This window comes from Anabrus simplex, chromosome 3 (genome assembly GCF_040414725.1).
Source record: "Anabrus simplex isolate iqAnaSimp1 chromosome 3, ASM4041472v1, whole genome shotgun sequence".
Lineage (NCBI taxonomy): Eukaryota > Metazoa > Arthropoda > Insecta > Orthoptera > Tettigoniidae > Anabrus > Anabrus simplex.
Genome location: NC_090267.1, coordinates 426,644,703 through 426,788,881, shown reverse-complemented (window position 1 = coordinate 426,788,881; position 144,179 = coordinate 426,644,703). Strand labels below are relative to the sequence as shown.

General features: G+C 37.8%; 1 protein-coding gene across 2 annotated transcripts; it reads right to left on the bottom strand.

Moving 5' to 3' along the window:
- Positions 1–22,536: 22,536 nt before the first annotated feature.
- LOC136866451 (NEDD8 ultimate buster 1) lies at positions 22,537–143,647 on the bottom strand. 2 transcript variants are annotated; one of them, XM_067143407.2, is made up of 12 exons: positions 143,261–143,647; positions 142,349–142,608; positions 133,573–133,693; positions 122,353–122,448; positions 109,481–109,638; positions 104,605–104,801; positions 93,140–93,301; positions 70,352–70,494; positions 58,147–58,365; positions 37,909–38,041; positions 33,390–33,425; positions 22,537–24,089 (listed from the first exon to the last, which is right to left on the bottom strand). In XM_067143407.2, the coding sequence occupies exons 1-12, from the start codon at positions 143,387–143,389 to the stop codon at positions 23,890–23,892; spliced, it is 1,854 nt and encodes a 617-aa protein (XP_066999508.1). In that variant the 5' UTR covers positions 143,390–143,647; the 3' UTR covers positions 22,537–23,889. The 2 variants fall into 2 exon arrangements, with proteins under 2 accessions (XP_066999508.1, XP_066999509.1); XM_067143408.2 differs by lacking the exon at positions 33,390–33,425.
- Positions 143,648–144,179: the final 532 nt, after the last annotated feature.

Genomic DNA, 144,179 nt, shown 5'->3' with positions numbered 1-144,179 from the left:
AAGACCAATTATGTGGTCAGAAACAGAAAATGCCCTGAAGATTATGAAAGGAGGAAAATCATCAGGAGTAGATGGATTATCTGCAGATATAATCAAAGCGGCAGGCATACAAGATCTTCAGTGGCTACATCGAATACTAGGAGTAATCTGGAGAGAAAATAAGATACCAGATGAATGGAAAAAAAGGATTGATCATACCAGTATTCAAGAAAGGAAGCAGAAGAAAGTGTACAAACTACAGACGAATTACCCTGCTACCACACTGCCTCAAGATATTGGAAAAGATCATAGCAATCACTAATGTTGTTTTAAACAGGTTCCATTCCTCCTGTGCACTTTGTGTTTCATTCTTTGGTACCTTTTCCATCACTCATGTGGCTATTTCTAGCAGAGTGCAGCCCTTGTAAGGCAGACCCTCCATGAGGGTGGGCAGCATCTGCCATATGTAGGTAACTGCGTGTTATTGTGATGGAGGATAGTGTTATGTGTAGTGTGTGAGTTGCAGGGATGTTGGGGACAGCACAAACACCCAGCCCTCGGGCCATTGGAATTAACCAATGAAGGTTAAAATCCATGACCCGGCCGGGAATCGAACCCGGGACCTTCTGAACCGAAGGCCAGTACGCTGACCATTCAGCCAACGAGTCGGACATTAAGATTAAGAACAATGATAAAACATCAGTTTGAAGAAGGATAACATGGCTTCAGAGGCAACAGAGGAACAATAGACCTAATTGTTGCTGTTAGGCACTAATGGAAAAGTACTGGGAAAAAGGGAAAGATCTGATAGTAGAGTTCCTAGATATAGAAAAAGCCTATGACAGTATTCCAAGGAGCATAATATGGGAATGTCTGCATAAACTAAGGGCTTCAAGTTCTCTAATTCATAAGATCCAATTGCTATATGAAAACTGTGAAAGGAGTGTACAAATAGGAAATGGTAGATCTGAATGCTTCCAAACAAAGAGAGATGTACGACAAGGTAGTGCACTATCTCCACTACTTTTCCTTGCACTCATGGATGTAATCATTAAAGAAATTAAAGATGCAGAACCTGGAGATTTGAATGCATTAGTGTTGGCAGATGATGCTGCCATCTGGGGAGAAACAGAGCAAGAAGTCGAAAGAAAATTAGATTGCTGGGTCAACAAATTTAAGGAATATAAGTTAACTGTGAGTATGAAGAAAACAGCAGCAATGAAATTGAGTAGAACACCCAGCGAATGTGACCTCAAACTTCATGGAGAGAGAATTGAATGGGTAGAAAGGTTCAGCTATCATGGAAGTGCATCGAACCAGGGGAGTGCTAAATTGGAAATCCGGAACAGAGTGACAAAAGGTTCCACATTCTTCTATCAGGTACGAAATCTAGTGTGGGACAAAGCAGTTCCCATAAAAGCCAAACAAACCTCCTGCCAGTCATGACATATGGGTTGGAGAGCTGTGTGTTATTGAAAGGAGACATCAGCAAACTGAAAGCATGTGAAATGAAATTTTTGTGGTCTGCTATGCATAAAAAAAGAAGAGACAGAATTAGAAATTAGTGCATTAGAACTGACATGCAAGTGACCTGTACGATGGAAGAAAGAATACGCATTGCACGGTTGAAATGGTTTGGGCATGTGCAAAGGATGGAAGAAACTAGAAACCCCAGACCATACTTGGAAATGGCAATACCTGAAAAGAGACCTTTTGGATGTCCCAGATGAAGGTGGCTGGACCAAATAAATGCAGACCTTATCGAGAAAGGAACAACACTACAGGATATGAAAGGAGAGGAACTCTATAATGACAGGAACCAATGGAGGCACATTGTCCACAAAAGTCCTACCCGGCCTGCTGGAAGAATACCCAGATGTTGATGAGTATGTAAATAAGGAATAGGTGTACTGGGATTACAGCCACCCTATACTGTTTGATTTTTATGAATAATGCAAATACTAGGATTGGATTGGCATTTTGTGGAAAGGTGATAAATTATGAGACCTCTTTCTATTGATTTGAATATATACACTGTAATAACAAATGTGACCTGTCATATTGTTTCTTTTCCTTGAAAGCTTTTCTCTATTCTGTAATTCTTTTTCTTTTATTATTATTATTATTATTATTATTATTATTATTATTATTATTATTATTATTATTATTATTATTATTATTTTCTCTTCTAGAATGTGTCCATAGGAATGGTTGGTGAAAACACACCTTTCAAGCTGTTTGATGGGGAGGATGATACAAGACGTTACCTGATGATGATTGAAGGTGAAGAAAGGAGAGGACCAGCACCACTACCCCCACCTGAAGGGGAAGGAAAAAAGGATCCTGATATAACTGTAGCCATGGAAACAGACTCTTAACCATCTATGAGAAATATTTCATGATAATCTCTGTACTTCACCCTTTATTGTTGTACTAAAATACCCTTATGCAAAAAGTTACATTTGTCTAAAGAATACAAGAAACCTACAACTGTCTATAGAAATGACTTGTGAAAAGCTGCAATTTTTATCTAATAGGCCACTAGGCCATGACCTAAGATAGCAATTTTTTATTTCTAATTTCTGTAATTAAAAAAATAAACAAGTATAACAAGTTGTAAATTAAATTATTTTTGTTTTGGCAATGAAACTGTTGAGAGAACAAGAGAGGGATAAACACACAGAAGGTATTTGTTTATAATTCTCTGTAATCTAGTTCAGTTGTTGAAAGTGGAATTTGTCTTCTTGTTTCCAATAATAGTATTAAACTGTTATAGTTCCTACTTTATTTATATTTTAGTGCTTCTTAAAATTAAAAATTGTTGATGATGATTAAATACTGAATTATAATAATTAGTAAGTAATGGAAAGGAGATATTGCTTAATTCATATTGATACATATTCAAACTGCATTATTATGGTACAGAATATGCAAAGAGCTATTTTGATTTTGTTCTTGCTGGGGCTGTACCTTAATTAAGGCCACGGCCACTTCCTTCCCATTCCTAGGCCTTTCCTCTCCCATTGTCGCCGTAAGACCTATCTATCATGACACCGTTAGCATAATAGGGAGCCTCAGGGTGCAGTGAAATTAACAGTATTACAATTCCTAATTGTACAAGTTATTAATAGTAAGGAAACCCACTGTAATTTAGTATTATTATTTTTTTTCTTTAGTGTTTCATCCTCCTGGTTATGGGGTCCGCTACGTGGATCTGCTTCTCCATTTAGTTCTATCTCGGACCACATCTGAATAAATATACTCTTTCTTGAGGTCTTTATGTAGTGTGTCGGGCCAACACTGCTTAGGTTGTCCCTTTGGTCCATCTTGGCAATTGTGTCAGCTACTGATCACAGAACATACCCAAACCATCACAGACAGCTCTCGCACATTTTCTCGCCAAATCATTTCCTGATGCTGTTGTTGAAAGTGTGATCTAATTTATGTCTTTTTTTCTTACAATTTGTTTTACGTCACACCGACACAGATAGGTCTTATGGTGACGATGGGATGGGAAAGGCCTAGCAGTGTGAAGGAAGCCACTATCTCCTAGTTGCAAGTTCAAAGCTGCGTGCTCTGAACCGCACAGCCAACTCGCCTGGTAACTTAAGATTTGTTCCAACACGATGAGAAACAGTTGTAAACCACATGCGCACTAATGAAAGAATGTTCCAACAGACTGTAGACTGTTCATGAACCAGTTTGCTGACTGGCAAAGCAATTTGTGGTGAGCTGTGCATTGTGGTCCATAGCAGTGAACAGTTGATTGGTTATCAACATCTGGTAGGAGCACACAACACGTTAAATTCAAATAACAATGATAAATTATGATATTGAAGGCAATTCTGGTGCTTTTGTTCAATGCAGAATCCAGTGAAGATGATCTTCTGGAGATATATTACAATATCCCAAAAGCAAAAACTGAAAATTATTTAGGCAGTTTTTAAAAACTTGTTTGCAGTTATGTTTAAATAATATTACATGCCAACCTTGTGGTAGCCCCTTTCAGTACTTGCTGGAATGGGCTAGTGATTCACACAACTGAGGATCTCCCAGTCGGACTGGAGGACAGGTCGTCCTTTCCAAGTATTGTTCTCGTTAGCTGGCTTACCAGTGAGTTTCTAGGAAATGCAACAAAAATGTTCCAACTCTAACCACGTTGCAAAAATTCAGGTACACATCATCTGAGCTATAAAAAGGGAGGCTAGCCACGAACAGTCAGTCAGAGTTGGACTCCCGTGGTGGAGTCAGTATTGGACTCAAAGCCAAACCAGAATGGTTAAACTAATAAAGTCAGTGTTGAACTCGGAGTCAGCGTTCAAGTCACTGTGGGACTCAATGTGAGATCAGTGGGTGGATTTCTACAACAAGGTTCAGGCCATGGTTTCAAACCATGGTCACGGTCTGAATCCCTGTGTGATTTCTACAATGTAGTCTGACCATGGCTAAGGTTTGGTATGATCATTGACATTTCATAGTGCAATATGCCTTAAAACACAATAATGATGGTTGAAGAGCAACTGTGCAGCACATAATTGTCGTAAGTATATATTACACTATTTATGATTTAACATAGTCTTCTGAAAGTCATTTGTTTGGATAGCTTCTTCACAACACTTTGTAATGTTTGTTTCTCTTATGTTGCATTCTCTATATGTAATATTCTTCTTCTTATTATTATTTTATGACCACATAGGATCACTTTAGTCAGTCCGTCATTCAGGTCTCTTTGAAGGGATTGTTCAGGCTTTGCGGTCCTCCAAGTACTTCTTCAGAAGCTCCGATCTTCATGCCCTTTCCTCAGTTGAAAATATGCGTGTTGTTGGTTTGTTTTGTGTAAGGGTAAAGTGGAGGTTTAGGGGCCGATGACCTTCGATGTTAGGCCCCTTTAAACAACAAGCATCATCATCATCAAAGTGGAGGTTTGTACTCTTTGAGTTTTGAATTCAATTTTAGCTTATTTGTGGTGTCTTCTGTTGTAAGGCGTATTTCTTTCAGATCCTCTCTTACTTCTCTGATCCATTTACATCCCGTTGTAGTATTGTTTGAGACGAGATTGTGTTGTACTAGTTGTTTCAGAAGTCTCGAATCCTGCATCCTCATGATATGTCCAAAGAATCCCAGTCTCCTCTTATGCATAGTATCTGTAATGGGTTCTAGCTCTTTGTACAGGACTTTGTTAGGTATTAACCGCCACTGTCCATCTTTCTGGTATTTTTTGTTGATGCAGGTTCTTCCAATCCTCCTTTCAATTTTCTGAAGTCTGTCAGTCTTTGATTGTTTATTCAGGTGAAAAAGTGTTTCTGCTGCATATGTAGCTTCCGGTTTTATAACTGTGTTGTAGTGTTTTATTTTTGCATTTATTGATAGATATTTCTTTTTGTAGATACCCCTGTTAATTTTTGTGCTTTAGCTAATCTATCTGTTCTTGTTTGGATTGAGATTTTTCATTTAGGTTATGTGTTATTATTTCTCCAAGATATTTAAATTGAGTTACTATTTTGATTTTATTACCATTTATGGTAACTTCTTTTAGTTGTGTTGGTTTTTGGGGCATAATTTCTGTTTTTTCAAATGATATTTTGAGGCCAATTTTATTTGCAATGTTTTGAAGTTCTGATATCTGGGTTTTTGCTTCTTTTATGTCCACTGCTAGCAATGCTAAATCGTCAGCGAAACCCAGGCAATTTGTTTTGATTTTTTGGCCAATCTTTATTTTGGGGGGACATTTTCTAAACCATTCCCTCATTACCATTTCTAGAGCACAATTAAATAATAGTGGTGAGAGCCCATCTCCCTGCCGTACTCCAGTTTTAATTTCAAATGTCTCAGATGTTTCACCCCTAAACTTCACTTTTGATTTGGTGTTAGTGAGAGTCAATTTTATCATGTTTATTAATTTGGGATGTAGTCCAAGGTATCTTAAAATTTTGAACAGAGATTCTCTATGGATGCAATCATAAGCTTTCTTGAAATCTACAAATGTTATCCGCATATCTCTATTTCTTCTCCTGTTAGAGTCCATTATCAACTTAAGACTCATGATCTGATCAGGACAGCTCCTCCAGGGTCTGATATTCTTCTAGTTCTTTCTCAAGTTGTAAACTTATCCTATTAAGGATGATTATTGAAAATATTTTGTATGTTATGTCTAGGAGCGAGATTCCCCTGCAGTTATTAGGGTCAGTTTTGTCTCCTTTTTTGTGCAGTGGGTGAATGAGGGCTGTTGTCCAGTGTTCTGGTAGTTCTTCTTTAATCCAGATAGAGACAAGTTGTTGATGGAGGGCAACTTTTGCTGATGTTCCTGCATATTTCCAGATTTCCGCAAAGGTCCGATCTTCTCCTGGCGCGTTGTAGTTTTTTAATTTATTCAGAGCTTGGTAGACTTCCTTTATTGTGAGGGGGATTGATGTTTTCTGGTGGTGTTTTTATCGGGGTGTTGGTGTCCAATTGAAGGAGTTCTGTAGGTTCCTCACAATTTAAAAGCTTCTTGAAATATTTAGCCAGAATTTCTGCATTGTCTTTATTGTTATGAGCCAGCTTACCATTTTCATCCTTCATCAGTAGGGTCGGGGATTCATATTTTTGGAGCTGCTTTCTGAAGGTTTTGTAGTAGTCCCTTGATTGAGTTTTATTGAATTGTTCTTCAATTAACTGCAGTGTGTCCTTATGATGTTGTCTTTTTATTCTTCTTAAGACTTGGGTAGTTTCTTTTCTCTGTTTTACTAGATTTTGATAGGATATTTCTGTTTTTTTGGGACTGATGTAATAGCCATGCCTGATGTCTTTTCTCCACTGTTTCATCACATTCACTGTTCTACCATTGGTGCTTTTTACGTGGTTTAATTGGAGCCACAATTTGTTTAAGGTTGTGTACTAAGTCTTCAAGTTTATCTGTGCTTTTTATTTTTTCAGTTGCTTTCTGGTAATTTTTGTTGTTGATTAGCTGGGTAGGATCTATTTTTCTTTTAGTTTTAAGGGCTTGTTTTTGATGTCTCCTCTTGGGAGTGAGTTTAATTTTAACTACGTAGTGATCTGAACCTGTGTCTATTCCTCGGGGGACTTTGACGTTATAGATCTCTTTGTGGTGGTATTTGTCCATGCAGATGTGATCCAGTTGCCATTCTCCTTTAGTGTAGTCAGGGTGTTTCCATGTTTTGAATTTTTGAGGTTTCCTCTTAAAACATGTAGATTTTGAGACTAAATTATGGTTTCTACACAGGTCAACTAGTCTCTCTCCATTTTTATTTGTTTTCTTGTGTGCTGGCCATTTTCCGATGATGTCACGGTATTTTCTTTCTCTGCCTAGTTGAGCGTTGAAGTCGCCTATTAATAATTTTACATGGTGTTTGGGGATGTTATCTATGGTCTGGTCCAATAGATCCCAAAATTCTTCTGTTTCCTCATGGTCTTTTGAGGAGCTGTTTTTATCATTAGTGGGAGCATGGGCATTTATTATAGTATAGATTTTATTAGATGCCTTTAAGGTGAGCGTTGAGAGTCGTGGAGACTGTTATTTGAATTCTTGAACTGAGTTTATTATTTTAAGGCACTATTACAAAGTGAAAGAATGAGGTTAGGAGCTGTCAGTGAATCTGTATTATACAGGTATTTCCATCGTGGTTATCACCATGTATGACTGTGTTGCTGCTGGTTAAAATATGTAGGCTTTTCTGAAATGAACATTAATCAAATATCTGTCTACTGCTTCATGTCTCACTGTAATATAATATCTTTCTTCTAAGAATCAGTATCACTATGTAGACAAGAATTTTTCTCTGGTAGCCAAAATACCTCATTCTGTTGTAATTTTAGTACCCTGGTTTTGTTATATTTTCTTTTCTTTTACTCATCAGGAAGTTTTTCTAAATGTTACATTTTCTGTATGAGGATTGGTCAGGAGACTTATTATACACATATCCCAGTAGTTTTACCTGTCAGGCTGAGTGGCTCAGATGGTTGAGGTGCTGGCCTCCTGACCCCAACTTGGCAGGTTCAATCCTGGCTCAGCCTGGTGGTATTTGCTCAAATACGTCAGCCTCATGTCGGTAGATTTACTAGCATGTACAATAACTCTTGCAGGACTAAATTCTGGCACCTTGGCATCTCCGAAAGCCATAAAAGTAGTTAGTGGGATGTAAAGCTAATAATGTTGTTATTATTATTATTACTAGTAGTAGTTTTACAGGAAATATACTGGTGTATTTTGTCCGGCTCCATGGCTAAATGGTTAGCATGCTGGCCTTTGGTAACAGGAGTCCCGGATTCGATTCCCGGCGGGGTCGGGAATTTTAACCTTAATTGGTTAATTTCTTTGACACAGGGGGCTGGGTGTATGTGTCGTCTTCACCATAATTTCATCCACATCACAACATGCAGGTCGCTTACGGACGTCAAATCAAAAGACTTGCATCTGGCGATCCAAACTTGTCCTCGGACACTCCCGGCACTAAAAGCCATACACCATTTCGTTTTTTTACTGATATATTTAACAGTGTTTGTTTTCAGGAAGATGGCCAAGTTCAATTCTTGGGTGTGAAAATTATTGGCTGAAATATGTCACAATTACCACATCCTGGCAGACCTCTTCTTCTATTGTGCATTTTGTTTGGTTTCCCCGTGGGCCTTCTTGAAGACGAAATTGGAATATTCCTTCTCTAGTTGAACCTTGAAGATTCCAATACTTCATCACCAGAGATATAAATACAGGGCTACCACGAACAGGAGTTGTATTGGAGTGCTGAGTGTGGTGAATGTGTGACTATATTTTTAAAGCCAGTTCATTACATGGCATTTTAAAGCTACTGCCAACAAAACTTTGGCTGCTCCTAACATGAAACCTTATGTAGCTGCTTCACTGGAGTTCAGCCACTACAACTATTGGGATTTCAGAAGCATTTCCTCTACTGAGAGTCCATTAGCCTCCCGCAAGGGTTCAACCGCCCTAAGCTGTTGACGCTTGTAGGGAGTCAGCTTATTTCCTACCACCTGATGGTCTACTCCATACCATAACAGAATGAATCTGGCCAGATATTTATTATTACTATTACTTTGCTCCTGGCCAACTGTGGACCATATGAAGTAATTTCATGATTTTCTTCCTCTCATTACCTTCCTTCTTTCCAGTAATTCTTTCACTGTGTTTCCTTCATCCAGATGGATTTCCTTTGCTTCTTCTTTTTCTACTGGAACCCTCCAAACACATTTTCTGAAAATAGCTCTATCTAATATTATTATTTCTGTTGATGAAAACACCAAGTTTCTTGATGCCAGAGTGGTACAGTGTCCCAAGTGTCACATCCATACAGTAGCAATGTGATGATGACTGCTTTATACACCTTTCAAACCGCGTACGCACAATTGTGTGGGTTCATATTTTATTAATGTCTGAGCTTATTTGACGTTTTCTTGGTGCTAGACCAGACTGCAGTGCTTGTGTGGGACATGTAGCATGTACTTTAATTGTTTTTATATTGCGCTTGACCACCAGCGGGCAGGAATAAGAGTTTAAAAATACTGTTCATCGGCAAGATGGCGGGAAGCAGTAATGCCTAAAGTAAGTATTTATTTATTGCATTCATATTAATCTAGAAGCTTTACTGAATATCAGAATATAATCAATGAAGTATGTAAAATGTTTAGCAAATGTAAATTGTGAACTTACACCATTGTACGTAATACCATGAGGTTTTGAATGTTGATACGCACAATTGTGCGGGCTAGGTTTCCCTAGGCACCAAAAGGACTGTGAAAGCAGAATTCATACTCTACGTGAGAAATGTAATGTATAAGATTTTAATTGTTTAATACGTCGAGTGCCATGCGACCCCTTACGGGTACGTGAGAGTAGTCAAGTTTTTGAACTTTACGTCCCCATATGGGGTCGTGCGTTTGTTCTAAGTCAAGAACTGTGCAAACCCATTTGGGTACGCAGTAAGTACATGTTTCGGAGATGTATAAAGTCTCTTCCTGCCATCTGCTGGTCGTCTATTTAAAGTATGTGCATAGTCCACCTTTCATTCCTCAATTCCTGTTTTGGCGCGACCCATATGGATACGTCAAGAGTGCTTTGTAGGGTGACAAAGTCATTCTCTATCTTGCGCACGGATTGTTTATGTAAGTGTGCAGTGCTGTGAGTTTCCTTTTCTTTTTTAAGTCGTTATGAGTAAATTGAGCAGTAAAAGACTTAGTGCAGACAGTCTGAACGATATACGGTATCGAACAAGTCAGACAATGATGATTTAGATGAAGTATATAGTTACAGTGATTTTGAACCCAGTACACAGCAAATATCGATCTTGCACATTCAACCACATTCTTCAGCATACACTTCCTCACTGTACTCCAGGTTTCCAGCCAGCTGTTGCAACAATTATGACTGTCTTCAATGATATAGTCACTGGTTTCCCATGTTGCACAACCATCGCTGCCAGGTTCTCTTACTCAAATTGAAAGTTATACAAACAAAATTATATACTCATTCAATATTCCGTAACTACTAATTCTCTTATAATATTATTCTGTTACATCCTAATTTACCAAATTCACATGATTTTCACTACGTTATATAACTACATTTTATATGAAAATTTTCTAACCTAAAATCAGAAGATCGACATTTACAAACATTTCCTGACCTGAAATCGGGGATCGTTCCTTTTTACGGCTCCAGTATGAACGAGTTAACATATCTATCATAATTAACAGCATATAACGCTTCCCTGCAAAGGAAAAGGTAAGTATAACCGAGCGTCGGGACAGTAACTACTGTATAAGTGCGACCCCATATGGGGGCATGTGTACGTGTAAAATTCGTAATGACCAGTACGACCCCATATAGGGTTGCAATATTTTACCTAATATACATAATAAGTTAACCTAATATATCATAAATACATCCTCATATCAGCGATCATTTGCTTGGTTAAGCCTGTGAACATTTTGGCACCAGCGAGTAACTCAATGTTATTAGCTCACGGCACTAGACGGCAATCCTATGAAATTCGGTCTGACACTCAACGTGTTAAAATTGTTCCACACTGTAAAATAGAATATTTGATCATGTACATGTGTATATTCACATGAGCTGAGCTGAGTTTTTTAATTTATTTTTTTTGTAAGGAGTGAATTACAGTAAGTTCTGACATGCACAATTGTGCGGCTTCTGTTTCCCAGACGATGGACGATAGTTTTTATTTTGTAAAATAAATTCTAAAAACATGTATTTGAGAGCATTTTAGTAAGTTTTCGATGTACAAACAAAAATTCACACCTCCAGTTTCCTTTCAGGTCTGACAACAAGGTGCTGCCGCCAAAAGGGCTGTAAAAGAAAAACTCGTCCTCAGTATAGAAAATGTAATGTTTACTTGTGTTTGAACAAAGATTTTAATTGTTTTAAATTATTCTGCACTGTAAAATAGAACGTTTGATCACGTACATATGTATATTCACATGCATTGAGGTAATTTTTCTTTTTTGTAAGTAGTGAATTAAGTCCTAACACGCTCAATTGTGTGGGTGCTTTTTTCAGATGTTAATTTTTATTTTGTAGAATAAACTAAAAATATATGTGTTTAAGAGCACTTTAGTCCATTTTTGGTGTGCAAACAAAAATTCACACGGCCAGTTTTCTTTCAGGTCTGAAAGGGATACACGAGTTTGATATGAACTGGTAGATCTTTATTCCTGAAGACCTGGTTGGATGGCTGACCAAATACCAAGTGGACAACAGGGAGTAGTAACACTTCATTCTACATTCTCCCAATTCAGAATGATTTTAATATTTCAATGATATCCAGCTTATACTTCTTCTTCCTGATACGTTTCTGTTTATGCAGGTCATTCACAGAGCCTCTTCCAATCTTCTCTTTTTTCCCCACATTCTATCTGGTCTTCTTCCAGATTCTGTCCATTCAGAGCTCTTCTTGGTAATCTTTCTTGTCCCATTCTTTTGACGTGGCTGAACCATTTCAGCCCATTTCTCTCCATGGCTTCTTTTAGAAGGTTGATCTGCAGTTTCGTTTGGTTTCATTTCTTATCTTGTTCCTCCTTGTTTTACCCAAGATCCCTCGCAGAAAGTGCATCTCTGTCGCTTGTAATCTACTCAAATCTTTTTTTGTCCAAGTCCAACATTCTGCTTGATAGGTCAATATTGGCAAATAAAACAATTTATATATCATGATTTTTGCTTTGATAGGTACTTTCCAATTTCTAATTATGTCTGATACACAGTAATACAATTTTGAACAATTTCCTATCCTCTCTGAAATTTCTTCCTTGATGTTTCTTTTCCCAGTTAGCTTACTTCCTAGGTATTTAAAAGCATCTACTTCTTTAAGAATTAATCCACTATACCTAACATCCTTCATTTTTTGTTTTTTCTACTGATTTTCATTACTTCATTTTTCGTTAAACTTATTTCCACACGTGCTTTATCAATTGCCCTCTGTGAGGTATTTAGTTGTTCTTCCAATTTTTGTTCATTTTCTCCCCAGTCTTCTTCCAGATTCTGTCCATTCCAGAGCTCTTCGTGGTAATCTTTTTTGTCCCATTCTTTTGACGTGGCCGAACCATTTCAGCTTATTGTCTCTTCTTTTTCTACTGAAACCCTCCAAACACCTTAACCCATTTTCTGAAAATGACTCTATCTATTATTATTATGCAATGACACAGTAATGTTATTTAAGTCCTCACAAAGTGCTTTATTGCCTTTTTTAAAAATTGGTACAATAATTGCCCTTGTCCAATCATCAGGAATCTCTCCGTCAGTCCATACTATCCTCATTATTCTATACAGCCACTGCATTCCAACAGGTTCTGCAGCTTTAATAATTTCCACTTATACTAATCATATTAAATTTCAGGATGAAGTGAGACCATTCTCTGATGTAGTCCAAAGAGGTGTAATGAAAATTACATCTGTAATCCAAGTATACCCTTCCACTGACGAGATCTTCTTTTGGTAAACTCTCTAGCATTGATTGCTCTTTCCTTGCAGAAAAATTATTTTCTCACATCTGTTCTAGTTTCAGATCCTCAAAAATACACTTTGCTTAAATGAAAGCAATTTATTCTCCTCTAGTATGCGTATGATTATGTGGAACAGTTCACACTGTGATTCTTAAACTATGGTCTATATTTCTGACACTGGATTCTTGAAACAGTCCTTCAACAATGTCGATGGCTTGTCAATGGAGAGGAAATATGACTTTATTGGTTCATGCATTTAATTTATCCCCTTGAGTGCAGGGGACAACCAGGGTGTTTCTGAGATTTGCTTGTGTTGTTCTACTGCCCAAACAGTCAAACGATGATTAGAACCCACAACTTCATGATCTTGTGAAACTTGAGGTCACCTCAGATGCTGAGGGTCTTTCAGAATGTGGGTCACTGTATGTTAATTGTTGGGGGATCTGGGAGATAGTGGGTTCAAACCCCACTGTTGGCAGTCCTGAAGATGGTTTTCTGTGGTTTCCCATTTTCACACCAGGCAAATGCTGGGGTTGTACCTTAATTAAGGTCATGGCTCCATCACATGTTGTAAATTTAATACTTTTCCACATAGCACATGTTGATGAATAATGCAATGTAATTTAAGAGGCACATCAGTATTTCCATTAGTAAATTCATTTCTTATTCTTCCAGTTAATCCAGTTAATCCCATCATATTACTTGCTCCATCTGTTGTTATATCTGCCAATCCAACCCATCCTAAATCGAGATCCTTCAATGTTTCAGTCAGTTGGAGAAACAAATCCTCCCCTGTTGTAGTTCCATGGATGCTTTTTAAAGAAGTCAGCTCCTCAGTTATTTCACACACCCTGTCAATGCCACAAATAAAAGTTAAAAGTTGTGCTGTATCACGGACATCATTACTTTCATCCAAAGCCAACGAAAAGCACTTGAATGATTTTGATTTTTTGCTCAGTTGTGAGCACAAATTAGTTCCAAGTTCTTCTTGTCATTGTGTTCCACGATAAGCTGATCGAATTTATCAGTATTTCTTTCCAGGACACATTTCTTCTAGTAAAGAAAGTATACAGTCTTTCACAAACTCATCAAAAAATGATTTTCCTTTCACGGCTTTAATACTTGCATAACTTAGTCACTTTGTAGCTTGGCTTACCACCTGTTTCTGTGAGCGTTATACCCAGTTTGGTAGGATGTAAATTTCTTTTGGAGTGCTTGTGTTCTGCCTCCATTCCATTTTGGTTTACGGCTTTTGTAAATGTAACTTTCTTTATTCTTTCTTCACTTTTGTGGCTATGTAACGTGGGCCTTTTGCCTCTGTTTTCTATGGATCTGTGGATCCTCTTTGTAGTCTGAATCGTTGTGAATAACGAAGGTATGAACTGCTTTTCAAGCCATGTGGTGTTGCTGTACCCACCATTAATATAAATTGCTGGCCCATTTAACAAGTTCAATGCTGAGGGACCGGATCCGGCCAGCGTTGCCGTGCCATTTCTAAGCAGTCAGTCTGAGCTCAGCTCTTGACGAAGATACATTGTATCACAGTTAAAATTGAAATAATAAATAAAGAGGTTCAACCTATTCAATACAAAAGATACATTGTATGTCGTACGCACTTGAGTAGTAGTGGCGTGATATATTTTCGCTCGTCGTTCGTATCTTTTGGTGATATTTTATGATTGTGGCAGTAGTGGACCTATATGTTTTAACTTTGAATTATATTTGAATTGTTTTTATTGTGAGTGTGTGATGGCTCATTGTCATATTGATTTGTCTGCCAGTGATGATGAGTTTACGAGTGAAGGAAGTGCTGATTCTGAAACGGAAAGTTTGGAAAGTGAGGACGAACCGGAACTCAACCCAGCCTGGTCAAATTGAACATTCGGTTTGAAGAATATACCATTTAGCAAAGAAAACAAACTGCTAGTGCTGATACCAGGAGAAAACAAGCCAATTGACTGGTTTCTATTGTTGTTTGATAACAATTTTTTGGAATTTGTTTGTTGTGGGACAAACAATTATGCGTTAAGAGTTGTGTTGTGGGCCAAGCACAAAGGAGAAATCGCGCATTACGAGATGGAATGGTGTCGATGTCAATGAACTAAAGACATTTTTGGATTTGCTGATTCATACAGGAACATTGTAAATGAGCAGACTCCAAGATTATTGGAAAAAACACAAGCTTTTCAATGTTCCTGCGTTTCGACAGTATATGAGCCGGGATCGTTTTCTACTTATATTACGATGCCTACACTTTTCCCCGGCTAGACCTATCAATGATCCCAAACCCCAGTCATAAGACAAGCTGGAAAAGTTGAGACAAATTATTGATTTTTTTCAAAAGTAAAATGTCTAGCATTTATTGTCCTTCACGGAAACTGTTCATTGATGAAGCTATGGTACTTTGGCGGGGTCGCTTGATTTTTAAGCAGTACATAAAGGGGAAATGGCATAAAACTTTATGCTCTAAATGAACCTGAGGGCCTCACTTTCAAATTTATTGTGTATGCCGGAGCCAACGACCAGTTGTCTGGGAAAGGACACTCGACAAATGTGGTCATGCATCTTTTGGAGCAACTTCTGAATAATTGCCATGCCGTCTTCATGGACAATTATTATAACAGTTTTGCCCTAGTGTCTAAGCTGCTGTCAGAAAAGATACAGTACAGGAACACTCCGAGCTGACTGGCAGCACAACCCTCCAATTGGGAAGACGACAATACTGTCTAAAGGTGGAACTATCGCTCAGTATGCTGAGGGAATTATGGTGGGCAAATGGAGGGACAATGGAGTGGTATAATACATTTCCTCGCAATTTGAGAACACAATGGTCACTGTTACAAATAAAAGGGGCCAAGAAAAAGAAAAACCCTTGCCAATAGTGCAATACAATGCGCTCATGAAAGGAACTGATCAGTGTGACCAACTCAAGGTGTACTATCCTTTCGAAAGGAAAACCTTTCACTGGTATAAAATTTCTTTTGTCCACAGCATTCAATTGATGATCTTCAATGCTTTCCACTTATCCGAAAATGGTTTTATACCACTTTCGCCTACAAATAGTGGAATCACTTCTGCCACCCCGTCAAGCAGAGCTAGTGCGCACTCCTCTGAGAAAGAACAACTTACATCGGTTGGTGAAAAATGATGAGCGTGACTCAAAAAGAGGAACCAAATGCAAAACGTGCAGGATCTGCAATAAAGCGGGAAGTAAAAAACAATCAACATTTGTCTGTTCTGGCTGTCCAGATTTGCCGGGGCTTTGCCCGGTTGGATGCTTTGACAAGTAAGGCCTACCACAAAGAAATGTAAGTGGAGCAAACAGTGGATGGTGGGTGGAGCTGTAAATTATTGTACATAGTGAAAAAACATCATTAATAAAGCTAAATGTGGTTTTTACAGTTTTCCAATTTATAACATGTCATAAAGAGTAATTATTGTAATACATTTCATTATAACATAAGATTTTCAACATAATAGCGATCAGTGGTGTAGCGCACGGTGCTGAGGGTCCGAATCCGACCCACAGACTTAGACATCTTCAGAAATTTTAATTTAGGCATGAATCATCCTTATAGGCACACATTTGGATTTTTGACAATATTTGGTAAGTTTTATATCATTTTTTCATTTTCAGTTTTTGGGAGTGGGAATGTGTAATTTGCATAGCAGTGAACGCGTTAAGGGTGTTTCGGCAAACTTTTGTAACTGAACTCCTGGGTTTGATACTGATATGTAAAAGTTCCAGAAGTTACGGCTTTTCATGTGTGGCATTAAGCTTATCTATAAAATAAAAATAAAAAAACTGTACAGGCTAGCCTAACCCCAAATATGTGATGATCTTGTAAGGGTCAGAATACTCTAGTTGTGAAATTGTAAGGTTCTGAGCTTTCATTCTCATCTGTTATAAATGATTCTGAGCTTTCATGCTCATCTGTTATTACTCTGAGCTTTTGTGTTCATCAAATATGTTATCCTGAGCTTCTGAGCTTGATGTCTGTAATAATCTGAACAACCTTTGAGCTCCTTTTGTGTAGATTGGTTCAGAGCTGACGGGCTCCCGTTTTGGTGTTTATGAGTTACAGTATGTAAAGATTATTGAGTATTTATGCTCAACTTGTAGTTGTCTGAGCTTTTTGCTCTCTTTCTATATTGTATATTAGCTTGTTATATTGGTGTTGAATTTATCCCACTGAAAAAGAGTAAAATACAAATTTCTCAAACTTTGATTTATGCTTTGTCCAGCCATTCACCCCTCACACTTCCTTCCCTCTGTGAACCACAGGTAAGTGTAACACACAGTACAGAGTAAGTTATATGAAATATTCAGTACTATGACAACAATTTTACAATAAAAAGTTTAAAATAGGAAATATTCACAGTTGCTGCCCTGTAGTATACAAATTTAAAGGTAAACACATTTATCTCCATTAAATTTCTATCTCCCATTTTGACACATGCACAATATGCTTTGCCTGTTCAACATTATACCAAGTTACTGACAAAAGAAACAGTTGAACTTCTTCCCTTGAAGCAGGCTACCCATTCCTAAATTGGAGCGAATCTTCACCTTCTGGGCTACTCCAGTGATGAGTGTGTAACTGAACAAAATGTATACTCAAAAATTGAGTAACACATGCTGTTGTATAGAACTTCAAGTTTTTCATGAGTCATGACATTCTCCTCCATTCTTATGCTGTTTTATAGGACCTCAAATTTCTCAAGAGTTCTGCTGAATGGTCAGCTTACTGGTCTTCATTTCAAAGGACTCTGGCCTGGCCAGGCCAGGGATCTTAACTTCATATTGTAACTTCCTCTGGCTCGAGGACTGGATGTTAGCATTCATCTTAATACACTTCTCTTCATCTACATACCCCACTACCAACCACCACAGGAACACGCAATAGTTGTGAATACCGTATTTACTTGCCTATAGCACCCCCCACCCCACTCCCAACACACACTAATTTAAAATTATTTTAGAGGGGAAAAAAATCGGTAACAAATCTTTCAAATAACCAGGCAGCAAGTGCAACATTTCAGTTAATGGTAAAACCCATGCTTGTCCACCACATGTGCATTGGCCTTGGCAACTATTTCCACCCTACCCTAGATTTCTCATAGGCCTTCCAGCTTCTGAGTCCTGCAAGTTATGTGTGGGGATTTTGTTTTCCTGCAATTTCAAATGTTAAAAATGGGGTGTGAGATATACGCGGTGGCGAGTTACATGCAAGCAAATACGGTATTAATGTCATATTAAAATATTTTATAAAAGTCAGTCGGTGTTAGAAAAAAATCCAATTCTTTGTCTGAATAGTTAGCACTGAGGCCTCCGGTTAGAGGGTCACAGGTTTGATTACTGTCCGGGACGGGGATTTTAACCACGTCTGATAAATTCTTCTGGCTCGTGCACCGAGTGTTTGTATTTTTTCCAACACTCTCTTCTTCATATTCAGAGAACAGTCCACACTGCCAATCAACACAGAAACACGCAATAGTGATTACATGCCTCCACATAGAGTTGGTGTCAGGAAGGTCATCCGGCCATTAAACAGGGCCAAATCCATATGTACTACACAGTTGCATCCGTGACCCCACAGGTGTGGGAAAAGGAGAAGAGGAGGAGGTGGAAGAAGAAGAAGTCTGTATTATTATTATTATTATTATTTTACGCACACATTGGAGCACTTTAATCAATCCATATACATTTAAGTCTTAAGAGTATTAACTACAAATTTGGCTTATGTTTCTTCTACTGCTCCCGGAACTTCTTCATTCTTTCTGACCTGGCTGCCCTTTCTTTGTCAGTTATGGTGTATCGTTTGCATGTAAACATTTTTAGTTCAAGTCTCAAGTCTCTGTTTCTCAGGATCCTCTTCTTTTCTCAGTCTTCAATTTGCTGCATTGTCAAGCCTAATTCATCTAAGACTTCTTTGAACCAGTTATTCTTGGGTTTACTTTTTCAAAAGTAGTTGAAAAGATGTTTCACTAGCCTGGTTTTTGGTAGTCTTGATATGTAGCAGAAAAATGCAACCCTCCTTTTCCGCATTGCACCTGTTATTGACTCAGTTTCCTGGTATACAATTTCATTAGGTAATAATCGCCATTGTCAATCTACTTGATGTTTTTTTGTTTATGATTGTTCTAAGTATTCTTCTTTCTGTCTTCTGCAATTTATCTGTTGTTGATTTGGTGTTCAAATTGAATAGTGTTTCACTAGCATAGGTAGCTTCAGTTTGTTTTTTTTGCTTTACGTCGCACCGACACAGATAGGTCTTAATGGCGATGATGGGACAGGAAAGACCTAGGAATGGGAGAGAAGCCACCGTGGCCTTAATTAAGGTACAGCCCCAGCATTTGCCTGGTGTGAAAATGGGAAACCACGGTAAACCATCTTTAGGGCTGCCGTCAGTGGGATTCGAACCCACTATCTCCCGGATGCGAGCTTACGGCTGCGCGCTCCTAACCGCACCGCCAACTCACCCGGTAGCTTCAGGTTTAATAACAGAGTTGTAGTATTTGAATTTTGCATTTATCGAGAGAGATTTCTTCTTGTAGGTTGGCCAAGTGATACGTTGTGCTTGTTTCAATTTAGTTGTTCTATTTTCTACTGATACTTTCTCGTTTAAGTTCCAAGTAATAATCTCCCCAGGTTACTTGAATTTATTTACAATCTTAATTTGTTTGTTGTTATTCAGTGTGATAGAAGTCTGTATTATAACAAAATAATTTGTATTTCAGGCAGTTGCCGCATGACATCATTGCAATGCTGCACAGCCTTGAACTCAGCTCCACGCTGTGCTTTATTGCTGCGGCACATTGCCTAGTCGTGTGACCAGTCAGCTGCAGCAATGCATGAGGGGGCTTGATATGAAACTATAAAAGTCCTAATACAACATTTTGCATTTAAAAAAAAATAATTGTTTATCCTGCAACAGTAAAATTTGCCATTACTTAAAAGTGATAAAACCTGAAGCTTTTTCTGCTTCAGACGCTCAATTTACATCATAAAAATTTAAAGGAACAACTGGAGATTAAAAGAAAGGAAAATCATGAGAAAAATCTTGGGGCCAAGACCCAACTCGTAAATGTATTTAAAAAACATATAAACTTACTGATACAATGAGACTGTGATGAATTCAATATATAAGCCACTTGGAAAGAATTAATAACAACAGACTTATTTATCAAATACACAAATTTTTGAAAATCAACCCTACGAGATCAAAGTGGTATAAGTAAGTAGAGAAATACCTCACTGAATTGGACCACCAAATCTGCAGGATAAAAATGTAATCAGGAAAATTGTTCACACAAGGGGATTTGAGGAAGACGAGAAGAAACCAACACGACATACTTAATTGGAAGAACAGAAATTACAACAATCGATGAAAATGAAGAACTACTGGGCATTCGTGCAGAAGAAAAAGGAAATGTAAATACATAGCTATTTTGTCGGTTGATTTGAAGATGTTCCTTTTTCTGCTTTCATACTATGCCAACCTAACCTATATTGCCATATGTTAAATTATCACTTATACCCTCCCCAATTTTTTAAAGAAAATTAGGAAAAAAAAAAGCAGGGGGCATTCTAGGTGAGTAAATATGGTACAAACCTCCACATAGAGCTGGCACCTGGCTGTAAAATATGACCAAATTCACATCAAGTGAAAGAAAAGAAGGAACGACAAAACTCAGCTAAACTACTAAAATGTACATATTTAAAATAAAACTACGAAATATTTTCTCGACTATGCCCGATGTGTCAATTGGTAATTATTACAATATAGTATATTTTATATTATGATCTGGTCAACTGCTTACATACAAAGTTCTCTGAAGACTTTGATTCAGTTGGTCTAGGGCAGGGATGGCGAACTTTTTTTTTTTTGCTATTGGCTTTACGTCGCACCGACACAGATACATCTTATGGTGACGATGGGACAGGAAAGGGCTAGGAGTGGGAAGGAAGCGGTCGTGGCCTTAATTAAGGTACAGCCCCAGCATTTGCCTGGTGTGAAAACGGGAAACCACGGAAAACCATCTTCAGGGCTGTCGACAGTGGAGTTCGAATCTACTATCTCCCGAATACTGGATACTGGCCGCACTTAAGCGATTCGACTGCAGCTATCAAGCTCGGTGATGGCGAACCTATGCCACGCGTCACTAGGTGACACGCGAACACGATTTCAGTGGCACATCACATGAACATAATATTATTTTATATATACGTCTTGCACTGCAGACAATACATATAAAGTTTCACGTGTAAGAAATAAATATCGAAAATCTAAATACTAGTTCCATTCGGACGTGCAATATGGCAACACTGCTACACTGATAGGTCCGAAAGTCAAGTGAGATAGTGTCGTTTTCTGGTGGTTTTGTATACGGACATCGCAAACATGTTTTCGGTGCCGAAAAGAGCAGAAACTTAACAAAGGTGGTGACCGTATTTTTCAAGAACTCTGGCCAAGGGAATTTGGACTGATAAAATTATGTGTTGCCTGTGTTCGAAAACAATTGTATCCCCCACATTTAATGTAAAGCGCAACTTCGAGACTGATCATTCGAATATCTGTTCCATTTCAAATGAAGAAAGAAGAGAGTTCGTTTATCGAACATTGCACAAAACAAATTCTTTTGGATCATCTTTTCGGCCAAGGAATAATATCAGTGCGGCTGTTTCCATCTCTCTCACTGCATAGTACAGCATGCATGGGAAACCAATTTCTGATGGTGAGTTGTTGAAACAAAGTTTCTTATTGACGTCCGACATTATTTGAAAACTTCCCTTACATACAACTAATAATTAACAGAATTAAAGGAATGCCAGCCAGCTGAACTGCTGTCAAGGATAGAATATTAAAAATGAGTGAAGAAGTTTCGGAGCAGTTGAAAGCTAATTTGGATAACTCCCACATGTAGCAGTATGTTTTGATGAAAGCAGAATGTGACCTTACAAAAAAGGATACCTGTTTTTTTAAATTTTCCATTTCGTTATGGAAATGTGATGAGGGAGAAATTAGTTTAATTGTTGAGCATACAAACTACAACATGGAATGATAATGAAGCTAATTAGCACTTTTGAATTTTGTATCTAATAACTATTTTTTTACAATTTTTTTACGTTGCACCGACATAAGATAGGTCTTGTGGTGAAAATGGGATTGGCGTACAAGTGGGAGGGAAACCACCGTGGCCATAATTGAGGCACAGCCCCATGGAACATGCAATCAAATGTATTTACCAGATATATGTATATTAAATAAATAAATAAATAAATAAATGACATATTATGAAACATAATCGGGAATTTATAAAGGAAGTCCCGGGGGAGAGGGGGTTGTAGACATCCCCTAATGGAAAATAACAAGTGGCACAGTCAACAGATGATAGTAATAAACCAGACTTAAAATGGCACACTAGTTGGAAAAGGTTCGCCATCCCTGGTCTAGGGTATGGTGACCAGATTTATTTAAAAATAAACTGGGCATTTCATAAATTTAGACATAAAAAAACTGGAGAAAACAGTGATATTAAATGACAAAGGATTATGAACTGAATAACAATATTTACCATACACAATTACAAGGAAAAGTTTTAATAAATAATTATTGCATACAAACACACACATGGACAATTTAACAATCTACAGTGTGATCTGCTGGCTTCAGAATGAGAAACACTGTATTTTTCTGATGAGCAAATTGGGATTACTTATCTACAGATCATTTTTATTTACAACTAAGACCCTGAAAATGAGTCTTGACAAGCAACAATTGTTTGTTTCATTTCTGCTATAAAAACAGTTCTTGTCATCAGTCCGTAGAGAGTTTACAGTTCAGAAGGTTCATTCATCATCGTTATTTTTTCCTGGTATAGCCAATGCACAGCTTACTAACACCTCCATCCTTTTTACACTCATTTTTAAATCCATAAACTTTTTATCAATATCTGTGTTCATGTTTTTGCACTCCTCAGATAACATAATAACATACGAGAGAAATAGAAATTAGTCCAAAACTAAACTGAAAACATTAAATTATGAGAACAAGATCATTGATTTATTTCTGGTTGAAAAAATGGGACATTTGGCATCCCATTAACAACAGAGATGTTTAATTACCTTAGTCTAAGGTCTAGAGCAGTAGATTCCGACTCTTGCTACCTCAGGTTTTGTTCCTGGCTCTACAATGAATTTAAGACCAGTCTGAAGTTTGGAACAGGGTGCATAAAGAACATAAAAGAAATGATGAGAGTTAAAACCCAACATTTAGCTGCTGTAGAAATGGTTTTCACTTGTTTCCCACTCCTACTCTAGGTGAATGTTGGATGGTACCTAATGTATACTATAATTTTCTTCCCAATTCCAGCTCCCAATTACAAACACACGCCAATAAGGACATCACAGCCTTACATATTTCATACTCACTAAACATACCGGGCCATAAGGCTTCTTACCTCTATCCCCTCAAAAAAAAAAAAAAAAAAAAAAAAAAAAAAAAAAAAAAAAAAAAAAAAAAAAACAACACAGAGCTTAATAAACTGGTTCTACCACTGTGATTTTTTTTTACCTTTTTTTCTTGGTGGCTCTAGTGATTCCAGAAATAACTGGAAAACTGAAGTTCCTTCATATTTCATGTATTTCATGGACTGGAAAAGTGCCTACGACAGGCAAAATTTGGGGATTCACTAGCTTAGTGTGTTCAAATTTTCTATGTTTTAAAATAATTTCAGAAATGTTAGTTACTATTTTATTGTCTGATTGTACTTGATTTATCTGTACAACTCTTAACATTAAAATAAAATACAATTAGAAATTAACAATACACAGGGGTGGTAATGAGTAAAAAAGTATAGTCTATCTTTTGTACATGAATTAGTTCAAAAAATAATATTTCCTCACAAAATCCTCATATACTTTGTCTTTCAAGAATTTTAATGATGGGGTGAAGTGTTATTTAACAAAGCCTTATATTCACGCAGGAAGGCTTCTTCATGAACCAAAGTGAGATCCAGATGATCATCTTCACGAGTAGATATTCCCTCTGCTAACCTTCGGTATGCCTCTTCCTCTTTCTCTCTCAGTTTTTTCTTCTCCTCATTATTTCTCTCCTCATTCTCTGAATCATCAGATTCTGAAAAAAAAAATAATTAAAAGTTATTATTTTAATCTGGAGAAAGAGGAATGAACATGATGTTATTTGCAGATGATATTGTGATTTGGGGAGAAGACGACAGGAAGGTTCAAGAACAGTTGAATGTGGTGAATGGGAAGATTGAAGAATGTGGATTGAAAATAAGTGTAGAAAAGAGTAAAACTCTTGTTATGACTAGAGGGGAGAAAGAAGGGAAAGGTCAGATTAGACTTGCAGACAAGGCCCTGGAAGTAGTGGAAACATTTAAATACCTGGGGAGTGAATTAATGGAGAATGCTCGACTGGATGCTGAGATTAGTAAAAGGATTCAAGCTGGAAGTTGTTTCTATCATAGTGTAAGAAATATGTTATGGGACAAAGATGTGCCAATGGAAGCAAAGGATACTATGTACAAGATGTATTACGTACCCATAACAACTTACGGAGCAGAAACTTGGACAATGACAAAGAAGGATGAGAGTCGAATACAGGCAGCCGAAATGAAATTCTTGAGGAGTATGATACAGAAGAGTAGAAGAGACAAAATAAGGAATGAGAAAATCCGGGAAGAAATTGGAGTGGAAAAAATGAATGATAGAATAGAGAAGAGCCGACTAAGATGGTTTGGGCACATAAAGCGAATGAGCGACGAAAGAATGCCAAAAAAGGTGATGGAAATGCAAATGCAAGGAAGGAGAGGCCGTGGACGACCACGATTGAGATGGAAGGATACCATCCAACGCAGCATTATAGAAAGAAACCTGGACTGGGACACAGTGTTGGAAGAGGAGTGGTGGAAAGACCGAAGAAAGTGGAGAGGAACCATATTTGCCCCTACCCGGCTACAGCTGGATAAAGGGAAATGATGATGATGATGATGATTTTAATCTGGTTACATGTTATAAGTGTTATAATTTACTACCACAATTTCCTTTTTTCATCAGTGGATGCCGTTACTATCTCTATTACTTTCATTTAAGTAAATTATAGCTGTATGTAAGGTCTTGTAGCAAGCCTAAAACCAGAAAAATTCACAACACACAGAGAGTAATTCTTTGTGTATAAACTGTATGTCTTTGATCAATCAATTTTGTAGAGAGATTCATGCTAAGATGGCATATGGGAGAACACAGCGTGATCATATTAGAAATTAAACCATACAGAACTTCTTCATAACTGTTACCATTTCAGACACAATGATAGAAGCAAGGCTACTGTAGTTTGACCAAGTGGTGAGAGTAGAAGCAGGGAGAGTTGCAAGATGGGCACTCAACTTAGCCTAGATGGAATTAGAACCCAAGCTTGGCTCAAGAATTGATAGATGGACTGTCTTGATATGCCTACATTACATACATTATCATTATAGACTGTTATGCCTTTCAGCGTTCAGTCTACAAGCCACTGTGAATTTACTAAACATCACCACAATCCTCTATTTGCAACTAGTGCTGTGGCCTCATTTAGTTCTATACCTCTTATATTTAAATTGTTAGAAACTGAGTCTAACCATCATTGTCTTGGTTTCCCTCTACTTCTCTTAACCTCCATAACAGAGCCCATTATTCTCCTAGGTAACCTATCCTCCTCCATTCGCCTCACATGACCCCACCACCGAAGCCAGTTTATGCGTACAGTTTCATCCATCGAGTTCATTCCTAAATTAGCCTTTATCTCCTCATTCCGAGTACCTTCCTGCCAATGTTCCCACCTGTTTGTACCAGCAATCATTCTCACTACTTTCATGTCTGTTACTTCTAACTTATGAATAAGATATCCTGAGTCCACCCAGCTTTCGCTCCCGTAAAGCAAAGTTGGTCTGAAAACAGACCGATGTAAAGATAGTTACGTCTCGGAGCTTTCTTCTTACATAATACTACTGATCGCAACTGTGAGCCCACTGCATTAGCTTTACTACACCTTGATTCAATCTCACTTACTATATTACCATCCTGGGAGAACACACAACCTAAATACTCAAAATTATCGACTATACTCATTGCACCTATTTTCAAGTTCCAAGATATTTGACTGCAGACTTTCGGCACAATCTGCCATTAAGACCAAGTCGTCAGCATAGGCCAGACTGCTTACTAAATTTCCACCAAACTGAATCTCCCCCTGTCATTTTATGCCTTTCAGCAGATGATCCATGTCAACTACAAACAGAAAAAGTGAAAGATTACAGCCTCGTCCTATCCCTGTAAGTACCCTGAACCAAGAACTCATTCTACCATCAATTCTCACTGAAGCCCAATTGTCAACATAAATGTTTTTGATTGATTTTAATAATTTAAATTTAATTCCATAGTCTCCCAGTATGGCGAACATCTTTTTCCTCGGTACCCTGTCATATGCTTTCTCTAGATCTACGAAACATAAACACAACTGCCTATTCCTCTCGTAGCATTTTTCAATTACCTGGCGCATACTAAAAATCTGATCCTGACAGCCCCTCTGTGGTCGGAAACCACACTGGTTTTTATCCAACTTCCTCTCAACTACTGATCGCACCCTCCCTTCCAAGACGCCAGTGAATACTTTGCCTGGTATGCTAATCAATGAGATACCTCAATAGTTGTTGCAATCCTTCCGGTTTCCTTGCTTATAGATAGGTGCAATTACTACTTTTGTCCAATTCGAAGGTACCCCACCAACACTCCACGCTAATCTTACTACTCTATGAAGCCATTTCATCCGTGCCTTCCCACTATACTTTACCATTTCAGTTCTAATTTCATCTATTCCTGCTGCTTTATGACAATGGAGTTTATTTACCATCCTTTCCACTTCCTCAAGCGTAATTTCACCAAAATTTTCCTCCTCCCCATGAGCTTGGCTGTTTGCAACACCACCAGGAAGATTTCCTTTTACGTTGAGAAGATGTTCAAAATATTCCCTCCATCTCTCCACTGATTCCCTGGGATCTATTACGAGTTCACCTGAATTACTCAAAACACTGTTCATTTCCTTTTTCCTCTCCCTTCATAAGATTCTTTATTAATGTCCAGAAAGGTTTCACTGCTGCTTGACCTAGCTTTTCCAGGTTATAACCAAAATCTTCCGACGTCTTCTTTTTTGGATTCAACAACTATTTGTTTTGCTCTGTTTCTTTCATCTACGTAAAAATCCCTGTCTGCCTCGGCCCTTGTTTGGTGCCATTTCTGATAAGCCTTCTTTTTACATTTACAAGCTGCTCTCACTTCATCATTCCACCAAGATGTTTGCCTTTTCCCATCTTTACACACAGTTGTTCCTAGGCATTCCCTTGCTGTTTCTACTACAGCATCCCTGTATGCCACCCATTCTCTTTCTACATCCTGAACCAGCTTACTGTCTACTGTTCAAAACTTCTCACTAATCATATCCATGTACTTCTGTCTAATTTCCTCGTCCTGGAGATTTTCTACCCTTATTCGTTTGCAGACAGATTTCACTTTCTCTACCCTAGGCCTAGGGATACTTAGTTCACTACAGATCAGATAGTGGTCTGTATCATCGAAAAATCCCCGGAAAACTCATACATTCCTAACAGATTTCCTGAATTCGAAGTTGGATAAGATATAGTCTATTAGGGATCTGGTACCCCTAGCCTCCCATGTGTAGCGGTGTATAGCTTTATGCTTGAAGAATGTATTCATAACCGCTAAACCCATACTAGCACAGAAGTCCAGCAAACGCTTCCCATTCCCATTAACTTCCATATCTTCCCCACACTTACCAATCACCCTTTCGTATTCTTCAGTTCCATTTCCAACTCTCGCATTGAAATCGCCCATTAGCACTATTCTATCCTTGCTGTTGACCCTGACCACATAGTCACTCAATGCTTCATAAAACTTGTCAACTTCATCCGCATCTGCATTCTCACGTGGCAAATACACAGAGACAATCCTCGTCCTAATTCCTCCACCAATTGCCAAATTTTTTTTTTGCTAGTGGCTTTACGTTGCACCGATACGGATAGGTCATATGGCGACGATGGGATACGAAAGGCCTAGGAGTTGGAAGGAAGTGAGCGTGGCCTTAATTAAGGTACGGCCCCAGCATTTGCCTGGTGTGAAAAATGCGAAACCACGGAAAACCATCTTCAGGGCTGCTGACAGTGGGATTGCCAAATCTACCCACAGAATTCGCTCATTTATGTGCCTAACAGAAACTATGTTGCGTGCACTGGTATTCCTGATAAGCAGCCCTTCCCTTTCAAACACCCGTCAAGTACACTTTATAATCTCCCATCTCTTCCTCGTTATTTCCCCTTACCCAAATATTAGTTACTCCTAACACATCCAGATGCATCCTCTTTGCTGACTCAACCAGTTCTACTTTCTTTCTTCCATAAGCACCATTAATATTGATAGCTCCCCATCGAATTCCATTTCGTTCGCCAAGTTGTATCCAAGGAGTCCCTCGCCTGTCAAATGGCAGTGGAACTCCGTTACTCCCATAGGTCCGAGGCTTGCTTAAAATGTTCTGAGCTCGGTAAATTCATGAAGCAGGATGCTACCCTACTTACACATAGTCCAAGTGAGGATCTCTCCTCTAATGGGTTATGGACCACCTGTGGATTATATAGTCCTAGCCACCTGAGCACAAGGAGGGCCATGACTCAGAATATGGCCGAGATGCCCACTCCCATTCCATAGCAACTGGTATCCTGACTCTCAGGACCACTTACTAGGCCACTCAACCATTGCCCATGGTTCACGAACTAGGACGTGACTATAGTAACCCACACCATGAACCATATGGCTGTCATAGTCATATTATTTTGCCTGCCCTTTTCAATAGCTTTATGAACATTTAATACCAGTACATTATAACTAATTCATTTGTAATGTAGTTTACAACACTTCTTTCCATACAATACTCACTGTGTGCGTGTCACCGAGCCCGATAGCTGCAGTCGCTTAAGTGCGGCCAGTATCCAGTATTCGGGAGATGGTGGATTCGAACCCCACTGTCGGGGTGTCCGCAGTTCGTAAGGTATGATTTCAAAAACAATTTAGCAAAAGATTTGTCCAAGGGAGGAGCTTGAAATAAGAGTGTAATGTTTGTGAGGTAGGCAGTAGCTTCGTTTGCTTCACAGCTTGTACAATCTGCCGTCCCATGCTTAAGACTGAATGCATGCGTAATGTGTAAGAAGCAATTATAAGTACATCACTGCACTGCAGCTGTACACATCACTTCACTGCAGCTTCAGGACGTATTCTGCATGTATAATGTGCAAGAAGTAATTAATTCTAAGTACATCACTGTAATGCAGCTTCAGGTTGTGTGCAAGCGTAATGTGCAAGAAACAGTTCTACGTATATCACTGCACTACAACTTCAGGCAGTATGCTTCGACGTACAAAAAGCAAACATTTTCACAGTGGAAAATATTGTAAAATTATGTCAGCAAAGCCCTAAGTCGTTCATCAATAAATACTACCTGCTACATAAACAAAATTTGCAACTTCATATTTTTATTTTGAAATAGGACATTATTTTGACATCATATGTTTTCAAGGCCCTCTCAATAACCAGCAGAAAAAATATTTGTATTTATCTCCCGAACACCCTGTATATACATATTTCATGTACAGTTTGTCTTTTTAACTGTACCGAGCTGAGTGGCTACACGGGTCAACGGCTATGGCTAGGATGCCAAACTCTGCATTTGGGAGACAAGTGGGTTCGAACCCCCCCGTTGGCTGTCCTGAGAATGGTTTTCTGTGGTTTACCATTTTCATTACCAGGGAAACGCTGGGACAGTTCTTATCCACAGGCCACAGCCGATTCCTTCCACCTCCTTACCCTATTTCATTCACCATCATTCATTTCATTTTCATTACCTCCTCAACTGAGGTTGGTATCAGGAAGGGCACCCGGATGTAAAAACATGCCATAAACATTTCACTTCACCTCATCCCCAACCCCATATTAGGAAACGAGAGTAAGGGGTACATATATTAACTGTCTGGGTAGTTAACTCGCTACGGTAATGAGTAGACCATTCAGCCAGTGTTTCAACGCTGAGCATCAGTAAATAATCCGATCCCTTAAAGCGACTAAAGGCTTTGAGCAGATGAGTTCCCTTAAGTAAGACGATGGTCCCTTCAGTGTAGGAAATGATACAGGAACCCATCAAACAGAGTCTGACCCAAGTTAGGGTTGGCAGCAAAAGGTGGCTATTCACTATGTTAGGAGTGACCTGATTACCTGCTGACAGTAGCTATATATATATATATATAAAATAATAATAATAAAAAAAAAAAACCACCCTAAATTAAATGGCACTTTTAAATCAGCCTCCAAGAAGGCTAGGGGGTTCTTCAGAAACGATGCACACTTCTTATGCTGGGGGAACTGTGAGAAGTGGGTGACCAGTAGAGAACATGATGAATATGGCAATAACCAACATCATGTCACAGACTGGGAAGTCAGAGGAAGTGGCCGATTTCATGGAGAAGGAGAATATAGTTATGATAGGATTGAGTAAAGCTGAGCGGAGAGAATAGAGGAAGAAGTACTGTAGTTAAGGAAAGCATACATTATCTACTGGAGGGGAGACTTCAGTGCAATGGCGGGATGTGACAGAAAAGAATGGAAGAAGTAATTCGACCTTTTGGATATGGAAAGAAGAATAAAAAGGGAGAAAAGCCGGTGTACTTTAGTGCGAGAAATGGGTTAGGCATGGGCAATACGTGGTTCAGGAAGAAGAATAATAGGAAGATTATGAGATATGTATGTGGAAACAGAAGGACAAGGACAGAAACTGATTACCGTATTTACTCGCGTATTAGATCCCTTTCTTTTTTCACTTTTACAGCTAAAAAAAGTACGGGGGTGTCCAATATGTGATAACCTCAAATTTTGTGCAGTGAACACATGGCTTCTAGGCTATAAAGAGCTAATAAATACATGTAAACATTCTACACTATTCTTTAACAAACTTATGAATGTATTTGAGTTATACTGACTATTTTTGTTGGAAGACAGTATTTCCAAATGTTAAAAGACAATAAATGGTGAACACGACGTTTAGGGCTACATATAAAGTAAATATAGTCAGTTTTAGTTATTCATATACCGAGCTCGATAGCTGCAGTCGCTTAAGTGCGGCCAGTATCCAGTATGTTCCTAAATAAGGAACGAAACATGTACTGTTGACATATAAATAAAAAATTTGCCAAAAGGCAAAATAAAGTATCAAAACGGTGGAAGAATCTCAATAGTGTAAAATTTAGTGATTAGATTTTGATACGGAAAATGAAGCTGATTACTTGCAGATGGTAGGTTCGAACCCCACTGTCGGCAGCCCTGAAGATGGTTTTCCGTGGTTTCCCATTTTCACACTAGGCAAATGCTGGGGCTGTACCTTAATTAAGGCCACGGCCGCTTCCTTCCCACTCCTAGCCCTTCCCTGTCCCATCGTCGCCATAAGACCTATCTGTGTCGGTGCGACGTAAAGCAAATAGCAAGTTATTCATATCACGTAGTTTGTTTCATCTAATTAATTCCTCTGATTAGGTTGACGTCAGGAAGGGCATACAGTTGTAAAAGCTTGTTACGAAGATTCATTTCACTTCATACTCACCTCGTACAGAAAAGGGATAAGGGTATTATGATATTATGCAATACTGATACAAAAGTATTTAATAGCCAGTCATTTGTCTCTGTCAGTTGAGCAGTAGACCTACCACACAGTAAACCTGAGTAAACCTAATTACTGCTTTCATTTGAATTATCATCTTGTGTCACCAACTTCCCTGCTACTGGCACATCGTCATTCCAAATGACGTCACCTTCACTGTCATCTCATCAGTCATGCATCGAGAGCATTCGAGGTCCCGTCTTTTTTGAAACTTTTAAAAATAGTTTCCTTCCCGAGTATTTAGAGTCCAAACAGTGAGAATCTATTCCCAAGTGGTTTCTGGAAATGGTCTCTGATATTCCCAGTTGGCGTATGTGTAGCAAATGGTACTCCTTCCGAATAAAGCCATGCTGTAAAAAGTGTGCCAAACAACCAGCTGATAACTAGCATATGTTATGAGTTGTACTTCCGAATGTAATACATGGTGACTGGAAGTGTTCTTTGTATAACTGCTGCTGCTGAAAGTCAAACCCTTATTTTTAAGTATATTTCATGCTTGTTCTCCACATTTATCACATCAGGATTTACCTAAACTGCTGTAAATGAGTAAAGAGACTGCTCTGTTTAGGTTAGATATGTTATCAAGTGCCCGCTCCAAAAGTTCCACGACGGGAAGATTAAAAATAAATAACAGGAAAGTTTACCCCATTAGTGGATATCTACAGGTGTGGCAATAATGCGTTTTATTATCATAATGTTTAATTTCGTACGATCGTCGTCTCCATTTTTTTATTAACGCATAGCAGAGTATGTTTCGTTTGGCGTCTCGAAAAATCGTTGAGTGGGGACGTAAAATTATTATTATTATTATTTGTGAGGTACGTTGGCAAGTAAAACAATCATTATGATTGGATTGTTTTTATCACGTTTTAAACCTACTTCTCTCCAAAAAATGTACCGTTCTTTTTAGACAGCCTCCAGTGGAAGAGAGTTGCATGTACCATTTTTACCACATATCAACCTTCCTGCCATTCATAAATCTCTAGCAATACAGTACCGGGAATCGAACTCAGGCTCCCGAGAACAGCAGCTAATTGTGCTAACCATTATGCTGGCAGAAATTCTTAACTACAAAACACAGACATATATACATGACTGATGTGTGCTTGCAATGCGCGAGTCAGACACGAAACTATTCACCTATTTGTGCAACATCATGAGAGCTGCAGTAGGCCTACGCTACCGAGGCTGACATTTCGTAACTACAGGTCACAGATGTACCTCATGACTTCGGTGCGTTTTCATTGCATGGGTTGTATGGACGAAACTATTCACAAATTTGTGTGATGTCATCAGAGCTGCAGTAAGGCTTGTACCTGCTTCGAAGCGGAATCATTGTTCTTCTCTGACGAATTACGTTGGGGGTTCTTCTATGTGAGATTTATTTTTTTCACTGTCTTCATCTCGAAAAGCCAAGGGAGGTCTAATATGCGAGGGGGTCTAATACATGAATAAAAATGGTATTTCTTGGGGGAAAGAGCAAATCGGACACAGGTGTAATAGCCTTACCAGAAGTAGCCTTTGACTGAGACTATAGAGTAGTGATAGCAAAAATGAAAGTAGGAAAAAAGAGAAAATGAAAGAAATAAGAGTGAGGAAAATAAAAGTATGGAAATTAACTGGAGGTAAAAGAAAAATTCCAATATAAACTGAAACAATACTTACCCAGAGTTGAGGTGGAGAGTGTTTGTGGCAGAATATCTGAAAGAGTAGAAAATAAAGAGACCCCACGGTGGAATGAGCATAAGAAAGCATGGTTACTATGGAATGGGGATTGAATGCAAAAATATATCAGAGAATGAAAAGAATGCACAAGAAAGTAGTAAGTGAAGAAAAGCTGGGTAAGTTTTACATGAGAGTTGGAAGGGGATGAGTACTGCAGTAAAAGGATGCTATATTTGTAACAAGGAAGAGAAAAGGAAGAGTCTACAAAAGCAGGTGAAAAGGTAAAAAATGAGAGATCCACCATTAGATTGGGATAAAGAAAAGGTGGAAGTTGATGAACTCCTGAATGTGAGAAGGGGTATAGATGAAACGATACTGTATGAGGAGACAGAAGAGGTAGAAACTGCTGTCAAAAGAATGAAAGTGAGAAAAGCAGAGGCATTGGATGAACTGTGTGTGGAAATCATAAAAGTTGCAGGATCTGTTTGTCTATATTGGCTGTATAGGTTATTTAGATGTATTTGGAAAGAAAAATCACTACCAAATGACTGAAGTATTTAAGAAGGGGGACAAGAAATTTGATAATTATTCAGGAATCACGATCATCTCAGATAGCAAAAATATTTGAAAGGGTACTAGAAAGGAGAATGAGAAGAAAGGCAGAAGCACAATTACAAGAAGAGCAATGTGGCAAAATGGAAGATCAGCACTAGACCCCATCTTTACTATAAGGCAGTTAATAGGAAAACATTGGGAATATAGACATTGAGAGTGATGACATTCCGTAATTTAGAAAAGGCTTATGATAGTGTACCCAGAGTAAAGGTATGGAAAGTAATGCAACAGAAAGAATTTGGAAAATAAATAATAGAATAAAATTGTTGCAGCAGTGTCCAAACACATGTGGGGACGAGAGTAGTTTTGGAATGAAAATGGACTATGACAAAGAAGTTTGCTATCACCACTGTTATCCATAATGGTTATGGATGAAATTGTGAAGGTGACAAAGGTAAAATATGTTTGCAGATGATATTGTGGTGTGGGGAGCAAACAGAGAGGAAGTACAGGTGTAAGAACAACTCAACATGTTGAATGAGATTATTGAAAATTATGGAATGAAAATCAGTGTGAAAAGGGTAAGACAATGATTTTGACTAGATGAGGAAGAAAAGGGAAAGGAATGGTACAAATTAAGGGACAAAACCTTCAAATTGAGGAAAGCTTCAAATACTTGGGAAGCAAACTGATGCAAGATGCAGGGCTGGACAAGGAGATCAGTAGAAGGATTCAACCAGGCAATGCATTCTACCAGAGTGAGAGAAACCTGGTGTGGAGGAAGGAAATACAAATGAAGCATACCGAGGTGATGTATAAGATGTACTACAATACTGACATATGCAGTAGGGACCAGGACACTGACAAACAGAGAGGAGAATAAAATCCAGGTCAGTGAAATTTAATTTTTAAGAAGTATGATAGGAATGACAAGAAAGGACAGAGCAGCGTTGCCAACCATACAATCTGGATTGTACACGTACAATAATTCGACGCTGTGCACTATTGTACGATCTAACCCGGGGATCGTATGCTTATTGTATGATCATATGACGTATCGTAAATTTTATCTTGTTTTCTCTTTAAAATATGTAGATTTTCTTCTTTCTTTTATTCATGCCAGTTATGTTCTATCATAAAAGACAAGATTGAAAGAGATGGAGAGGTTTATCGAATAATGAGATTCTCAAAGGGAATTTACCAAGAATGGGCTCTTTCCTTTCTGAGTTACTTCACAGTCTCGCGGCTGTACTGTAATCAGTGGATCACAGCATTTGCCTTCAGCAGATTGACAATGACGGGGAGAAATGACACTTCGTCAACATCAATGATGATATTAAAGCCTGCCCTGAAGTAGATTAATTTTGGCCTACGTTACAGGATGTGAAAAACACGTTTGGTGAATGTGAGTTTCCCGCACTTAAAAAATTTGCACACTCTGTTTTGTCACTCCCTCATCTAAAGCTGATTGTGAAAGAATATTCAGCATAATTAATCTCATTAAAGTCAGAAACAGGTATAGGCTAATTCCTTCCACGATGAATGGATGCTTGCTAGGCAGCCAGAGTGTTCAAGTGAATGGTATGTACATGTAAAGATTTCTAACCATCAGAGAACATGCTAAGAAGGACGACTTAAGCAGAGTTGTATAATCAACCAGCAAGCTCAAGTACCAGTACTTCAGAACTTTCTGCTGTGAATGTGCTTAGAGGTTCCATAAAAGAATGTGATCATGAAGAATGTGGATTTCCAGCTATGAGGTAAGGAATTTAAGTGGTTTTATATCTCATGTTGACTACAAGTTTGCAAATTACCAAATTCTTGAGTAATCTAAATCAAAGTTATTTTCGTATCCTTGATACTGCACATAACATATTAACACGATGACTTCTATTTATTTTCTGTCCTAACCTGTTTAAATGTGGATTTGTAGTAGTGGGACACCTAGCTATCGTGTTATCTGTAATCCGTGGAACGTACAGTTTTACTTGCGACCTGAACCAGAGGTACAGTGAAACCTCGGAATGCGAGTAACTTGGTCTACGAGTGTTTTTCAAGACGAGCACACATTTTAAATAAATTGTAACTTGATAAGCGAGTGAGGTTCCGCAATACGAGCGTCACATGTGCCTACGTTTTCCCCATCCTGTTCGTTTGTTGAACGGATGAACGAGGTCTTTGGTCCTGTAGTGAAGAAATACCTGTCAGAAAATAATCTGCCGCTCAAAGTCTTGCTGGTTAGGGACAATGCTCCTGCTCATCCCCCAGGCCTTGAGGCCTTGAGGACGATTTCCTGGAGGAATTCAAGTTCGTTAAGGTTAAGTTCCTTCCTCCCAACACTACTCCAGCCTATGGATCAGCAAGTCATTTCGAACTTCAAGAAGCTATACACCAAAGCACTATTTCAGCGATGATTCGAAGTGACCAAAGGAACAAACCTTACTCTCCGAGAGTTTGGGAGAAATCATTTCCCCATCGTGAACTTCCTGAAGATCATCGATAAAGCCTGGGATGGAGTCACCAAGAGAACTCTCACTTCCGCTTGTGGAAAGCTGTGCCTGACTGTGTTCGTGGACGTGACTTTGAGGGTATCGTTGGCGACAATGAGCCGCCGATTGTCGATTAAATTGTGTCCTTAGGGAAGACTTTGGGGATGGAGGTGAATGACGTGGACATTCAAGAGCTGGTGGAAGAACATAGCCAGCAACTGACCACCAATGAACTGATGGACCTGCATCGCGAATAACAGGAGGAGGTTATGGAGATCTCGTCCGGGGAAGAGGAGGAGGGAAAGTCAATGGAATCTCTCACTTCAACTGAGATTCGGGAGAAGTGCAAAATGTGGGAAATGGTGCAAAATTTTGTAGAAAAACACCACCCGAATAAGACAGCAGTGCGAACGATGAATCAGTTCAATGACAATGCAAATGTCACATTTTCGTGAAATCCTCAAAAAAAAAAACCGCAAAAGCAAGTCATTGGACAGGTGCCTCGTTAAAGTTGCATGAAAAGAAAACAATTCCAGTGAGCCAAAGGTTATCAGTGATTCCGTTAGTGAAATTCGTGCTACACAGTAACTCTTCTCATGTCATCTCTCGTCTCCCTCACACCAACAATGATTCTAATGTAAGGAAAAGTGCACTTTAATTTGTTTTACGTTATATTTTGTTTTAGAAAGGGTATGCGAATAAATATTTCTGAGTTGTGGATGAATCATCGCGTTTCAATTGTTTGTTATGGGAAAACTTGCTTTGATATACGAGCGCTTTGGATTACAAGCATGTTGCCGGAACGAATTATGCTCGCAATCCAAGGTTCCACTGTACTTGACTTTTTGGAAATATATTATTATCCAAGAATCGAACCAGTCAGAGCTGCTGCGTAAGTGAGCTATTACGTCCTTATAAAGAGATTTAAACTGCAAATATTTTAATGGTTATTTTAAGTCATATGATCCTCTCTTGAAAAAATACGATCTTCTCGGGGTTAATGTACTATCATTACGATCTCAGAGGTTGGCAACGCTGGGACAGAGTAAGACATGAAGACATAAGGAAGGAAACTGGAGTGGAAAAGCTTTATGACAGAATGGAGAATGGAGATGGTCTGGACACGTTAAGATGATGGAAGAGGGAAGATGCCGCAACGGATGATGGAGATCTACACAGAAGGAGGGAGGGCAAAAGAGAGATCCAGGCTAAGGTGGTTGAAAAATGATCAAGAACAGTATAATTAGACGAAACCTGGATTGGAACACAGTTAAGGAGGAACAATGTTAGTTGGATAGAGGAAGATGGAAAGGTTCCATAAACATCTACATCCAGTGGGAGGTGGATGAGGGAAACTGATGATTATGATGATTTATTTATTTATTTATTTATTTATTTACAAAACTGAAAAACTACTAAGGAGGTAATGAGCCCATGAAACTCATTTAAACATTGTGTATCTTAGGTCTACTTACCATTATCTGACCAATCCTCTCCATCAATGACACCACCACATGCCACAAGTTCTTCTATAGCTTTCTCAACATTGCCATGATGTTTCTTCAGAGCTACCTTAGCCATTCTAGGATCAAAGCCTACTGCTATTACCTGATCAAAATAAGGAGACCAGAATAACAAATTAGAGAACACATAATACAAACATATCATTAAGATAATTTCTACTATCAATCACAGGGTTTTAAAAGATACAAAAACTTAAAGGGAGACTGTCTCAATGTCACTGATATCATACAGGAACAAGATTTCTAGAAAGAATAAGGAAGACAAGACTCCTGAAGTAATTCAGTACCACTTTCAATACATGATGCAGGACAGAGAGTTAGAGGAACACCCTGAATAGCATAAACTTGGCATGACACTAGTGACACTGCAATTTTAACACTGAACTCACATTTAAGAATGGTGTTGGAGAAACTGGAAGAAATCAGTTTGCTTTAAAAACAAAACAAAAAAACAAAACACAAGTTTGCAAGGAGGTGAACAGAAAAGTTGTTGAAGACTTACTTTCAGAACATACATTCATCTGTATGTGGGCCGATGACCTTCGATGTTAGGCCCCTTAAAACAACAATCATCATCATCATCATCATCATCATCATCATCATCATTTGTATGTATGAAACTCGAATATTTTCTATTGTTTCAACTTTACTCCCCATTTGACAGTTTTTACACAATGTATGAAAAATAATACGAGGGTCGAGTCATAAATTATGGCAATTAACTTTTTTCTCGCGAACAGGAGACAACATGGAAAATCTAAGATATGCATTTGTAAATATAGGGCATGTACTTATGTATGTGCTTGAAGACAAATTCTAACTTCAGGAAATTCTCTTAGGAAAGTGACAGAACACAGGCCATTGGAAAACCTTGTTTTATTATGGTACAGACAGCAAATACACAAGACGACGTACAAAGGACAGGTCTCCACTGGTTACAGACCTTCGAAATAACCCTTTCAGACCATGTGCGCACAATTGTGCGGGTTCGTATTTTATTTATGTCTGAGCTTATTTGACGTTTTCTTGGCGCTAGACCGGACTGCAGCGCTTGTGCGGGACACGTAGCATGTACTTCAGCTGTTTTTATTTATTACTTGATCACCAGGGGGCAGGAAGAATAGTTTAAAAATACAGTTCATTAGGAATATGGCGGGAAGCAGTAATGCCTAAAGTAAGTATTTATTTATTGCATTCATATTAATCTAGAAGCTTTACTGAATATCAGAATATAATCAATGAAATGCGTAGACTGTGTAGCAAACGTAAATTGTGAACTTACAACATCGTAAGTAATACCATGAGGTTTTGAATGTTGATACGCACAAATGTGTGGGCTAGGTTTCCTTACCGCCAATGTATGCAGGAGTGCTGGGTGCTGTCACAAAAAGGACTGTGAAAGAAAAACTGGTACTCTACATGAGAAATGTAATGTATAAGATTTTAATTGTTTAAAATAGTTCCACACTGTAAAATAGAACATTTGATCATGTGCATGTGCACATTCACATGTATTGAGTTGAATTCTTTTAATTTTTTATTTTTTTACAAGTAGTGAATGAAGTCCTGACACGCACAATTGTGTGGGTTCTGTTTTTTAGCTGATAGTTCTTATTTTGTAAAATAAACTGTAAAAACATGTATTTTAGAGCATTTTAGTAAGTTTTTGATGTTTTAGACAGCTCCAGATTTCCTTCAGGTCTGACGACAAGCTGCTGCTGCCAAAAGGGCAGTAATAGCTAAACTCCTCCTCAATGTGGAAAATGTAACATTTACTTGTGTTTGAACGAATATTTAATTTTTTAAATTATTCCCCACTGTAAAATAGAACATTTGATCATGTACGTATGTATATTCACATGCATTGAGGTAATTTTTCTTTTTCGTAAGTAGTGAAGAAAGTCCTGACACGCACAATTGTGCGGGTGCTTTTTTTCAGGTATTAATTTTTATTTTGTCGAATAGACTAAAAATATATTTATTTAAGAGCATTTTAGTTAGTTTTTTACATACAAACAAAAATTCACACCGCCAGTTTTCTTTCAGGTCTGAAAGGGATAATCACCCAAGGTTTCCACTGTGTGTTGCCAGAGGTACATCTTTGTCCATGGACACTGGACGGCCTGGGCGAGGCAAATCGGTAGTTGATACTCCAACCCGTTTGAACATCTCCACCCACCTCGCCACTGTTCTACAGGGCATGGCATGCACACCTAATGCTTCCCGCAGCTCTGCATGGCATTTCTGCCGTGGAGAACTGCTATTTTAATATACAATCATTGCTCCTGCTTGTTGACTCCCATTTTGTTGATGCTCTCACTCACACACTGAACGTGGGGTATGCTTAGACCCACACTGTTGTTTACATACACCATCTAGTGGCATCATACGCAAGTACACATGTTTCCAAATGCATATCTTCAATTTTCCGTGTTGTCCCCTGTTACATAAAATCAGCTTCATGGTCCGTATCGCACTTTGTCAATTTATATATTTTTCATCTAAACAGTGTTATGTGGCTGAAGATGTTGATAATATACGAAACATGTACCACTTTTGACCATTAAAAATTGTATTAAGCAATCATTGTATCGACTAGGTGGAAAATAAATAAATACTTAACTGTGAATCAATTGTCCCCTGTTTGCGAGAAAAAAAATAGTTGCCATGACTTATGACTCGACCTACGTATATTTGGTTTGTATACTTTTGATGGGAAAATTACTAGAGTTAATTCAACAAAACTGTTATAGAATCAAAATTAGAATTAAGTTTCAGGAATATTAACAGAATTACCTCAGGACAACCAATACGTGTAAGTGTCAAGTTTATCGAAGAACTAGGATTTTGTCTCATCATCATCATTTCCCTTTATCCAGCTGTAGCCAGGTAGGGGCAAATATGGTTCCTCTCCACTTTCTTCGGTCTTTCCACCACTCCTCCTCCAACACTGTGTCCCAGTCCAGGTTTCTTTCTATAATGCTGCGTTGGATGGTATCCTTCCATCTCAATCGTGGTCGTCCACAGCCTCTCCTTCCTTGGATTTGCATTTCCATCACCTTTTTTGGCATTCTTTCGTCGCTCATTTGCTTTATGTGCCCAAACCATCTTAGTCGGCTCTTCTCTATTCTATCATTCATTTTTTCCACTCCAATTTCTTCCCGGATTTTCTCATTCCTTATTTTGTCTCTTCTACTCTTCTGTATCATACTCCTCAAGAACTTCATTTCGGCTGCCTGTATTCGACTCTCATCCTTCTTGGTCATTGTCCAAGTTTCTGCTCCGTAAGTTGTTATGGGTATATAATACATCTTGTACATAGTATCCTTTGCTTCCGTTGGCACATCTTTGTGCCATAACATGTTTCTTACACTATGATAGAAACAACTTCCAGCTTGAATCCTTTTACTAATCTCAGCATCCAGTCGAGCATTCTCCATTAATTCACTCCCCAGGTATTTAAACGTTTCCACTACTTCCAGGGCCCTGTCTGCAAGTCTAATCTGACCTTTCCCTTCTTTCTCCCCTCTAGTCATAACAAGAGTTTTACTCTTTTCTATACTTATTTTCAATCCACATTCTTTGATCTTCCTATTCACCACATTCAACTGTTCTTGAACCTTCCTGTCGTCTTCTCCCCAACTGACAATATCATCTGCAAATAATATCATGTTCATTTCTCTTCCTCCATATGCTGCTTTTGCTGTTCTCATGATGTCATCCATTACTATTGTAAACAGGATTGGTGATAGAACACTTCCCTGTCTCAGCCCACTAGTTATTTTGAACCAACTTGTCCTGCCAACTTGTGTTTGCAAGCAACTATAACATTCCTTATACAATTCCATGATCATTTTTATTAATTCCTGTCCAATTCCTTTTTGCACCAGACTGTCCCAAACTTTCGTCCTGGGGACACTGTCATAGGCCTTTTCAATGTCCATGAATGTCATCACCATATCATTTCCTTACTTCCAATGCTTTTCTATTAGTTGTCTCATAATGAAAATGGGCTCTATTGTTGACCTTCCACTTCTGAAACCAAACTGATTTTCCTGTATCTGATTCTCAACCCTCAACCTTATTCTACTTTCCAGTATCTTTTCCATTATCTTAGCAACATGGGATATTAGAATAATTCCCCTGTAGTTCTTCAAAACTTTCTTATCACCTTTCTTGAAAATTGGGATGATTATTCCTTTTTGCCAATCCTCAGGGACCTCCTTATTCTCCCAGACATTCCTGAGAACCCGATATGTCCACTGCAGGCCTACAGCTCCAGCTGCCTTTATCATCTCCACTGAAATTTCATCTATTCCAGCAGTTTTTCCATTCTTCATCTTTCTTACTGCCATTTCAATTTCATTCATTGTAATTTCTTTATCCATTTCTTCATCAACTAATTGCCTTTCCTGGTCGTCCATTGAATGACTGTCATCCGTTCTTATGTTCAGCAGCTTCTGAAAATACTCTCTCCATTTCTTATTTCTTCTGGCTTTGTTAAAATTATGCTACCTTCACCCTTCACAAATCTGGTGTTTACTTGTCTCTCATTTTGTTTCTTAAGATACCATACAGTAATTTCTTGCTGCCCTGCGTAACATCTCTCAATTTCTGTGTGATTTTGTCTATGCTTCATAAATGTGGATACTGGAAATAATCCAATAATGCTTGGTTCTAACGCAGACTGTACCTCCTCACCCCTTCCACTGCATACCGATCTAAGTAAGTTACATCGTAAACAACTGGCCTGTCAACAATGCTTAAGTTCTGTTGATTTCTTTTAAAATTTTCTTTTTAAAAATTCATAATTTGGACACCCATAGAACACTTGAAATATTCATACAGTAAGGAAGAAAGAAAAAACTTTAAAAAATTACTCTGTGTGTCTGAAATCACTCGTGAACATGGGATAAAATAGGGTATGTACCCAAATAATCCCCACATCCCAATTTTAGAAAGGCAAATTTTAAAATAAATATTTTTGTACAGTAGAAGTCCGTTATAGCGAGAATTCATAACAGCGAAAAATTTACTCGCTATAGTGAACTGTTGTTATATCCGATTTTTGTAAAAGTTGGTAGAAAAACCCACACACATTAAAATAAGTATAGAACGGCAATCCTTTTGTTCAAACTTGCCTTTTTGCAGATTTCCATACTATGCCTTACTCGTAAGTTAATTTTCTAATTCCGAGACAACATGAACGCGTACATTCAATTTCATTCTGAAAAATTTTAGTAGTATCCTTCCAGTGGATTTTGTGGCAAACTTTTCAGTTTTGTTATTCAGACACCTAACCTAACTTAACCTCATATGTATCATAAAAACATATTTCAAGCCCCAGTAGAGTAATGATAACCTTTTCACTACTAATTATTCAGGAATAGCCTTTCTGAAATTTAACCAGATGTGAGAAAATACTGTGAAACCTCGTACTGCGTTCCTCATTAAGACAATTTCTTGCTTAGCACATCGTAAATTCGAAGTCCCGATTCATGTCGTATTAAACCTATTCAAATATACTTCACTTATCACATCACAATTTTTCATTATTACTGCTTAGTACGATCACATTTTTCCCAGCCCTGAAATTGTTCTTTGTAATCCCTTGTGAAAGGAACGTTATTTCCAACACACATTAGAGCCCTCGCTACAGGGGCCAGGTCGGGGAAAGTTAAGCAAAAATTGGAAAATGGCCTTAAATTCTGGAAATTTAGAGAGTAAATTATAGCTTCGGGAAGCAAGCCATTAGCCTCAGGAAAGTTTAGTTTTGCTTTCCGGTTTTCATTGATATTGCTGAATAACCCAGTAAGCCTGTTTGTGTTTCGCATTCCATTCTGAAGTCAGAAATTTATTCTGTGCTGAGTGACACAGTGAAGGGTAGCGAATATTTGTCGCGTGATAGACTAGCGTGGTGCATATTTGTCTTGTGGTAGTCCCGTTATAGGTACGGAAAAAGTCATGAAATCACTTACTAATGAAGAAAATATCCAGGAAGTGGATAGGCATCCACATCTTTCAATTGTGGTGCACATGTTGAAACTTGCACCTTCGAGTTTCGGATCGAATTGATCGAAGTGTTGTCGCATTCAAGATGCCGATCCGTAGTTGGTCTTGGACGGTCAAAGTCATTTCTCTCGCACATAGCCGAGTTTAACCTCCAAATTCATGGTCGAAGAGTGTGGCCAGAAAACAATGATCCCACTGATCTGAAATATAAGGCTTCAGCTGACATTTGTTCTAGAAAGTGTGAGATCTGCAATAATGCGCTGATACTTTTATGGGGCCCCACTGCAAACGTTTTTATATGTGTTATCAGGTGTTTTACACACCTTTTAATACACTATTTTTATTTAATAAGCCCCAGTGGAAAAGTTTTCATATTTGTTCTCTCCTTCTAATATTCTTATCACATCTTTAGAAATGGTAGATAGCCTATATCAAATACTTTAATACACCAATACTGGACAGCTCTATCTCAACAGCAATGAGTGGAGTGCAAACAGTGGTGGTGGTGACATCTAGCGTGTTGGTCTGAACTGCATACTTGTCTATGCTACAGTTGAGAGGAATGCATCTATACTCATTGGAAATATTTTTGTTAAAATAATTGACAATCATTTTAAAATATGAAATGCCTCCTTCATAAACCTCCAAACAAGCATTATGATAGCCGTGCCTTTCGCTATGTCTTAAAAATTAAAAGCAGAATTTGTCTGAGAATCCACAAAGCCTATGGGAGGAATATTTAACAACTACTCTCTCCTCTTCTTTCTAGCCTTTTTCATTATTACCTGGTGCAGCACTTTTTATGGACTTAGCCTAGTTTTGTGGCCGGGTGCCTTTCCTAACAGCAATTATATGTGGAAGGATATATATTCACTACTGTGTGTTTCTAACTGTATATCGTGTGATGTGTTGTATATATTTGAAGATGCGTATGAATACAAACACAAACCCGTAGCCCCCGACTTATAGGAATTAACAAACGTGATTAAAATATCCGATTCAGCCAGAAATCGTACCAGGGCCCTCTGAACTGAAGGCCAGTACACTGACCATTCTGTTGTGGTGATTACTGTTTTAAGAGGTAGTACAACTGGCCAACCATCCTCTATTTAATCAGAAGGGAAATGGAAGAGGTCCAACACTCTGAAGAATGAAGATGATATAAAAATTAAAGAAGGACCATGAAGCACTAACCATTCAGTCAAAGCGCCAGTGGGGGAAAATAACTTAACAACACCCACGATTTATTAAGATTTCAGGAAAGAGAAGCTGCAATTAAGTAACAGGAGTTTTGGTCCATTATTTTGACTACTACTACTACTACTACTACTACTACTACTACTACTACTACTACTACTACTACTACTACTACTACTACTACTACTACTGTACGGCCGATCTTCCCAAACTCTCATGCTGCTATCTCGCTTTTCCTGTAGTTTGAATTTTCTGTTTTACGTCTGAAGACAGAAATCAACAAATTAATCTAAAAAGCCACCTAATCGATACTTTATTTCTTTTGCCTTTGGCAAACTTAAAAATACATTAACAAACACAGTACATGTTTCGACCACTTAGTGGTCATCTTCAGCTGTATATAAAAAAATCTTAGAAGATAACATTTAAAAGCAAGCACATTGGATATTAAAACTATATCCCATGGGAATCCAAAAACTATTGTTCTAGATGCTTTAAATGAAATGGAAGATGGGGGGGTGGGGTGGGGGTAAGGAGATTTATGTGAATGATACTTAAAACTACAGTATCGTTTACAATTGTGTTTAAAAACTTAAATGATGGAAAACATATTTAAAATATTTAAAAGCGTCTATGGTAAAATTCTTATTGATAACATTAGGTGGCGTGAATAAAAAGTTCGTGTTTGTAATAATCTTCAGGCATTTGTGAGAAAATAATAACTTAATTAAAATTCGCGTCTGTGGTGATGTTAAACACTTTGTTTTTAATAAACATACTTTAAAATATTCTAAAGTGTCTATGGTAAGGCACTTATTCAAAAACACTTGTGCTTGAATGAGAGTTTATGTCATATGCACCAGTCTTCAGGTATTTATTGTTTATATTTAATAACTTCCTTGAGTGATATTCTTGTGGTTAAAAGGCCGTGTTGACTGTTTAACTTCCGAGAATTGCTCTTCGGAATGTGATAAAAGAAACTGTGTTAGTCGTTTAACTTCCTAAAACCCTGTGGTGGCTTCTGTTATATAAAATGGTGATGGCCTTACCATAGACACTTTAGAATATTTTAAAGTATGTTTATTAAAAACAAAGTGTTTAACATCACCACAGACGCGAATTTTAATTAAGTTATTATTTTCTCACAAGTGCCTGAAGATTATTACAAACACAAACTTTTTATTCACGCCACCTAATGTTATCAAAAAGAATTTTACCATAGACGCTTTTAAATATTTAAAATATGTTTTCCATCATTTAAGTTTTTAAACACAATTGTAAACGATACTGTACTTTAAGTATCATTCACATAAATCTCCTTACCTCCACCCCATCCCCCCATCTTCCATTTCATTTAAAGCATCTAGAACAATAGATTTTGGATTCCCATGGGATATAGTTTTCAGATCCAATGTGCTTGCTTTTAAATGTTATCATCTAAGATTTTTTTATATACAGCTGAAGATGACCACTAAGTGGTCGAAACATGTACTGTGTTTGTTATTGTATTTTTAAGTTTGCCAAAGGCAAAAGAAATAAAGTATGGATTAGGTGGCTTTTTAGATTACTTTGTTGATTATACTCATCGATACGGCCATGAAGTGGACAGCTTGCAAAATGAAGACAGAAATACATCATCTGTATATACAGAGTCCGCCAGAAAAAATGTATACAGTCTTTGTTAGACGATATCGGGATATGGATATTGTCAACTATTATCATTGTTTTTAAATGTTGTAGTATGGTCTTTCGCTCAACGGATGTCGGTACTTGCATCACGATAGTGGGAAAACGAAATGGCTGGAGCACGCTTGACGTTCGAGCAACGAAAGTACATTCTGAAGTGATTTATCAGGTTTTATAATGCCGTTGAAGTGCAACGTCAGTGGAGGAGGGTGTTTGAAACGGAACCGTCAACATGTCTAACAATTAAACGCATTACTGGGAAATTTGAGACACATGGAACGATTTGTGATATTCACAAAGGAAGATTGGGAGGAACGCGCACAGCTACCAGTCCTGCTTCGTCGGCTCACGTGTTGGAAAGTTTTGCTAATTCTCCACAGAAGTCTGCTATGCAATGTGCACGGGAAGTGGGGATTAGCAGTATAAGTGTACGAAGAATTTTGAAAACAGCTAAGTGGAAAGTTTACATCCCACGATTACTGCATGCGCTTAATAAGGACGATCCCAATCGTCGAATGCAATTTTGTGAATGGTATCAGCCAAGATGAACAATTTCTGATGAAGTTAGTGTGGTCTGATGAAGCCCGGTTTAAACTTAATGAAACAGTGAATCGACATAACTGTGTCTACTGGGCTCCGGAAAATCCGCATGTTCATGTGGACAAGGTAGTCAATCTACCAGGGGTTAATGTCTGGTGTGGACTGTCGTCGAGGGGCTTACTAGGACACTTTTTCTTTGATGGTACCGTCACTGAAGCAGTGTACTTGGAAATGTTACGCACATTAATTTTACCAGTTGTACGTGCGCTTTATGGAGCCGATGATGAAGTCTTCTACCAACAGGACGGGGCGCCACCACACTACCATGAAGCAGTACGAGCTTTCCTGGATGTCAATCTGCTGGGACATTGGATTGGCCGACGAGGGCCCATTGAGTTCTCCCAACGGTTGCCAGATCTTACCACTATGGAATTTTACTTGTGGGAAACCGTGAAAAATCAAGTCTATCGACGTAAGCCACGCACGATGGAGGCCCTTCGCCAGGAGATTATGGCGGCATGTGCAGAGATTCCCATTAAAACATTGCCGGACGTAGTTGCAGCGACAGCTTGTCGTTCTGCTCTGTGTCTGGCAGCCAATGGTGAACATTTTGAATATCTCATGTAACAATATGTTTAACTGAAGACAGTACTACATGTGTAATCAAAATTTAAATGTAATAAAACACACAATAAATAGTTTTTCTTCCGTAAAGAGTGTATACATTTTTCTGGCGGACCCTGTATATAATACATATTGGGGTTACCGTATTTCACGGCATAATCGTCGCCACCGCGTAATCGTCGCATCCTTTATTTTCAATACAAAAATCGGACTTTAAACCTTTAATTACATAATCGTCGCACGTCCAAATTTTGTTCACTAATCTGGTTAAAAGGTAAATGGAACTGCAACGTAAGTTGCACATGAATGCGCAATTTAAATACGTGTATGGTTTATGGGCAATTTGGCAACACAGTCACGTTTGCGACATGTTGCACAACGCATAAATAAATAATACCGGTATATGTACGACGCATGGCTTACCGGTAGACTATCGGCAGTTTGACAACGTGGTCGCGAGACAGTGTACTATTTATTCACCACCTACATATTATAAGTTCCCATTTGAAATACGTAAGGCTGTAAGTTATCGCTTATCGGCAACGTCGCCAGGAAATACCGGCTAGGTAGGTTGAATGGACCTCGAACCAGCCCTCAGATACAGCTAAAATTCCCTGACCCGGCCGTGAATTGAACCCGAGGCCTCCGTGTAAGAGGCAAGCACGCTACCCCTACACCATGGGGCCGGCTCCTGTATTATTGCGCACGAAGTGAAATCCAAGACGATAACGCAGATTTCCACGGAATTATTCAGCCGAATTATTTACGATGTCTCGGTTGTCATCGCTAGACTCTTATCTTACTACTACGTCATAAGTGTCCGGGCATGGGATGAAAACTTTTATCCAAGCAGTCAAGATAATTATTATCCAATGCTATTAAAGTTTTATAAACTCGTCAGTAATGTAATGTAAAATCATCAATAACTGGGAAGAAATATTAACCTAATTACCGTATGTTTAAAAGAAATTGAAAAAAATGAATGTTTGTTACTGACGTCTCGGAATACAGTCTACTATACAGTAGATCTACACCGCGCTAGCTAGAGCTCCGGTTTGCGAGCTTTGCGCAAGCGCAGTAGTGTGTCGCAACCAACGAGCTAAACTGATAAATTGTTGCATGCTTCCTTGCTGCCTAACAGTATTGGCTGCTCTGGAATGGACAGATCACAGATGCATTTATTTGTTTCAGATTTACGTGATTACTGTAGACATGTGTGCGTGAGAATTTAAGTTTTTAATTTGTGTTTTGGGTGTTTGCAGAAATAATTTGTTTTAATAGGGAACAATTACGGAAAGTCATTTATATCGCAAAACATTAACGTGTGAAGCATTTATAAGCGATTATGGGTAAATATAGAAACTATTCTGCGGGCTTGAATCTAAGCGTAATTGCCTTCGCTGAACAGCACGGGAACAGAGCTGCAGAAAGAAAATTTTCTGTGAGTGAAAAGTTGGTGCGTGACTGGCGGAAAGTAAAAAACAAGCTAAAAAGCACAAACCCTTCTAGACGCGCGTTTGGAGGTAGTTTCCTATAATTGACGAAGAAGTGTTTAGGTACGTCAGTGAAATACGTAACAATGGCTGCAGTGTATCGTATGAAATGTTACAAATTAAGGGACAGGAGGTAGCACGCAAACACAACATACCGGTAACTCAGTTTAAGGCGACTCGTGGGTGGATTAAGGGGTTCATGCGACGACACAATCTGTCAGTGCGAAGGAGAACAACACTAAGCCAAAAGTTGCCTGCTGATTACACGGACAAGATTGTAAATTTTCACCGATTTCCCATACGTTTGCGCAAGGAAACTTCGTACTTGCTTTCTCAAATCGGTAATGCCGATCAGACTCCAATCTTTTTTTGATATGCCTCGCAACAGCACTATTGCGCTAAAAGGATCACGGAGTGTATTAATGAAAACCAGCGGTAGTGAGAAGTTGCGATGCACGGCAATGCTAGCCATTACAGCTGACGGGAGAAAGTTGCCGCCTTACATCATTTTCAAGAGGAAAACGATGCCTAAGAATATACAGTTTCCCCGTGGAATTCATGTACGAGTGCAACCAAAGGGTTGGATGGACGTAGAACTCATGCTGGACTGGGTTAAAACTGTGTGGAATAGAAGACCTGGTGCACTACTAAAACAACCAGCTCTGCTTGTTTTAGATAGTTTCCGAGGTCACCTAGTGAACGAAGTGAAGCAAATTCTCACTACAAATAAGACACGACAGATAGTCATTCCTGGTGGCCTAACATCTGCTTTGCAGCCACTAGACGTATGTGTTAATAAACCCTTTAAAGACCACTTACGTCGATTTTACAACGAGTGGATGATGAGCGGCGATCAGCAATTGACGCCCGCCGGAAATATCAGGCGTCCACCCTTGGACTTGTTATGCTCGTGGGTGAAGAAGAGTTGGGATCTTATACCACCTGAACTAGTCTCCAAGAGCTTCAAAAGGACTGGGATTTCGAATGCACTAGACGGTTCCGAAGATGACGCAGTGTGGCAGGGAGACGAAGAATCTGATACTGGTATTAACAGAGGCGCGGACGGCGCATCAGATAGCGAAACCTGCGATAGCGACACCGAAGATTTGGAATAAATTGCGTACCGGTAAGTCCGCATTTCACAACAAAGCGATAATTTTTTGCAAGTGTAATATTTTAACTTTAATACTCAAATTAATGAGAAATTAACTTAATACGTTCATTTTTATTTTCAGGTTGGAAAAACGTTCGCCGATTTGTTGCGAAAAATTATGAATTTTGTTTTAGACTATTTTAATTATTTTGATGTATAAACGCGAGTATTACGTGCATCTTAAATTTGTATCAAATACAGTTTAGTTATAAATACAATTTTTGAGTAATACAAATACTGGTATTAAATATTCATCGTATAATGGTCGCACCCTACAATTTTTTTTCGAAAATTTCGGTATAAAAAGTGCGACTATTATGCCGTGAAATACGGTATGTGAGTGAACTACAATGTACCTGACAAGAAAGAAGGGTTCAGAATGACTTAAAGTCTTTTTCACAAATTTATGCATGAAGAATTACCATACACACGTATTAAATTAGTTGGAGTGGTGCTCAAGCCTATGCCAATAATACACTGAAATAATTTTCTTACCCCAGGCTAAGTGGCTCAGACGGTTGAGGCCTTGGCCTGATCCGAATTTGGCAGGTTCGATCCTGGCTCAGTCCAGTGGTATTTGAAGGTGCTGAAATAAGCCAGCCTCCTGTAAGTAGCTTTAGCCTACTGGCACGTAAAAGAATTCCTGTGTGACTAAATTCCGGCACCTCGGCGTCTCCGAAAAGTGTAAAAGTAGTTAGCGGGACGTAAAGAAAAATATTATTATTGTTATTATTATTATTATTATTATTATTATTATTATTATTATTATTATTATTATTATTATCTTACAGTAACCAAATCTGACCGGATTTGAAACTCATGGCCTTCAATTTCAAGACTACCGCGATAACTATTATCCTACAGGCCCCCAACTTTTCGATTGTGAAATTTATGATACTGTTTAACATTGTGGACCCTCAAGTTTGAGTGTACTAGAGTTCCATATTTGTTAATATTATTAGTTGTACGCCCCACCAACATTTCATTAAGAGTATTTGAATGAGTTCTTAATATAAGGAGCATAGAATGTAACCTCAACACAGATGCGAGGTCATTACTTTTTTTTTTAACACATGCGGTCCTTATCAGTTCCCATGCCATTATCTTGCTGGGCAATTTGTTCAGCGCATAACACTTTTCTTGGAATATAACTGCAGTGTAAGATTATTTAGTGACAAATACTGATGCATTATAAACAACGCGCCAGTGTGCCGAGAATCATACAGGTGGCAATATGTTATTGAAGAGTTGGTCACACCAAGCCATGTAGGTAACAGCACTATCGACTTTCTCGCTGAAAACCGCAAGCTGTCTGGTATTGTCATATGAAAGAATTTGCCTTATATCTTACATTGTACCTGTGCATACACGACGTAAAATGCACACACAGTATTTACAAATTCTTATTTTTATTATCCACTCAATTCAATACATAAAATGTTTAGTGTCTCTAAAGGGATATTACAATACCAACGTTAATTGGGACATGTTTCACTCGCTGTATCAAGCATCTTCAGCCATCTTTTATATGATTCTCTCAAGGTTGAGTCATACATTAAACCTTATTTATAATAATTTTGTTCATTGAAAATGTTTTACACAATAAATTTTTTTGTCACTGCTTAAAAAGTAAACAAGTAAAATTGTATCATTAATGGACTAGACGTTAATTACATAATACTGATAAAATGTAATAATAATAATGCTACTTGCTTTACGTCCCACTAACTACTTTTACGGTTTTCGGAGACGCCGAGGTGCCGGAATTTTGTCCCGCAGGAGTTCTTTTACATGCCAGTAAATCTACCGACACGAGGCTGACATATTTGAGCACCTTCAAATATCACCGGACTGAGCCAGGATCGAACCTGCCAAGTTGGGGTCAGAAGGCCAGCGCCACAACCGTCTGAGCCACTCAGCCCGGCAGATAAAATGTCATCACTACTCAAAAAGTAAACAAAAAAAAACAAAACACAATTAAACAATTAAAACGTATCATTAATGGACTAGACATAAGCGACATAATATCGATGTCCAAGTCGTATACCAATTAAATTGAAAGATTTGGCCAATTCTCGTTTGTTTTTTAATTTTACAAATACTGTTAGTGTATTTATTGGAGTTTCAAATGAAATGAGTGAAAGTTAAAGGATTAAACTTGCAGTATTTATTCCGTTGTGCTTGATACTTTGTCAATATATGAATTTTTCATCTAAACAGTGTTATGCGGCTGAAGATGTTAATAATAAATGAAACATGTACCACTTTTAACCAATAAGTTGCCTTAAGCAATTAATGTATCGACAAGGTGGAAAATAAAAAATACTTAGTTGTGAATTTATAGAGCACCAGTCGATGAGTATTACTAATACTCGTACTGTTTTGTAAACCATAAAATACTACAGTACCTACAATCTATATAAATAAAATAACTTGTCCTGACTGACTGATTCATCATCACCGAGCCAAAACTACTGGACATACAGAAATGAAATTTTGAGGATACATTTATATTACAACGTAGGTGCTCACTAAGGGAGGATTTTTGGATATTCCGTTGCTAAGGGGGTGAAAATGGGGGTGAATTTTAAAAATTAGTGTATCTATATCTCAAAACTTTAAAAGTTTATAGATGTAAATATCGGTATTTAGAATCTCTTTTAAAAATAAGCACATATTTTTTTGTTGCTAAGGGGGTGAAAGGGGGGGGAGGTGAAATTTTAAAGTGAGGATATTTGTATCTCAAAAACTTAAAAGTTTACAGACGTAAAACTTGGTATTTGGAATCTCCTTTAAAAATAAGGAAACACATGTTTTTTGTTTTCGCGAAATCCCATTAAAGGGGGGGTGAAAATTGGGAAAATTGGCTGATTAGCTTTTATGACGATACTTATATCTCACAAACTGACGATGTTACAGACATGAAACTTGGTATTTGGAATTTCCTTTAAAAATGATTTCGTAAAATCAACTTGGGGTGTGTGTGTGTGTGTGAAAATAAGTAAAGAAGGAGTTGAATTTTGTTTAAGAGGATACATATATCAGAAACTGAAGATGTTACAGACGTGAAAGTTGGTATTTTGAATCTCCTTTAAAAATAAAGAAACACATATTTTTTGTTTTCGGAAAGTCCAATTAAAGGGAGACGGGGAGGAAAAGAGGGGGAAAAGAAGTTGAATTCATTTTATGAAGATACTTATATCTCAAAAACATAAGATTTTACAGGCGTGAAAGTTGGTACTGTATTTTGAATCTCCTTTAAAAATAAAGAAACACATACTTTTTTCTCAAAATCCACTTAAGGGTTTGAAAAGAATTGAGAAAGTGGGTGAATTTTAAAAATGAGTACTGGTATATCTACAGTATATGTCAAAAACTTCACATGTTACAGACATGAAACTTGGTATTTGGAAAGTCCTTTAAAAATACAGGAGCACGTACTTTTTGTTTTCGGAAAAGGCACTTAACGGGGGTGAAAAGAAGCGGATAATTTTTAATGAGTATGGTTATATCTCACTAACTGATGACATAACAGAAGCAAAAATTAGTATTTGGAATCTTCTTTAAAAATAAAGGAACATGTATTTCTTTTTGTTTTCAAAAGATGGGAAGGACTGATAAAAGGGTTAAATTCTTTTTATGGGGATTCTTATAGCCTATCTCAAAAACTGAAAATGATACAACGTGGAGATAGATATTTGGAATCTCCTTAAAAATAAACAGGTTTTTTTTTTTTTTTTTTCTTTCGATTTGAGAGAAGACTGTTTCTCATATGTACAGTTCTATGTTGCATGGTCATCGTAGCCCCAAAAGGCAATAACACAAACATGGTTTACAAAAAGTTTCCGGGGTAAATGGAACTCAATTTGTCGGTGAATGTTTACACTTTGGGGATTTTCAGATAATGTCTTAGTACAGTATTGAGGAAAGATAACTTTTATTATTTTTACGAAATACACGCGAGGGAAGCCGCGGGTAACTGCTAGTAGATTATAATCATTAGCTATGAGTATTACTAATCGACTCTAATATCGCCTTCAAGTACGAAAGTCGACGAGTGGGTTTGGCTAGTGCACATAGTGAAAAATCTATACCAAAGATGATCGATCACATTCAATATAATCGCTGGAGTGCATAAATACTGATAATGGAAAAAATTTACGCACGCATAATCGCTCGTAATAACGGATGCATCAGTAGTAGGGTTTTTGCTGTAACCGAAGGATAATATACAGTTTAATACAGGAATTTTCAAGGGACAGAAAAAAGCTGTCGTTATAACGGAGTTCTTGCTATATGCCGTACTCGCTATAGCGGACTTCTACTTATTTGAATAGCTTTGTTTTTATACTGTTTTGTAAACCACAAAATACTACAGTACCTACAATAGATTATAAAATCATTAGCTAACACATTCCATTATCTTCATTAGTACAGCCAAGCAGCATTTCAAAATAAACTGATGTCTGGTCTACATTAGCAATGTGTGAGAGTAAATACGAATTTTTCTAGTGCAAACCAATAACAAATCTGTGGAAATACACAATCTTTTCTTCACAATTGGCTGTGAAATATCGCACAAGGAGTTATTTTGTTCAAAAGCACACCTGAATTATTCGTGGCTAGCTCTATAACCTATAATTTTTAACGCTTGCTATTGCTATAGCTCTCAGCCGGCACATTTCGCTTGTGAATGCACAAATCCAAAATGTTTCATTTTTGTCACTTATTCACATATGGAAACAGGAAATGAAGATGAAGAAAACCTGCATGTCCTGTTTTCAATTTCTGAAAACTTTGCTTTTTGTCTGCAAAATGCCTGCCAGCTACTGTTTGTCTGTTCAAAATAAGCTTTACCTTTCCTCCAATTCTGTATAGAACTCTCATCCACATCGTACTTTCTTACTACAGTGTGATTATTGATTGCTCGGCTTCTTCAATATCATGGAGGTTTTCTTTAGTTGTGAACAACCCATAAAAAGCCACTCTAACATGTGACACAATTTAAACCGACCCCACACAGACATGACATGTAGACATGGCACGCTTCTTGCTTGTGGTGCACAGTGGGCACAAAAATACCAACTTTTAGATTTTTGTATGTCATGATCATTGTAACAATGGCCGAGATAAAATTCGGCTAGGAAATGAACTTGGACCATCTGGTTGTACGGCAGCAACTCTCTCTATAGACCACTTCAACTTTTCACAGTCAGATTTTGGAAAAGTATGAGGCAACTATTTGTGCATATATGATATTTTGATAACAAAGAATAAAATCAAAGATACCTTTGGAGAGTTACTGGTTTTATCCCATTTGACAGTATGTAATCATGTGGCTAGAGTTATAGTTGGACAACTGGGTAGAGTTTGTGTAAAACGATAGTGTTAGCAAAGGTGCAGTCATGGGAACTTTGTACTAAGTGACACTCTTTTTCGTTCTTTTACTATCTGTTTTACTTTGCACTGACACAAACAGGTCTTACGATGATGAAGGGAAAGGGAAGGGCTAAGTCAAGGAAGGAAGTGACCGTCGCCTCAATTAAGGTACATTTGCCTGGTGTGAAAAAGGGAAACCATGGAAAACTATCTTCAGGGCTGCTGACAAGGGGGTTCGAACCCAGCGTCTCTCAAATAAAAGCTCCACAGCTACACTCATTGATATTGTTGCCAGTAACAGTAGTGCAGGAATACTGTATATTGGTGAATAATTCCCTGCACAAGTTGGGGGTGCGGGTATTATTTGCATCAAGGTTGGAACAGTGATCCCAATCCTTACAGAAATTAGGAAGTTGCCTAGATAGTTGGCAACTATGTTCCCGCCACACAGGAGAAGCATGCCACGTACGTAGCATCAGTTTAACCCATTCACTGCCAAACCCGTATATATACGTTATTGAACGCCGTGCCTCGTCCACCAAACCCGTATATATAAGTTTTGGTGCAGTGTGTACTTCACCGATCTCACAAATGAATTACATAAAATCAGCTTCATGGTCCGTATCGCACTTTAACAGATTCACAACTAAGTATTTTTTATTTTCCACCCTGTCGATACATTAATTGTTTAAGGCAACTTATTGGTTAAAAGTGGTACATGTTTCATACATTATTAACATCTTTATGTTAATTTTAAGGACACTTCCTCTCAAGCATTGATACTTTGTCAATATATGAATTTTTCATCTAAACAGTGTTTTGTGGCTGAAGATGTTAATAATATACGAAACATGTACCACTTTTAATCAATAAGTTGCCTTAAGCAATTAATGTATCGACAAGGTGGAAAATAAAAAATACTTAATTGTGAATCTCACAAATGAACCCGAGTCAAGCTTTGATATTGCGTGGAAATGCTCAAAGAAGTTCTGTACGACAGATATACCACTCCATTTTGCGTGTTTTGAAAGTGATCTGGTGTTATTTCAGCTTCGTTGGAGTGGAACATCTTTCCCGCTAACGTGTAGCCATCATGGTGTCTTGAAGTATACATTCATCTATTGTTGATGAAGAAATTGAATGTTTTGTCATAAATAGTGATTCTGGAGGGCTACAGAATTGTCACACCTTCCTCAGATTAATTCTTTTTTCACCAAATGTAAATGATTTTGATAATACCAGTTCCTGGATCAACAATTTTATATTTCAGTAATAGTATCACTAAGCGGAGTAGCTGCGCGTATTAACATGCTACGGCTATGGAGCCAAGCTCTGCACTCGGCAGGCAAGTGGGTTCAAACCCCACCGTCAGCGGTCTGAGAATAGTTTTTTAGTTTTAGTTTCCCTTTTGCACTCCCAAGCAAATGCCGGGGCAGTTCCTATTCATAAGCCACAGCCGATTTCTTCCACTTCCTTACACAGTTTCATTCACCATCATTCATTTCATATTCATTATCTTCTCAACTGAGGTTTGCATCAGGAATGGCATCCGGCCGTAAAAATATGGTGTAAAATATATTCTTACTTCATCCCTGACCCCGTTTTGGGCTATTGAGCTAAAGGGATGGTATGCATTCCATTCATATTATCAGTAAAAATGTACCCGTAAAAGTGCTTCTTCCTTTAAAAAAAAAAAAAAAAAAAAAAAAAAAAAAAAAAAAAAAAAAAAAAAAAAAATCCGGCCCAGAAAGTTCGTCTGGTCATCAAAACTTGGTAGTGAGAAGGTTAAGTATTAGAACGTGTTTAGGATGGTTGGTTTGAGTACTCACTGTAGGTCAGTTAAAGAAAAGCTTGACAATATAGGAGAGCCAGACCAAATTGGTCATAGCGCTGCATAAAGAAAGTATGATGTGAGCATATGTGATTGGAGGAAAAATAAAGCTTGTCCTGAACAGAAAAACAGTAACCACAGGGTATTTCACAGACAAAAATCGAAGTTAAGCTATATACTAATGTTCTCTCTTTTATGTTTATTTCAAACACGATTTAAATACAAGTTACACTGCTTTATGTAAATGTGCTAATAATGAATTTAGCGATTCTTACTTTCTCTAAAGCCTCCTTTTCAACTACTGTAGAGGACGATGTTAAACGTAGCAGATGAGGAGTCTCCTCAATGAGCTGAACACTCAGCTGGACATTATTATTGGTTTGCTGCAGGGCACAACAGGCAATATGACTTTCGTAGCCCATAGACATGAGAAGCTTGTGGAGTGACGGTTCCACCCACTGAACACCATCGGCACATTTACCTAGGCGCCGTCGCTCCCTGAAATATAATTTAATATAAGTTAAATTGATTTTTACTGTCCAAATAGGTAACTACCAAAAGTATTAATTTTACAATGGTTATATTGAAACTAATATGCAACAATGTTTCATAAACCAGGAACTTTATTATTGAAAAATCACACACACCATCTTAATCTACAGACTTTTCTTTGCTTTTCAATATAATTTCCACGGCTTTCTGCATGTTATCTGTTTTCTTGTAACACTGACTTCACAGTGGTTTCTTCACAAACCTGAAAAGATGCTAGAGGGTGCTATGTTGGAATTGTAGGCAGGTTGCAGCCGAACTCCCTACCCCATTTTCCTAATTTCCTCCTTGGTGAAATACGCAGTGAGGGCATGTATTATAGCGCCGACGAATCTTTTCAAGAGCATTTAATGCACAAGGCATGGCGGAGCTTGTAAAGTGTTTGGACATTACCCTGAGCATTTATGGTCTCCCCAAGTTCAAGAAATTCAACCCCTAAGCACCCCTCTACAGCCTCAACGATACTGTCAATAACTTTCTCAGGAGCATGTACTGTCTTTGTTTTCTTTCAAGGCTGATCTAGAATGTCAGCGTTTCTATCATTGAAATGTTTCAACACTGTAAGTAAACACGTGTGTGCTTAAGTTTGTGCTCTTGCAGTCAAAGCTAAGAATGTCACAATATCTCAATGTGTTGTGTAAAGTCTGTAGATAGTGATGACACACTTGGTTATACTGTACTCAACTAATGCATTCACACTGTCATAAAACTGTTGCTTATTAAGTTCAGATCGAACAAATATTAAAGCTCCTAAAACAACAAATAAGAACTTTCCCTGCAACTATGGCTCTCCCCCTCAAAAATAACATGTTATTGGTCATTATCAAATGTTTTCACAGGTCTTCTGCTCAACAATTAACAAGAAAGGTTTCTCTTACTGAAGATTTTCGACTTCATAGAATCAATTTGTATACTGGTCCTGGGAGTCTTACTGGAAGATATGTCTTCTAGAACTGGGCCGATGACCTCGATGTTAGGCCCCTTAAAACAACAAGCAAGCATCTTCTAGAACTAGAGGAAAACTTAGAACTCTCAAGGACCACAAAAGGTTCTAATAAGCACAACAGTATTCCTCTTGAAGAGTGAGTCATAGTGGCAACTGGGATTACAAATTACACTATGGGACTAGTTGTATGTTTCAACTGGTTAAGGACTTGTCTACTAAACTCAAACTTGCAAGTTAAAATCCTGGTGCAGTCAGTTATCATTTGAGATCAGTGATGGGGATAATTATTGCTTTAAAAGGAAATATGATATAATCATCTCCGAGTTAGCATTTAAGAGTTCTTAAATAGGGGAGCCCTGTGTCATATTTACAGACACATTAAAGAAACCCTTTTAAAAAAAAATATCAACAGTAGTATTCTGAAGACCATACTGATTAAAAGGATATTAATCATTCTGTATTGTTATTACCATACTATCTTGCATAATTAACATACTTTTTTGATAAAAAAAACATACATACATTATCATTATAGACTGTTATGCTTTTCAGCGTTCAGTCTGCAAACTTCAGTGAATTTACTAAACGTCACCACAATCCTCGATTTGCAACTAGTGTTGTGGCCTCATTTAGTTCCATACCTCTTATCTTTAAATTGTTAGAAACCGAGTCTAACCATCGTCATCTTGGTCTTCCCACTACTTCTCTTACCCTCCATAGCAGGGTCCATTATTCTCCTAGGTAACCTATCCTCCTACATTAGACCGATGTAAAGATAGTTTCGTCTGGGAGATGACTTCCTTCTTACAGAATACGGCTGATCGCAACTGCGAGCTCACTGCATTAGCTTTACTACAACTTTATTCAATCTCTCTCACTATATTACCATCCTGGGAGAACACACAACCTAAATACTTGAAATTATTGACCTGTTCTAGCTTTGTATCACCAATCTGACATTCAATTCTGTTGAATTTCTTACCTACTGACATCAATTTAGTCTTCGAGAGGCTAATTTTCATACCATACTCACTGCACCTATTTTCAAGTTCCAAGATATTAGACTGCAGGCTTTCGGCACAGTCTGCCAATAAGACCAAGTCGTCAGCATAGGCCAAACTGTTTACTACATTTCCACCTAACTGAATCCCTCCCTGCCATTTTATACCTTTCAGCAGATGATCCATGTAAACTATGAACAGCAAAGGTGAAAGATTACAGCCTTGTCTAACCCCTGTAAGTACCCTGAACCAAGAACTCATTCTACCATCAATTCTCACTGAAGCCCAATTGTCAACATAAATGCCTTTGATCGATTTTAATAATCTACCTTTAATTCCATAGTCCCCCAGTATAGTGAACATCTTTTCCCTCGGTACCCTGTCATATGCTTTCTCTAGATCTACGAAACATAAACACAACTGCCTATTCCTCTCGTAGCATTTTTCAATTACCTGGCGCATACTGAAAATCTGATCCTGACAGCCTCTCTGTGGTCTGAAACCACACTGGTTTCCATCCAACTTTCTCTCAACGACTGATCGCACCCTCCCTTCCAAGATGCCAGTGAATACTTTGCCTGGTATACTAATCAATGAGATACCTCGATAGTTGTTGCAATCCTTCCTGTTTCCTTGCTTGTAGATAGGTGCAATTACTGCTTTTGTCCAATCTGAAGGTACCTTACCAACACTCCATGCTAATTTTACTACTCTATGAAGCCATTTCATCCCTGCCTTCCCACTATACTTCACCATTTCAGGTCTAATTTCATCTATTCCTGCTGCTTTATGACAATGGAGTTTATTTACCATCCTTTCCACTTCCTCAAGCATAATTTCACCAACATCATTTTCCTCCTCCCCATGAGCTTGGCTGTTTGCAACACCACCAGGATGATTTCCTTTTACATTGAGAAGATGTTCAAAATATTCCCTCCATCTCTCCAGTGATTCCCTGGGATCTATTACGAGTTCACCTGAATTATTCAAAACACTGTTCATTTCCTTTTTTCCTCCCTTCCTAAGATTCTGTATTACTGTCCAGAAAGGTTTCCCTGCTGCTTGACCTAGCCTTTCCAGGTTATTACCAAAATCTTCCCATGACTTCTTTTTGGATTCAACAACTATTTGTTTCGCTCTGTTTCTTTCATCTACGTACCAATCCCTGTCTGCCTTGGCCCTTGTTTGAAGCCATTTCTGATAAGCCTTCTTTTTACGTTTACAGACTGCTCTCACTTCATCATTCCACCAAGATGTTCGCCTTTTCCCATCTTTACACACAGTTGTTCCTAGGCATTTCCTTGCTGTTTCTACTACAGCATCCCTGTATGCCACCCATTCACTTTCTTTATCCTGAACCAGCTTACTGTCTACTGTTCAAAACTTCTCACTAATCATATCCATGTACTTCTGTCTAATTTCCTCCTCCTGGAGATTTTCTACCCTTATTCATTTGCAGACTGATTTCACTTTCTCTACCCTAGACCTAGATATTTAGTTCACTACAGATCGGATAGTGGTCTGCATCATCGAAAAATCCGCGAAAAACTCGTACATTCCTAACAGATTTCCTGAATTCAAAGTTTGTTAAGATATAGTCTATTATGGATCTGGTACCCCTAGCCTCCCATGTGTAGTGGTGAATACCCTTATGCTTGAAGAATGTATTCGTGACAGCAAAACCCATACTAGCACATAAATCCAGCAAACGCTTCCCATTCCTATTAGCTTCCATATCTTCCCGACATTTCCCATCACCCTTTCGTATTTTTGATAAAAAATACAGGCAAAAAATTTGGGTGCATAAATTATTCACAGAATTCAGACACACAAACATTTTATTTTACAATCTATTTACATTTTCAAGATACATAAAATATTCATTATTTACATTTTTTAGCCAACATAAGACAACTTAGGTTTATGGAGGTTTTTCTTCTTTTTGTCAGCCCAATACTGTTTCATCCTTTCTGAACGTAAGTTTCTTTCTGCTTCTGAAATCACTCTTCCTATTCTCAGCTTGTTGATTTTTGTCTGTAGTCCAGTGTGTTTATCTTTCAATATGTTGAGTGTATTTGTTTTGTATTTTCAATCTTCTATTGTAATATGTAACTCTCTCATGTCTTTTTTCAAGTTCTGTGATCTATCTAATATTATTCTTACTCTTACATAAATTTTCTATTTTCTGGTGACCGTATTAGATGCCCTAAGAATAATATTCGTTTCTTTTTCACAGGTTTTATTTCTTTATAAACTGTCTCATTGGAAGCTAGTCTCCAGACTCCGTTTACTTGATAATTTTTATTTAAACAGGTTCTCACTATTTTCCTTACTAACTTGAGTACTCCATCTATTGCAACTGTGTTTGTTCTTTGAATGATGTTTCACATGCATACGTAATTTGTGACTGGGTGAGTGTTTTGTAATGTTTCAATTTGGTTGCTACTGAGGGACACTTTTTATTATATGTATTCTTGGTAACATGCTGTGCTGTAACTAGTTTATCTATTCTATTTTGCCATGGTGGTTTCTCGTTCAGGTTATATGTGATGTTAGTGGCGGTACCCCAACAGCGTCTATTTCACATGTTAGCAGCGGCTAAATAAATATCCTATGCGGCTAACAACAGTAGTTGTAAATCTGCGCTTGCTCGACTTAAGGTTGATAATCTTCGATAGTCAGATATGGAAAAATCTTTTACTAAAAGAATTCCACCGTCCAACATAAAATATACTATACAAAAAATTGGTTCAGCGCATTTGCAGTTATTGTTGTTTGGCGTAAAATGATGGCATATTCTTCTGAATACTTAAATAGTGTAGGCCCTACATCGGACAAGCTGAACACGTGGGTTTGAAGTATGGACACTGGAAAATATTCTTCCTGTTGCAAGCTGATAATATGACCTGAAGTAAAATAAATGTGAATTATCTAAAGTAACAATCGTATAAGTAATAATGACATACCAGCAAACGGAAAAAATAGTATTTCCTTTCATGGGCTACCGTCTTCGACATTGCTACCAGCACTGTGGGAAGAATTGCTGCTGTTATCACTGCTCACATCTCTCCATAAGAAGTTATCTTCAGTCTCATTTAATGTATTTGGGATTCTTGTTTTCTTGAAACTCTTTCAACCACCTTCGAAGAAATCATGTCCCAAGCATGCAATATCCACTAACAAAGGAGTTCCACTGGTGGTTTCCGAATCTTGTCTGCTGGAGTAAGTTCATGCACATTTTCTGCCATCCAGCACCAAGAGTTTTCACACATTGTCCTTGAATGGTTTATTTATCAAAATGCCCTGAAGGTTGAAGTATTAACATCAATCCACCAGGAATTGCTGCCAAATTGGTTTTCATGATTTCCAACAATTTAAATATCATCATCATCATTTTCCTATTTCCAGCTGACAACGGGTGGGAACAAATATGATTCCTCTCCACTTTGTTTTGTCATTCCACCATCCTTCTTCCGACACGATGTTCCAATCCACGTTTCATTTTCTAATGCTACTTCTTCACCAAGTCCATCCACCGCATTCTTGGTCTTCCTCGTCCTCTCTTCCCTGTCATCCGTCCTTCCAGTGCTCGTCTTGGTAGTCTTACTTCATTTATCTGTTTGACATGTCCAAACCATTTCAATTTGTTTTGCTCCAGTTTGTCCTTTAATTTCTGTACTCCCAGTTCTTTCCGTATATCTTTGTTTCTTACTCTGTCTCTCCTTGTTTTTTGTACCATACTTCTGAGGAACTTCATTTCAGCTGCTTGTACTCTGTTCTGATCCCTTTGAGTCACTGTCCAAGTTTCTGCTGCATATGTCATTACAGGAACATAATAATCTTTATACATAACTTCTTTAGCCTTCATTGGTATATCGTTGTTCCATACTAGTCCTCTCACTTGTTGATAGAAAGCACTCCCCAGTTGTATTCTTCTGTTAACTTTCAAATCTATTCTTCCATCTTCAGACAGTACACTTCCCATGTATTTGAAGTGTTTCACTACTTCCAATATTTTATCTCCCACTTTGATATTTCCGTTTCCTTTTTCCTCGCCTCTACTCATCACCACTGTTTTACTCTTCTCCACATTTATCCTCAATCCCCATTTTTCAATATTTTTATTTATTGGGTCTAACTGTTCTTGAACCTCCACTTCATCCTCACCCCAAACCACCACATCATCTGCAAACAACATCACCTTCATCTTTTTCCTACTGTAATCTTTCATTGCTGCCTTTATGATGTCATCCATCACCATTAAGAACAATAAGGGTGACAACACACTTCCTTGTTTTAACCCATTCTCAATTCTAAACCATTCTGATGCCCCTACTGTAGTCTTCACACTGCTGTAGCAAATTTTGTATATTGCAATTATCATGTTTCTCAATTCCTTGTCAATCCCTCTGTTTATTACGCGTTCCCAAACTTTTGTTCTAGGAATGCTATCATAAGCCTTCTCCAAATCGATTAACGTCATTATCATATCCTTCCCAAATTTCCAACATTTTTCCATATTTTGTCTCAGGATGAAAATGGGTTCCACTGTTGACCTGCCTCCTCTAAATCCACATTGTTCTTCTTCTATTCTACCTTAACTCTAATTCTATTGACACTCTATCTGTTCCCACAGCTTTTCCCATCTTCATTTTACTAACTGCCCATTCCACTTCAGCCATAGTAATGTCTGATTCCTCCTCAATTTTGTTTGCTTGTATAATTTCTCCACTTATCTGATGTATCACCTTTAGTAGCTTGCTGAAATATTCTTTCCATCTATCCATTATCTCTTCTGGTTTAGTCAATACATCTCCTTCTTTGTTTTTTACGAATCCAGTGTTCACCTTCTCATTCTTTCTATTTTTTACGACTCCAAATAATAATTTTTCCCATAATTTAAATCCTCCCTGATTTCCTGGGTGAATTCTTCCCAGCTTTTCTTCTTTTCCTCTGCAATTACTTTCTTGCAATTTCTTTTTGCTTCTATATATTTGTTTTACTTTCTTCAGTCTTTTTTGTTTTCCATTCCTTCCAAGTTTTCTTCTCTTTTACCTTTTCCTTCACTCTATCATTCCACCATTTTGTCACCTTTTCCCTTACTTTTCCTGATGTTCTTCCACATGTTTCTCTGCACTACTTACAGATGCCCTCTTAAAATATTCCCATTCCTGTTCCACATCACCAATATCTGTCCTTGGTATCTGTACTCTCAAATCTTTCTTAAACTCTTCTCCAACCTCCTTTTCCTTTAATCTCCAGACCTTAATCTTTCTTTCTCTTTTCTCTGGAAGTTTAATGACCTTTCCCACTCTTAACTTTGCTACCACTGCCCTATGATCACCCCCAAAGGCTTCTTCTGGCATGGCTGTAACATTCATTTGTATTGAATAGGTTGACCATTTTAATAAACTTAATTGTTTTAAGATAATATACAATTTTAAATATGGGCCACCGTGAAGTTCATTACATCTAATCCATTAGCTCTTTCCGATGTCCTTTTTCCACTAGTATGTAGTCTACCAGAGTTTTTGTTCTTCTATCTCCCCATCCATACCTCATTATCTTCTGACTATTTTTCTTCCTGAACCACGTATTCCCTATAATTAATTGTTTCTGTTGACAGAAGTCCATTAAAACATCTCCTTCCTGGTTCTTACTTCCATAACTGTATGATCCCAAGATCTCCTCTCTTCCTTGTCTGTCTCTTCCCACTTGAGCATTTAGGTCTCCCATTATTATTATTTCCTTATCCTCTATATGTATTTTTCCCCATTTTCAAGGAATTCTTCTAAGGATTTTTCTTTATTCCCCATTTGTGGAGCATATACTTAAACAGATCTTTTGTCCCCGTCTCGAATTTTATTTTTTGTATGATCATCCTGTCATTTATCTTCTTCACCTCCTCCACATACTCTAGGACATCCTTTCTTATAGTCATCCCTACTCCTTTTCTTGCCTGCTGTCCTCCACTGTAAAACAGTCTGTATCCTTCTTTTAGTTTTCTTTCCCCCTTTCCTTTCCATTTCATTTCACTGAGACCTAGGATAACCATGTCCTTCTCTTTCATAAACTCCACTAGCTCCTCAGGTTTGTATGTCAGGGTTAGAATGTTAACTGTCCCTATTCTGATACAATGTGATGCTGGTCGTTTATTTCTCCTACCTCCCCCAGCATCTGGAGAACTGCGCTTCGACTGACGAAGACATCCTAGCATTTTCCGAGTTTGAACCATATTTGCCAACATTTTAGGCTATTATTAAGATGGGGTCGCCACTCCCAAATGCATTTTATGACCTACTGCCAGGTATTAACTAGAATTTCCACCTTTTCAATACTTTAAGATATGTATTTACCTATTAAAATACAACTGGATTATATTGGAACATGTTTCGTCCCTTCTTTTGGGACATCTTCAACCACTTACCTAGTGGATGAATACCATTCCACATGCAAAAGACATATATCAAGTTAAAATCACATAACACAGTTCAATGTTTATTCCAATCACAATTATTTTGTAATGTTAATAAGAGTATTTTACATTAAAATCTTTAGAAGCAAAGTCTTGATAGCAGCAAACATTCAAAAGGGCCCTTGTGGGGCAATGAAGTTAATAAAATACAATTTTACAATTTACAGTAGTTAACAACTGTGTCCTTAAATAATTATATTACAATGTTATGTATTACAAACACTAATACGGTATTTTACTGGACTGTAAATATCCTAAATAATAAGGATTCGACAGTGTATACATAAATATATTTTAATTTGATGATGTTTTAATTAATGTAGGTCTCTCGTAAATAGTCGAAACATGTCTGAATAAATTTGATACTTCATCTTAAGAGACGAAATAATGTACTGAACAGGAGGATCAATAAAAACATATATTACTGTAAGAGTTGAACCGTCAATACGGTAAATAACATTTATAGTCTGTAATAGTGGAGTGAAGCCCGGTGCCAGCACATAGCCTACTCCTGTCGAATGGCACAAAGGGGTCTGCTCGAACCTTTACGCCCCCATCTGATGGATGAATCACCATCACCAGCGTCATATGACCTCACTCAATATGAGCAATGTACAGAGATTTGGAATTTAATCCACGCTTTTGACACACAATCTGGTGATTAGAAATTCTATACCACCACCTCCCCTATCTTGCTGGCCAAAATTCTGATAGTGAAAATATTTTCGACCAATGAAACTTGAACTGGCTAACCACGCCTTAACGATCATGGCCACCATGTGGACTCACTTAGATGTCTTATATAGGATATTACTGCAGACAATAGAATAATACAATTCAAATAATTATCTGAGGGAACTGAGCAATATTGAGAATCCCATTGCCAGTAATGTTTCTTCTTCTTCAGCTGGAAACTTGGCGTACTGAAGTAAGAGTCTAGCGATAGCAATAGAGACAACGTAAATCATTCGGCTGACCATGAGCTGACTAATTTAGTGCAAATCTGCGTTATTTTCTTGGATTTCACTTCATGTGTAATATCTAATAATGTAGGGCAATGAGAATTCTGATGTCTATAGGTTAGGATGCAGAACTTCTATCTGATCTCTTGTATTGGTCTTTGTAAACAATATCTATTCATAAAACTGATATCGTCGTACTTCAGGAAGATAATCGGTCATATTCCATACCTTTTCATATATATTTTTCATCTCCCTTAATTTGTAAACTAACCGCAACTTCACGTATGACCTCCATGTTATGTCCTCAGTTATCCTACCTCTGGACTAAAGCCGGATCATCTCGGACTAACGTGAAAATTCGTCTATGAATAAGAAAAACGTTCATCTGCTCTTAGCCCATAGGCTTTAGTCCAGACTAAACACAATTATGAATAGCACCTGGAGAGACCCTGCTGGATATCCACAAATCGTTTGTGTCCAATCTTGTACGAATACCCTTTTTTCTTGGAAATGAAAGTGGATACCTCACAGAAATTTTGCTTTCGGTATTGTTTTTCGTTTCAGAACAACATAAAGTGCAACCTTTCTGCCATCAGCTGATACAGCAAACATTACAGTACATCATTGTTTCTTGCTTCCAGTAGTGCGTACTATGTCACTCGATGCCCCTTTCGTACGGATTGTTTGATTTTAAGGCATACTGAAGTTGTTTGGTGTATGATCTGTATTTTCTATTTTGGAAAGTAGATATTTTTTCACTTTTTGCTTCCCAATCATAAAGCAATGAAAATCAATTACTTTTTGGTTGAAATATTTCAGCATTCTTTGACATAATGATGTTCTTCGTCAAAGAGAAAGTCCATTTCTCTTTATAAAAATTATCATCAAGCCTCAGCTAACCTTAAAATCTGAGACGCTGATCCCATGTGCTGCAGCAACTTCACATCTTTTAAAATATAGCATTTTATGGAGAACGGCATATCCATCATTGCGTAACGAAATCACATATTTCTTTCTGTAGACCCTCCTCTACTTGCAGAAACACCGAGCTCGATAGCTGCAGTCGCTTAAATGCGGCCAGTATCCAGTATTCGGGAGATAGTAGGTTCGAATCCCACTGTCGGCAGCCCTGAAAATGGTTTTCCGTGGTTTCCCATTTTCACACCAGGCAAATGCTGGGGCTGTACCTTAATTAAGGCCACGGCCGCTTCCTTCCCACTCCTAGCCCTTTCCTGTCCCATCGTCGCCATAAGACCTATCTGTGTCGGTGCGACGTAAAAAAAAAAAAAAAAAAAAAAAAAAAAAAAAAAAAAAAAAAAACAAACAAACAAACCAACCTTGCAGAAACTTACCACTTTTTGGGCCGCAAAATGCTTTGCGAGATTTGTTGGCCACTTGAAGAGCAGTTTTCTGTTTCCACCAGTAGCACAAGTTGCACTCAGACACTGAATGCCTGTGGCCTGCTGCCCTATTCCCGTGTGTTTCAGCGTAGCCGACCATTGCAAGTTTATATGTTGCAATATTACTCAAATGCTGACCCAGCAGTGTAGGGATAGTATGCCTGCTTCTTACCCAAAGGCCCTGGGTTCAATTCCCGGCCAGGCCGGGGATTTTTACCTGGATCTGAGGGCTGGTTCGAGGTCCACTCAGTCTACATGATGGTGAGATAGCAGCCCTGGTTTAGAAAGCCAAGAATAACGGCCAAGAGGATTCATTGTGCCGACCACACGATACCTCGTAATCTACGGGCCTTCAGGCTGAGGAGTGGTTGCTTGGTAGGCCGTGGCCCCTTGGGGCTGTTGTGCTATAGGGTTTGGTTTAGTATTACTCAAATAATTGCTCACTGTGGATTAACAAACAATGTGTGTATCCAAAACACAAATAAAATATTTCTGTACTAGACTGGAATAGAGCGTCATTACTCAGGTCTGAACTCGCTGAACTAGTGCAGTGGTAATCCTAATGAGTGATAACAGGAAGCTGCATGGTATTGTAATGCCGTGGTTTGCAATATGAAGGCTGCTTCATGCTTCTAGACATCTTTATTTCCAAACACCTCCAGAACAGTGTGACAAATCATCAAGAAAGTCAAATACACAAACACTTCTTTTTCTCCACTTTGAACCAAAAAAACTGGTGTGCGTAAATTATGCAGGGGTGTTAATTATGTGAGGAAATATTATTATTATTATTATTATTATTATTATTATTATTGTATAATGACGTTCAGCTTCTTGACTCAATGATTAGTACAACAGCTAGGTTTAGAGGGTCCTATGTTCATTTCCTGCAGCATAGCTGGGGATTTTAACCCTGCAATAGTTGAAAGCATCCCTTTCACATCAGGTTGGTATCAGGCAGGGCATCCAGATGTAATACTGGGCCAAGTCCACACGTGTGATACAGAATGCACCTGCTATCCCTTCAGGGCATGGGAAAAGTGGTGGAGAAAGAGAGAAGAAATAAAAATAAAATAAAAGGATCCTCCCTAAAACTCAAAGGAAATTGTAACGACTTCCAGCTAACAATCTACAAGTTAAATATTACTTGCCTGTTTAGCTTACGTTCTGCTTCCTCTCGCTTTCTTGCCTCCTGCCGCTCCTTATTTCGACGATTGATGAGTTCAACAGCAGCATTCACATCTCCGTGTGTAGCTCGTAGACTTAGCCTTGCTTCAGATGCTGTGTAACCTGTCAAGCAATCCCAGATATCTTCACAGATTCTAAGAGATATAAGATGAATCCAGGTCCATTTATACACACAGTACATATCAATACAATTAAATTGGAAAGTAAACAGAAACAGCAATATTTAAGGAATAAAAATGCATGACTATCATGGGAGAAAAGTCACTGTGTATATTAAGACATGCTATCCACTGCTTCACCAAGCATCAGATACTTTCCAAGAAGAAGGTTTGTCACTGCTGCTTGATCATTACAGCAGTGTTTGAAACATTAGAATTTTTCGAGTTTTGGGGACCATCATGTTTCTTTGTTAATCACTTTGTGTAGTAAAAAGTCAACACCGGTGTTGTGGACACAAACCTCAACATCGTTCCTTATTCTCCTGCACCTGTTGAACCCCATGGACAACAGACTTACTAATTGTTCTTCAAAATATCCCGAACTTAGCCAAATGACATATCAAACTTTGTTGCAAGTGAACATAAACTCACTGGCTGAACCTCCTGTAGTGTTGTCTACTGTGGCAATGAGCTTATTGTTTTACAACCAGATGTGCCTGTTCAGAGCGCAGTTTGCTGATGTCCAGTCTGAAACATGCAAACCCAATCCTTCACAGTCTTCTTTGATACACATTTCTCACTATACATACGCAGCATTTACGCAATGATTTATTGATTTATTTATCACATAGTTTAATTAAATATTTACAGGGACAAATCCACCCAATTAAAGATCCACTGGGAGTTTTCAAACCAATCAATAGCTGTAGGAGTAGCTTCAAGATTTCTTCCCACTCTCCAGCGAAGTGGGTGCTAGGACTCTTTTACAATGTGGCACACTGTCTGTTTAGCAGCTCCACATTCACAATCTAGTGAGTATGGATTTCCGACTTATGCAACTCACTCTTTCATCACTCAACATCAGATCTAATGCAATTTAGTAGGCACCTAATATTTCTTGGGAGCTGCATTTCAGGAAAAGTTGGTGTGGTTTCTTGGGGTACAACCTGCCTGAAGGAAATATAACTATTTTTTTCCTTCCAAGTATAGGAAAGGAACAAACAAGTGTCAAATGCTTCCATGATTCCTCCGTGGAGAAATCTGCTGGATGTGCAATGGCTTCCAGGTTCCAAATCGGATGTCTTGACTTCAGACATGTTGGTGGCAGGTTATCAATTATTGTGGTGTAAACTGGCGGGCTGTGCAACATGTGAGGGTCACTATACTTGTTCCAGACTTTTATCGTTCTTTGTCTTTACAATTCTGGTGAAGAAATGTCACAGAGAACACAAAGCAAGGGAATTAGTGTTGACTTTTGTGTGATGATGAATTTTGCCTTCTGCCGACAAAAATTGAATCACAGCACAGTGATCCTGTTTTGAAGGGTTGAACCGCTGCTGTATAGCTTATACACACTGCCACATGTCAACTACCAACTTCTGCTAGAGAATTATGGTACAGTAAGACATCGTTAAGACGTTTCTACATAGGACAAGGTAAGAGAACATGTTAAGAAAGAAAACATACTAATGGGTACCCAATTAAAAACTACCCAACAGAGATAAAGAATCATTTTGTACATTTCTTCTTCAACATGCGTGCATTTTACATCATGTACGTACTGGTGGTGATTGTTTTTAAGAGGAAGTACAACTGGGCAACCTACAGTGAAAGCTGTGTCTACCATTTCTGAAGATGAGAGGACAGTATTAAAAGGTATGAAATATATGACAGAACTAATATATACATGTTTTTTCACTAGAGCTTATAAGTTAATGACAAGAGTATTAAAAGGTGTGAGAAATGCTAAAGAACGATATGAAAATACTTGCAATGGGATCCATAAAAGTATCAACACATTAATGCAGGTCCTCTCTTTCTAAGAGAAATGTGTAGTGTTGAACTGTTTGTTGAAAACCTTTTTTCTCAGACCAGTGGGTTATTTAATATTGTTTCCTGGTCACACTCTTCAACCATTAAATACTTGAAGGTTACACCCGTCCACATGCTAGAGAAATACTTTGGCCACCATGTACGCGACAAAACTTCGGCAATAACTGGCATTGGTTCAGACCGACTCGAGTCGAAGGTGTGAGTTCTAACATTTGTGCCAAACCTGCACTCTTAAGACATGGATGCCTGGCACTTACTGAAAGATTTTAATTTTTCCTTCATTAGTACGCAATTTTATGACTCTTTCCTAACCCATAACTAGGCTATCACAAGATAACATATAATACAACAAATGAATTTCATTTTTTCCATATTGACTTACAATATGAAGATTTAAAAAAGTCTACAAAAAACGTTCTTAAAAACGCCCACCTATTCAATACTTTTGTCAACTGTTCAGTTACAATAAATACCATTTAATCCCGAATACCACCTGCCACCAAATAAGACCAGCATACCTGAATTTCTGACAACAAAATTTGAAAAAAAAAAAAAAAAAAAAAAAAAAAAAATCACGTTTCCTTACCCATTAAATTTTTTTTTTTTTTGCAAATGTGTCACAAAATTGTTAATTTAAAACATTTTAAAAGTAATAAAAACTCTAAAAACACCACAATGAGAAATAAAACTAGTTCAATGTACAAATCAGTCATGATTCAACGTCTTCATAACAACCATCATCAGAACTTTAATCACTGTCACCTTCCCATACATAGTCGTTCCCACTACCATCTGCAGAATTTGAAATTCTACATTTCTTGAACTTTTCCTCACAAAGTCATTGGAGATATGATCCCATTCAGTCTTTATCTACCGAGCGAGTTAGCCATGCAGCTGTGTGCTTGCATTCGGGAGATAATGGGTTCAAGCCCCACTGTTGGCAGCTCTGAAGATAGTTTTTCGTGGTTTCTCATTTTTACACCAGGCAAATGTTGGGGCTGTACCTTAATTAAGGCCACCGCCGCTTCCTTTCCACTCCTGGCCCTATCCTATCCTATCCTATCCTATCCTATCCTATCCTATCCTATCCTATCCTATCCTATCCTATCCTATCCTATCCTATCCTATCCTATCCTATCCTATCCTATCCTATCCTATCCTATCCCATCGTCACCAAAAGACCTATCTCTGTCGGTGCAACGTTAAAAAAAGAGAGAGAGAGAGAGAGAGAGAGAGAGAGAAGAAGTAGTAGTTCAACTTCGGGTCCAGTTGCTGTTGGTGCGTGATCACCCGCAGACGCCATGTACTCTGTGTAGAATTGTTTCAACGCAACTTGGAAAGGCCGGTTTACACAAACACCCAATGGCTGTAGCATAGAGGTTTAGCCCTCCTGGAATTATTGCCAGATCAGTTTTTCCTTTACTTATTAATTCCTTTACAACGTCTGTAGTATGCCCGTGATAACTGTCGAGCATAAGCAGGCTCTTCTTCTGCAATAAATCTCCCACGTGAAGTTGCCAAACACACATCACCCAGTCATAAATTAGCTCACAGTCCATCCAGCGAGCTTCTTTGAATGAAAATACCAGATGGCAAACTTCCTTCTGGAAGTTTTTATATTTTCAGAACCCCATATGGAGCAAGTTTGATTCCATCAGCTAACATGCATAACATTATCGTGCAACATTGCTTTTCGTTACCACCTGTCCTGATAATAATGTTTTTAGTGCCTTAATGTGAACGGTTTTGTTTAGTGGCATTTTGAAATAAACGGGTGTCTGATGAGCACTCCCAATTAGAGAAAAGAAATAGGAACTTTGCTTCCACAAATGAATAACATGGCAATGAAAGGCTGTCAACTTTTCTTTGTAGGCAAAAGGGAGACATTGTCATATAGATGAACGTCTTTGCATACATAATCTGTTTCTTCGATAAAAGTTCCTCATCCACCCATGGCTTGCAGTAAAACCCTCCTTTTTAAGTTCCTTTGCAATCTCTAATGATTTTAATTGATACACCATATCCTAGTTTACATCTTTCTGTCACGTATTTATAAAGCTGTTCTTCAATTACAGGAAACTGCGCTCTCTGTCCTCGGAAAGCTTTACGATCACCGTTACTTTTTAATAACATTTCCTTCTTCTTCCTCCAGTCATGAATACATGATTCATTAATATCATATTTTCTGCCGGCGGCACAATTTCAGACATTTCAACTTCCGTTACAAGTTTAAGTTTCTCACTCACAGTAAATGACCTAAACCGCTTTTTTGAATTTATCATTGTTAACACTGACGTTTCTTCTGATGGAGAAGGCGAAAGAGGGGAAGTGCTCATCCGTTGAAGGACATTTTCTTCAGTTCTTCAGTCGACTGCTGGTATAACATCAAAGGGACCACTTAGGACTTGAGTTGACGGAGACTATAGTAGATGTTTCAATCCTTGTACGATGATCCTCAGCTATTAAAAATCATGAAGAACACAAGTTAAAAATAAACTGGATCAAAAGACATTTTAAAATAACTGTATAATACACGAACACATTTGACCATTTTGTAAAAAATCTTGCTGTTTTTCCATCTAAAATGTTCCCAAAATTCTGATTTTTGCTCGTACAATCTGCTGAGGTAGTAGAAATACCGATGAAGTGCAATAATAGACGCTAAAATGTTCTCCTTTAGTACAGTGAATGTAACTGTCATTACAGATTCTTGCTTGATTTGTCAATACGGAACAATAGCATATAGGTGTCAACATGAGTGAATCCATATAAGAAATAAATTGACAATACAATATGTCAAAGTAAATGATATTACATCAGTCTTGAGACTAGTTTCAGCCACTTAGTGGCCATCTTCAGCAAAATAAAAATTAAACAGATTATGTGATAACTAAAACATATGTATACCAGACAAAGACAATGTTGCAGGAATAATTATAGCATTAAAATACATATAATAACAAAAATTATGGTCATGATCTTCTTGTCATAATATGATGTCTTTAAGTTGACTTAGGACCTCAGCATTAGGAATGAATTAACATACAGAAAAGAAATAAAAAAGGAGAAAAAATATTTATGAGACTCACCTCCAATGTCTGATGTATAATAAGCACTGACTTGCTGGAGGAAGCAGGCAGGCCATGTAAACAAAGGAGTGGACAGGGAACAAGCACTGACTTCTTGTAGGAAGCAGGCAATGTAAACAAAGGAGTAGATAAGGAGAGGTGGGGGTAAAGAAGGGAGGGAGGGTTGGGAGGGTAGGGAAGGAGAGAACGGGTGTCTACGGTGGAGCTGAAGGATGCAGAAAGAAAGAGAGCTGCTGAAAGGGGAATTTAAAGAGATTATAAAAGAAACAATTCTTTTTATCTGAGACATGATTACTAAAGATAGGAAATAAAAGGTCAAATAAAATGTTTGATTTCTCTGAAATTTCATTTAGATTGAAGTTAGGATTGAAAAACTGTTCCAGATGGATAAAACACTTTTCCGTAATATTTTTGTATAACTTCGAGAATTTTCATGTCTTGGTTGATATTAGTGAACTTATGGTTAGTATCACCCATGTGCTGTCCCATTGCCAAAAATCTGTTATATTTCAGGGCGTTAACTTGCTCTAAGTATCTTGTATGGAAGATCCTACCTGTTTGACCGACATAAGATGCATTACAATTATTACAATTGAGTCTATAAACACCTGACTTGGTGAACCTACTGCTATGATTAACAGAATTGGTCATCATCATCATCGGTTTGCCCTTCCAGCGAGCCGGGTAGGGTGTTTGAAAAGAAGCATCTTCCAAAATTGCCTATTCAAAAAGATTTTGTTGTCCATGACAGATTCCCAATTCCATCCTCTTTTCTCCATGTCTTCCCTCAGTTGGTCCATCCACCTTCTTGGTCTTCAAGCTGGTCTTCTACCTGTTATTCTCTTTTCCAAATAAGCACATGGTAACCTTGTGCTATTCATTCATTTAACATGGCCAAACCTAAGTCTTTCCTCCATCGATTCATTTAGACCTAGGTTAGATTGGATCTCATCATTTTTCATGTGATCAAGTCATGTCTTTTGGAGGGCAGTTCTAAGAAATTTCATTTCACAGGCTTGAATCATACTACAATCCTTTAATGTTAGTGTGCAGGTTTCCAGAGAATGTGTAAGGATGGGAATGAAATATGACTTGTACAGGATCATTTTTGTTCTTTGTGGGACCTTCTCATCCCATAGTAGGTGTCTAACGATACTGTAAAAGTTAGAGCCTTTGGTTACTCTGTTATTTCTGTCTCAACTCTATTATCACTAGCCATTACGCTTCCTAAATATCTGAATTGGTGTACTACTTCAACTTGGTGGTCCTGTATTTTTATGTTGCATTCTGTGTTATGTCTGTTCATTTTCAATGCTACTGTTTTTGATGGATTCAATTTCATTCCACAATTATCAAACTTCTTACATCATGCATTCAGATTATTTTGCACTCCCTGCTCTGTTTCATCCTATATTGCCACATCGTCTGCAAACACCAGAGTCTGAAGATCTTTATTACCTTTTCCTTTTAGTTCCGTTAATCTGGTATCCATAACTGCTATGTTTGTGATTTTGAAGACTTGTTTATTATGAAACATAAAAGTAGATAAAAAATTGTTGAGAGTTTTTTCTTTTGTTAAGATGGTTGAAGGTTGGTGTTTATGTTTATTAATGATTTTCTCTATAAAGGAGCTGTTGTAGCCATTAAATTTAGTTATAATGCGAATCATAGCAATAAGTTCACCAAGTCAGGTGTTTATTGACTCAATTATAATAATTGTAACACATCTTATGTCAGTCAAACAGGTAGGAACTTCCATACAAGATAGCATAGCAGGGGATACCGTGGGTGTATTCTTTGTCTGTGTCCCCCACCCACAGGGGGTGTAGCGATTACAAACGATGTATTGATAATCTCTCTACAAACAAGTCTATGACTGATCGATAACTAGCATCAGCTATTTAACTTGGTTAACAAAACACAGACATCATACCGCAACTTAAAATTGGAAATAAAGTACAGCAGTAAACTAGGTAAACAACTGATAGTAAGTCTGCTACTTGGATAACTGCCCTAAATGCAGATCAGTCGTGACTGATTCATTGACTGGCTGAAGAACCAACAACACATTTTTCAGTTGTAGTAGTTGCCCATTGGTAAATCAAAAGATTACGTTTTATTGCTACTATTATGGTAAAACTCGCTGCGTAATTTTAATACTTGATTTATTTTTTCTATCCCTTGCAGAAACACTGTTCATCAACACAACTGACCACTGGAGGCGTTCCAACAACACTGGGTTATCAGCCGTTGACCGTGCAATAAATGACTGTTTGGTGGCCATGATAGTTAAGATGTCAAGTCTGACACCGTGGTCAACCGGCTTGAATCCCACTGGTGAAAAAATGTCACCATCAGAATGTTGGCCAGCAGAATAGGAGTGCCAAAAGCCTGGATTAAATTCTAAACCTTTCTGCAGCATTTATATGTGGTGAGGGTATTTGATACTGCTGGTGGTGATATGTCTGTCGGATGGTGATATTAAGCCTCGAGCAGACCCCTTGGTGTTATTCGACAGGAGTAAGCTATGTAGCAAAACTGGGTTTCACCCTCTTCCTACATCATCATCATCCAGACACACATGGGCATCAAATTGAAAGACATGCACCAGGTGAGTCAAACATGTCTTCAGACACACCCAGCACTAAAAGACCTTCGGTAAATAAAATTGCAAATAAATATTACACACACTCTACAAATACTGCACACTGTCATCTCCTTTACATGTACACACTATGGAAATAATTGCTATCTTTTGGGGAAAGCGTACTGTGTGGTCAGCAGAACTAAGTCTGCAGCAGATAATCTTAGCGTACAAGCTTCTTGCATACTACAATCCATCCAATATTCAGATTTTAAATATTCATTCTCTGGAAATGGTGTGATCAAGAGGATGTTGCTTGTGCTCCATAGTTTTAGTGTATTTTAATGGTATTTCCTTGTGCCAGTGCTACTTCAATAGTATATTAATGAAATGTAAGTACTTTCATTGATTTTTTGTTATTTGAAATAAAGCAAATGAGTGGTTATCAGTGTAAAAATGTCTTAAATGAGATTTCATAGTGCATTTGGTGCATATGTAAACACACGTGCTGCCAACACCTATATCACTGAATTGCACGGAAGTTAGAGCTGAACTATCGATAACCTAAACTTGTCAGATGGTTCAGGGTTTACTATCTCGGTGTATTGGACAGGGGGCGCAAATGTTCCTCATTGTGCTATCTCTCTCTCTTTTTTTTTTTGCTCCCCTTTCTTTACATTTTCATCAATATGAGTCTCCGTGCAGAATGTTCTAAGACAGTGTCATGCCATGATTTAAATGCCAAAATTCAGTGTTGTGACTGTAGTCAATAGTTCCATGGCACACGTGTACAATTAAAGGAAGATGGCATTACATTCCTACAAACTGAAGAAAAATTTTGGCGCTGTTTTAAGTGTTTAAAATCTAGACGCGAAAGGGAAAATTCTGAAATGTTGATTATCGAGATAGAATTGGAAGCTCCTACAATTAGTGAACTATACAAACTACTTTGTTCCATAGACCATGAAGTAAAAGGAATAAGGGAATCAAATTGTTGATCGGAAGAACAACTTGGAAAATCACTTCAACTAGCACATGAAAAATTAGATGAGAATTCTGATCTTCTGAAGAAGCAGGTTGGAACCATCTAGGCATGTTTAATTTCTATAGAGAATCTCAAAAGCGAGAATGCTTCCCTGAAAAAGGAGATAAGTGAGTTAGAAGTGCAAATAGATGACCAAGAAGAAATACATTAGAAATTGATGGAATTCCTGATAAGCCAAACGAGGACACTTATGTTATTGTGAAAAAAGTAGGACAGGCATTAGATATTTCTATCACCAACGACATGATTGATGTTTGTCATTGTTTGAAGAAAACCCAGGTCAGTTAAGCAGAGGAATCATCGTTAAGTTCGTCAGACGCAGTGATAAAGACCAATTTCTTCAGAAATGTGAAGGGAAAAGAAATCTAAGCACAACTGACATTGGTTTCAGTACTCTCTAGCCAATTTATATCAACCAAAGTCTCTCCAGAATTAGGAAAATTATATTTCTGCAACAAGAGGAGTTAAGGCTTAGAAAAAATAAGCGTATCTGTGGGTAGACTATACTGGTGCTATTCACCTAAGAAAAAGGGAGTCTGATAATTATATTTACACATTAAGAACACTCAATGATGTGAATTCTTTAATGTAAAAAAAAAAAAAAAAAAAAAAAAAAAAAAAAAAAAAAAAAAAAAAAAAAACACTTCTGAGACTAAAATTTCATTACATTATCAGAATATGAGAGGTCTAAATTTTTCTGATTATATAGGGAATATTTTGGTAATGAAAGATATGTATACACCCTGAGGACAGTAGGGGAAGTTAAGGGTCTGATAGTACAGATGCTCCAATGAACGAAATTAAGGATAGTTTATTTATATATTGTCAAAACGTTAGAGGGTTAAACAAAAAAATTACCGAAATATATACAAATTCTCTTGCGACTGAATTTGATATTCTGGTATTAACCGAGACTTGGCTTCACAGTGGTGTTTTCAATAATGAGGTAATTTGCAACAGATACAATGTTTTCCAGCAAGACTGAAAAAATAAAAGGGGAGGTGGTGTTCTAATTTAATTTAATTTCGCACAATGTGCATAAATAGAGGACATACTCTTAAGCATTTTCACAGAATTTTGTCAGAGATATTTCTCTGCGCTTACATGTCATTACGTGATATCTGTCACATGGGTTATCACAAAGTTTGCACAGGCATAGTTCATCTGGTTGGTGGTAGATGTCTCTCGCGCAGATACCGTGGTGAAAACCATGAACAGCAAAACGCGTCATGAAGTGTCTCAATGCGTAATTGGCTTTTATCCATTCTCTGTTGACCATAGCATCTGTAGCGTAAAATTCAGGAAATATTTCTTCTCTTTTTCCTTGCAGTTCATGGAGTAGATTCTGGTATGCTTCTGTTTATGGCAGGCATAAGTCGTATCTTAAATCCTCAATGTAGAAGGATTCTCTGGCGAGAACATATGCCAGACGTGAGGGTGTATACTTTAAAATACACAAGGCCTTTTTCAGGAATCTTGCTTTTAATTTTTCGATTTCCTTCAGATTCTTCTTTCTTAATTGGTCCCAAATTAAAGTCAAACCATATGTCACTGTTGGAGTGATTTTTAACTTGAAAATTTTTAATGCGGTATTTAATGATAACTTCCGTAAATTCGGTATACTGTTCATAGTTGATAAAGCGGCGATAACTCTCTCTCGAACATGGATACTGTATACATTTCCGTGAGTCTGTAATGTGATTCCCAAATATTTGTAATGTGTTACAATCGATAGTGTGTCTCTTTTATAAATTATTAACATCGCTAGCTGCTGGTTTGCCTCCTTTCCTGAAAGTCATTGACACAGTTTTATTTTCATTTAATTTAAGTTCGTTCTCGGTTGCCCATACTGTAGGTTTGTTGAAAGCCTCCTGGAGATTCGCTAACTCAGTGGATACAAGCACCATGTCGTCCGCGTATGCGTACAATTTGACCTTTTCTGTTCTAATGCTCTGAGTTATGTCCGCAGTTACTATGTTAAATAGGAGCAGACTAAGTGGATCACCTTGCAAAACTCCGTTTGTTTGTTCTATCGGATTTGATATATCAACATTGTCATCTATTTGTATGAAGTTTTTGTTCAGAATGTTCCTTAAAATCCTCGTGATGTAATTTTTCCCATTGAGTTTTTCCAGTTTATCGATTGCTATATTTCTATTCACGAGGTCGAAGGCCTTGGTGTAGTCTATAAAGACAGTGTGTAGTTTACCTCTGTGGAATCTTAATGCATCTTCTATATCCCCTTGTAAACATTTTACCGCTTGGAGTGTTGATTTTTCCTTCACGAGTCCAAATTGCTCTTCCGGTATTGATCCTTCAACCAAGCTATATAGACGTTTTGTTATGAGGCCTGTCAGTATTTTTAGGGCAGTACATTCGAGAGCTATTCCACGATATGCGTTTGGAGCCCTAATATTTCCTTTCCCTTTGCATAAAATTTTAAGAGTAGAAAGTCTCCAGTTTATCTTCGCTTTCCTTGGAGATATTTAGAAGGTGTTCTTTAGCAGCGAAAAATCGTGTCTTACAAATACGAAATAAAACAGTGATACAATTAATAAAACTAAGTGCTATCTATTTAAGTGAAGTGCTGTTAATAATATTTGTGTTAGGAAGTTTGATAATCCTAGTGTATAATAGACAATATCTATTTCAAAAGAGCACTAGGTAAGATTTTTTACAGGATCTGCCATCTTGGAGCCCGCTTTGCGAAGAACACAGAAAATACAGATATACAGATATACCAACCAGGCATGCCAAAAGAAAGCAATCAGCACACTGCGACACCTATCGAAGAAACAGATAAGCATGAAATCTGTTCAATATGCAACAAACGAGTTAAAGAAAATGATGCAGCTGTGACCTGCGATGGGTTATGCCAACGATGGCACCACCTCTCATGTGCGGAGCTACAACAAGGTCAATTTAATGCTCTTAAATCAACCAATAAAAATAAATCAAAACTTCTATGGTTATGTATTAGCTGTGAACAAGATTTCAGCTTATATAATGCAGGAAAGAACATGCAGAGAGCACTGGAAGACATGCGTACGGAACTTACTATGAAAATAAATGAAATGGCCGAAGCACTTTCCAAGCTAACTGTAGAATGCCTCAAAAAAGAAAAGTGAACGAGACAAAATCAACATAGAACTCGATTACAGCCCTCGGGAGGTAAAGACAAACCAAATGACAGAGGAAAGTCCAAAATCAGTAGAGCAACCTATCATCACCGAAACAAAAACTACCATCCACGACTCGAACATAGAATATGTAGGACAAAACTTCGAACACCATTGCAATAAAAATGGTGAACAAGATGAACATAACAGTTACAAAAAAATAAATAACAGAAGAAGAAGTAAGCGCTACCAACAGGTCATCATAGGAACCTCTATGGACAACACGATTCAAGCAGCAGAAAGGAATGCATGGCTATACTTCGGTAAACTAACCAAAAGCACCACAACAGAAAGCGTCAAAAACTTCCTTCAACAGAAAGGAATAGAAGAAAATATAGTATGTGAGGAATTAAATTCACCGGGTACTTATAAATCGTTCAAAATAGGATTCCCATATAGGCAACTAAAGGCAACAGAAGACTCAAGATTTTGGCCTAAAGGAGTGACTGTGAGGCCTTTTCGTTTCCAACGTCGACACAGAAACAGGCCAATTCAGGGAATCAACCTGGAAACTTACACGTGAAGATAAAACCAATGCAAACAAAAATAAGAACGTCCACAAAAATGCAAAAATTGATACTGTAAAAATTAATAAAAATTGCAACCCAGATTCATTAAAGACACTACTTTGGAACATTGAAGGATTGAAAAACGCCCTGGATTTGATACCAGAAAACTTATTCCAACCATATGATGCAGTAATCTTAACTGAAACATTCCTCACCGTAGAATGGAACACCAAAAACGTTTACTCCATACATTTTCACGCAACACAAGGTCTACGTGGCAGACCTAAAGGCGGTATCACCTTGCTGTTAAAAGCCAGACTGTCACTATTCAGTGATATGATGGAAACCGATACCATTCTAATGGTAAAAACAAAGCTATGCATAATAATCGCTGTCTACTTTCAGCCTGAATATAAAGAAGAAGATATCATCGATGAGCTGGCCACAGCAATAAATATGATACATCGGAACAAAAGAACCATATTAATGGGAGATTTACACTGCAGAGTCGACATAGTCGACATTAGTCAAAAGAAATTGGAAAACGTAGTCGAGTATTTAGAAAGCGAAGGCTTGATAATGGTAAATAAAAGAGACTTTAAAACATATATATGTGTAAATGGTTGCAGCGCAATTGATCTAGTCTTCGGCAATGTAAGGTCAACGCAACAGAAGGTACTATCAAATATAGTTGCAAGGAAGCACCTACCAGTGGACACTATCATAAAACTGGAAGAGTTGCAAAAGACCAAGAATGAAAAAGAAAAACCCAAGAGGGGGAGAAGAGTTGACCTAATTAGATTAGCTGAAATGGATACAGATGCAGTAACTGAAAACATTCGTGAAGGCAATATAGATAATGTCATTGCCAATTTAGAAAGATGTATCAAAGATACTGTCGTATATAATAATCAACAAAATCGAAGAGTGAAACCCTGGTTTAATCACAAATGCTATAAAGCAAGGAAAGATACGCTGAAGGCACTGAGATGCGCAAGAATAACGCCAACAGAAACATCCCTACGAAAATATAACGACGCAAGAAAGAATTATAAAACAATAATCAGAAAAGCAAAAGAAATGTTTCAAGACAAAGAAGAGCAAAAACAAATAGAAGAGGCAGAACAACAATGGTACAAAGCAGTACTGCCCAAACAACCACATTTTCCGAGCAACATCCCGATTAAAATATGAAAAGAACATTTCAGCAAAGTCTTGCAAGCAAAAGAAACTCGACCAGAAGAGCTAAATGAAGATGAGTATCCAGAGATTAATTTCACTCCCTTTACGGTAGAAGAAGTAGAACATGTAATAAACACAACGAAAGACAAAAAAGCTTGTGGTCCAGACGGAATTTACTATGAAAATCTTATTGGTGTTCTAATTGCTGTTTCAAAATATATTGTTGCAGTTAACATTGATTTGAAATTAGGGCACACAGAAGCATTCTGTGTAGAAATTATATTAATGCAAAAGAAGTACTATATACTGGCAGTATACCTTCTGCCAGATTCTAGTATGGAACTATATAAAGAATTTTATGACAGCTTTGATAGCACAGACAAATTATTGTAAGGAAACACATTGATTTTAGGTGATTTTAATCTTCCTTTAATTTTGATCTGTTGCTAGGGGGGGCCAAGTTACGAACTCCTTTCAATTGTTTTACAATTACATATAACAGAATCTGTGAATTCCATGCAGAATTCATACAAGTATTTTAACAAGCTTGGCCAGTATCACAAATGTAACCAGAGAATCTCTTGCTTTAATAACCGAAGACTCTTACCATCCTGCTCTTTCAGATGAATTATCTATTAAACAAACCAATTCTTCTATTAAACCTCAAGTGGTTAAAAGTTACAATTTTCATAAGGCTAATTTTTATAAACTGTATGTTCAACTACAAGAGGAATTGTAGAAGGAATTGGACAACCTCAGGGATCCAAATGAGGCACTTACTTGTTTCTATAGAATCATTAATTTGGTGATGGAGGATGCTGTAGGTTTTATAAGAGAAGAACTGGTATACCAGTGATATTATTTCTTTATTAAAGCAGAAAGAATATTAGAGAAAGCGATCTCAATTTTCAGAGCATCATTTTAAGAAATACAGGGACATCAGAAGAGAATCTAAATCTCTGATCCAATTTGCATATAGGGATTATATTGCCGAATCTGAGAAAAACATTAGAAGTAGTCCTGAAGTTTTTGGAATTTTATTAAATCCAGAAGAAAGACCAATATGCTTCCAGATTACTTACCTGAGATTTTTATAAGTGTTTACTCAGACTAAGCATCTTCTTACATTATTACTGAGACAGTATCTCATATCTTGCCAATATATAGTATCAGCAAGTGTGAGTATTGGCAGGCAATTAAAAATCTTAAATCGAGTAAGTCAAGTGGACCTGATGGTATTAAAAGGATGTTCTGAAATACTTATGAAGTCTTTATGTAAATTATACAATTTAATTATACTCTAAGTACTCAAATATTTCCAGATTTATGGAAGATTAGCAGAGTATACTCTATCTTCAAGTCTGGTGATACTGTAAAGCTGGAAAGTTATAGTCCTGTATCAATAATGTGTACTCCAGCGAAGGTTTTTGAACAAATTTATTGCCAAATGTTTGCTCATGTAAAATGTCACATTACTCTCAACAAGGTATTTTCCCGGGTAGGTCCACAGTTACTAATCTTGAGAATTTTGCTTAACTCTTACAGTGCCAAGATGCCGATGCATCGGCACTTACATTCTGTATGAAAAATGCCAGAATGCCGATTCGATCGGCACCCTCTTATAAGTGGTGTAGTTATGTAGTAAGGCACTAGATTGTGCCACAAATCAAGTAGAAGGAAGGTAGAATGTTTGTAATTCCTTCTTATGTCATTAGATGGCACTGACATAGCTTCCTTCATTTTGCTATAGTTTACTCGTCAATTGTGAGTGTATGATCTGTGAGCGCTTGACATCTGTGATCCAATATGGCAGCTTCCTTGTTTGTTTACGTCCGCGTTTTGTGATTTGTTTTCAATAATTTTACGTTCTAATTGACACATTTAAGTTATTTATCATAATATATTAAGTTTATTATTATTATTTCTACTGCAGTTATAGTTCCTTAGCAATTTATTTAGGTCATAGTAAAGTTGTAAATAGTACATTTATCACAAGGCATGTCGTCACATAGGCCTATTTCGGGAGAAGAAATTGAGGAACTTTTGGGTTGCTTTGAAGATGTAAGCGACTCTAATTTTAGCGAAAGTGATGATTATGATGTTTTTGGGTCTTCAGATAGCGTGCAAGAGAACAATGGAACCGTGCCATTGGCTAATGGGCTTACAACATTTCGTGCAATGTCAAAGAGTTATAGTGACAGTGCTAAGGAAAATGACAGTGACAGTGAATTAGATGATTCTTGGACTGAATGCATATTCCCCGAAAGTAATGTTGTCCATCCCCACCATTTTTTATCAAATCCCAGGGCCAAAACATGTAGGCCTACCTCAACGTGATGCTCCACCCATAGAATATTTCAATCTCTTCTTTACACTTTCATTCCTGACACTATTAGTTGGTTTTGTATGGTGTTCTGATCTTCTGAACTGTTCTGTAGTAACAAATACTGCTACTAGACACAGTTCTCTCAAATGATTACTATTACTCTCCCAAAATTCATAAAATATACAATCGTTGACAAGTTACACTGTTGGCGTCATTCTCTCCACATGTTCAATGTTTTTGGAAATTAGTTTATAAATTGGAAAGTAGACCAACATTAACAATATAAATTGGTATATATGATCCCAGATAAGAGGTAAGATTAAATATCTTCACTTAGTCACTTTGGATTTAGTGTAAAATGTGCTAATTAATTTCAAATTATGTTTTTCCTTTTTTAAATAAACAAACAATATTTTTGTGCACAGTATTCCCTGAAATTTTGTTTTTTGATATGCAAGTCACATGTTTATACTCCTTGGAGTTTATCAAGCTCGCATACCAAATTTTACCTCCATATCTTTCAAACTGAGATGTAAATTTAAAAAAAATTATACAGTGATGCAAAATCCATTGAAACATGCTTGGCATTCTACGCATATTATTATGGGTCAGCTATACACTGATTTTTTAGAAGCCTTTGATAAAATGGATCATGATATACTACTGCAAAAACTATCTAATTATGGCCTGTCCTGTGAGTTTTTGAAATTAATATCATCTTATCTCTCTGGTAGAAAACAATTTGTGATGTATCTCCAAACAAAATAATTTGATATAAAGGCCAAAAGCAAGCATTTATACAAGTGGAGGCACATGCTTCCCCTAGTGCACGGTCACTGCATTGTCCTACATAAGAGGCTTGCGGTGGTGTCTCAACGGCGCACTAGCCACCAGCGTCTTGGAAAGGTGTAGCATTCCAACTGATGAGCCCACTGCGACACTGGGGTGAAACACTGGTAATTTCACAATTGAAAAGGGCTAAAGAGCTTGAATTATTTCAACATTTGCAATTGATGAAATTAAATTACGGTTTCCTTCTAGGAAACTTATTTTTGATATAAAGGGCAAAGGCAGGCATTTGTACAAGTGAAGGCACATGTTTCCTCTAGTGCACCATCACTGCGTTTAACATATCCATACAGACACACACAAGATGCTGTCAGTTGGTACAATGAATTTAATTCACATATATACACAAATTACACACTCACATAACCTTAATCACAGTATTACAATAAAACACTTCAAGAATATCAACAAGCCGCCATGATTAAAACAGTTGACAACTGACACCGAATACCACAGAGGTTACACTTTGAAATACGAGAGGTGTGTGAGAAAAGTAATGAGACTGGCAACACTGCGGGTGATCTGGCAACGTTGTGTCTACTGGTCTGTGCTAGACCAGTTTGTTTATCCCTTCCACTTCCTCAGTCCGAGTTACAACTCCATACAGCTAACACATTATTTTTGACAGCACCATCAGTGAAGTTGTGTTTCTGTTGTGTGTTTCAGAAATGGAGCATTGGAATAAAGTTTTGTGTTAAACTTGGTGAATCCGCGAGTGTGACTTTTGAAAAGTTGAAACAGGTATATGGGGAACACTGCTTATCAAGAGCACAAGTTTTCCGCTGGCACAAATCATTTTTGGAAGGCCGAGAACACGTTGAAGATGAACCTAGCTCAGGGAGACCTTCAACTTCAAAAACTGACAAAAAAGAACGTGTAAGGGCTCTTGTGAGATCATACCGTCGTTTAACAATAAGGATGATGAGTGAACAGGAAAAAAGTGATTTGTGTGAGACCAGACATTGCAGACAAGTGGATGCTTCATTATTACAATGTCCTGTGTCACACAGCCATTTCCATCAGTGAATTTTGTCCTCAAAACGCATGACGGCTGTTCCTCAATCCCCCAAATTCACCTGATTTGAGTCCTTGTCACTTTTCCTTTTCCCGAAATTGAAACATGTCCTAAAAGGACGTCATTTTGGAACTCTGGAGAGCATTCAAAAGACTGTGACCGACCAGTTAAAAGTCATACTAGTTGAAGACTTCTAGCACTGTTACCAAGAGTGGGAACAACGACTCCACTGGTGTATAGCTGCCCAAGGGAACTACTTTGAAGGGGATAACATTGTTGTTTGAAAAAAATAAAAAACGTTAGTTAGTATAAAATCAGTATGATTACTTTTCTCACACACCTCGTACAGTTGAAAACAGACGGCTACCGATCAATTCAACATGGAGACTGCCTTAACTCGGGATGTCAGCCACATGCTACTAAACAATAACTTCCAAACCACAACTTCAGTAACAACCAATTTTACTTTCAAGATCGTCTCTTGATATATATATCTGGCCAGATTTCCAGATAGATACGTTACAAAAGAAACTACCTTCTTGAATGTTCCGGAATGTCCAATACATAGAAATAGTGTACAGAATATTCTCAATCATTCTAGTGTGTATACCATTATGGAAGTTATATTGTGTTCACAATTATGGATTACAATTTATATATACATGTAAGAATAAATTATAATATTAATTTACAGGTATTTACATTAACGGAACTGATATCAATGTCTACATACAACATATGTTCTATGACATAACCTCACAAATAATTCGATCACTCGACTATGTAAATAATAGTGATACTAATACTAAATACACTTCACAGTTATACATACAAGAAATAATAATAATCACGATCGTAAAATAATAATAATAATAATAATAATAATAATAATAATAATAATAATAATAATAATAATAATAATAATAATATTCTAGCTCGATATCCACATTAGCTACCCATGGGTGAGAGAATACTGTTCACAAGTTATACCTGTTATTGCACTTGCGTCACATTGTCCTACATAAGAGGCTTGGAGTGGTGTCTCAACAGCGCACTAGCTACCAGTGTCTTGGAAAGGCGTAGCATCCACCTGATGAGCCCATTGCTACACTGGAGCAAAATGCTGAAACGCTGGTAATTTCACGATTGAAAAAGTCTAAAGAGCTTGAGTTATTTTAACATTTGCAATCAATGAAATTAAATTACGGTTTCCTTCTAGGAAACATTTTTGATATAAAGGCCAAAGGCAGGCATTTATACAAGTGGAGGCACATGCTTCCCCTAGTGCACCGTCACTGCATTGTCCTACATAAGAGGCTTGCAGTGGTGTTTCAACAGCGCACTAGGCGCCAGCGTCTTGGAAAGGTGTAGCATCCGCCTGATGAGCCCACTGCTACACTGGAGCAAAATGCTGAAACGCTGGTAATTTCACGATTGATAAACCCTAAAGAGCTTATATTATTTTAACATTTGCAATCAATTAAATTAAATTATGGTTTCCTTCTAGGAAATTTATTTTTGATATTAAAATAATTTGTATTCACTGTTACATCTGGTGTGCCTTGAGGCTCCAATTTAGGGCCTCTTTTTTCACAATATTAGACTTACCAGAGGTCAACAGGTACTCAAAATGTTTACTGTATGCCGATAATGTTAAATTAAACAGAATTGTCACCACTCATGAGGATGTTTTAAAATTACAGACTGATATCAATAATATGTATACCATATTTTCTCGCGTAATTAACACACTTTTTGATGAAAAATACAGGCGAAAACTTTGGACGCGTAAATTATTCAAGCAAGTCAGATATTAAAAATATATTTACAATTCATTTACGTTTAAAAGATACATCAAATATAGTATAAACCCAATTGGTTCAACTCATTTGCGATTATTGTCATTTGGCGTAAAATTCCGGCGTGAGATTTTTTCTGAAAAGTTAAATAGGGTACATCAGGTAAGTTAGACATATGGGTTTGATGTACTAACACTGGAAAATATTCTTCCCGTTACGAGCTGACAATATGACCTGAAGTGAAAAAACAAGAACTAATAAAAGTAAAATTCATGTAATGTCATAACAATGACATACCGGCAAAAAAAGAAAACTATCCAACATGAGAAGGGCCAGTCATCGAAGAAGGGACCCTGCTAGATTTCCCCAAACCGTTCGTATCCAATCTTGTATGAGTGACGGGTCCATCTACCCTTTTTCTTGAATACGAACGTGGATCACTTGCGGAAATTTTGCTTTAGGCATTGTTTTTTGTTTTAGAACAAAGTTTGGTTCAAGTTTTCTGCCATCAGCTGTTACAGCAAGCACTGCTGTACATCATTATTTTTCGCTTCTGGTACTGCGTACGATAACACTCTATGTTCCTTTGTTATCCATTGTTCAACTTTGTGACATATGGAAACTGATTGGCACCTGACCTGCAGTTCGCATTTGGGAGATTAAATATTCCTTCTCTTTACGCTTCTCAATCACAAAGCGATGAAAATGGTTAAAATCATTCGTCATCTTTTGGCATAATGTTGTTCTTCGTCGAAGAGGAAGTCCATTTCTCTCCATAAAATTAATCAAGCCTTGGCTAACCTTCAAATCTGAGACACTATTCCATGTGCAGCGTCTATTTATCGTTCTTTAAAATACAATATTTCGTGAGAAATGGCTTATCCAACGTTGCATAACGAAATCATGCAGATCCTCCTCTACTTGCGGAAACTTGCCACTTTTTGGTCTGCGAAATGCTTTGCGAGACTTGTGGTGGTCGCTTGAAATGCACTTCTCTGTTAGCGCGGCAGCACATATTGTATTCGAACACTGAATATTTGCGGCCCGCTGCCCTATTTCCGGATGTTTCGGCGTAACTGATCACTGCGAGTTTGTGCGATGCACTATTACTCGAATACTTGCTCACTGTGGACTAACAATTAATTCTGAGATCACAAAATGTCCTGTACTCGAAACACTCGTAAAATATGTTTGTATCAGACTGGAATAGAGCATCACTAGTCACTTCTGGGCTGATTCTCTCAGTGAACAAGTGCAGTGGGATTTCCTGCCAGCTAATAACAGTACCTTGCCCTGTATTTGGAATGCCCGCTTTTGCAATAGGAAGGCTGCTACTTGAGTAGTTGACATCTTTATTTCGAAACGCACCCGGAGCTGCGCGATGGATGTTCGGAGAAGTGGGTGTGTCAAATACGTGAACATTTCTTCTTTCTCCACTTTGGACCAAAAAATATTGGGATGTGTAAATTATACAACGGCGTTAATTATGCGAGAAAATATGGTATGTGGAGTAGGAACAACAAAATGCGTTTTAATTTCAATAAGTGTCTCACAGTACTGTTTTATATCAAGACCACATCTTTTCTTACAAGAACAAGTGACTTATAAATATTACATGTGTGTCTAAGCAACATCAATTTGAATAGACTCGTAATATTGATTTTGAATATGTTAATATGATGAGTTTCGAGGTGATGATCGTAAATCTTTTCTCCCCCATAACGTCATACCTTTCCATGGACCTCATAGGATTCCTGCACCTTCCACAATCCTAGTTGTCATTTTTAGGCCTGTAAGTGTTCCCTTGTATATGATTTAATTCTGCGTATTGAAAGTTATCCATCACGTTTCCATGCTCTGATGTGTATTCACCGCCACTGCATCATTTTACTATTTCTTTATTCACATTTTATGTCAATATTATTATTATTATTATTATTATTATTCTATTCTATTTATTATTTATTTGTGTACGCGCTCAAAAAACTACGGTTACAGAAACATATTCTCCTACTTACATTTTTGGAGGTATATCCCTGTTCTTTTTTTCCATAGCACACAGGTGAATACAGAATATATGAGTGTGACTGTAATTGCAATAGAGTTTCATTCTTCATTTAAAAGTGTACACATTTTTAATTAATTTTGAAAAAATTAAATTTCAAATTTTGACCTAATTTTTACATTTATAGTGAATTTTTATCACGCAAATGTTTCCTTTGTGAGAATATTCAGCTAATTTTGAATAAAAAAACTAAAGTTTTACGCAATTCTTGATAGTAATTTTTGAGAATGACAAATTTTTACAAAATTATGCACGTGTAGGTTAAATACACAATAACATCTTCTTTACTTTGAACACCTGTAAGTCAATAAATTATTCTCTAATGAATCACTTAATGTTAAAACATTGCTTTAATCATCTTTCATGTACTGAACCATCCTTACACTACTGGAAGAAAACAAACAAACAAACAAACAAACAAACAAACAAACAAACAAACAAACAAACAAACAAACAAACAAACAAACAAACAAACAAACATATAAACAAGCAAGATAACATGCAAGTGACATGAAGTGGCGGAGTGCAGGGCTACCACGCGCAAAACATACAATACATTCAAAGAAAGCTTTTATTAAACTTCACTGATGTTGATATCGCATGTTAGGCCCATTTATCCTGTTAAATGTTCGGCATATGTCTGAATTTAGTTCCATCAACTGGTATATAGTATTCAACAGGTTTGTATGAACAACTTCAATAATACTTTTTCTAGAAATGTACACTAAATTTGCAAAAAAAATTATTTTCACATTTCCTTCCCTGCAAGGTAAGAACAAAGAGGATACGGAGAGTGTCAGCAGTAGTGCGAGACCTGTAGGTCATTCCAGCCAACAGAACAGAAATGGCAAGTCAACTGCAGCTCAACAAGTAAAACACTGGATGTGAAATCTGAAGGGTGTGAGTGAGTCTGGTTCCCACCGGTGTTTGGTTGTCCATTTCTACTCAGTTCATAACATGTCTTTTACTCAACATGACCTAAGAGTTGAAAAGTCTATTCAATGAAACATATTTCTGATTAAGCTGTAATTCAAGGATGCACCCACATTTGTTTCATAGGTAATTTGCAGAGAAATAATAACTAAAATATAACATGAAGAATAGTATAACATACCAAGTTCCATAAGAGTACCCAAACTGGAATCATCCACTTTCAGCTTATGGAGCTCTCTTTCTGCACGATCCAAGAGTTCTGCTGCAGCTTTACGCTTGTTTTGGTGGAAGAGCACTATGGCCTGCAAGAGGTGTAGTCGCATAAACAAAGCTTCTTCATTCCCTGTCAAGAGACATTTTATGATTAGAATTCAAGGTGATGGAAAATGTGCACGTACAATATGATTACAGGTATAAAAGCTAACCAGATAGCAGGCAGCATACTGGTTACATTGAAATTGATTCAAGGGACCTGCAATGCAAGGATATTAGGAGGGATACATAATCTGTACTGCTATCATTTTTGAAATGTATTATAAAGCAAAGGGCAAAAAAAAGGCTTACTTCATACAGATTTTTTAAAAAAATTCTACTTGTTCGGGGCGTTGACCTATAGAGATATTTTGCCCCTACTTCCACCATATGATACGAACCTGCGTGTAATTGGCATTGCTGAAGTGTAGAGTGTTGAATGTAATGAAAGGAACGTTAAGAACGACACAAACACCCAGTCCCCAGGCCAGGGATATTAATCATTTACAATTAAAAACCCCTGACCCGGCCGGTAATCAAACCTGGGGCCGCCGGGTGTACTTTATACAGCTACTGACACTGGGATTTACAAAATATGGATGACTTTGCACCAGAAACCACTCCAACACTAGTTCTTTTTCTCTATGGGGTTGGGTATGAAGTGAGATGAATCTTCGTAGCGAGTTTTTACGACTAGATGCCCTGCCTGACGTCACCCTCATCAGAGGAGTTAATGAGATAAAATGAATGACGTGATATATGATAGCAGGAAGGGAAATGGTGAAACCTGGTGCTGGCACATAACCTGCTCCTGTTGAATAGCACCAAGGGGTCTGCTCAAGGCTTTACGTCCCCATTCGACAGACGAATAACCAACAAATTAATTTAAAAACCACCTAATCGATAAGGTGGTTTTTAAAATTAATTTCGGTAGTATCGATTAGGTGGCTTTTAAAATTAATTTGTTGATTGTACTCATCGATACGGTCATGAAGTGGACGGCTTGCAATACGAATAACCATCAACAGTGTCATATGCTCTCACTCCATATGAACACTATGGAGAGGTTTGGAATTTAATCCAGGCTTTTGGCATGCAATGGGGTGATTAGAAATTTTATACCACCCCCTCCCCTCCCATGCCAGCCAACGATAAAGAGTAACAAAAAATATGCAATTTTGACATTCTAAGAGTTGTCATAGCTGTATAAAGAAGAACATTTATTGTGGAAGTCCTTTCTTGTTGTTATTATTATTATTATTATTATTATTATTATTATTTGTTTTGCATCATACCAATACAGATAAGTGTTATGTGACGATGGGCAACATATGCATGACAATAATCATACTTTTACCGACATAGTACAGGATATTGAAATCCTTGAGATAGTAAATAAAGGACCCCTTCTAAACATAACGGAAAATTGTTACATACATTTAGATAAAGTATTTCAATTCAAACTATAATCTTAATGACATTTCGGAGAAACCTACTATTTTATTTGACCTTCTCATCAACATAATCAGAAATGTTAGGCCAACAAATCAGAACCCGATCTTTTGTTCTATTCATGGTACCTTCCCACAACAACCACCCCTATTCCCCAACCCCTGCCTTAAGATAGCCCCTCCTTCCTCCCCTCTCCCTTCTTTCGTCCTACTCCGTCTTTCCATTTACTCCTCATTCACACCTACTCTCAGTCATGTCCTACTAGCTATGCTCTTCACACCACTGCAAAAGGTGAGTCATGCATATTACTAATGCTATTTTCCAGCCCTTTGTTTCTCAGAAGTCCTCACACAAATTTTGGATTTTATTATTCATCAGGTCAAAATTGTTCCGTATTGAACTGCGGGTCTTTACCACCTAGGCCTTTGAACTAAATTGACCTTCAAGCGCAACATTCACCCACTGCATTAAGAATCGCTATGTAACCTATTTCAACGATATCATAGTACTGCATTTGAGTTTATTTACATCACGTGCACAACTGAATCTTACATGACATTTACCATACTATGTCGTTTGGGCATTAACACTTTATTATAAATGCAACACAAGCTTCAGGATCTTTCTCCATCAAGAACATTTCACCAGAAACGTTTTTTTACAGCTCATTCTGTATCATCTGATGGCCAGGCAGGCATCAATTTTTGGAAGTGAGACATAGTCTCTCATAGTGCATTGGCACTGCTGGTGGCTTCAAGTAGCCTATGCAGTGGCCTCCACGGTATGCACTAGCCTTGCGTCTTGGTAGGTGTGCTAAGTATCAACTGACGAGCTCAACTTAGCACACACACAAGGGCGAAACGCAGGCAACCAAGAATGAGTTAGCTAGAAAATTTATAATGTCCAATAACGGACCATTATATTGGTATTATAAATTTGCTCATTCGGGACAAATATTTCATGTTCCCTATGGGAATCAACATCTATATCATCTGATGGCCAGGCAGGCATCAATTTTTGAAAGTGAGACATAGTCTCTCATAGTGCACTGGCACTGCTGGTGGCTTCAAGTAGGCTATGCAGTGGCCTCCACGGTATGCACTAGCCTTGCTTCTTGGTAGGTGTGTTAAGTACCAACTGACGAGCCCAACTTAGCACACGAGGGTGAAACGAGGCAACCAAGAATGAGTTAGCTGGAAAATTTATAATATCCAATAACAGACCATTATATTGGTATTATAGCAACTTTTCTTGAGAAATACAAAGAAACATGGGTTGAAAGAATTGAGGAGCCTGCTACCAAGAAGAGAGGACGGTATGCAACATGTAGACGAGCGAAAAATACTTCTACCACTATAAGGTGTGACTCATTCTATGCTTTGTTTGTAAAGGGCATGTGAAAATAATGCATAAATGTGAGAAGTGTCAAGCAGTTCTCGAAAATATGCAAGACAATTAACTGTGCGGATCTAAAGAAATTGGCAACAAGTGATACTACCTCATTATCAATAATAATAATAATAATAATAATAATAATAATAATTTCATGTGGCTATTTCTAGCCGGGTGCAGACCTTGTAAGGCAGACCCTCCAATGAGGGTGGGCGGCATCTGCTATGTGTAGGTAACTGTGTATTATTGTGGTGGAGGATAGTGTTATGAATAGAACCCTGCACGGATATCCGCAAAGTTAGTGTCTTGGCAGATACAAACTGTATGGCAGTGCGGATAATTTGCTGATAATTTCTAAATAATGACGTTAAAACTAGAAAAGCGGCTGGAATTGATAAGATTTCTGGGGATATACTAAAGACAATGGGTTGGGATATAGTACCATATCTGAAGTACTTAATTTGATTATTGTTTGCTTGAAGGAGCTGTACCAAATGAATGGCGAGTTGCTATAGTAGCCCCTGTATATAAAGGAAAGGGTGATAGACATAAAGCTGAAAATTACAGGAAATTTAGGAAAGGTTATTCCACTGAAGCTCAACTTGTAGGATTCCAGCAAGATATAGCAGATATCTTGGATTCAGGAGATCAAATGGACTGTATTGCAATTGACCTGTCTAAAGCATTTGATAGGGTGGATCATTGGAGACTACTGGAAAAAATGAGTGCAACTGGACTAGACAAAAGAGTGACTGAATGGGTGGCTATATTTCTAGAAAATAGATCTCAGAGAATTAGAGTAGGCGAAGCTTTATCTGACCCTGTAATGATTAAGAGGGGAATTCCTCAGGGCAGTATTATTGGACCTTTGTTTTCTTATATATATAAATGATACGAGTAAAGAAGTGGAATCAGAGGTAAGGCTTTTTGCAGAGTAATAAATAAGTTACAAGATTGTGAGCAACTGCAACGTGACCTCGATAATGTTGTGAGATGGACAGCAGGCAACGGTATATTGATAAACGGGGTCAGAAGTCAGGTTGCGAGTTTCACAAATAGGAAAAGTCCTCTCAGTTTTAATTACTGCGTTGATGGGGTGAAAGTTCCTTTTGGGGATCATTGTAAGTATCTAGGTGTTAATATAACGAAAGATCTTCATTGGGGTAATCACGTAAATGGGATTGTAAATAAAGGGTACAGATCTCTGCACATGGCTATGAGGGTGTTTAGGGGTTGTAGTAAGGATGTAAAGGAGAGGGCATATAAGTCTCTGGTAAGACCCCAACTAGAGTATGGTTCCAGTGTATGGGACCCTCACCAGGATTACCTGATTCAAGAACTGGAAAAAATCCAAAGAAAAGCAGCTCGATTTGTTCTGGGTGATTTCCGACAAAAGAGTAGCTTTACAAAAATGTTGCAAAGTTTGGGCTGGGAAGAATTGGGAGAAAGAAGACGAGCTGCTCGACTAAGTGGTATATATATATATCTCAAATATTATTATATTTATAGATCCCCCTATTCAATACAATACAATACAATATAATCCACTATTTCATGTGGTTAAAATTTATACATAATACATAAAAGTCATAGGTACATGTTTCACCCTTTTTTTATGGGCATCATCAGCCTATATCAATCTTAAAAATTAATGGATGGAATCTTTCTAATCTTATAAACTATAGAGTAAAATTTTATCATTACCAACGTCTCCACAAGAAGTCCCATTTTCTTTTCTACGACTTTCAGATAAGTCAACCGTACATATTTTAACATATTTGATACGTTCACACTTCTGTTTTAAATAACTGACAGTGATTTTACTATCTTGAACTCATGCTATGGGAATGGAACAAACATCCCCCTTGGATGATTGTGCTTATACTCAAGGCCGTCACAGTCTTGATGTATAAGAAGAGGTTCCATTTTGGTTTTAAACGCTCAAATTCATGATTAACCCTGTTTTAATCTTCAAAAAACTGTTAATTCACAGTATTTTTAACATACTTTCTGTGCAATATCCTTATTTTATATGTTATAGTATAATATTTTATGAAATCATTGTCCAACATTTTACTCTATAGTTCATAAGATTAGAAAGATTCCATCCATTAATGTTTAAGATTGATATAGGCTGATGATGCCCGTAAAAAAAAGGGTGAAACATGTACCTATGACTTTTATGTATTATGTATAAATTTTAACCACATGAAATAGTGGATTATATTGTATTGTATTGAACAGGTGGATCTATAAACATTATAATAATATTTGAGATATACGTCAACTTCAATACGGAACCAAAATGAGAATAGTTTCTTGTAAGTGGTATGTTCCGAGCTGTCAGCGGAGAGATGGCGTGGAATGACATTAGTAGATGAATAAGTTTGAGTGGCGTCTTTAAAAGTAGGAAAGATCACAATAAGAAGATAAAATTGGAATTCAAGATGACAAATTGGGGCAAATATTCATTTATAGAAAGGGGAGTTAGGGATTGGAATAACTTACCAAGGGAGATGTTCAATAAATTTCCAATTTCTTTGAAAACATTTAAGAAAAGACTAGGAAAACAACAGATAGGGAATCTGCCACCTGGGCAACTGCCCTAAATGCAGATCAGTATTGACTGATATTGATTGATTTATTGATTTTCACTCAGGTATACTCTTTGCTTGTGGTTAGGTGACCCTTGACATTGGTATGGGAGAATAGTGATATCTATAAAATAAGAGTTTTGTCTGTTTATTGCTTTGAATTTAAAAAGAATGGTATTTCTGTATCGGTCATGTCCATAGTAACAAGGAAATGCACTTTTTACTTTTCCGTAATTTCTACCTGCCTGTCTGTATGTACACGCATCACGAGAAAACAACAGAAGAGAATTTAATGAAAATCGGTACGTGAATTCGGAGATGAGCTACTACAATCTAGGCTATAAATCATTTTACTCACGCTGAGTGAAATGGTAGTTTAGGGGAAGGCCTAAAATTTAATTCTCAAATATTTATATTACTAGTGGCCCTATTGATAAATACTACATAACTGAAGTTATATAGAATTAAATTTCCAATCATTTATGTCATACATTGTTTGATAACACAGATATGCATGAATTTGTATTTTTTTGCCAAGTCCATATCAACGCCGAGCCACGAGAAAATAGGTTAACAGAATTTAATGAAATTCAGTATATAGAGTCAGGGAATAAGAAACTACAGTCTAAATTATAAACAATTTTATTTGCCCTGTATGAAATAGTAGTTTAGGGGAAGGCGCCTAAAATTTAATTTTTAAATACCTATGTTATTGGTCCTATCGAAAAGTACTACATAACAAAAGTTATAGAGAATACAATTTCCAACCATTTACGTTTTATTCAATTTTACCGTACCGACTACGATAAGAGTGGTATTTCAGAGTCGGAAGAAATACTGAAAGCACGTAACATTTATCAACAATAACATTATATTGACAATTGTTTGTGGTGATGTTCTTTGTCTCTTATGCTGCCGCTTAACTCGGATAGATGGGATTACTGATGTGTACCGAGTAGAACGGCCTGACTGAATATTGGCAGGAAATAGCTGGGGAGTTAGAAAACTTTCTTTAGCATGTCATTCCTCTCATGTCATTTTCTGATACCATAGTGCTGGTACGTAACTCACTGGTTCATCATAGTATTCCACCTATTCGATCCCTACTCTGACGCGCTGTTTTAAATAAGCAGTGTGCACTCTTAAGGCGAGGCTCACTTAGTAGTAGTAGTAGTAGTGGTAGTAGTAGTAGTCGTGGTAGTAGTAGTAGTAGTAGTAGTAGTAGTAGTAGTAGTAGTAGTAGTATGACCTGGTCTAGAATTACAATTTAGGCATATTCCAAATTATAGCACCACAATTCACTAAATAATTCAAAATTCAACCCTGAAAAGAGCCATTTCTTAAAAAGAGCTTCTTCCTCTTCGCTTTTATTAAATTCTACATTCATTTTATTCAAAATAGCAGTGGAGAGGGAGTTTCTCCCCTGGCTTGGAGGAAAAAATCACCTCCAAGTCAGATTTTTCCGCCGCCAGTGTGGTGAATTGAGATTTTCCAACTCATTGGGTACTCCTAGGAAACAGATTAGTAAAAGGGCATAGTTTCTGCCCTGGGACTCTCCCCTATTCAACCCCCTCCCCCCCACCTTCACCCCCGAAAAAGACTAAGAGGGTTCGTGGATCACAACTGTCTGCGGCCTGGTTATTCCAGCTCTGGAACTTTGGACTGTTAGATCGGCAGCGCAGTACTGTTATTAAATGTTAAACATTAATTTATTGAAACCACATGTTCAGTACTGGTTAAGTCTTTATGACTATAACAAAGTCATTACATTAAGTTTGAGTTTGGTACATGTTTTGCCTGGCATTGCAGGCATCATCAGCCATTAATTCTATCTCCAAGTCAGAGCTCTGAGTGGATGCTATTTTAGGATTAATCATAGTCAATATTATTTATATAACAGTTGCAATGGAGTGATCAAGCCGTCCATATTTTAAAGTTCTAATGTGACATTCTACTCTTAACATTTAATCCATCATTGATTTCAGAGGCTAGTTCATACTTTCTCGCGTCTAGTGCAATTTCAGAAAGGCTATTCCCATGTAAATTTTTAGCGAGGAGGTTATAATTTCTCTACATTAGTTTCAAATATGTTTTCATGATACATATACTGAAATGTTTGCCACAGAAGCCTCGGAAGTGATACCGTATTTCTCAGAATCCAAATTTTTTTTTTCTCAGAATCGCATGCAAAAAATCAAGGGTTGTCTTGCATTTGCAGCCTAACAGTAATGAACACCACTGGCAACTACCGCGGCAACCACGCTGCTTCTTTTTATCCCACTGCCCCACCCCCGCGCAGACACAAAACTCGTTGACAATAAACGACCGCCTCTTTATTACACATCGCTAGCCGCGGCAATTGGTTATACAGTGCCTCTGTGTTACGTCACCGGATCTCGAGAAATAGTGAAGAGAGAATACGTTCTACTAGCCTCTACAAAACCGTTTCTCAAATCTGCAGAATGGCATCAAACTATACAAGCCTTTGAATGCTTAGAAAAACTGTCTACTCAGTGGTAGAGTTATAACGTGTCTACTGTACCTGATGCTTAGTAAAATAAGGTTTTATAGACAGCAGGAATATTTTCATGATGGATAGTCGTACTCTGAAGATATGTGGAATAGGTATCGCCAGCAAATTTTCAACAGGTTCTCATCGATATTATGATGCCAACTTTAAGTTAATGGTTATTGAACACTTGGAAATGTAGAATAATTATACAGCCGCAAGAAAATACAGCATAGGCCTAACTAAAGCCAAAATTCGGCGTTAGCTTGAAGACAAAGATATCTAAAAAATGCGTATTGTACAAGAAATGCATTCAGTGATCTACAACAAGGACGCTTTAAAGAAGTCGAAGATGAAACTGTGAGGTATGTGCACGAAAAACGCAAGGGCGGAATGGGCATACCACGGCGCAATAAACTCGTTCGTTGACTTTCAACGTCCGCGATTAGGCCTAACATCGTTAGCCGCTGAAGCTGGCCGAACCTGGCAAGCGAGATGTGCATGTAGAGGTAGCCGGTTAAATCTGACGCTGAGGAAAAGTAACCGTTTTATAGACAGCAAGAATATTTTCCGTGGATCGTCGTATTATTTATTAATTATTTATTGATGTCTTTATTTGTGGCAAAGTTAGGGCTCTTGGCCCTCTCTTACACTTAACCACATTATGCGGCTTGATAATGAATACAAACTTAATATTCAAACTTAACACACTGTATATAATATAATAATATAACTTAATATAGACTAAAACTAATATATCTACATCCTAAGTCTAAAATCGAACAAAATTAATTCAATATTAACTTCTCTATGTAGAATTCATATAATATAACAATAATTTATGCAAGCTTTTGGAAACTATTTACTCAAGACATTCACTCACACATTCACACGTAACTACATAATATAGCCTACGTATTCAAGAGGAAATCTTTAGACTGTCTTTTGAAGGTAATTAATGAGGAACAGTTTCTAATTTCAGGGGGTAAAGCATTCCATATTCTAGCACCCGACGCAAGGAAAGAATTACTGAAAGCAGATGTATGATGTGGAGGTATTGCAATTGTTGACCCAGAACGCGTGTCAAGGTCATGAAAGGAAGATAGATAACGGAAGTTACTGGAGAGATATTCAGGTATATTTTCAGTCAAGAGTTGATAGATAAGGGTTGATACGTGCTGATTTCTCTGCTGCTCTACTCTTAACCAAGAAAGTTGTGCATAAAAAGGGGATACATGCGAGGAAAAATTCAATGAAAACATAAATCTAATGCAGGAGTTTAAAGCTCTCTGCAGTTTCTTATTTTGTTTACTGGTAGCATCCAGCAACACAACATCACAACAGTTGAAAATTGGAAGTATCAGTGTTTGAACCAGTCTTATTTTTAAGTTGAGAGGTAATACAGTCTGGTCAATCTTAAGGGGATGAAGTGACGAATGAATTTTCCTGCATACAGGAGAGACGCATGGAATAGGTATTGCCGACAAAGTTTCAACGGGTTCTCTTCGGTATTATGAGGCCAACTATAAGTTAACGGTCATTAAACCTGTGGAAATAAAGAATAATTGTGCAGCTGCAAAAAAGGTACGGCATAAGGAAAGTTAATGTTCGGCGTCTAAAAATGCGTAGTGTACAACAAAGGCATTCATACAATTTTACAAAGGACTTTCTAAACTTGATATAAATTTTTTAAAGCAAAAAGTGGGGATCGTCTTGGATTCGGAGAAATAAGGTATTATATTCTTTTTAGAATGAAATTAAACATACACTTTCACGTAGTATCGGATCTCGAAACATGACAAGTAAGCCATAGCATTATCCTTATGATAAAATGGGAAACCATGGAAAACCATCTTCAGTGCTGCTGACAGTGAGGTTTGAATCCACTACTTCCCAAATGCAAGCTCACAGCCACATGACCCTAACCGTACGGCCAACTCGTTCGGTAGTTTGTCTGTGATAACATTTCTATAGTTATTCAGTAATATACAGCATTACTAAAGGTATGTATACATTTGTCAAGAGCATTTTTAAAACTACAGTACTTCTACAATCACTGCATGTTTCAAACAAGATGTTTTCATTTTCCAGAACATTGTTGACTAACAAAATCAGTATGTTTATATGAGAATCATTTGTCAAAATACTGATTCAAAATGATCATTTATAAGTACACTGAATAATTTAAATTGCGTGATTAAAATGTTAACAATAAAATATGCTGGATATTTCAAAGCTCCCCTGTTGATTGCACTGAAATAATAACTTTCCTCTGGCTTTAACACATCTCACATTACATTGTCATTATTTGAAAATAAGACACCTCGAAAAACTTCTACACGTACAGTTTTTCATAATTGTTTCACAAATATATCCTCCATTACAGTGGAACCTCAATTATCCGTTCCTGGAAACTACATTTTACTGGATTATTCGTTCAGATTATGTGGACCAGAGAATATCTTAATTAAATCACATTGTAAAAATGCTGCATTATCTGTTCCTCAACAAAACAATTTCCCGGATCAACTGTCCAGAAATTTCAGTCCCATCAATGCTAAATCCTCAATAAATCGTTTTTCAAGAAACTGTATCTCATGCAAGGACAGCTGCAGCATACCTATGGATCTTGATGCTAACGTTCCGTCATTGCGATAATTAGAGCAAGTACTGTTCTAGAAAAGCGATCGGTGGTGAACTTATATAAGGGACCATCTTAGCATCGCATTCGGGTGGTAGTGTTTAGAGAATCCTTGGAAATCACAAAGTAGAGAGTGGCCACAACAATTGGAAGGAGACAGAGCACATTTCGACTGCTCTACTTGAAGACAGAATGAATTTCGTCAAATGTTCGTACTTGTAAAACGTCTACATTATGTCCAGGGTTAGATTTTTAAAAAAATTTCGATTGTATTGCTAAACAGGTTTTTGGCACTTCCTGTATGGCACTGTATAGTCACTGGGTTTTCAGGTAGGAATCGAAACTCTCCTTCTTAACACAAATCTAGTATTTGAATATTATTGTATACGATTATGTTACGGAGACCAGAACAGATGTAGTACCTTTCATACATAAAGGTATTTGAGGTCTTGGGATTGCCTATTACTATTTTGGTCCTGATATAAGACTTTTCTCTGTAAAGTTCTCTGTTATGTCTGGGACATTCTTTGGTTCTGCTAGAATTATCTAAAAACAGCCAGATTAAAAAAAAACTTCTCCAATACATTTCCACATTTCTCAGTTTCAAAGGTGAGGAATCCAATTTCAGATGACTTTATATAAAAGTACTACTGCACTAGACAAACAAAATCTGAAGGAACATAGTAATTGTTAAAAAAACTTTGGCATGAACCTCATCCTATTTATTTTATACTAATTATTACATTCTACAATAAAAGAAAGTTGAGTTGTACTTCCACTAAGCGAGTCACACCTGTTTCATGTACCTGTTGTGCCCTTAAGAGCCAGCAGCCGCTCAAGATTGGGGCCATAGCTGCGATGAAAGCTTTCTTCACACTTCTTTAACCTCTCTTCAGCTTCAGGTAACTGGGTAACACTGCGCAGGCACAGATAGCACCATGCTATGTCTAAGTTGAGTACAGCATAGTTGTCCACTGAGGACAACAGCTTGGAATTACACGCACTGAAAATAATAAAAACACTGTTAATTCTCAGTACAATCACCAAGCAAAGGAAACAGACATGAGTCAGAAATTCAGAAAAAATAAATAAATACATACATACTACTTCTAAGTTAAATCAATGGTGATTTATGTATGTGCCTTTAATTCTTTATTGGACAGCAGTAACTTCTTGGTTAATGCTAGGAGTAATACCAGTAAGACTTTCTACACAGGAGTATGTTTCAGACAGCCTGGATTATTCAATACAGAATTCACTTTTCTGGCACGAGGTGATTTATACCATATACGGAAAGAGCACTCCTCAGACAGAGAAAGAAGGTCTTACGCTTAAAGAATGTATTCATAACTGCTAATCCCATTCTAGCACAGAAGGCCAGTAAATGCTTCCCATTCCTATTAGTTTCCATAATTTTACCACATTTACCAATCACTTCTCATATCCTTCAGTTCTATTTCCAACTCTTGCATTGAAATCGCCCATTAGCCTTACCCTATCCTTGCTACTGACCCCGACTACGATGTCACTCGGTGCTTCATAAAACTTTGCTAACTTTCTCCTCATATGCCCTCTCAAACGGTAAATACACTGAAATAATTCTCACCCTTATTCCTCCAACTGCCAAATCTATCCATATCATTAGCTCATTTACGTGCCTAACAGCACAGTATTCCTTACGAACAGTCCTGCATCAAACTCTGCCCTTCCCTTTTCAACATCTGTGAAGAACACTTTATAATCTGCTATCTCTTCGATATCTTCCCTTACCCAAATATCATTAACTCCAAGCACATCCAGATGCATCCTCTTTGGTGACTCAGCCCATTCTTCTTTCTTTCATAAGCCCCATTAATTCTGATAGCTCTCCATTAAATGCCATTTTGTTCCCCAAGCTGTTTCCAAGGAGACTTTCGCCTGCCAAATGGAAGTGAGACTCCGTTACTTCCATATGTTTGAGGCTTGCTTAAAATGTTCTGAACTAGTTATATTCTGTGAAGCAGGATGCTACCCTACTTATACATAGTCCCAACGAGGATCTTTCCTCTAACAAGTTAGGGACCACTGGTGATGTATAGTCCTAGCCGTCAGAGTACAAGGAAGGATATGACTCAAAAAATGCCCTAGATGCCCACTCCAATTCCATAGCAACTGGCATCCCGACTCTCAGGACCACTTACCAGGCCATTCAGCAGTTGCCCATTGTTCACAAAGTAGGACATGACTACAGTAACCTACACCACGAACCATAGTTGGAATGGTTTTGGCAAATTGATGGTCTTTGGTAAGAAATCAGACCCTGCGTAATACTATTTGGTGGGTAAGCCTACCATACATGACACTATGAAGGTTACAACTGTTACTTTGTTTCTTCCAAAAACTACCAGTACTGAGCTCGATAGCTGCAGTCGCTTAAGTGCGGCCAATATCCAGTAATTGGGAGATAGTGGGTTCGAACCCCACTGTCGGCCGCTTTCTTCCCATTCCTAGTCCTTTCCTATCCCATCGTCGCCAAGAGACCTATATACATCGGTGCGATGTTAAAAAAAAAAAAAAAACAACCCACTACCAGTTTCTCTGTGGATCAATGGTAGACTTCCAAGAACACATTTAGTGATCACCTGCTAAGATTAACTGAAATTCAGAAAGAGATTGCCCAATTCAGTTCTATTCCCTCTGCCATTTTGTAGAATGAAACAGAATGTCAAAACTGATATGCAGGCAGCCTAAATGGCATCAAATAAAAAAGTGTCTACACACATTGCTGAGACCACATTAATATTATTATTACTATTTCCAAACTCATCCTCAATGTAGTGTGTAAGGTGATGGTGGTGATTATAGATTTAAGAGCAAGTACAATTCAGTAACACTAATCAGATGGGAAAAAGGAAAAGTTCTGATTCTTCAAAGATGGAATGTACCAGTAAAAGAAAAGGGAGGAACATGAAGGGCGTGAATATACAAGACTCCCTAAGACTTACAAACTTAATACCATAGGGGTCAGAAAAAAAACACAAATTGACCACAGGAAATTAGATAGCAAAGGTGAAAGTGAAGAGTTTGGCACAAGTAAGTTGCAGCAATTTCAGACTCAGCTAGGATCCCCACCATGATCGCCCCTCAGGGTTCACCTTTGAACTGCCTTGTACGACAGGAAGGGAGTACCACGGATGTATTCTACCCCCACCCACAGGGGGATGTATGGCGTAGGATAAGGAATTTACATGACCAAGCACTTGCCTAGTTTAAAGCCAGTCATTGTGTTCTTTTCCAAATATCATATGTGATTATTTCACTTTTCTAAAATTCAAGCTACTCTTTTGTAACCAATTTAATGTTCTTAATTTGCACAAACTTGATTATGACAAAGATAATTTATAAACTACAACAATGAATTAATAAACTTTCTTCAACTTATTCCAATTATTTCTGGGGTAGCTGCAACCACCCATGCTTATTTTGGTCCTTGATGTCATGTAATTTTTGAAATTACCGTATTTACGTGAATAATCCCTGTATATGTTTAAAAAAAAATGGAGGCACAAAATCGGGATGCGGTTTTTATTTGCGTCAAGGTTGGCAAGCTTTCGAAGTTGGATGTACAGTTATCCCTTGTGTAACCACAGATGAAAGGAAACAATTCAGACTTTTAATTTAAAACTGCATTTACATCTTTTAAAAATAGTATTTTACAGAGTAATTTAAATTCAAAATTTCTCCATGTCACAATAGAATGCATCTTCCTGAACGTGCAGGGGTAGCTTTCCGCACTTTCTTTCACTTCGGTGTATAGACAGTGTGTTTTATAGCTGCTAACTGAAATCGTAATTCTTTTGCATTCAGCATTTTAAGGTACACCACAATATCACGTAACAGGCAGTGTGCGGATAAACAGAATCCGCGAACACTGGCAGTTTATACGCACCAAACAATACTGTCAATGCCGATGAAACTGCATTGTTTTTTATGCCTAGCCAAAACGGGCGTTTTTAAAGGAGATGGGGTCACTGTACTGTGTTGCAATGCAGACGGAAGCAAAAGACTTCCTCCACTCGTCACAGGAAAGCTCGATAAGTCACGATGTTTTAAGAGCGTTGGGTACTTTCCGTGCAAGTACAAGGCATCTAAAAAGGCAAATAGTGCAGTAATCCAAAAAATAAAACACTTGGACAGGGGAGCCAGCATAATTTGTCCTCGTCTTTGAATCATGTTTTTCTTTTTTCATTGCGAGAGGTTGTGTTTGCCACCAAGTTATCCAAGTGCATTATTTGAATACTGTAAATGCATCTTGTTGGATAAATTTTGGATTTTTTTCAATGGCATTTGAAAGGTTTAAACTGTGAATCAATGTCTGTTGCATGCAGTTACGGGTTTTAAATATTTTGTGACACGACAAGGGTTGGCATTTCTGTAGCATGAGTTGGCAGTTAATTCAAAATCATGTAATTCGAAGTCAGATTTTTGCGTCCCAAAAAGTTTGAATTAACAAGGTTTTACTGTATCGCAAAACTAACATCAGTGTTCGCCGGTGTGTTTGTTTTAAGTGTTTACATTTCACGAAAAGAATTATCCGCCACAGGTCTTGTTAGTATTCGAGTAAAAACGGACCACAATGTGAAAAGTGTTTTAGATGTGGAGTGTGACGAATTTTAAAGTAATTTAGGAGAGGATTGTAGTGATGCAAGAGACAACGAATCTTCCGATTGACAGGGAATAAAGCCTATTGCAAGTTCAGATTAATGAAATACCTAGACCTACTTGATAATTTTCATGGCAAATATATTTTACAGCCATGATAATGTATTTTTATGATCTCAAATATGTTCAGGCAAAGCAGCTATATCCGTAATTTTACAAGTTCATATTTGCGTAAAGACGCGTGGACCTTGTGGAGTGATATGAAATGTTTGTTTATGCCTACCTTACTCCTTTGATGGAAGGAATTTTAGTTCATTTAATATTTTTCAAAACGATCCTTCCTAAAATTAGGGTGCGGGGATTATTCATGTAAATACGGTAAAATCTCAACCCAAAATCAACTAGGATTTGAACTTCAGTCTTCTGTGTTGCAAGTCACTGAGCTAGTCATAGCCCCCCTCCCCACCCCATTGAATTAATGAACAAAAGAAAAAAAATAAATATATATTTTCAGGAATCTTATGTGATATTACTTCTTGGCTTGTTAGTAAAGTGTGTGAATTTAACAAATAGATAGATGAGTCAATGTTTCACCAGAATATTTGAAGACTAACTCAGACCATGCAGAGTGGTTGCGTGTATCAACGTGCTATGAAGCCAAGCTCTGCATTCAGGAGACAAGTCAGTTCGAACCCCACTGTCAGCTGTCATGAGAATGGCTTTCTGTAGTTTCCCATTTTCACTTCCACGCAAATCCTGGGACAGTTCCTTTTCATAGACCACAGCCGATTCCTTCCAACTCCATACCTAATTTTATTCACCATCATTCATTTCATCTTCATTAGCTACTCAACTGAGGTTGGTATTGAAAGGGCATCTGACTGTGAAAACGTCACATAATTTCACTATATCTCATCCCCGACACTGTATCAAAAAATGGGACTAAGGGGGTACAAATGTATTTGAAAAATAACTCCGAAGATTTAAAATGCATATAAGAAAATACTCCAAAGAAAAGATAGAAAAGTCATATAAAACAACCTGAACTCTTTATCAGCTTCTAATAGCAAGATGAGTGCCAAGGCGTAATCTTCCTTCTTCATGGCTGTTCGTCCTTTCTCGTGCAACGACATGGCCACCAGCAGGTGTTGTCTCTCTTCTGGAGGTAGGTTTAAACTATGACCTGACTGATCTTCTATCTAACATTGAAAGAAATAGATAATATTAGATAAAATGAAGTCATAATTAAAATATACAAACTATAATAAAACAGGGAAATAGTGTACTTAGTGTAGCAACTATTCCAGTTATTCTGAAATCAAAGGTTTGACATAAAAATGCTCTACATCTTTGGGATTCTAACACATTCATTTCTAATTTGACATATTACTAAATCTATTAAATGATAAGCACAAGTACTCCAGCTTGCATAACAGAGTCAACTGTCAGTTTTTTTTTTTGCTAGGGTCTTTACGTCGCACCGACACAGATAGGTCTTATGGCGACAATGGGATAGGAAAGGCTTAGGAGTTGGAAGGAAGCGGCCGTGGCCTTAGTTACGGTACAGCCCCAGCATTTGCCTGGTGTGAAAATGGGAAACCACGGAAAACCATTTTCAGGGCTGCCGATAGTGGGATTTGAACCTACTATCTCCCGGATGCAAGCTCACAGCCGCGCGCCTCTACACGCACGGCCAACTCGCCCGGTAAACTGTCAGTTGTGTTAAAGAAACACCATATGAACTACCTATGAATCCTTAATGTGCTGTCATGGGTTACCACAAACATAGCAAATAGCAAGAAGCAACGGTGGATAAAATGAAGATCATACAGTGCCCAAATGCAGTAATCTTACAGTACAGCTGAAAAACCTGGATATGCTTTACAATTGTCAGCCAATTAATTACATAAAAATAACATAACAAATATAAGGATTTATGAATCTTCTTCTAAATTAATACAATTATTATCTTTGTTGTAGTAGCAAAAATAGGAAAAAAAATGAACCTCTTAAATTTACATTTCACAAGAACAGTTTATCTGTTTACTGTACAATACCAACCTTGTAATGTTTGGTAATTTGTTATTTGAAGCCACAAATTGTCTAAGTGTAGTGAGCATTTTCTTATAGTATAATTTAGCCTTTATTCCTGGCTTTGTTAGCTTCAACAAAAAAAAATTGCTCACATAATATATACTATACATGCAACAGAAAATCACTACCCCACAAATATACAAACCATCAGCTACTGTTTACGGCTCAAAGATTTATAACAGCTAAGGTGCATGTTTTAATAATGCTGTATTCATCATCATTAGTATTTTGCCTTAACCAGCTACAGCTGGGTTGGGGCATCTATGGTATTTCACCTTTCTCTCTTCTTTTATCATTCTTCTTCTGTAATTCTGTCCTATTCAAGGTTCCTTCTTCTGATACTGGTTCTATCCATCGATTTTACTCTGGGTCTTTGTCTTACTTTCCTTCCCTAAAACTTCGCCTCCATCATCTGTTTCAGTATCTTTTCCTCCTCCATTCTCTTTACATGTCCAAATCATCTAAGTCTATACTTCTCAATTTTGTTATTCTACTCCAATTTCCTTAGTGACATCACTTCTCACTCTGTCTTTCCTTGTCTTTTCTGTCACATTTCTAAGGAATTTCATCTTTTTGGCTTGAATATAACTCTTCCCTCTTCTTGTCATTGCCCAGCTCTCCACTGCATATGTCAATACGGGTATACAGTAACCTTCATCTTCCTTACACTTCCTTGGTACCTCCGTCTTGCAAATTAGATTCCGTACATTCCAGTAGAGTGCATTTGCCTGTTGCTTCCTTTTGTTAATCTTTATATTGAGCCTTGCAGTTTGCATTCATTTGCTTTCTAGGTATTTGAAGATCTCCAATATTTCAAGGTTCTGATTTCCAATATTTATGATTCCTTTCCCTACTATGTCACCTCTTGTTATCACCACTGTCTTGCTCTTCTCCACACTGAATTGCATATCCCAGTTCACAATTTTGTAATACAGTATGCCCAGTTCTTGTGCTTCCTTAGAGTTTGCTCCCTACACCACAATATGATCAGCAAATAGTTCAACTGTCTTAGACCAGTAACATTCATAAACCATTCTGTTCCCCCAAATTATTGGGTCTGCACACAAGTATAGTCTTCGGCATGTAATGTTAGTCATTAAAAAGCAAATATCGCTGCCCTATTTTCCTTTTTTTTTTTTTAAGCCAGGCTGAGTGGCTCAGATGGCCTTCCGACCCCAACTTGACAGGTTCGATCCTATCCCAGTCCGGTGGTATTTGAATGTTCTCAAATACGTCAGTCTCATGTCGGCACGCAAAGGAACTCCTGTGGGACTAAATTCCGACACCTTAGCATCTCCGAAAACCATAAAAGTAGTTAGTGGGATATAAAGCCAATAACATTATTCATTTTTTTAAACATAAAAGTTAAGATGAAATAAAACAAGATATTCATAATGAAGTCGGTTTTCCAGCCCAACGTGGAATTAAGGAAAAAACCACACATGCTTACCCTAACTCAATTTAATGTTATACATTTCTGCCTTTGTTTGATATACACATCACTATACCCGTATTCTAGAAAAGAGGGATCCGTCTTCTAACTTATTTTCTTTGTAGTGTGATTTTCAAAAGTTCCAGAACTTACTCAATACTTTTCTTTTCAGAGGAGTTCTTACAGATTTTGCTTTTTAGACTAGTACACATTAGAACTGGACAAAATAAGACCATATTAATAAACTGCTGCACAAGTCATTTTCATTTAATGTATTATTGTATTATTCGTCTGACTCATGGCTAAATGGTTAGCGTGCTGGCCTTTGATCCAAAGGGCCCTGGGTTTGATTCCTGGCCGGGTCGGGGATTTTAACTATCATTGATTAATTCCAATGGCTTGGGGACTGGGTGTGTGTGCCGTCTTCAGCATTAGAATTTATTCATCATAGGTAGGGCCCCATCTTCACAGATGCACAGGTCGCCTATACGGTGTCAGCTTGAAACACCTGCACCAGGCCTCTTTGGAGGCCACACGCCATTAATATTAATTAATGTATTATTCGATCATGCCACAATTCTGCTTATCTGGTATTATCCAAATAGATTTACAATCCTAGAGACTTTCTGTCGTCAACAACTACCATCTGTATTGTATTCTTCAGATACGATTCAAAGAAAGCAAGTTCTGCACCATCCAGACCATATAATTTCAGTTCATCAATTTTAATATTATGCGGAATACTATCGAATGCTTTACTTAGGTCTACCAGGGCAATACAAATTATATATTTTTTTTTTTCAAAAGCAACTGATATTTCATTTACTAGGTTTTCTACTGCTTGAATAGTAGATTTGCCTGACATAAAACCAAATTGTGAGAAACTGAAAAAAATATTTTTATCAAAGTACAAATACATCTGGTTTTTCACAACTGCCTCAATTACTTTACCCAAAATAGAAACAAATGTAACTGGATCCAGATGGATCATTTTTATCCTTATTTTTAAACAGGATGCTTGACTGTGTCTAATTTCATTCTGAAACAAGAGTATTGGTAAATGTTATCTCAAAAAAAAACGTAAGTACTAACCAATGGAAAAAGTGCAAACGCTGAAGTACTGTGTACCATGTCAATAAAACAATTCTGTAACCATACTTTATAATTAATGTGCACAGAAAATATGACATGTTCATGTTTCTGTAGATTTTAATATAGTGTTGACACTAGAGCATACCAACAACAGTAGTCAAAACGACAAAATCTGTGTACCTTGTTCCAGTGTTAATTCTTTCCAATGTGCAAGTATATCAAACTTATTCAATGAATGTCTGGCTCCTATGCATAATGACCAGCGTAGTGCTCTTTGGTTCAGAGGGCCCTGGGTTCAGTTCCCGGTCTGGTCAAAGATTTTTAACCTTCAATGGTTTATTCCCTTGGTTTGGGGACTGGGTGCTTGTACTGTCCACAACATCCCTGCAACTCACACATTATCTTCCACTACAATGACATGCAGTTTCTTATATCTGGCAGGTGTTGCCAACCGTCTTTGGGGGGGGGGTTCTGCCTTACAAGGGCTGCACCAGGCTAGAAATAGCCACACAAAATTATTATTGTTATTCAAGAAATAAACATCTGGCAACCACAAACAGCCTGATCAAAGTATCGGTACTAATTTTTCAACGGTTCGAATCGGGAAATTCCTTCCGCTGATAACAGTTTGACTTCACATTTCATTACTGTAGGAAACAGACATTTTTGCTAGTGCAGGATGAAGCGGAGGGCAGAGGACTACTCTTCCCTCCACTCAGTCTAGCTTCCATTGTTATAGCAACCTCCATACTACTAGGTAGCAGAAAATATCAGTCTGAGTGGCTTTCTTGTTTTTATCTGCATTCTTTTTAAGTCATTATATCACTCACTGTTGTGTTTTTCTCTTGTGACTTTCAGAGAACTATTGAAAGTGCATAGATTTTTATGATTCGGTGGATGCATTTTCTGCCTTCATAATGTCTACCGTTTTCAAGAAGGGAAAAACAATTATTAATGAATTTAGGCAAATAAGTAACATTGTTAAGCCATAAGAGGTAAACTCAAGTAATTATTGAAACCAACTAAAATGCATTCTACAGATTTGATTTTTTAAATTATCACTATTAAAAAAGACAGAATTTCTGCCAGAGAATTTTCACTGAGTATTCCGGGTAAAAAATACCAAAATCTGAAGAGTATAAATTTCATTGTGATGATTTTGAAAGATGAGTGATAAAAGACATTATAAGGGACTTTAATTTGGTACAGGGAGTAGTTCCTATAGCACCAAAATGTCTTACTGCCATTCAGGAAAAAATAAACTTTCCATCTTGTCAAGGTAGACTCTTTGAGGAAATTGTTGCACAACAAGGGATTCAAGTGGAAGAGATGTGATAGCAACAGAAAGATATTAACTGAATGTCCAAAAATTGTTAGTTGGTTAGCCAAGTGTTCAAGGAGCATCAGAACTTTCTGTGATCAAATTAGGAATATTGATTACATATATGAGAACTGGATGGATAATAATCTTATGTTTGGTAAATATTGGTGGAGTGAAAACATTACTGGAATCGCAACCAACAGAAGCTCTTCGAATAGGCTAATACTTGTCCATGCTGGATCCAAAAGTGGATTTATTGCTGGAGCACAGTTAATTTACACAGCAGGTATGACCAGGGGTGATTAACCATGAGCAAAAGAATGCTGCCAATTTTAAGAAGTGGTTGAGTGAAAGATTGCTTCCTAACCTACCCAACAAAAATGTTGTTAATAATGGATAGTGCCCCTTATAACAGTGTTCAAGAAAATAAACCACCCTCTCAATATGCTGTCAAATGAGACAAGATGGAATGGCTACAGAAAACAATGTTCCATTTTCTGAACATATGGAAAAAAATTAAACTTTTTAAACTTATTTCAAAGTGCTTCACTGAGGTGTTAGGGTTTCATGTACACACTACTCTACGGCTACTTCTGTACATGTGTGAACTTAATGCAATCGAGTCAGCTTGGGCAAAAATTAAGAACTATAAGGGAACAGAACATAACAGGGGACTTGTAGCTGACAATGACAAAGGTGTGGCAGATGATGAGAGATATTGTCTCATCTGTAACACCAGCTGACTGGGAAGGATTTGAATGGCATGTCATGAAATTGGTACTGGGGGATGGATGGTCTATTGGAAGATCAAATGGATAACACTGTTAAAAATTTAGGTGGTGTGGCCTCCTGTGAAGATGAAGATGAAAGAAAAAGGGGTTCAACCTCTGACTCTGAACTAGTGCAACCTCTGAATGATAGTGATTAGAATAATTTTCAGGCCATACATAATTTTTTGTTATGTATTTGTTACTTGCTTTTAAATTTCAAACTCTGAGGCCGTAATTGCTCACTAAAGTGTAAAATGAAAGTAGAGTGCGGTTAGCTAAGTCAAACGGACTAGTTGCAAGTTGAATTATTTTTGCAGCCTTTTATGTATTGCTCTTAGAATTATTTTGAGTGGAACTGAATTATGTTTATCTCAAAAGTACTACAAATTATTTAAGTAAACATAACTTACTGAGAGCTGGACCATAAAACATTTTTTTAAAAATTTGTAATAAAGCTTCTTTTAAGGTCAAGGTTAAATACAACACATTACTCAGGACGTTTTAATTAATGTGCCGATTAATTCCAAACTAATTTTTACTGTAAAACAAGTGATGTACCCATGTGGTCCTGAGTTCTCAGTGAATTTAGGTATTGAACGTCATTGTTCGGTAGCATTTATAAACAGAAACAGCATCATTACAGTTTGTACATTTTATGTTTCGACTTGATGTTTGAGGGCTGCAGACTAGTGGAGAAAATGTGAATTAACGACTGGCCAATTGTAGACAGCTATTTGCGTGTACAGAGGAGTTCCTCTACCCAGTGTTGTTTTCAGTCACTACAGGCTACAAGCTGTGTTTATCGTCCTCTGTTTTTTTTTTGGCGGTCTTTGTGTTTTTATCTCTCAGGGTTTTTATCACTGTTTAGTGATAATATAGTGAGTGTGGCCCAGAAGAGCTTCAACAATCTGTCAACTGCTTCAACAGAGCTTATGAACGTTTTAGCCTGACTGCCAACATTCAGAAGACTTACTCAGCCTGCTCCTGGAACCACCCACCCAGATTTTGATATCACCATATCTGGCACATTTTTGGAAAGGGTGGAGCACTTCTTGTACCCTGGGAGTATTCTCTCAACGCACTGTACCTCTGAGGACATGGAAAACAGAAAAAACAGAATACAGGCTGCCCATGTGACCTTTGGACGTCTCTCACATCCTGTATTCCAGAACAAAGATCTACGTACTGTATCTGCATGAAAATAATGGTGTACCAAGCTGTTGATATTTCTACGTTACTCTATGGGTGTGAAAACTGGACCCTATATCACCGGGACATCAAGAAACTGGAACGCTTTCATCAACAAAATCTTAGATTCATCATAGACATCAAATGGGATGACGGTTGTTGTTTGAGTCATCAGTCCATAGACTGGTTTGATGCAGCTCTCCATGCCACCCTATCCTGTGCTAACCTTTTCATTTCTACATAACTATTGTATCCTACATCTGCTCTAATCTGCTTGTCATATTCATACCTTGGTCTACCCCGACCGTTCTTACCACCTACACTTCTTTCAAAAACCAACTGAACAAGTCCTGGGTGTCTTAAGATGTGTCCTATCATTCTATCTCTTCTTCTCGTCAAATTTAGCCAAATCGATCTCCTCTCACCAATTCGATTCAGTATCTCTTCATTCGTGATTCGATCTATCCATTTCACCTTCAGCATTCTTCTGTAACACCACATTTCAAAAGCTTCTATTCTCTTTCTTTTTGAGCTAGTTATCATCCATGTTTCACTTCCATACAATGCCATGCTCCACACGAAAGTCTTCAAAAACATCTTTCTAATTCCGATATCAATGTTTGAAGTGAGCAAATTTCTTTTCTTAAGAAAGCTCTTCCTTGCTTGTGCTAGTCTGCATTTTATGTCCTCCTTACTTCTGCCATCGTTAGTTATTTTACTACCCAAGTAACAATATTCATCTACTTCCTTTAAGACTTCATTTCCTAATCTAATATTTCCTGCATCACCTGCCTTCGTTCGACTGCACTCCATTACTTTTGTTTTGGACTTATTTATTTTCATCTTGTACTCCTTACCCAAGACTTTATCCATACCATTCAGCAACTTCTCGAGATCTTCTGCAGTCTCAGATAAAATAACAATATCATCGGCAAATCTCAAGGTTTTGATTTCCTCTCCTTGGACTGTGATTCCCTTTCCAAATTTCTCTTTGATTTCCTTTACTGCCTGTTCTATGTAAACATTGAAAAGGAGAGGGGACAAACTGCAGCCTTGCCTCACTCCTTTCTGGATTGCTGCTTCTTTTTCAAAGCCCTCGATTCTTATTACTGCAGACTGATTTTTATACAGATTGTAGATAATTCTTCGTTCTCGGTATCTGATCCCTATCATCCTCAGAATCATAAATAGCTTGGTCCAATCAACATTATCGAATGCCTTTTCTAGATCTATGAATGCCATGTACGTGGGCTTGTCCTTCTTGATTCGATCCTCTAAGATCAGACGTAAAGTCAGGATTGCTTCATGTGTTCCTACATTTCTTCTGAAGCCAAATTGATCTTCTCCCAACTCAGCTTCAACTTGTTTTTCCATTCTTCTGTAAATAATGTGTGTTAAAATTTTGCACGCATGAGATACTAAACTAATGGTGCGGTAGTTTTCACACCTGTCAGTACTGGCTTTCTTGGGAATAGGTATAACAACATTCTTCCGAAAATCGGATGGGACTTCTCCTGTCTCATACATCTTGCACACTAAATGAAATAACCTTGCCTTGCTGGTTTCTCCTAAGGCAGTCAGTTATTCAGAGGGAATGTCATCAATTCCAGGTGCCTTGTTCCTATTTAGGTCACTCACAGCTCTGTCAAACTCTGACCTCAAAATTGGGTCTCCCATTTCAACAGCATCAACAGCCTCTTCATGTTCCAGAACCAAATTATCTACATCTTTACCTTCATACAACTGTTGGATATGCTCCTGCCATCTTTCTGCTTTGTCTTCTTTCCCTAGAAGTGGCTTTCCATCTGAGCTCTTAATATTCATACACCTAGATTTCCTTTCTCCAAAGGTTTCCTTGATTTTCCTGTATGCAGCTTCTACCTTTCCCAGGACCATACAGCCTTCGACACCTTTGCACTTCTCCTTCAGCCATTCTTCCTTAGCTACCTTGCACTTTCTATCCACTTCATTCTTTAATTGCCTGTATTCTTTTCTGCCCTCTTCATTTCTAGCATTCTTGTATTTTCGTCGTTCATCAATCAGGTCTAGTATCTCCTGAGTTATCCACTGATTCTTAGTTGATCTTTTCTTCCTTCCTAACATTTCTTCAGCACTTCATTTTTCACGACTCTCCACTCTTCCTCTATAGTGTTTCCTTCAGCCTTTTCATTTAGTCCTTGTGCAACATGTTCCTTGAAACAATCCCTCACACTCTTTTCTTTCAACTTGTCTAGATCCCACCTTTTTGCATTCTTTCCTTTCTTCAATTTCTTCAACTTCAGATGGCATTTCATGACCAACAAGTTGTGGTCAGAGTCCACGTCTGCTCCTGGGAAAGTTTTGCAATCCAACACCTGGTTTCTGAATCTCTGCCTAATCATAATGAAGTCTATTTGATACCTTCCAGTGTCTCCAGGTCTCGTCCACGTATACAGCCGTCGTTTGTGGTGTTTGAACCAAGTATTGGCAAGGACTAAATTATGATCAGTGCGGAATTCAACCAGCCGACTTCCTCTTTTGTTCCTTTGTCCCAATCCAAATTCTCCTACTGTACTACCTTCTCTTCCTTGGCCTACCACTGCATTCCAGTCTCCCATCACAATCAGATTCTCGTCACCTTTTACATATTGCATTAAATCTTCTATCTCCTCATATATTCTTTCGATTTCTTCATCATCCGCTGAACTAGTAGGCATATAGACCTGCACTATTGTGGTGGGCATTGGTTTGGTGTCTATCTTGACGACAATAATTCTTTCACTATGCTGGTCCTAGTAGCTTACCCGCTGCCCTATTTTCTTATTCATTATTAAACCAACTCCTGCATTTCCCCTGTTTGATTTTGTGTTGATAATTCGGTAGTCACCTGACCAAAAATCTTGTTCTTCCTGCCAACGTACTTCACTTATACCAACTACATCTAACTTTAGCCTATCCATCTCCCTTTTCAGATTCTCTAACCTACCCCAATGATTCAAACTTCTAACATTCCACGCTCCGATTCACAGAATGTCAATATCCATCTTCCTGATGATCGCCCCCTCTCGTGTAGTCCCCACCCGGAGATCCGAATGGGGGACTAGTTTACCTCCGGAATATTTTACCCGGGAGGAAGCCATCATCAGTACATCATTCATACAGAGAGAGCTGCATGTCCTCGGGAGTTAGTTACGGCTGTAGTTTCCCGTTGCTTTTAGCCGTGTAGCAGTATCAATACAGCTAAGCCATGTTGAGTATTATTACAAGGCCGTACCAGTCAATCATCTAGACTGCTGCCCTTGCAACTACCGAAAGGCTGCTACCCCCCTTTCGATGAACCATTCATTAGTCTGGTCTCTCAACAGATACCCATCCGATATGGTTGCACCTGCGGCTCGGCTATCTGCATCATTGGGACATGCAAACCTCCCCACCGCGGCAAGGTCACATGGTTCGCAGAGGAGGATGGGATGACTATATAACTAATATAGCAGTTCTCGAGAAAGCATAGCTAAACAGTATCAAAGCCACCATTGTTGGTCATCAGCTTAGATGGACAGGCCATATCCATCATACAGAATGAGTGACAGCAGACTCCCTCGGCAAATCCTGTATGGTGTACTCAGCACTGGCAGGAGGACTTGTGGTACTCCTCTGAAGTGATATAAAGACCAATTTAAGCAGACCATGAGAAGAGTAGATATAAACCCAAATACTTGGCATACACTTGCATTGGATCGCCCTCGCTGGCGTGCTACCATCTCAGCTGCAGTTGAACAGTTTGAGCAGGAATGTCGAAGACAGGAAGAGGAAACTTGCCAGAGAAAGAAGCTACGTCAAACACTGCCACGTACCCCACCTTCCATCGGATGCAACATGTGTGGCCGCATGTTTTATGCAAGAATTGGTCTGATAAGCCATTAGCGCCACCTTCATCGTGTGGACTAAGGATTATGGAACTGCAGGCAAGAAATGAAAACTCGGATACGAGTATTGGCCGCCGCCGCCGAGTGAGTGTGGTATACTTTAACGTAACACACTATATTAGTACTCAATTTAAATATGTATTGTTTAACTCATTGTTTTTAGGTTATCTTCAGGGCCGTTCGTGATCAATTATATTACCATGTCAACACACTCCCTAACACTAAGAATGCAACTGCCAAGGAAAAGAATGCTTTCGGTTGCAGAAATCCTCTAGGATCCAATCTGGTGAAATGATGTGCATGTGAGGGAATGTTTTGAGAGGGGATAAAGAAAACTGGGTGCTCCCCTTACCTGCTGCTCACGCAGTTCAGACAACAGCTGAAGCCACGTAAGTCAACAAGAGTACCATAATTAACATTGGTAAAGAAAAATACTTTGCTGATGAACAAGCAGCCGGATCATCCAGACTTTAAACTTCTGGGAGGAATAAAAATAGGTCTAAGATGGTTCAGAATTGGATTCTTTTCAACAAGATGCTATCTGTAGGCACATTTATTCCTATTACCACAGAAGTGTACACCCTATGTTGGAAAAATTACTTCATGCACTTGATAGGAGTGCTCTCTTTCATAGATGCTTCACTGAAAAATGTAATGAATAATCTTGGATCAAGAAGTTTAACAGGTGAAGAGTTTTGATGAAAAGGAGTGACATATTGACGTGGTGATGCACATTTTTGCGGGAAGTCATGCGAGAGAATTTTGATAATATTGTGTGGCTGATGATGCTGACAGCTTCATTTCTTGAAGCAAAAATCGCTCTTTGACACAGCCATGAGTGATCGGTGTAATGCTGTGCCCATATATGTTAAAAATTTTAGATCTCTACGTCCTGTAGATTTGGTTAGGCATTGCACACCTACACACAAACAAACAATTCCAGATATCATGGAAAGAACGAAAATTGCTTCCTACGGCATGGACTTAAAATGGCATATTGACTGGTATATGTATTACTATTCCTTTGCTTTTTACATTTTTAATTGGCTTTACGTTGCATCAACACAGATAGGTCTCACGACGACAATGGGATAGGAAAGGGCTAGGAGTTCGAAAGAAGCGGCCATGGCCTTAATTAAGGTAAAACCCTAGCATTTGCCTGGTGTGAAAATGGTAAACCACTGAAAACCATCTTCAACACTGCCGACAGTGGAGTTTGAGCCCACTATCTCCCGAATACAAGCTCAATGATGCGCGCCCCTAACTGCATGGCCAGCTCCCTTGGTTTACTATTTGTTGTTTATCTATCTTATGTTTCCTCTGAAGAAAATATAAAATATAAGATTGAGTTGGTTGAAAGAAAATATGTTCACATTTTATTGCTGATATACTGAAATCGTCGTAGTATTCTCTGACATTTTAGTGAATAAAATGAATATCGGGTGAATAAGAAATAAGTAAATAAATAAATAATTTAGTGGCGTGCAGTGTATCAGTTGATCTTTCTCATTAGTAACTTGGTGCCACCACTTCAACTTCTGGTGAACTGTCAAGTCGAAACTAAAGCCAAGTCATCCTCTCTGACGCTTAAAAAGCAACAACAACAATAATAATCTATGGCCTCGGCTACCTAGTCGCACATTTCGACTTGGCACCATTTAAACGACCAACTGTCCTTTGAATGAAAATATCATTAACGTAGCTCCAGTTCTCAAAATAGTGTTTTATGCTCTCTGGAAGTTATGATGCAATGTTTTTAGGAAGACGTATATCACTACTCTTAAAGTCATACTGACAGATGCTGCATTTCCAGTGGTTAAATTCCTCATCCCAGCAATAAAGTGAGTGACATACAGTACTAAGATTGGACTTTACCACGATATTATTATGCAGAATACAGACATGGCATGGCAATCCCAGTAACAAAAAATGTGGTTCACTGCTAAAATGTATGCCAATCAATAAGAGAATTTAGAGGAAAATTTACCTGAACTACATATGTAATTATGGCACACAATTTTATTTTAAATAAGGAATGTCAAACACAATTTTTATTTCAATCTACTACCTTCATAACAGATAGGTACGCATTATTTACAGCATTATCTTACCAGCAAATATGATTCATCATAATCACTGCTTCTTCCTGCTAGTAGCTTCGCATCTTCCTTGGTTTTCTCCATCTCTTTGTGCATGACATCAAACGCCTAAAACATGTAAAAAAATAACTCAAAACCTAGAATGTAAGTGAAAAATCATAGTCTCTCAAAAAGCCTCTTTCCTGGAACACTTTTAATACACAGAATATGCTCAGATCCACCTCAATGAAATATGGTGTTTCCAGTTAACTAGGTCTTCTGGTAGGGATTAGATCGAGTTTGTTACTTTAATGTACATTTTTCTTGGTCTCACCCTTGTCTCTGACAATACAAAGGTAGCAGAGATCGACAATAGCAACACCATTCCTTCTGCTGCAAGTCTCTCTGATGAACTGTGGGAAAAAGTCACTCACAGAGATGGTTAGTGTATACATTTCAGTGGGCTTAGCAGACTGCAGATATGTAATAGCACCTTATAGCTTAATTTCCCAAGTATACCTCTTTGATGATGCTAAGCTATCTAGGACAACTGATGGTGTTTTACTCAGGGATCCGACCAGCCTTTGGGTCAAGGACTAAAGAAAAAACAAAACCAAAAACACACACACAACATAGATAACAATTTCAGGGAAATAAAGTTTGTAATGACTGATGACTTTACCTTCTGCCCAGGCTACACATCCATCATCAGCAGTCATGTTTCAGAGGGACTGCATAAAATCTGTGTTGTTGTTGTTGTTGTTGGTGTCAATCTAAAGTCTAGTTAGATTCCTCACAGTTCCACTATGAGATGTCATACAAAGCCAGGTATCAGTAGAGGCAAATTAGAGAAATGAGAAGTGACGTAGTTTCCTGTTGCTTTTCTCACAGAGCAAGTAGGTGCTCTTAGATATTAGTCTGTAAAGCCCACCAAGTGACCATACAAAATCACAGAGGCTGCCTGCATAAATAATGGTGTTACTAGATTTGCTCATACATCAGTCATTTTCACATAGTCAAAGCCAAAGATCAAACTGAGACTGGTCGATTAAAGTAACAAGCTTGCTCAAGCCCATACCAGAAAAAACTGTGGTATCTCACCACAGATGGATTTGGACTAGACTTGGAGAAAAAAAAGAAAAAGAAAAAAAAAAAAAGTTGTTTTCATAAGTATTTTTGTTCTTAATTTCCATAATCAAGACAGCAGTTTAAGTTACTACCCTAACATTAAATATACATACAGGAAATCCTTAAAAATCCTTTATACGAATTAACACCTAGATTAATTAATATCGTGAATTCAGATCAAAACAAAATCCCTCAATTATTTAAATCTCCACACTCAAATGCTTCATCCACCATGCCAAAAGTTAAACCCGCCCATATCGCTTCTAGAAACTCCCCTCCAGCAACAGCACACACGCCCATAGACCAGCCTACCCCCACTCTCCCTCCATGCCCCGCCCCTCCATTACCGCACCAGTACAACACCAAGAGTAGAAATGTTGATAAGACAGGCGCTGCTGGAACAGACAGGTCCAACTAGTATTAATTGAACAAGTAAGTCATTTTACAGTTAAGAGGTGTTAATTTAATACATTTTATCACAACACGTGCTCTAAATTTTTAATTCAATATTACTTTTCTACTTCATTACAGATATTCTTAAGATCCCTCCCAAAGACCAAGCAACACATCAACGGGAACAATATTCATACAAGACTGTATCAAGTGTCTAGGATGTTCCTTCTCAATTAAGCAGCAGCCTAAAACTATGAAACAGCTTAATATTGTACTCTTGTCAATTCCTTGACGTTACATGAGACCCATAGTCAAGACGCTAACAGTTTCATTCACAATGTTCTTGACCAGTCTACCTACAACAATCGGTTTTTTAAATCTCCACTTGTGCACGACAACACATTTAAATATTAGTTACGTCAAGAACATGAAAATGAAAACCGTGGGTCAAATAAGCCCCAGTTTTAATATCACCCTTTCTCAAGACTTATGATAAAAAAGAAGATCCATTTCATTTTATTTTTGAACATTTTAAGTTAACCAGAATAGAACTGCCAAGTTAAAACACATTTAATTTAAATTTATATTTTCAATCTTGACCAACCTACAAGCAACAATCAGTTCAAATCTCCACTTATTGTTGACGACACATCCTGTCAACAGACAAGGTACGTCAAGAACATAATATGATATAGGGGTCACATAAACCCCGATATGTAATCCTCTTTACCAAAAAGAAGATCCATTTTAGTTTTGGACATTTTTCATATTAGATAGATTAGGACCAAAAAACTTAACTGTATTAACTTATATTACCCATCTTAAGAGTTCATTAATGTTTGTATATATTGTATATAGTGTATATATTGGTTAAAAAGGTCCCAAACCTTGACCTAAAGGTTGTTTACAGGCTGAAGATGCCCAAAATAATGGGTGAAACATGTACCTGACCTAAATAAATCTACATAAAATCATGTAGATAATAACCACATTAAACGTGGAAAGTATTGAATAGGTGTTTTTTTTAAATTAAATTATCCTTGATATCTATGCCTAACGTCATCTTTAATACGGAACAATAACGAGAGTTGTTACTTGTAATTTGGGTGCCAACCAGGCAAAATAGGTACTTCAACCTTAAGGTCAAGATTTGTAAACTAACAAAAGACATAGCCTTTCTAAAACAGTGTCTAGAACTAAAATTGATTCCAAAATTTTTAAAGCCTATACAGCGAAAAAACTTAATTAACCAAAGTTTGAATAGCTTTCAAAACAAGGTCAATGACATTTGGTTAAGAAATGAAATTAAAGCGTCATATAAAAAGAAGTCACTTTTAAATCTGCAGTTATATAAAGTTCATTTAGCGTTAGCTCAGGCTTTACATCTGTTAGAATGGAACTCTTTCCAACTACATGTGGACAATAAATTGATTGCTTTGTTGGATAGGAAGCAAGTTACTCTCGACAAGAAACTATCTCAATTAAAATCATCCCAATCACGGTTACCAAAACGTAGTTCCGACATGCAAAAAGCGGCTCCCTCACATAACAATGCACCCATAGTAGTTAATTTGACAGACGTACAGTTCTCTGAAGAAGAAATGGGGATCTTGAATAAAGGCTTAAAACATAACTGGCCTAGCAAGAAAAAAGAAACGGATATTATCAATACAGTAGCTGAGATCAAGGCTAACATTTCTAAACTCCCTTTAGAAACACAAAATGATACCAGATTTGAGGTAAAAAAGAAACTACCAAAATTAGCGGAAGAAATAAACGCAAATTCAAATTTCGACCACAAAAAATTGATCCAGAACGTAAAAAAGAAAATAGACGACAACAACATTATTGTCACAAAAGCGGACAAAGGAGGATCTACAGTTCTCCTAGATCAAAACATATACATTTAAAAAACAGAAGACTTTTTTAAGGACAAAATATACACAATAGTCAACAAAGATCCAACCACGAGAATTCAGCGAAATCTAAAAACTCTAATAAGAAGTTCTAACTTTCTTTTCAATGAACAAGAACAACAAAAACTTTTTAACATGAACCCTAGTATTCCGACAGCCAGAGCCTTACCAAAGATTCATAAGAAGGACATTCCAATATGCCCTATTATAAACTGTAGAAACAGCCCCACCTATAAAGTATCAAAATTCATTCACGGCTTCCTAAAAAAACATTACGTATTCAATAATAAACATCCTTTAAAAAATTCATTCACTTTTTGCGAAATTTTAAACAAGTTTAAGCTGCGACCCAATCACTCAATGTGCTCCTATGACGTCGTAAATATGTACCCAAACATCACTACCAAAGAAACTGTAAGAATCATCAGTGATAATATCAATAAACACAGCGGCCTTAGTAAGATGGAAATTGAAGAATTCATGAAGATATTAAATTTTGTCTTAAGCAACAACTTTTTCTCTTTCAATGGAAAGTTTTACCAACAAAAAGGCTTAGCGATGGGCGACCCTCTTTCTGGCATCTTAGCAGACATTTATATGGACACAATAGAACACACAAAAATTATAACACAAATAAAAGGCGTATGTTTATGGCTCAGATTTGTAGACGATACTTTCGTAATTTTCGACAAAAATGTCACTAATAGTGACGAGATCTTGGAGTCCCTAAACAAAATTGATCCCAATGTTAAGTTTACTAAAGACGATGAGGTTAGGAGCCCATTAAACTTTTTGGACTTAACTATTACACGCGGACATAATACCTTCGATTTTCGAATATACAGGAATCCTACACACTCTCCCTTAACTATTATGAATTCATCCCTACACCCCAAGTCCCATAAACAAGCCTCTTTCTATAATTTAATTTATAGAGCTTTAAAAATTCCTCTTTCTCCCAACAATTTAAAAATTGAACTGAAGTACATAAGGAATCTTGCTCAACTCAATGGGTTTAAAATAGATATGGTCAACCGTTTGATTAATAAAATCAAAATTAAATTGTCCACTAATCTCGTCCCCGAAAAACCTAAAAAAAACTAGTTTCGCCACATTTAGATATACCTAACAACCCAGCCGTCCATCAGATCGCAAATACTTTAAAGAAGCACAATATTAATATAGCCTTCAGGACAGTTAACACCAATCGAAACATATTTTTTAACCACAACAAGGTCAATCACAATAGCAACCATTATTCAAGGTCCGGCATATATAAACTAACATATACACAATGTGATTTTTCTTATATCGGACAGACTGGCCGGAGCTTTAACACGAGATATCTGGAACATTATAACGCTCAAAAACACAATAAGTACTCAGCGATGAGCCAACATATGAGAGAAAGATCTTACCATCATTAGAAGCATAGGTAAAGGGAAATTAATGAATGAACTGGAAAATCTACACATCTTTTTAGACCAAACCTACAATAAAAATAAAAATCTCAACAACGTCAATGAAATTAAAAATCCTTTGTACGAATTAACACCTAGATTAATTAATATCGTGAATTCAGATCAAAACAAAATCCCTCAATTATTTAAATCTCCACACTCAAATGCTTCATCCACCATGCCAAAAGTTAAACCCGCCCATATCGCTTCTAGAAACTCCCCTCCAGCAACAGCACACACGCCCATAGACCAGCCTACCCCCACTCTCCTTCCATGCCCCGCCCCTCCATTACCGCACCAGTACAACACCAGGAGATAAGACAGGCGCTGCTGGAACAGACAGGTCCAACTAGTATTAATTGAACAAGTAAGTCATTTTACAGTTAAGAGGTGTTAATTTAATACATTTTATCACAACGCGTGCTCTAAATTTTTAATTCAATATTACTTTTCTACTTCATTACAGATATTCTTAAGATCCCTCCCAAAGACCAAGCAACACATCAATGGGAACAATATTCATACAAGACTGTATCAAGTGTCTAGGATGTTCCTTCTCAATTAAGCAGCAGCCTAAAACTATGAAACAGCTTAACATTGTACTCTTGTCAATTCCTTGACGTTACATGAGACCCATAGTCAAGACGCTAACAGTTTCATTCACAATGTTCTTGACCAGTCTACCTACAACAATCGGTTTTTTAAATCTCCACTTGTGCACGACAACACATTTAAATATTAGTTACGTCAAGAACATGAAAATGAAAATCGTGGGTCAAATAAGCCCCAGTTTTAATATCACCCTTTCTCAAGACTTATGATAAAAAAGAAGATCCATTTCATTTTATTTTTGAACATTTTAAGTTAACCAGAATAGAACTGCCAAGTTAAAACACATTTAATTTAAATTTATATTTTCAATCTTGACCAACCTACAAGCAACAATCAGTTCAAATCTCCACTTACTGTTGACGACACATCCTGTCAACAGACACGGTACGTCAAGAACATAATATGATATAGGGGTCACATAAACCCCGATATGTAATCCTCTTTACCAAAAAGAAGATCCATTTTAGTTTTGGACATTTTTCATATTAGATAGATTAGGACCAAAAAACTTAACTGTATTAACTTATACTACCCATCTTAAGAGTTCATTAATGTTTGTATATATTGTATATAGTGTATATATTGGTTAAAAAGGTCCCAAACCTTGACCTAAAGGTTGTTTACAGGCTGAAGATGCCCAAAATAATGGGTGAAACATGTACCTGACCTAAATAAGTCTACATAAAATCATGTAGATAATAACCACATTAAACGTGAAAAATACTGAATAGGTGGTTTTTTATTAAATTATCCTTGATATCTATGCCTAATGTCATCTTCAATATGGAACAATAATGAGAATTGTTACTTGTAATATCAGAAGGTATTCGACAGAGTGCAACATCACAAGGTGATTGAAATATTAAGAAATATTGGCCCACATGACAAGGATCTGAGAATTATTGTCAACTTATATTGGAATCAGATGCTGAAAGGTGAGAATTCAGAAGATGTACATATCCAATGGGTTGTAAGGCACAGGTTGTATAATGATGTCTCCATTGGTATTTAACATATATTCAGAATATATCTTCAGAGAAGGACTGGAAGTTATGCAAATGGGAATGTTTAAATGGCTAGTAGATAAACCAAGTTTGATTTACAGATGGCACTGTAATTTTTGCAGAGAGTCTGGAAAGGTTACAGTATCTCATCAACAAAGTAGCACTGACTAGCCATGAATACAGTCTTGACATTAATGTAATGAAAACCAAAGTTATCAAACTAAGCAAAGACTTTATCCCTACATATCATCTTATAATCGTCTGGCTCCATGGCTAAATGGTTAGCGTGCTGGCCTTTGGTCACAGCGTTCCGGGTTCGATTCCCGGCAGGGTCGGGAATTTTAACAACCATTCGTTAATTTCGGTGGCACAGGGGCTGGGTGTATCATCATTATCATCATCATTTCATCCCCATCACGATGTGCAGGTCTTCAACGGGCGTCAAATCAAAAGACCTGCACCTGGCGAGCTGAACTTGTCCTCTGACACTAAAAACCATAAGCCATTTCATCTTATAATCGACCATAAACCTGTTGAACAACACTGTAAACAGACTTATCTTAGTACCATCATTAATGATCAATGGGATAATTTGGCTGAAGTGAAGTCCAGCATTGGACTGTGTTCAACAAAATGGGAAAGCTTTTCACAAGTCAGTCATTAGCCACAAAGATAAGACCTTCGCTGCTACCCCTAGACTGTGGAGCTGGCCAAAAATAAACAGATAATAAAGCGAGTTTGCAAAGGAAGATACATCAGTCTCTAGAAAAAGACAGTTGAAGTGTACACAAAATGTAATAACTTAGTAATAATAGCTCCCTTTGTAGTTCAGATGTCGTATCTGCCTCCGGGTCCCAAGAATGTGGGTTCAAACCTGGCAGAATTAACCAGATTTATGAATGATGAAAAATAAGTCCATTTAACACTCCATGCAAGACCATATCAACAAGCTGATTTTTTTGCTAGTAGTTTAACATTGCACTAACACTTCGAAGATTTCTGATGGCATAAGGATGGGAAATGGCTAGGATTGGGAAGGTAGCAGCCCCAGCATTTACTTGGTGTCAAAATGGGAAACCACAGAAAGCCATATTTAGGGCTACTGACAGGGGATTCAAACCCACCATCTCCCGAATGCAAGCGCTCTGCTACACGCTCCTTACCATGTGGCCAACTCAGTCAGCCTGTAAAAGATCTCTCTCTGGTGGTACATTCATTCCACATTTACCTGGCAAAATTAATCAAAATTCAATAACAGGTCACACAGTAGATAGAGCAAAACAGAATATTGAAACTTACAAGCCTGCAACTAAATGGAAATCAAAATGCCAGCATATACTAGTTGAGACCATATATTATTATTAATGTTACTGGTTTTACGTTCAACCAACTACTTCTTACAATTTCTCAAGATGCCAAGGTTCTGGTGTTTTGCCCTGCAGTTCTTTTTACATCCCCAAGATCTATAGGGCCGCCGTTGGTGGGATTCGAACAACTATCTCCCCAATGCAGCCAGCCAACATGGCCTGTACCTACCGCATACCAACTTACTTGGCCATGGGTTTTAACCCCTTTGGTGGCGGGTTTTGGCAGACCTCCCGTGCCAGAAAAGTGAGGTTTCTTCGGAGGAATTTATTTATTTTTAGGAAGCAAGGAATGAGTAACAATTATTAAGGGAACACATTCATATATTATTCAAGGTTAATAAAAACTTACTTTACACTCTATTTACACTTTTTTACAGTAGGCCTGTGATATAGTTTCATAAAATATTGGTGTTTTGTGTAGGGCCTATACTGTCCTGTGAGCAATGCATTTTTATTTCAGGCTTTTGTATTATTCCCATCAGCAATACTAACGCAATAAATTGCCAAATTTTGTAAGAGCTTCTCTTTTCCAAAAGCTGTACCCTTCCATGCGGAGATTTATTTACAAGGTTTTCAATGCACTTTTAGCATAGGGCCAACAAATTTTTTCGGTCACTGTCAAATTTACAACATCTGTTAGAATCAGTTCAAAACAGTCAATCGCACTCACCTCTGGTAATAAGCTAAGCCTCACACCAGGATTTCCCGTAAATGGAATAATATTAGGTCGCACACTATCCCCAGGCTTACACTTTTTCCAAACGAATGTATATTCAACATCTACCATCACCTTAGCGTCTGACGTAATATCTTCTTCACTTTCACTAGAATTACTAAGGTCATCATCTGAAGAATCAATAGAATCATTATAGCTACTATCAGAAATACTAATGTCACTTAAGAGTTTCATCTTTGATGTAGTTCCTTATTTTGTCTTCAGACAAACTTCTCTTCCGTTTAGCGCTCGCCATTTCTGTTTACCTCGTCAGCTGGCCAGAGGTTGTATATGTAAAGTAGAGAAGATAAGGGATATGTTAAGCCAGACGCTACGTGAATACAGCTGGAAATCCTCCCGCCATCTGTTGAGAATACTTGAAAACATTTTCCCAAGCGATTACAGTACCCGAGAATTTATTGGGCGATCGCGAAATGAACACTGCAGCTAAACGAGAATTTCTCGGGCGGTGACGTTATGGGCAGGCGTGCGACACCCGAGAATTTCTCGGCCGTGCCACTGAAGAGGTTAAGAAACATACCCATAATCATCCTAATGACTAGCATTTGGGAGAATATACCAAAGTGAAAGCACCATTCACTGTAGCTATATGTCATTTATGTCAACAGCTACCATCAAATTATAAGAAATGATGACAAATGATTACTTTTCATTACTTCATTTCTTTACATCCTTCTAGTATGGTTGGTAAAGATTGTTCACAAAGCACTTCTAAGTGATCTTTGAGTACAGAAATCACCAGGACAAGTCAAATCTGCCATTTCAGCATGAAGGAGGAAAAAAGAACTGATTTCAATTAAATTCCACCCAGTCGAATGGCGTGCTCCTTAACATACACCAGTGCAGTCTAAGTTGTTTGTTTGGTGCAGAAAACTAGAGCTCATGATAGGAAAGGCAAGGAAGGAGGGGCCGGGGAGATAGGCAAAGGAACTAAAGGTGGGGAAGGTAGAGCCCTCATTCATCGGGGGCGGGATCATGTGTTGTTGGGCGTATGTTTACAAAGAAATGATATAAAGATTCTGTATAATAAATTTTTCATTAATTTCATTTAAATTGTGTTCTGGATTGTTGTATTGATCTATATGGATGTGTATGTTTGGTTTTATACCTTTGTTCTTGTAAAATGGTAATAACAAACTTTCCCAGAAATGTATTTGGCATTGGGTCACCGTTCTTAAACCTGTTGAACAAAAGTTACCTAAACTAAATTCCGATGTCTCCACATCACTTCAATAGCTCTGCAGGAATCTTGTCAGGGCCTACTGCTTTTTCATCCTTCATTTGGGGCACTGATTCCTCGACTTCTTCACAAGTGATATCGCCATTGCTGTTAACTGGGGCAACAATAGGTACTGTGTTCTGTGGGAACTTTTAATTTATCAGTTTCACAAGGTAGTTTCTATAGCTTTCCTTGATGGTCTTCAACTTGGATGACGGGTTTTGCCCACCGAGCCTAGACTGTTACATTTCTACTTGTAAATTGGCTACCCCTACATGCACCTCCGATGTTTAAGCTTCTATGAATGAAGTGTCCAACCCAAATACCGAAAGTAGGTAGATGATGTTAGGTGATTTGACATGAATGATCTTATTTAGGTCTCTGCATTCTAATTCTGAAAGCACTATAATCACCTGTGTTGGCCAGCAGGGTAGGGGAGGTGGTGGCATAAAATTTCTAATCACTACATTGCGTTCCAAAGGCCTGGATTAAACTCCAAACCTCTCCGCAGTGCTCATATGGAGTGGGGGCATATGACGCTGTTGATGGTGATTCGTCTGTCAGATGGCGACGTTAGCCTTGAGCAGCCCCCTTGATGCTATTCAATAAGAGTAGGCTATGTACCGGCACCGGGTTTCATCCTCTCCCTTCCTACTATCATATATCACGTCATTCATTAAATCTCATTAATTCCTCTGATGAGGTTGACATCATGAAGGGCACGACAGATTTATCTCACCTCATACCTGACCCCACAAAGAAACAGGACAATGGTTGGACAAACATTGTAGAAAACATAAGTACCAGTACCTTTTCATATCCCAGAATGTTTTGAAGTTTATCACACCAATCATCATTCTGAAACATCATTATTGGTGAGTACAAAATCTTCTCAAGCCAAATTATAAATCAGCATTAAAACATACCTATTGTGTAATGATTTATGGTGAGTTTTGTTTTGAGGTGAACTGAAGTGCAGTGCATAGCTTTAAACTCCCAAGTGTCCGCCTCCGTAGCGTAACGGTTAGTGTTATTACCTGCCGTCCTCAGAGGCTCGGGTTCAGTTCCCGGTACTGCCAGAAATTTAAGAATGGCAGGAGGGCTGGTATGAGGTTGGAATGGTACATGCAGCTCACCTCCATTGGGAGTGTGCCTGAAAAGAGCTGCACCACCTTGGGATGAGGACACACTTTTTTTTTTTAAACTCCCGAGTGAGGAGATTTAAATCTGGTTACTGAGTAAACTCAGTGACATTTTAAAGTAAGATGTGATGGCTTCAGAAAAAACATTGCATTTTAATAAGTCATGGAATGAAGATGCATATTTCCGGAAATTTGTTTTAACGAGTGTCATAACAGCAAAGAAAAATTTTTCTTCTAAAATAACGTGCAATAAAATGTATTCTATTGAGGACTCACCTGGAGTTCATGTGGATCATTGTGTAATATTATAGCCATGATATTAGACCCGTGCTTCAATCCCTGTGCAGCAAGCTCAACATTTGCTTTCAATACAAGACCATTGCAGATCAGCTTCACTCTACAACAGAAAACAAACATCTGGATCCAGGCTAGGAAGCAGAAGTTATCCACATCAAGTCAATGAAGTACTGCTCTACAAGGGCTGCACACTGCTGACAAAGTAAACGCATGTCCTCATATTCCTTCAGATGGTGCAACTCTCTTCATGCCACCCCAATGGAAGTGAGCTGCATGTAACTTTTTAACCATACACCAGCCCTCTTGTTTATCTCAAATCTCTGGAGGTACCGGGAATCGAACCCGGACCCGCAAAAATGACAGCTAACAGTGCTAACCATTACATTACAGAGCTGGCCCAGTAATCCCAGGTACATTTTCTAGCTTTACCAAGGACTATTACAAGTCAGAAGAACTTGGCAAATCAGCCACAAAAGTATTCTTTGTATCAAAGCAAAGCCAAGCCATCTCCATACAAGCCATGAAGCCCTGGGAGGAGTGGAAGGTGAAGGCTTCCACAACTTGTAACCTCCGCACTAAGTGTGATAGAGTGGTTAGCCCTATGCCCGGCTGCCTTTACCTCCAGAAACCAACTTGGTACTAATTTTTGACATTCCAGAAGTGGAAATTCTCTGTTTCAACTCTGGCTAATTCAAGTGGAGATGTTTGAAATAAATGACATTAGTTAAAGTTAGGGGACTTGGGGGACTGGGTATGTTCAGTGGTCTTTAAAGCTGTGACCTCTTCTGACCAAGTTTAAATAAGAAGCAGTGATCGAGAAGTGTATAAAATAATATTAGACTAAACACATCAGATTTAAGACAAATTCACCATCTGAAGGTCACTAAACTATTCACTTAACCACACCAACAGTTAGATAGTATTAAAATTAGAGAAATACTGAAAAGCACATTTCTATAAAATTTGGAGTGGTATTGATACAATAGAAAGGCAACATATTCATTCACTGAATATTACAGAGCATCACGTTGATAAATCACAGCTTACACATAAAATATAACATTTACAATGTTCAACTATCACAAACTTAAAGACAAAAGACTAAGACGGAGACCAAGAGCCTCGTTCGCCGACCCATCACTTAAGATGGAACGACGTGGGATATGTGTATGTATGTATGTAACCATCACAAAAAAAAAAAATCTAGTCCTAACTATTTTGGATATTTGTGAAATTTTTCCAACTGCAGAGTATATCAAGGTACTGTATTTCCTGTATCACACATTTTTGAGTTAACCTTTAACACGAAGACACTGCAGTGTGACAATTATCCCACAAACATTTGAGTGAAGACAAAAAGAAGAAAATTAAATTTCTATTATTATTATTATATTAAATTAAAGTCAAGCTCCAAGGCTAAGTGGCCTTCGGTTTAGAGGCCCCCAGATTTGATTCTTAGAAGGACTGGGGATTTTAATTCTATATGGTTAACTCCTCTGATTTGGGGACTAGGTATTTGTGTTTGTCTTAATACTTATCTTCATTTATATATAACACATAACATCAGATCCTCAATTGAAGATGTGTCTGCAGACCAACGCTAGTGACTACGGTTTAGGAGTTGTTTTATTCCGTGATAGAAGGGATGATAGAAGATATATCATCAAATATGCTGTTAGAAAACTGTCTACCACAAAAAATATTACTGCACTGACGAATAATGCAGCACTGCAGTGGTTAAACTCGGTTTCCAGCTCCAAGTCCAAACTGATGTGATGGGCCTTGTTAACTGCAGAATATTATTTTGATGTATGTTATGTTTCTGGATAATTATTATTATTATTATTATTATTATTAAAGCGTCTTTATTGTGGTGAAGTTAGGGCTCCCGGCCCTTTTTTTACACTTAACCACTTCATGTATATACAATGTATATTTTACATAAAATTTAAACATATGAAATCTTTACAACCTAAAGTATAATTAAAGCAACTAAAGTATCACTAACTAAACTAAGGTGAGTAAAGTATAACTAAATTATATACAGGAACACATTGCAATGACAACCATATTCACTCTCATTCATGCATCCCATTCACACTCAAGAAAGACTGGAAGTGCTTAAAAGATGACGCTGGCAAAGGATTTTAAATTTTGTCTTAGATTTAGCTTCCCTGATGTCATTGGGGAGTTCATTCCACCAGCTCGTGGCGGAGATTGTGAACGATCTGTTGTAGGTTGCGGTTCGATGCACAGGAATTTCTAGCGTACAGCCTGACCGGGTATTGAACAGGTGCAGGGAACTAAGGTAGCGAAATCTGGTGGATAGGTAAGGAGGAGTGTTTTCAGAAAGCACTTGATACACCAAAGTAGTTGCGTGGAGTCTACGTCTGTCATTCAGTCGTAACCAAGATAATTGTGTATAGAATGGGGATACATGGGCGTATGGTTGTATGTCGAATGCATACCTGATGCATGCATTTTGGGCACGTTGCAGTCTCATGCTTTGCTCGTTATTGATATCAATAAAAACTGTATCACAGTATTCGAGAATTGGAAACAAGAGTGATTGAATGAGCTTTATTTTCAAGGACCGAGGAAATATATTTTTAAACCGCTTCAGAGGATGCAGGCTTTGATATACCTTTTGGCACACTTTCATCACATGTTGCGACCAGTTCAATGTTTCGCTTATAGCCACACCAAGATTCATAACTGTTTCACAAAATGGAATAATGGTATTGTTTAGTGCTACAGGAGGAATTTCGTATTGTTTTAAGACGTGTAAGTTTTTTGAAGTACCAATGATTATTGCTTGCGTTTTAAGAGGATTAATTTTGAGATTGTTACTCAATGCAAAATTACTTATGAGACTTAAATCAGCATTAACTTTTTCTACAGCACTCTGAATTTTATCAGTTCTTGAGTGGTAGTAGATCTGCAGATCATCAGCATAAAGATGATACTTGCAATGTGTAATCGATTTGGCAACATCGTGTAAGTAAATTGCAAACAGCAATGGTCCAAGTACAGACCCTTGGGGGACACCGAGGGGTCTGTTAAGCCACTCAGATCTGCTATTATTTACTTTGACACACTGACGGCGATTTTTGAGGTACGAACTGAAAAAGTTTATTGCCGTCTTGCTGAAATTTAATGAATCCAATTTTGAAAGTAGCAGTTGAGGAACAACAGTATCAAAAGCACTAGAAAAATCAAGTAGAACCAGTACAGTCACTTGTCGAGTGTCCATTGCCTGTCGGATATCATCAGTTACTTTCAGTAGGGCAGTCGTTGTGCTGTGTCCTTTCTTGAAACCAGATTGGTAAGGGTCAAGCAGTGAGAAGTTAGTCAAGTAAGTGAGGACTTGTTCGTGTACCAAGCGTTCTAGTACTTTGGAAAGGGGTGGGAGAATGGATATAGGGCGATAATCTGATGGTAAACTAGGAGAATTCTTCTTAGGAATAGGAATGACGATACCGTGCTTCCACACAGTTGGGAATACTCCCTGAACAAGGCAATGATTAAATATATGCGTCGGAATAGGTAATATGGCACCAATAATATTTTTTATGAAAGATAATGGTATGTCGTCATTACCAGGAGCATCAGACTTGAGGGAGTAAATTACACGCTTCACATCGTTCGCCCCAACTTTTTTGAAAGTGAATTTTATTTGATTTACTCGGGAATGAGCATTTATGGCGTTAATATCATCATCAGTTAGGTCATCAACTGGTTGATGATGATGATTATTATTATTATCATCATTATTAGGATAGTTAGCATCATAGTCATTATTGTCAGTAATATCATTATTAGTGTATGCTGCTTTCGTAAAATGAGAATTTAGATCATCAAGTGGTATACTGGGTGTCTGCATGGTCAGGCTGCGACCTATACCCATCTGATGCAAATGTTTCCATATTAGTGCTGAATTTCGTCTGTTTGTTATCTCTTGAATATATTTATACTTGCTGTTACGAATTAATTTCTTAACTTGATTTCGGACAATACGGTAATTTTCGAAATCACTATTGCTTTCAGTTCGCCTAAATCGCCTATACCAAGCATCACGATTTGCCATGACCGACTTAATTTCATTTGTTAGCCAAGGAGACGAAGGGTGAGAAACTCGAATTTGCTTCTTCGGAGCGTGTTTGTCATACAGTCCTAATATTAAAGAGTTCAGTCTGTCAACCTTATCATCAATGTCATTAGTCAGTAGAATGTCATTCCACGGCAATTGATATGCTTCATTTCGTATTATCTCAGTATTAAAATGCTTGAAATCTCTTCGCATTATGTACCTGGTTTTATACTTTGGTGCCTTGAGAGAGTAATATAAGTATATGAGATCGTGGGTCGAAATACCTGGTACAGCAAGCTGTCCATGTTTTACCACTTTCTGCGGATTGTTTGTTATAATAAGGTCAATCAGTGTGTGAGACGTGTGGTTTATTCTGTGAACATGGTTAGTCGCGTCTAGTGTTAGTATATTGTAATCCAAGCCATGGAATAGGTTTTGTAAGTATGTTGATTCGTTACTTGTAACTAGGAGATTAGTATTGAAGTCACCAAGAATGATTATGTTTTCGTACAGCAGAGTTAACTTCGATAATGCCACTTCTAGGTCAAATATATGTTGAATGTCCGGCGCCTTGTATACCACTCCGATCAGTAGTTTTTGAATATTAACCAAGAGTTCAACAAACATGAATTCAGGTCGAAATGGAGTCTTAGGATCTGAGGTCATAATTATTTTACTTTTTAAGTCGCTACGGCAATATATAGCGCAACCGCCCCCTACACGATTTAAACGATCTAGGCGATGTAACGTCATGTTATTCAGCTTTACGAGATCAGATTTGAGTGACTGCTGTAACCATGTCTCTGTTACACAAATACAATGCAAGTTACTGTTACTAAATAGAGCCTGTATTTCGTCAAAGTGACAAAGAAGCGATTGTGCATTGATATGACAACACTGAAAATATTGTTGGTGGGGAGCTAACATTTCCTTAAGAATGTCTCCTGCCACAGCTGGTGAAGGGGAAGGTAAGGGTGAAGGCGGACGACAATGAAGAGGGATAGGGTCAATGACATCACGGACATGCTGTTCGGTATAAATAATTGACTCATTTACGTTAGCCATTGTCAACAGAAAAATTCAAACTACTCACCCTAGTTGTTTCATAAGCACCTCCAGAAATATTTACACAATCACTCTCACACACACTATCACATTCACATACACAAACATTATACGCTATTATATCACTCATTGTTTTTCCTAGCCAATCTCGTCGCTCACATAAGGCTTATTAATTGTGCCATGCTGCTAACAAACATTTTCTGTCCATTGTCTTTCAAAACAACAATGCGACCGTCCTGTGTCCACACCCGTCGGAGTCCGAAGTGATCACGTGCCCTGTTTAGAATAGTTTTTCTGATACCTGTCCGGGATTCAGTCAGTAGAAGGCCAGTTCCTTTTAACAGCCGCTTGGCCCTCCAAACTCTGTCCCGGTCATGGTAACGCACGAACTTTATAATTATAGGGCGCTTACCCGTAGCAACAACTTGAGCTGTGGTTCGTTTTAGCACTCCTAAACGATGGCAACGATCTATATCAGACATAGTTATATCTACATTTAACTTGCCCTTCATTGTGTTGATAACTTTATCGTAAACGTTCTCTGCCGGCTCCTCTGGAATACCATGCAGCACTAAACAGTTCCGCCGGCTGTACTGTTCAGCTTCATCAAGCAGTTCGGCCTGTTGTTCGAGGCGCTGTTCAGTAAATTCCAGTTTTTTTGTTATGTCTTGCAGCTCACTAGACACCTTTTCTTGGAACTGAGAGAACTCAGCCTTTAGCCGCTGCAGCTCATCCGCGCGGCAGGTGCAGCTTGCGACGTGTTCCAGGCGGCCTTGGAAGTCCTTCATAACATCTTCAATAGACGCTACACGACGAATAGCTTCTTTCGCGGACATACAGAATGATGCTTCAGGTCAATGACAGTTTAGTTACACTGAGAAAGTCACAAATGGCACTTGTTGGCTGTTAATCTTGCTAATTAACGAGATTACTGGAGAGGCGTTTCACACAACAGCAGCAGTTGGCGCCATGTTGAATTGTAATCAAGGAACCCCAGCAATGGGGCCAGAAACAGAAAACACTATTGCAGAAACAGAATTTCCTAAGAAAAGGGAAACTGCAACTAATGAACCTGTCCTTATGGTATCCAAAAAGAGTTTGATTTGGAAACATTGAGTAAAAGGCAAGGATTGGTGGCCATAGTTCCCCTAGCCACCTTGTTCCAAAGGAATTCAAGATGCTTTATAAGAACCTCCGGCTTAAAAGAGGTCTTTTAATATACAGATTACATCTCACCAATATGTCTGCAGTAGTAGTTGTTCCCACTGCTTCATTCTGAAGAAGTTCCACAACAGTACTGAAGTCAGCCATCCAGAAGGTGAAGACACATTCAAAGCCATCTACCGATGGGTCTTTAGGGTTATGTGGAAGGACATAAAGAAGTATGTCCAATGGTGCTTCATTTGTATCTGCACCAAAGTGAAAAACCAGAAGGCAGATTCCAACCGATGAGAACAACTGCAAAGCTCTTGGGGAGGTCACAGCCATTAACCCGATGGGCCCATACCCCAGAACGCTGAGGGCGCAAGACTGGACTTCTGGTAAACATTAACCACTTCACCAGGTGGATAGAAGTCTTCGCTGTACAGAAGCAACAATGGGATGGATCATTGGCCTTCTGCAGGATAAGGTATTCAGCTGCCACAGCTACCAATAGTGCATTCTGTTGGATAACAGGAGACAATTCATGTCAAAGAAGCGGCAGCAGGTGATGACTGTGGAGCACTGGACCACCCCTATCTACAACCAGAGGGCCAATCCAACAGAACGACAGAACCAAGAGCTGTAACAGATGCTATGGATTCATCTGGCAGACAAAGAGAACAAACTGTGCATATGTCAGTTATAAAAATTGCTCTCTGCCTTGCGACGATGTGTCGCTGTGAAAGGTACTTGGGGATCACACTTTTTAAATTTTTTTTTTTCTATTGGCTTTACGTCGCACCAACACAGATAGGTCTTACGGCAACGATAGGACAGGAAGGGGCTAGGACTGGGAAGGAAGCGGCCGTGGCCTTAATTAAGGTACAGTACCAGCATTTGCCTGGTGTGAAAATGGGAAACCACGGAAAACCATCTTCAGGGCTGCCGACAGTGGGGTTCGAACCCACTATCTCCCGAATACTGGATACTGGCCCCACTTAAGCGACTGCAGCTATCGAGCTCAGTGATCACACTTTGTGGCGGAAGCCATGCACTGCCAATTGTGTTACCACGTGCCTTGGTAAGTCATGTTTGAAGTTATAGTGGGGGATATTGTTATAGGTTAGGTTGTGTATAACTTATAAACAATGTATCATTTGTATTTAAAGTTTGTTCAGGAAACTTCTGGCTATGCTTGTGCTGATTCAAGAGAACTCAGGGACACTGATTTACCATGTACGTCAGTGTTTTAATTCTAGCACATTCTGGATATCTTGTGGTATTGGGATGTTGTGAAAAATCTAGAATTATCTGAAAACTTAACCAGATAAATATATACAGGGTGTCCCAGGAGGAATGGTCAATATTTAGGGATACGGCAGGAACAATCATTTAAAGCAAAAAAAAAACAAAAAAACAAAACAAACAACAACAACTTCACATGGACATATGTCCTATTCTGAATGGTTTCTGAGATGGAACACATTTAATGTACATTTGTTTTTGGGCTAGTGGTGCGCACGTATGTGTTACCCACCCAACCTCTTTGACGTTATTGAAATGGGTACAAGTTTTCTGCATGTAATGTTGCCATACACGTGTTCGTGGGACACTGATAGGTGCAAAAGTCGCCATGTGTTGGTAGTAGAACTACGCTGCACCATTTCAACAATGTCTTGCTGTTATTGCACAGTTTGTTGAACTATATGTTCAGAAGAAAAAGGGGAACGCGGAAGAATACCCGTTTCACACAGTGTGATGAAAACTCTGGTAAATACTCTACGATCAGGAATTCAACGTGTTGGAAAGTGCTGACTGTATTCCTCGACAGCAGGAGGTGCACTACCATTGCAGAAGTCGTAAACATACACCATATCGGCATATTCTTCATTAGTGTAAATGTGTGGCATTTTAGTCAGCGCGTGTACAACACAGTTAACCAATGCTTCCCTCTGATACACTCTCAATCCCTCACACTACTTCACTCACAACACACCATGGACAACTGTGCATTCGACAGGCTAGTTGAATGGCAGAAAGACATCCGGAGCAAAGAAGTAGATTGGGCTAGAATAAAATACATACGCGTGCACCACTAGTCCAAATACAAGTGTACCATAGGTCTACATCAAATGTGTTCTATCTCGGAAACCATTCCGAATATGGCATATGTCCATATGAATTCTTTTTTTGCTTCAAATAATCGTTCCAGTCATAGGGCTATCCCTGAATATTAATCATTCCTCCTGGGACCCCTTTTATATATAGTTCAAGGAATGAGTAATGAGCAAAGTGAAGCGAGTCAGCTGTGTATCATTACCAATCAATGGATTAAGTGTTGATTATGTGTGCATGTGTAACAATGGATGATTAAAAAAAAAAAATACATGAGAAGTCAGTGATAGTACTGGTTTTATTTTACTATATTATTGCTTTATGATAAGACGATATTCTTACCTCTCCACTTGTTCCTTAATTTCAGCAGCAACGGCCTCCAGTAAATCTTGGCCATTTGCAGAAAGTCTGATAGGAAGAGACAGTTGATTAGTGCGTTTTTTATCACCAGATATACGTACTTTCAAAGTAGCAATACCAGTTTCCTGGTAATGATTTCTTTCACGCAATCTCTCCAGAGAATGCACTTGCAATTCACGCAAGGCAGTCAAACAGCGTGTGCGCTCTATACCTAAAACTGTGCTGTAATCCTCTGACAATCTCTGAAAGCATATAAATATAATAATTGCATTAAAAACATGCATATTAGAAAGATGAACTACTGATCTGTATGATTAATTAATGTGTTAAAATTAAAAGACACTGTCAGTCTAAATAAAGGGATATCATAACAACAAAAACACATACAACTTAGGATATCTTGACTACAACAAGTACTGAGTAAGTTGGCTATGCGGTCATGTAGCTGTAAGCTTGCATTCGGGAGATAGTGGGTTTCAATCCCACTGTCGGCAGCCCTGAAGATGGTTTTCAGCGGTCTCCTATTTTTCACACCAGGCATTTGCTGGAGCTGCACCTTCCCAGTCCTATCCCACATCGCCATAAAACATGTCTATATCGCTGAGATGTAAAACAATTTTTTTTAAATCTACAAGGATACATTGTGACCATGACTTTTCATTTTTTGAATGGCATGGGGAAGCAGGAGAATTTATTAGAAAACAATCGTGATAAAATTACGTTTTCAAACAGTAGACCTAGGCCTATTACAGGAATTTACCCACTCAAGAGTTCAAAAATCCAAACTTGCATTTTCATTTACTGTACTCTTAGTCATGCTTACGTGATCGACAAACCAAATAAAGACACATAGGCTAGTACGAAGGGTTTCCAAAAAATTGCGTACAGACGTACCTCGATTTCTGCTTCGCAACAACCAATTCCTTCGATGAAATACGGTGGTAACCATAATTTTACTTGATCGCAGTTAAGTTTCTCTCTTATCTGCAGAAGAATACCTTCAATTCTTAAATCATGACTCATATTTTACCAAAACTATGTTAACACAATGCTTCTCAAACACACTCAAAATACTACTATAATATTGGACAGGGATATTTCGTAACGTATAGGTTACGCATTCAGGTTCTTGAGAACACTTCCCCTCACACGTCGTCCACACTTTTAGGAATCCACATACGACACAAATGGATAAATGTCACCTGACAAAGGCAACTTCCTCGTAAATATTCCCCGAATTGATGTTGCATCACAACACAAACATCTAAACACATGCAACCTCATACTACTGGCTCGTGTTCAAAACAGGGTCGCCAACGGATAATTAATTCACATCCCTTTCGTTTACAGTATATATTGGGACTATTCAAAATTCATTTTCTTTCCTCCGAAGATACTACCTATCACGAACCTTCCTCTTTTCCATTCTTTATAACGTTTATAGTTTGTTTCTTGTTCGAAAGCTGACATTGGACTCGTCAGTCGATGCGACAATAGAATAGTTAAACTCATTACATAGTTAAATGTTACTATAGCTTACATAAAAAAGTTTATTACTGTAATTTAAGCGTATTAAAATTTAGTTTTAATGATTATTAATTACTCAAATAATTGTTCATCGTTAACATTATATTTCTAAAGTACCAATACAGACCCATATCGTTTTCGAGAGTTGGACGCCTGAGTACTAGCGGTTGCTATGGGAACCAGAGTTGTGTTGTTTAATGTCAGCTGTGTTGTGAAATGCAGTGCATTTCGTTTAACCCTCCAGTACACGCACCGCGGCTTTTCGACCGCAGATTTGCTTTTTTTT

Coding starts and splice junctions, on each gene's coding strand:
- LOC136866451 (XM_067143407.2), bottom strand. CDS start 143,389: ATGAGTCATGATTTAAGAATTGAAGGTATTCTTCTGCAGATAAGAGAG. Junction 133,694..142,348: donor ATTAAGGAACAAGTGGAGAG/GTAAGAATATCG, acceptor TTTCTGTTGTAG/AGTGAAGCTGATCTGCAATG. Junction 104,802..109,480: donor GAAGCTGATAAAGAGTTCAG/GTTGTTTTATAT, acceptor TATTATTTTCAG/TGCGTGTAATTCCAAGCTGT.